At 36.5% G+C, this 144,179-nt stretch overlaps 1 protein-coding gene and 1 non-coding gene across 2 annotated transcripts; one reads left to right on the forward strand and one right to left on the reverse strand.

Annotated features, from left to right (window-relative positions):
* Positions 1-29,117: 29,117 nt before the first annotated feature.
* Positions 29,118-109,892, reverse strand: LOC141686017 (uncharacterized). Its single transcript, XM_074491083.1, has 8 exons — positions 109,741-109,892; positions 109,562-109,670; positions 109,408-109,520; positions 31,022-31,235; positions 30,840-30,923; positions 30,631-30,699; positions 29,948-30,031; positions 29,118-29,420 (listed from the first exon to the last, which is right to left on the reverse strand). Exons 1-8 carry the CDS (start codon positions 109,890-109,892, stop codon positions 29,400-29,402), a joined length of 846 nt encoding a protein of 281 aa, XP_074347184.1. The 3' UTR covers positions 29,118-29,399.
* Positions 105,124-105,230, forward strand: LOC141687660 (small nucleolar RNA R71). Its single transcript, XR_012561149.1, has one exon. It is a non-coding gene; the product is annotated as a small nucleolar RNA R71 (small nucleolar RNA).
* Positions 109,893-144,179: the final 34,287 nt, after the last annotated feature.

A 144,179-nucleotide genomic window follows, 5' to 3' on the forward strand; every position in this document is an offset into this window, starting at 1 on the left:
TTAATATCAGGACAAGCCTCGTTCACGGTCCCAAGGGCCGTGTCCCAACCAGTCCTAAAAAACCTGGGAAAGACTGAATCATCCCTAATCCTCATGGATTAGGCAAACTCCTCCGAGTCCAGATAGTTGTCTATAGCTTTATCCTTCTCCACCCGAAGTACCACTAGCTCGGCGTTGGACTCTCCGAGTTCTTCCTCCTTGCGCTTGAGCTTCTTCTCCAGGGTAGCATACTTCTTCTGTTGCCTCCTGAGGGCATTATCGGCCTTATCAGAAGCCCACTTCCATGACTCGGCTTGTCTCACACCGCCTTGAAAACAGGCGTTAGACTGAAACAAAGCAATCAACAAAGTATAAGGCAAGAAAATGCTACAAGAATGAAAGATAAGTTCAAAAGAGAGAAGGCATACCGAAGCCAGAGATTGGGCTCCCATGAGCTTAATCCTCTCAAGGTCAGGGGTGGCCACCACGTCAGTAAAGTCCTTGGGAGTCACGCTATGGTAGGACCAATCCCAAGCATGTTTCGTGGAACCAACCACGGTGTCCCCTTGGCGGAATCCCCAGAGAGGCTGGAAGGCGCCTGTGGCAGCAGCAGCAGGGGCAACAGCAGTAATAGGAGCACTATGACCCTCAACTCCTTCAGTTGAAGCCTCCCCCATAGGCTCTTTGTGCTTTCTCAAGAAGATAGGCTCTGTCGCCTTTCCCCGGGTGTCTAGGCCTGCGAGCCGAGCTTTCTTCATCCTAGCAGTCTCTTCAACCAGAGGAACATTGTCCTTATTAATCTCCTTAGCAGCTGCGAAATAAAGCAAAAGACAAAATAAGTGATGTTAATAATGCATGAAATGAAATAAAGTTGAGAAGGGAAGAAAAATACCCTGTTGAGAAATAGAGGATAGTCCCACGTGAATGAGGGAGAACTCCTCTAAGAGAGTCCAGCTGGTAGTAGTGCCATTGTCCTGAGTAAGCCCATTATAAATAATAGTTTCCTCAGGAGTTAAGTGAATGGATTTGAGGCTACCATCACTGACCTTCCCAAAGGAAGATCTGAAAAGTGTGCCCCAGTCGCCATTCTCCCAACGTAACCTAACAAAACTATTCCTCCAATTTTGGTTGTTATCAGGAATGGAGGCACCATTAAAGATATGCTTACATTTGGGTCTTTGCTTAACATAAACCCAACCACAATTACCAGAAGCGCTATTGTAACATTGAAAAACCTTTCTAAAAACAGCTACGGAAAGGGGAAAACCTTCCCTAAGGCTGCAGACCATAAAACATAAAATGTTCCTCCAAGCATTTGGAGGAAGCTGACAGGGGTTGATTTGTAAATCAGCTAAAAGATGAGGAATGAAGGGATGGAAAGGAAACCTAAGCCCGGCATTAAGGGTGTCTGTGTAAATGAAGAGAGTGTCGGGTCTCCAATGGCAAGTACGGTCACCACCAGAGACTGGAACTAATCTAAGAGGAGGAAGGACATTATAACGTGCATTTAGTTTATCGAAATCTATATTGTGCCAAGTATTACAATGATTAAAAGAATCGAGATGTGCAATAGAGGGATATTCATCCCCCCTAGTGTTAATCATATCGATTAGAGACATATACGAAGAACGGATCTCGATATCCTTACCTCATTTTGAAGCCGAGGCTATCTTGGCCGCCCTCTCGGAACTCTTGTCAGCCATTAGTAAAGCTGGAAAAGCCTGGAAACTTTGAAGGAAAGAGGGTTGTAAGCTAAGAAAGTTGAGAGAGGAGAAAGCTGGAGAATTTGAGAAGTGTATAAAATGAGGAGTGAAGAGTGTGAGTGATACACTCCCCCCCACCTTTATATAGGAGGAAAAGAGGGGAAAATGGGCCTAGGAAAGCCCATTTGGGCCCAGGTTCAGGAACCTTCTAGAATGACCTACAGAATATTGAAAGAATTTAGAAGATTTTCTAGAAAAATCCAGAGAATTCTAGTAAAAATCAAAAGAAAAACTTGAGTTTTTTCAAAATTCTGGAAGAATCCAGAAAGATATTAGAAGAGTTTGGAATTTGGGCTCAGAAATAAGGCCCAATTCTAGAAAAACCTTGAAAAAATCAAGCCCAGTTAAGGGCCCAAAGTGTTTAAAAAGCCCAGGTAAAAAGGCCTTTGTATTAGGCCCAGTTAAAAACAAAAGTTAGCCCAATAAGGGAGGGGCCCAATCAGCTAAAAACCCATTGAAGGGTTGGTCCCAGAAAATTCAGCCCAAATTAAGGGCCCAGGTCAAATGAATCAAGGTCAAAATAAATATATTCTGAACTCTTGACCCCATTCGATAAGGACTTGCACCAAGATCCTAGCCGAATGCATTGATGTCGAATTTTCTTCGACCAAGGCTGAAAAAAGGGGCTAATTCGGTCAAGAAAGGAATTCTGACCAAAATTCTTGGTCGAAAATACCGGAATAGTTTTTAACCCTGCTTCTTGACCCAGCTGAACCAGAAATCATAAGAATTCCTGATCGAAATGCTTAAGGTCGAATAGAATTCGGTCAAGGCTCAAAACCAGACTTAATTCGATCAGGATTTAGACCCATTCGACCAAGAAACACGAAGGAATCCTGGCCGAACCAATCCTGCTCGAAATAGCTTCGACCAAGGCAAGAAAGATGGTTAATTCGGTCAGAAACACAGGAATCCTGACCGAAAGGGACGAAAATTCCTAGTCGACAAAAAAAAAGGAAAAAGGGGGTGAAAATCCTGGCCGAAATTCGACCAGGAATTGAGGTCGAAAGCATTCTGCTTGAAACCCTGTCGACAAGGGCAATCTGAAGGTTAATTCGACCAGGATCCTGGTCGAATGGATTCCTGGTCAAAATTTTTATATTAAAAAAAATCTGAAAAATTACAGAAAATAAGGAAATTCCTTAAATATTTTCTGAAAAATGTTAATATTTTTAGAAATAAGGAATAAATCCAGAAAATTAAAGGATAAATCCTAGAAATTAGGGAAAAATCCAGAATTTAAGGGAAAAATCCAGAAAGATAAGGATAAATCCCAGAAATTAAAGGAAAAATCCCAGAGTTAAGGGAAATATTCCTGAAAATTAAGATAATTCCTGAATAAAAGGAATAAAAGTAAATTGTTGTAAATGTGTAGGTCGTTCCACACTTTACGCAAAAACGATACTCTGTAAGGGAACAAATGAACATAACTTTTGCGAAACCTAGTCACTGTTTCCCAAAATTTGGGGGGCAAATGATAGGGAAGAAAATAAGGCCTGGGTATATAATTAATGCTGCATTAATCATATCGGAATTGGGCCAACAGCTAGACCCATTATAGAAGGCCCGAAACCCGGAATATTAATTAATTTCATAATTAATTAAATAGGGATAAATCAGCTAACAAGATGAGTCCTAATGGAGAAATAAATCCTTGTGGATTGACCTCCAAGGAACCTGGAAGGATAAGGAATCAACTTCCTACCTCTTAGGACTCCAAAGTCTATTCTAATTCTGAGACTTGCCCACCAAGTCTCCTAACCCAAGTCCAATTCAAGGACTCCCAAACATCTATATAAGGGGTCTCACCCCACAGATCAGAACTACGTTATTTGACTTGATCCTTGGCAATCAGCAAGGTACGTAGGCATCTTGCTAAGGCAGATTGAGTCACGAAACACAAGAGCAGTCAAATCGAGCCTCGAAGCTCACGTTCCTTAGTACTAAATACAACAATTATATATATCAGTTTTTAATCCATAACACTAGTGTCTTAGTTCTGAGAGTCACAGGCTTCACTTTCTTGATTGCTCTAATCTTTGTTTTCCTTGGCTTCTTGAATATAGGTAGATTTAATTCAGGAATTGGTAGGCTATCCCAGTCTATTGGCTCATCCTTTGGAATGATAGGTTCACCGTAAAAGTTCTTGAATGGATCCACCTTGAATTCCTCATGTACCACAGAGGGATTGGATGGCTGAGTTGTAGTGGTAGATTGTTTGGGAATGTAGTCTTCCATTTCCTCATCACTGAAGTCCAATTTCCTTTTAGCTTGAAGCTTGTATCTGAATGTTCTTTTCTGTTGAGGTGCATGTTGCACTTTCTGATCTTGAGGTTCAGCAATTACAGATGGTTGTGCAGAAATCTCTTTTGTAGTCTTCACAGCTTGAAGCTTGGTCAAGATAGCAGCTTGCTCCTTCTTTTGTTTGAGCTTCTTAGCATCTAAGGCATCTTGTTTCTTTTCTTGCCTGATTCTTTCCTTCCCTTCCTTTTTAGCTTCTACAAACTGAGGGTGTCCAGCCACCACACATATTTCTTTACCATTTCTGTAAATTTTGGCAATTCTTCTTTTAAGTGTTGATTCAGCTGGATCTTTGTAAAATGCAATTGACCTAGCCAACAGCTTCTTTTCATCTGGCCTAGGTGTCTCAAACAAAAGATCTACAGGGTTTTTGTCTGAGAACTTTGAGTAGTTCCTTTTAGGCTTCATGATCAGATTTGACTTTGGAGATTTGATGCAAGATGTTTGGCCTTTTTCCAGATAATTCATACTCATTTCATTCACAGAAATATTCTTGACTTGAGAGTGATGAATGAAGATTTTGTCTGACTTCTGAATTTGACCAAATTTCTTTTGGATGTCATCATCAATTTTCTTCCAATCTATTGGGCTCACTAGCTTCTTCTCAGCTGCTGCTTTCAGTTTGGCTGCTGCTTGATTGATAAGATCAATGCTATCTATAGCAGGTGGCTTTGTGAAGGCAATTGCTGGCACAATTGCTTTGTTGACTTGTATGTTTAGCATTTTCTGCTCCCCCTCACTCCTTGATCCCTCTTGACTAATTGGGATAATAGAGTCTTCTTTCTCCCCCTTTTTGTTATCAGCAAGTAGAGTAGAGGAAGAGGTTTGTGCTGCCACTAGCTTTTGAAGCAAGTCTATTTATTGTGCTTGATGTAGATGAATAACTGTTAGAGAAACTTCCATAGCAATCATCCTTTTATCCAAGGAATTCACTTTAGTGACAAGATCAGAGTTCTTCCTTAGCTGTCTCTTAATATCAATCATTGTTGCTTCTGGAAGTTTAGCATCCAATCTTTCAGAAATATCCTTCTTCATTTGATCAATCTCAGTCTTGATAGAAGTGACATCCTGATTGTGTTGAAAGCCTTGGATTTGTTGTAACTGAAGAGAAGCAAGGTGTGCTTGTAGGAGCTTCTTGGTGCTTGCATTGGTTGTTGATTGAAGGGCAGATTGTGTCTGACTGATGAGTTGTATGAGAGTGGTCTTGAAATGATGTTCATCACATTTCTTTGAAAATGCCCAAGTTTGCATACCAAATCTGGAACTAGGGCATGCTTCTCCCCCTATGTCCATTGGCTCCTCTTCACTATCATCACCCTCATCACCAAAGAAATCTTCTGACCCACCAACCTCATAATCAATGTCATCACCAGCTGTAGAAGGCATAGTTGTGATGGCATCCTTTGCTCTTTGTATTGATTGAGTGGTGTGCACCAAGTTCAGCATCATCTCTGCATTTTCATTGCCATGTCCAGCCAAAAGTTGATATGCTGGAACAGGATGAGTAAATGTCTCAGCATCCAAAGAGGTGGAATCTATAACAGCTTAACTATACTGAGATAGTTCCTCTCTGTCTGCATCATTGACATTCATTGACTCACTAACAATGATGTCCACCCTTATTTCTCATGTACCTGCATTTCTCTCATGATCTCTCTGTTCTTGCATCAACGGCTCCCCATGGTTTTCCACCCTCACACCATCACCTTCACCATCTAAGGTGGGACTCCTCTCACTCACTTTTTCCAGACCTAAAGAAATGGTTTGCATTGGTTCACTCATTATCTCTCCTTTTGCCTGGGAGCAACCCAGCCTCTCACTCAATTCACTCCATTCCCTCAGTCCTAAGTGTGATTGTACTACTACTAAGTCATCTGCACTTGTGACAATTGTTGAACTTTGAAGTTGTGCAGAGACTCCCGACAGATGAGAAATATCCATCGAGATAGTAGTTTGAGTATCCGACGGATGACTGCTGTTAGGCACATCCGTCGGGATACAATCACCACTCGACGGATGAATAATATCCACCGGGAGAGTAGAAATGAATGAGTTTGGAGTGGAGACTATTGTAGACTCTGTGTAGATTGATTAAAGTTTGGGCACAGATGTCTCAATAGACTCAGAAAGAAATGGCAAGTGAGCCAACAAATCATCTAAAAGATGATGCTCACTTGCTTGGATTTTTGGCTTCTCCAACAGAGTTAAAGATGGAGAATTTGGTTGTGATGTATGAATCATGTCTACATCCAGTGAGTGTGTGGGTGAGTTTGGTGTTTCAGGTGCTTCATTTATTAATGATTTTGGCTGTGACTCCACATTTATTGGAGCCATATCAATCTGACTTTGAGATGGTGCATTGACTGGGTCTTTAGCTCAAGTTTACACTGTATATGTTCCCTGTGCATCCCCAAGGGTTTTAGATCTTTTCTTTCTTGCATAAGTCTGTGGAGAACTTGTGTCCCTAACCCTCTTGTTCTGTGCTCCTGGATGGGAGCTTGTTTCAATAGTAACATCCTTTTGGGAGGATGAAACTAGAAGTGAGCTAATATCCTTATTAACAACCACAGTTTGTTGGGAAACTGTGGTGTGGCTAGGCTTGGGTACACTAATCTCACCAACCTTATCCTTAGGGTTTCTTTGACTTTCACCCTGTCCCTCACCTAACTCACTCTCCTTCATACTCCCCTTTTTGTGTTTGGTAGTTTTTGCAACTGGTATCTTTTGAGAGACACCAGAGGGGGCTTTCTTTGTTTCGGTTTTTGAAATTTTTGATTTGGTAGCTTGGGTAGGCATCTGTTGGGTTATTGACATAAATGTCATTGCTACACTTGAAGGCAAAGAAGTTTGTGAGGTTGGAATTGTGGAGACAGTTGTGCTTAACTCACTTACCTGAGGTCCCTCCATGATTGGAAAGTAATGGAGGGGCACCTCTTTGTGGTAACTTGCCCTGTTAAGATCAGCAATGACTCTCCTTTCTTGAACCCAACAATTCAGTTTGTTGGTTGGGTTCTCAACAACAATATTCTCAACAAGATGGTTAGCAAGCATCATAAAGAATCTAGCATAATAGACACTTTTACCCCTCTTATTAAGTTCTCCTCACTTATAACCTAACTCAAACAAGACCAAGTCACTGAAATTAAAGTACTTATCAGTAACTAGCATGTAAAGCATGTAAAGCATGGAAATGTTAACAAAGTCAAAATTGCTAATTTTACCGGAAAATACTTTATTTACCACATTACACAGATAGCTCCATTCCTTTCTAAAACCTAGCCTCCTAATTTCACTTAACTTAAAAGTAGAAAGTGCATAGCCCATAGAATTTAGCATGTTAACTATATCAGTGTCTGTGTGTGGAACAGTAGCAGTGTTATCTGGAATTCTAAAGCATGCTTTGACAATGTCACTATTAACACAAAACTGTTTACCTTTAAGAGTGAAAGTCATGGTCTTGTCAGTAGAGTTGTACATGGCAGTTGTCCATATCTCTTCCACAACTTCACAGTAGATTGTGGGTGATTCTAGCATAGCATAACTGAGTTTACAGCTCTTCACAAAATCTATCATCTTGTGAAAGTCTCCAGACTGAGGAATCTCCTTATTCACAAGTGCAAAGTTGTTCTTTTCATAAATATATCCAGATTGAGACATGATTTTGACTACTGGTGCCATTGTTAGAGAATGAGAAATTTGCAGAGAGAATATTTGCTTTGGAGAAGAAAGGGAGTTAGAGCAATTGAATTGACAGTGATAAAAGAAAAGAATGAAAATGAATTTTGCTTTTATAATCTCCTAAAAATAAACTGACAAATATAATAAAGAACCAATCAAAATAGCCAGAATAGCCATTTAAATTAAAATAAACTGTCAAAATTCTATCAATCATCCGCCGTGATATACTTACAGACTGTAAGTAAACTCGATGGATGATGTTTAGAAAATTAACGGCTATGATTTGAACAACTTGACGGATGGGAGTAAAACAATTAACCCATCGGGTAATAAAATATCCCAGAAAGGTAATTGATTTTTATTAAGATATTCTATTCCGACGGATGATCAGACTCGATGGATAATGATCATCCGTCAGGATGTAAATTTTGACTTAGCCAAAATTTTATTCATATCAGAAAAATCAATTAATTTCTGGCTGCATTCAAACTTGCAAAAATATCAGAAAAATTTTAAGAATAATTAAGCATACCTAACTCACTTACCAACCTTGAAAAGGTGGATTCATCCAGTGGCTTGGTAAAGATATCTGCAAGCTGCTTTTCACTTGGAACAAAATAAAGTTCCACAGTACCATTCATTACATATTCCCTAATGTAGTGGTACTTGATGTCTATGTGCTTAGTCCTTGAATGTTGTACCGGATTCTCAGTAATGGAAATGGCACTTGTGTTATCACAGAAAATAGGAATTCTTTCCACTTGCAGACCATAGTCTAGCAATTGGTTTTTCATCCATAAAATTTGTACACAGCAGCTGCTAGCAGCAATGTATTCAGCTTCTGTTGTAGAAGTAGAAACTGAATTTTGCTTTTTACTGAACCAGGATACTAGTTTGTTTCCTAGAAATTGGCAGGTTCACGTTGTACTTTTTCTATCAATTCTACAACCTGCATAATCTGCATCTGAATAACCAGTTAGATCAAAACCAGAATCTCTAGGGTACCAAATGCCAAGTTTTGGTGTACCCTTGAGATATCTGAAAATTCTCTTAATAGCTATTAAGTGAGATTCTCTAGGATCAGCCTGAAATCTAGCACAAAGACATGTATCAAATATTATATCTGGCCTACTAGCTATTAAGTACAGAAGTGAGCCAACCATGCCTCTATAACTTGAAATATCCACAGACTTTTCAGTACTGTTTAATTCAAGTTTAGTTGCAGTGGCCATGGGAGTTTTTGCAGATGTGCAATCCATTAATTCAAACTTCTTTAAAAGATCATAAATGTATTTGGTTTGACTAATGAATATTCCATCACTAACTTGCTTAACTTATAAACCAAGAAAGTAAGTTAGTTCTCCCATCATGCTTATTTCATACTTACTTTGCATTAATTTGGCAAACGTTTTGCAAAGTTTTTCATCTGTAGAGCCAAATATAATATCATCTACATAAATTTGAACAAGTATGCTAGAGCCATTAACATTTCTAAAGAATAAAGTTTTGTCAACAGTACCTCTAGTGAAGTGATTCTCTAAAACAAACTTTGACAAAGTGTCATACCAGGCTCTAGGTGCTTGCTTCAATCCATAAAGTGCTTTCAGAAGATAATATACATGTTCAGGAAAATTTGGATCCTTAAAACCAAAAGGCTGACTGACATAGACCTCCTCCTCCAAATCTCCATTCAGAAAGGCACTTTTGACATCCATTTGATAGACTTTGAAATTGGCATGAGCTGCATAGGTTAGGAAAATTCTGATGGCTTCAAGTCTTGCAACAGGAGCAAAATTTTCATCAAAATCTATTCCTTCTTATTGACAGTAGCCCTTAGCAACCAATCTAGCTTTATTCCTGATGACTATGCCATTTTCATCCATCTTGTTTCTGAATACCCACTTGGTGTCTATTGAGTTCTTTCCTTTAGGCTTGGATACCATCTTCCATACATTGTTTCTTTCAAATTGGTTTAGCTCTTCCTGCATAGCTAAAACCCAATCAGGATCCAACAGAGCTCCTTCTACCTTCTTTGGTTCTTCCTTAGATAGGAAGCTGCTATACGGACATTCTTCTTGAGTTGCTTTCCTTGTTTGAACTCTAGAAGATGCATCACCAATAATGAGCTTATAAGGGTGATCTCTTGTCCATTTTCTCTGTTGAGGTAGATTAGTTCTAGATGAAGAGGCATCGTTGTTGTCTTGATGTGTGACTGAGTTTTGATTATGAGAAACTCCCCCTAAGTTTATGAATCTTTGATTTGAGAAAGGGGAACTTTCTGTAGGTGATCTATTATGACTTTCAGCTTCTCTTAATGTTCTGATGGATGATTCACTTTGTGTTCCGATGGATGAAGCTGATTGTCTCCTGACGGATAAGGCAGATTGTCTCCCGACGGATGAAGCATTTTGTAACTCGACAGATGTTGAATTATAAACTTCATTAGTTGTAGATTTTTCTGCATTATCCTTAGTCACTGTTTCTTGATAACTCTCATCATCACTGTCATCACTAACCATCCCCACATTATCAAACTTGAGGCTTTCATGGAAATATCCATCTTGCAGTCCTTCAATATTTTTATCATCAAACACAACATGTATTGCCTCCACAACAATGTTGGTTCTTAGATTGTAGACTCTATATGCCTTTCCCACAGCATATCCAACAAAAATTCCTTCATCTGCTTTAGCATCAAACTTCCCATGTTGATCAGTTTGATTCCTTAAGATATAATATTTGCAGCCAAAGACATGAAGAAAATTTAGAGTTGGCTTCCTTTTCTTGTACAATTGGTAGGGAGTCATGCACTTTGCTTGATTAACCAAAGAGATATTCTGAGTGTAGCAGGCAGTATTCACAGCTTCAGCCCAAAAATATGTTGGTAACTTTGATTCTTCAAGCATTGTCCTTACAGCTTCAATAAGAGATATATTCTTCCTTTCCAATACTCCATTTTATTGTGGAGTTCTTGCTGCAGAAAACTCATGCATAATCCCATTCTCTTCACAAAACGATCTCATCACAGAGTTCTTGAACTCAGTTCCATTGTCACTCCTGATTCTTCTTACTTTAAAATCAGGATGGTTGTTGACTTGCTATATGTGATTGATGATGATTTCACTAGCTTCATCTTTGGACTTTAGGAAATATGTCCAAGAGAACTTTGAGAAATCATCCACAATTACTAGGCAAAATCTTTTTCTTGAGATGGACAACACATTGACTGGTCCACACAAATCCATGTGTAATAATTGCAAAGGTTCCTCAATTGTTGAATCAAGCTTCTTTATGAATGATGCTTTGATCTGCTTTCCCTTTTGGCAGGCATCACACAATCCATCCTTTGTAAACTCCACTTGAGGAATACCTCTAACCAGTTCTTTCTTAACAAGCTCATTCATGGTCTTGAAGTTTAGATGGGACAGCTTCTTGTGCCATAGCCAACTTTCATCTTGACTTGCTTTACTGAGAAAACAAGTGACAGATCCTGCATTTGATGAGTTGAAGTCATCTAGATACACATTTCCTTTTCTCACTCCAGTGAGAACCATATTATTGCTCTTTTTGTTTGTCACAACACAGGCTACTGAATTGAATGTTACTGAGTTGCTCTTATCACAAAGTTGGCTGATACTCAACAAATTATGCTTGAGACCATCCACTAGGGCAACCTCTTCAATGATGACATTGTCTTTTGAAATCAAGCCATATCCCACAGTAAAACCCTTGTTGTCATCTCCAAATGTAATACTTGGGTCAGCTCTTTCCTTGAACTCAGTGAGCAGGGTAGAATCTCCAGTCATGTGCCTTGCTATCCAGATACCAAAGATTCTTTTTGTTTCCCTGCACACATCAAAATCAAATCAAGTTGATTTTGGTACCCAAGTTTCCTTGGGTCCTGCCTTGTTAGCTTTCTTCTTTGGTTTCTTAGGTTTGGCCTCATTTGACTTGGGGATTTCTGATTCATCATTAGTCATTTGAGTTAGTTCTTTGAGACCAGTCATTTGAACAGAATTATCATGCACATTTTGATTAACAGGAAAAGGCATGCTATTTGCAAACATGTTATTACAGTAAAGCATGCTAAATGGCATTTGAGGCATACTAAATGCAGCATAATAAGGATTAGGTGCAAATGGCATAGCAGCAAATTGTGCATTCATATTCTGAGCATACATAGCATTTATAGGCATAGCAGACATGGCATTCATGCTGGGAAAAGAAGGAGGTACAGTCATGGAAGTAGGCATGGCAATCTTGCAATAACAAACAAATGATTAACACTACCACACTTAACACAGATTTTTCTTGGTGCATATTTATCAGGTGTGTAGTTGTTATGTTTGTTAATTCCTACTTTCCCATTTCTATTATTTTTCTTTTTAGCTTCTATTTTAACCTTAATCTTTTCTAATCTGTCATTCAATTGCTTGATGGACAGATGACCAACATTAACTTTCTTTTCCTTCCTGACTTGACTTGATTCTCCTGGAATAAAGTTCTTAGAAATAGATCCATATTTCTCATTCAGCTTGGCTAGCTTAGCTTTGCTTACTAGTTTACTCACAGTCGACGGATGTGGCTCTCTGTCACTCGATGGATAATCCTTTTGATTATCCGACGGATGATTTTCATCATCCGTCGAGTCCATATATGTCAACAATCCTTCAACCAAATTGGATTCTAGCTTCTCCTTGCTCTTCTTCCAGGCTGCATCACAAAAGGACTCAATACCTTGAACTTTAGTGATTTGAGCATGGACATCTCTGGATGATTTCCATGCCTTGACCACTTCCTGTTCTCATTCAAGCTGCTTCTTCAAAATCTCTTCTTTCTTCAAGGACTCAGTTAATTCATCCTTAGCAATCTTAGAATCAATTCTCAATTTTTCAAATTCAATAAACCGAGACTCTAGCATATTATTCCTCTCACTTAAAAACAAATTGTTTTCTTTAATTTTAGCATTTTCCTTAGTGAGGGACTTAAGTGTAACACGCAATTGATATAATTCGGTGGAGATGTCATTGATTGCATCATTACACTCATCTTTAGATAAATGTGCTAGGTTAGTGGTGATTACCTGATTACTTGAAGAACTTGCTTCTGTTTCATCAGATTTAGTCATCAGGGCTAGGTTGACATAGCTTGTTTCTTCATCTTCATCCAATCCATTAGCTACCCAGTCATTTTCTTGTATAATGAAAGCCCTTTCCTTTTGCTTGAGTAACTCAAAATATTTCTGTTTACAATCAACAGGCTCAAACTTCTTCTTTCTAGAATCTGACTTTCAACACTCACTGGAAAAATGCCCTGCCAAGCCACATTTAAAACATTTGAATTTGGATTTATCCATCATATTTCTACTTGGCTTGGCTGCTCCAAAATTCTTTTTTAACTTGAGCTTGGAAAATCTTCTGGATAGGAATGCTAAATGCTCATCTATACATCCATGTCATCTTGACTCAAATGTTCTTCATTTTCAGACACCAGCCCTTTGCCCTTGCTTTCACAACCTTTGATGTAGATTCAATAGCTTCCACCTTCACCTCTTTCTCCTTCTCCAACTCAACAACCAGTGCTATGGACCCTCCTTTCTTCCTTTCATTCTCCATCCTTTCATCTTGCTCTATTTCAAGCTCATAAGTTTTCAGGATGCCATATAGTCTCTCTAAGGTAAACTCCTTGTATTCTTGTGAATTTCTCAATGAGACTGTCATTGGCTTCCACTCCTTTAGAAGAGATCTAAGGAACTTGAGGTTAGAGTCTTTTGTTTGATAGACTCTTCCATGCAACTTCAGAGCATTTACTAGCTTTTGAAATCTACTAAAAATATCAATGAGAGACTCACTTTCTTCACAGTGGAAATGCTCATATTGCTGAATCAGTAATTGCATCTTGTTTTCCCTTACTTGTTCAGTACCATCACAGGTTATCTGAATTGTGTCCCAAACCTCCCTGGTTGTTTTGCAGTTAATGATGTTATCAAACATATCAACATCAACTCCATTGAATAATATGTTCATGGCCTTCTTGTCTTTCCTGACTTGCTCAATATCAGGGTCTAACCATTCATGCCTTGGTTTGGGAACAGATGGTTCATTTCCAGTTGCATCTCTTATTGGTACATGAGGACCTCTCTCTATGCAATCCACATAGGTCTCATCTTGGGAAAGAAGATGTAGGTGCATTTTTACTTTCCAGTGGTGGTAATTATCTTTGTCCAGAAAGGGAATTTTGACTCCAACATCCTTCTTGTTCATTTTGCTGTTTGTTGTGATCTTTACACTCTTTGTACTTTAAGAGCAGGCTCTGATACCAATTGTTAGTCCCTAACAATACAACAAGAATTACAGAAGGGGGGTTGAATGTAATTCTGGCTACTTTTTCAAAACTAAAAATGTTCTAACTTGATAAAATATGAAAGTAATAAAAACAAAGGCTTTTAAAACTTTCTGGTGGATTTAAAAGTATCCACCAGATATATATATATATATATATATATATATATCAATGAGAACTCTGTGAAGTCTTGAAGAGCTCACAGCTGCTTTATAAGTTGAATAAACAAACTACTGAGAGATTCTTGACAAGTACATCTTTTTCTATCTCTCTTTAAAATATGTTTGCTTAGTTGAATGTTCTACTAGCTACACTTGGTTTATATATCACCAAGTTTACATGACAATAAGACAAGATAATGAAACAAAACATATCTAATCTAACTCCATGCTGCTTCACTACTTTATTCCAGCATCTTTGAATATCTTCACAATTGCATGGAAATGATAATGCTTCTTTATTCTCAAATTCCTTCTTAATAGGCTGCCACATTCCTTTTACAAACACCCAACGAATGTGACTGTGTTGTCACTGTCAACAGATATTTGAATTTGATCATCCGTTGGGTACATATTTGTCATCCGTCGGGTAGCTTTGTTGATCATCCGTCGGGTAGCTTTGTTGATCATCCGTCGGGTAGCTATTTGTCACTTGACTCCATTTCACTTATACAGAATTACAAGACATCTCATATTTACAATTAATCAACCTATTCTGCATATCCACTAGTAGTCAACATGACTCATATACTCCTACAGAATCTACACAAAGTTGTTTGCAGAAATGTGCTACAGTCCTTATTTGTTACATAAGCTACTCACTCGATGGATGTCAATTGGTCAGCCGTCAGGACTATAAAGTTCATCCGTCGGGACTATATTTGATCATCCATCGAGTGCTACAATTTACACTAAGTTGAATCTACTAAGGTGTTTTGTTAATCTAATCATCAAGTACATAACATATTCCTAACAAGATTGCTATGAAAGCAAGATATTCATGATCTTTCTTCTCGTCATCTGATCCATCCCAACTCTTTCCCGATGCACTATAAGTTTTGATTGGCTGCTTCCCTAAGCAAACATTCCGCCTTTGTCTCAACTTGTCAACTGAGTTCCTACTCATCCTTATTTTTCAAGATTCTTGTTCTGTTGTAGCAAACCCCTGATAGTTATTTGTTACATATATCTTGTCAGAAATGTAACTATCAAATCTTGTTTATGTCCCCATCTCAGTCTTGTAGCCACTTCTTGAACTAAATCTTTAAGAGTCTCTGCTTCGGAATAGATAGGCTTGATCCTTGAATATAGCTAATGTACTCCATGTGAATCTGATGTGACTAAACTTCCATGACATGTGAAACACTGCCCTGATATCCAGTCCCTCAAGTACTTCCACTTAAGCTTCCTATGATTCAGCTATCAGTAACTCTTACATTCTTTCCCGAGGTTCCAACTTTAATGCATGTAACAGAGATGTTTGTATGTCCTCACTATCCTCTCTAACATCCTCGATTCCTTTCTTTATGATCTCTTTGATTCCAGAATAAATATAGCATTGGTACAAACCACTGTGTAACTGTATAATCTGGAATCATTAGAGTTGTCTTTAAAATCTTCGAAAAATATTATACCCATAGAAATTTCATTCCTTTCCTGCATATGAAAATCCAGTGGTATCCTATGGAGTAAGCCTTTGAGGAAATTCCACAATTGTTTTCTGTAGGTCTTGAAATCAGCTTCATTGGAATAAGAAAACCATTATCTTCGATTTCCGTAATTTTTCATCTGAATAGCACATGGTCTTTGTTTTCTTCAAAAGATTAAAATCATCTTTAATGCTCGGAGGAATCTTGAGTCTACCAAATCCTTTGAGAACCTTTTGGCTTGAAATATTTTAAACTCCACAAATTTTGAACTTTTTGAGAGTTAGAAATATTTCGGGAACAAGTCCAAATTATTTAACATTCAAAAATCTCAAGTGTTGATAATTTTTTAAAATTAAAAAAATCGAAAATATGAGAACTTGATTGTTTGGGTTGACATACCGGATTTGATCTGTATATCAATCAACAAGCTCTGATACCAATCGTTAGGTCCCGATGTATCGTAGAAGAGGGGGTTCAAAACGATATTCACTAAATTAACAAATTCTTTCCAAATGAATAACAGCTTGCTGATTATCCTGATGACTTAAACAACTTGCTAATTGTCTTGAAAATAGCTTGTTGTTTGTCCTGCTAATAGCTTGTTCTTTGTGACTGAAGATACAAAAAACAGCTTGTTGTTTGACACTATGTAACTCATTCTTTCGAATCTCTTGCGGATAAATAATTTAGTGTTCTATTAGTGGTTCTGTGTTCTTGAGGTGAATAGTATTTAGGACAATAAATTAACGAACACAAGATATTCGGGGAAGTATATATTCATATATAAATCCTCGAGGGTGTTGCTACACTCCGCTAAATAAATTAACCGACTATAATCCAAGAACAACAATGTTCTTGCTTCTACAAAGATTTACAAATCAAATCCTATACAATGATCTAGCTTTTGTTTGTCTAAGATCTAATTTACCGGATAACGATTACAATGCCCCTATGAATATACAAGACTTAAATTGGACATTATAACATTTCCACGGTGAGAAGTTAAATGAATAATCAATGTGTCTGAGCTTCTCTATATTTCTTTGTTTCTTATTTCATCAGTTCTCGTGAGAGAGAAGATGAACATAACAATTATCATTAAATTGTTAAATGTTCCTGCTTCAAAGTGTAGATTTTATTTCAACCTTAATTTTGTGGCTAAATATTATCCAAGTAAATAAATTGATCACTCAATAAAGTTGTGGATGAGTTGACAACTTACAGGAAGGCTTTTTCTTTACTTGCGTGTGCTGGGAGAGGTTCTGCATTTGAGTTAATAATCCAACTCCTTACTGGCGACTACAACACCAAGCAAGAAGTGATTTCCATGGTAAAATGCTAAGTTGTGACTTCTAGCTCCCCTTAGGAGTGTTAGTTGCGACCCTAGATCCCTTGGGAGTCTTAGTTGCGACCACAAGAGGCTTAGAAGGTGTTTTACCTTGGTTTTTAAAGGCTACTTTGTATAACAACTTGTTGTTGGCCTTAGTTGCGATCCTAGTACCCTTAGAAGTATTAGTTGCGACCACAACCTTCTAGTCTATCTGACTTGCACTTACATGCTCCCTTGGAGAGATTTTGACTTAGTTTCTATGCTGATTTATGCTAAGTGGCAACTACAAGGACAAGGGAGGAGTTTTTTCCTTAAAAACTTTGTTGATTGCGACCACAAGCACTAGAGAGCCTCCCACTTGCGACAACAAGGTATAGGGGTGTTTTTTCCTTAATTTTTAAAGGCTACTTGTATAACAACTTGCTGTTTGCATTATTCTAGCATCCCTTTTGCATTTCTAATTTGTCTTCCTTCTTCTCACCCAACCAATTCAACAATTCCAACTTAACAATTACTCTATAGTAATACTCAGATTCCTTTCACGAACCGCTGACGTCTAATGCAACTGGTCTGGTTCACAGACAAATAACTTCGATTCAGGTCTTCGTATTATAGCTTTGATTACATTGCTAAGCCTGCAACAACTTTATTGCTTTAAACACTGACTGTCAATAAACAATGTAATTTCACTAGAATCTTTTCTAATACTCAGAAAATGTCTTCATTGCTACTACAATCTTGAATATTTCATTCACTGTTCTTCACTAACGCTTGAACATATATATGAACTCCCTTCAGTGAGTATAACTTCAAGACTAAAGTTGTCTTCTTTAACCTTTGTCTATACCCTATCTTCGATTCTTTAGATTCCTATGCTTCGAACACTGTCTATCTTCAATCAATGCCAATACACTAAAACCTTATTGTGGCACTGTCATATTGAAATCTTCAACACTTCTGAAACCCTAAAAGTCTTTAATCTTTATTCGTCACTGAGGCATGAACATATTAATGAACTTCTTTCAGTGACCTGTAGACAGACTTCAAAACTTCTTCAAATGTTTTGATTCTTTGTATTTGCCTTGTCTTTATTTCTTCCTGATTTCTTGTGTAGACGTAGTATTATTAACCTGTCATGTTCTAGTGTTGTTCTCGTGTTGAGTTATCACGTAACTATTCATACAGCTACGTAGTCTCACCAACAATATATTATTATTCGGTTAAAATCGAACCAATATTTTAGAAATCCGAATCGAGTCGGTTTTATTTCTGTTAAAACTGAAAAAATTAAATTTTTTTTAAAAAAACTCAAATCAAACCGAACTGAATTTTACCGGTTCGATTCGGTTTTTCGGTTTCATTTCGGTTTTGCTCACCCCTAGTTCCAACTCAAGTCCAACTAGTTGATTCTTTCACAAATATTGTTCCCATACCTCAATTTAATTATCACAAGTTCCAACTTGGTATGGTTGCTTCCATTCAAGCTTGCGGAGGCTGTTGATACGAATGCTCCACAATCAATGCCTCTATCTAATTTTGACTTTTAGCATTTTGAATCAAGCCTAAAAGTCAGCTAGATAGTTAGTTATTTATGAGGGTATTATAGTGAATACGCGTTAGGCATTTAGGCACAATGGTGTAGATAGACATTAAGCAGTATGAGACTATGAGTAGTGCGAGAGTTACCAAATTGGATATCAAAATTTGGTATCAAATGATGTGCAATGGCTGAATGGGTTACTTGACAATTTGGAATTATATTATTGGTGGGATTTATGTGAATGCATGAAGGTCCGCTATTATTAATTGATTGGGAAAGTAAATTGATAAGTCCCTGAACTATTTAGATTTTATTCGATAGGTCCCTGAACAAAAGATTCCGTAAACTGGGTCCTTAAACATTCCCAATCGTTTGTATCGAGTCCTTCTGTTAAGTAGAATCTGACAGAAATTAGAATATGTTAGAATCGAGCTGATGTGGTATTCCCTTCTAACATGTCACCATATGATTTGTACGAAAATTAAAAAATATGAAATTTAACTGAAATTAAAGTTAAAAAACAAATCACATGCCCTGCACATGACTTTTAAAACGTAATCTCCCCTACCTAGTCGATATTTTAATTACTTTTTATTTATAAAGGGGGTTAGGGTTCTATCAAAGGTAATTTGGGTTTATAAGTAGTGAACTATATTGGGTATCTTCTATTTACAACTATCGTTGATGCTAACATTCATTCATCATCTTTATATTCACAGATATGGAGGCCGAAGTTACGCTATACATTCATCACAGAGGAGAATTCATTCAGAAGAGTGGTCTCAAGTAGTACAAAGGAGGTAATGTTGAGTTTGTGTTTAATCAGAAGTTGAATGTGTTATACATTTCCATGTTTCAAAAGTATGTTTGAATTGATCTTGGTTATAAAGGGTTTGGTATTTACTGGCATAAAAAAGGTTCTTTGTTTAATGATGTTAACTGTAAACTTCTATGGAATGATACTAGTATAGAAGAATTGAAAGCTTATGCTCTTAAGTCTGGTAGAGTAGATGTGTATGTTGACCATGCCTGTGATAATAAGGAAGTAGATTTGAGTAAAAAAGATGAGAAACTAGAGGACATTGGTGGAGAAAGTGAAAAAGATAAGGGGAATGAAGAAAGTGAGAGTGATGGTGGGAGTGAAGAGGGTGCTGATGAGAGTGATGCATAGGAAGATAGTGAAGATGAAGATTATAATGTGAATCTTAGTGAATGTGATGATGAATGGGATGAAGTAAAAAGACAAAAGTGTATTCTACTTAAAGTACTGTTAAAGTACTTAAAGTACTGTTAATGATCTAACAATGCTTTAAAGCACTCTTGCAAATCAAGCAAATGTAAAAGATAAGCAGAAGGAAGTAATGAAAGAAGATAGCAAAGGATGGGAGAGTGAGTACGATTTTGACTCATACAAGATAGGGGAAAAAGTAGTGACTCTAGTGACACTGAGGCTGAATCTGTTGTCAAAAGGAAAAAGGTCCACAAGTGTAAGAAAGTGTACACTTCATTCAATGTCAGAACTCCTATAAAGAATATAGAATTTGAAGTTGGATTGATGTTTACAGATGTCAATACTTAAAGGAATTCAGTACTTAATTACTCATGCCTGTCAAGCACTGCAAAGTATGAACCAAAAACCAAAAGATAAGCTTGATGTCAGTTATCAGAAATCCAAGGATATTCAAGCATATTCATATCTGCTCAAACCTATGAAGGGTGCACTTTATTGGCCAAAAACTAAATTCCCTGACATTAATCCACCAAAAGTAAGAAGGATGCCTGAGAGGCCAAAAAACATAGAAGGAGAGAACAGGGTTAGGAGGGAGCAAACCATAAATTAGGGAAAAAAGGAGTGTTGATGCACTTTAGTCAGTGTTTGAAGACCGGTCATAATAAAACAACTTGTAAAGCAACTGCTGAGGAGATTTCTAAGATATAGACAATTACAGCTGAAGCTAAGAAAGCACAACGTGATGCAGCAAAGGCACAAGCAATAGCTAATGTAAGTTTGGTGTAATTTTTTTTTGAAGTTAACTTGTATATTTTTTTCAACTGTTATTCATGTCTTGCAGAGGGCTAAAAGAGCAACAAGTCAAAAAACTAAATCTACAACTGAAGGTCAGGCATCAGCTCAAGTTTAACAACAACCAAAGAGGAATAGGGGAAGGCCAGCAAAGGCAATTAATGTGCAGGTTCTGGAACCACCCCCAAAGGTACCACCAGTTGGTATTGGTGTATACACAAGTGCTAGAGATGGGAATACATACTTCTCAACTACTGGTGGCTCTACTCTTAAAGTTTCAAGTTCAAATCCAACACCGGTTATAAAGGCACCAGTTCCAGGTCCTAAGCCACCACATCCAACTACTCCAGTGTTAAGTTCACAGACACCAGTTCCATCCTTGAAGACTTTCAACCGGAGGTCAAAAATGATGCAAAGTTCCAGTCAACCATGATCTAATTTAGGTCTCCAGTATTGTTTGCACATAACTTTTGGTTTACTTTCAATTATGTTTTTTTAATCTAAGTGCTACAATTTAAGTGTGAGGAACACATTTTGAATGTATGAATGATCTGTTTTGGACAAGTAATGCAAGCATCACTTTCATGTTTATTTCTATTTCAATTCTATCATTTTAGTTTTGATTTAGTTTGGTGCATAAGAAGGTTACAATAATTACAAATCCATATAGGATCAAAAAAACGAAAATTTTCAGTTAAGCAAATATGATTACAAAAGGCATCACAAATCCATTCATAAGCATAAACTCAAAATTTCAGTTAAACATATCATTACAAACTCATTTGGTTAGACTAATTACAAATCCATATAGGATCAAAAAATGAAAATTTTCATCAATGCCAAGTGAAACTCAAGCTTTTCAGTATGTAAGTTCTTCATTTTTAACTGGGCTTTCACTTCCCCTGCCTCCATTTCCTTGACAGCTTCAATTTCTCCAATTTTACCTTCCAACATAGCTACCTTCATATATTTACAAAGTTTTCACTTTGTGCTTCCAAAACTGAATGATCACCAGATTTAGAGGTTTTGACAGAATTATCTTCATCATACCACTGGAAAAAAATCACAATACTTGTCTTTATCCTTGTAAAGTGGACACTCGAAAAACATCCTCCCTCAACCATTTGGTTTTTGAGACGTTCAAAGCAGACATTCAAATCCGCATTTGCAAACGAATGGTAGTTTTGAAGCCAGCCTCGACTTCATTGTGCTGCTACTTCCACTTGATTCCATCTTAGTCGACCTATCAAATCTTTTTCTCCAATTTATGTTATGAACCCTAATCCAACATATAGAGATAGTTGTGTGAATATATATATGTGTGTATTTAAAATTTGTTAACGACTCTTTTCTGATTTATTTTCTTTTTATTTTCATTTTTAACTCTCGCTCTCTTCGTGTACAAATAAACTGATGACATGTCAAAAAGGAATGTCGTATCAGCTCAATTGTGACAGATTCTGACGTCTATCAATTTGTACTTAACGGAAGGACTCGATTCAAACAATTGATTCTTACCCTTGAAGAGAATAAAAAGCTATTATGGGAAGCAAGAAACCAGCACCAAAGAGAGATTCTTCTGAAACCATTAACAGAATCTGTACTGGTAATTCACAAGCTAGAATGGCTGGCAAAAGAGGTGGCTTCGGTTCCAAATACTGATAATTTTACATGAAATACTTTACTTCTAAGGGAGCATGGAAATCTGACAGGGATAGGTGAAAATGTGAAGTTTGAAGATCTACAGAAAATTATTTCACTTCAAATAGTGCTTAATTTGTTTGCGCAAATAAGCCAAAAGAAAAAATGTTGTATTTTCTTGAGTCAGGAAAAAGGTTGAAGTTCTCACAAGAACAAATGTGAGACAAACCATGCAAGAGTGGGAATATGTTACAAATTTACTAAAGGTAATCGACTCGACAACTTCTAGGTGGTGTACTTATTTGAAAGATCTGGTATTCAGGAAGCAGAGAGAAATGAAGTACAAATCTAAATACATTCCAAAGTACATTAATGAAAATGGAAACACTGTTAATATGCCTAAAGGAGGAGCCATAGTGACTACATATATTGCTATAAAAGTTCTTACTTTTAATTCCAAATGGCAAGAAAGTTGGATTTGTAACAGCCCTTCACCAGCCAAAAGAATGCACAAAAAAAACTGAAACTTTCAAATTTAGTTCATCAGAAGATTATACAATTCAGAGAGGTCCCAAGGTCTACTGACTAAACATAGCAGCGACTACCAAAAGATATAAGGTTTAACTAACCAACTTTATACACTATTTTCCTACAACTAATACAAAAGATCACCCATTCCTGAAGCAAATAGTATGTCATGGCACCTGAACTTCAACTTCACTCTTCCAATGAAGAAAAGTAGATAAATATTAGCCTACCCAACCCGCTAGAACACTTTTATGCTATTTCTGGGACTTTTCAGAAAATAACAGTCACCACAATCATGAGCATTACAATGCCCAGCAAGTCCATTAAGAGAAATAATCAAAATATGGCAATTTTAAAGAAAACAGAAATAGAACAAATCGCTAAGCCATCAACTAAAGAAAGAATGTATACTCGAAATTTAGCCTTCAGTTACTAGAGTGATCAGCTCTAGTGGCCATCAATTTTGTAGCATGCATATACTATACCCATCATTTGTGGCTGAATACCATCAAGTAGCCACATAATTTCAATTACAAAGCCATCAAGTAAGACAAGGTTGTATACTTTTGATGTTTGTCACATGAATCAATATATAAGGATACTTTCAATCAAGCTCACTGTGATTAACAAATAAAAATGATATACTCTCAAAATACAGAGGAATCTCAAACATGCTATCAAAACGGAAATAAAATGATCACAGATCAACAACCATATACCAAAAATAGAGCAAAAAGAAAGAGAGAGCATGATGTTAAAAGAGAGGGATGGAAAGAGTGAAGGTGGACTTGCATGTGTCCTCTTCTTGTAAAACCTATCTAATTGCCTTCTTTCCTTAACAATTTGGTGAATCTGACTTCTGATTCTTTCCTATTCTTTATCTTGCCTCTTATGTATCTCTTGTGTATCTCCACCCTCTCTCTGAACTTGGCGAATAAATCCCTAAACTTCTTACTATGTCCTAACTAACCCCCACATTAATACTCTCCAGATACTTCTTTTTTTTATGTCCCTTTAATAAGTCAATATTTAGCACTTAAAAAGAAACTCAACTATTACTAAAAATATTAATAAAAGAACAATAAACTATACTATAAAATAAAGATATTTAAAATATTTTCCATTATTAATATTACATTAAAAATGATAATTTGTTATTTTAAACTAATTTATTATCAAACAAAAATTTCACGTCTCTGTACTAATTACTAATATTACCAGAATAATAGTATTGCTCACAATTACCATAATTTATAAAAGTCACACTAATCAGAGGCATTACATTCTCCTCCCCTTAAATAAGTTCGTCCTCGAAATTGGAAAGAAGTTGTGGATAATTCTCCTTTATTTCACTTTCAGCTTCCCAAGTAGCTTCTCCAATCGATCTATTCTTCCACACAACTTTTAAACATGGAATGGTTCTATTTCGAACAGTGAATTCCTTCTTTTCCAGTACTTTAATTGGAATTTCCTGATATGTTAAATCTTCCCGGATCTGACAAGGCTCATAATTAGGCACGTGTTTGTCGTCATGCTTATAAGGTTTTAACAGTGATACATGAAATATATTGTGAAGTCTCATGTCAGGAGGGAGGGCCAACTCATAAGCCACCTTTCCTACTTTCCTTAATATTTCAAATGGACCTAAGTATCTAGGGTTAAGCTTCCCTTTCTTCCCAAAGCGATGCAATCCATTCCATGGAGAGATCTTGAGAAACACATGATCACCAGGTTCATAACTTATATCCTTTCTCTTTTTGTCAACGCACTGCTTTTGTCGGTCTTGAGCTGCTTTCAATCTTTTTCTTATGATTTGAATAGAGTCTACCGTCTTTTGCACCAACTCAGGCCCTAGTAGTTTTCTTTCACCTACTTCGCTCCAGCATAATGGTGTTCGACATTTTCTCCCGTATAAGGCCTCGTACGGTGGCATCCCTATACTAGAATGATAGTTGTTATACGCGAATTCCACCAGCAGTAAATGCTCAACCCAATTTCCCCTGAAATCCAAAGCACAAGCTCGAAGCATATCCTCGAGCGTCTGAATCGTCCTTTCACTTTGCCCATCACTTTGTGGATAATAAGCGGTACTAATACATAATTTTGTACCAAGGCTATCTTGTAGTCTCTTCCAAAAAGTTGATATAAACCTTGCATCCCGATCAGATACTATTGTTGACGGAACTCCATGTCTTGTCACAATTTCATCCATATAAATCTGCACCAACTTTGCCACATCATAATTTTCTTTAATTGGAAAAAAGTGAGCTGATTTTGTAAGCCGATCCACAACAACCCATATAGCATTAAATCCCTGGCGTGTTTTTGGTAGTCCCACGACAAAGTCCATCGTTATTTGATCCCACTTCCATTCGGGAATTTCTAGCAGCTGCAAAAGTCCACTAGGCCTTTGATGTTCAGCCTTGACTCTCTGACAAGTTAGGCACTTACTCACCCATTCAACCACATCTTTCTTAATTCCCTCCCACCAAAAATGCCTTTTTAGGTCTTGGTACATTTTTGTACTCCCTGGATGGATAGCGTAACGCGAATTATGAGCTTCATTCAATATTTCATCTTTCAAGGCTGAATCACTTGGAATCCATATTCTTTCACTATAGAAAATGATTCCTTCCTTGTTGACATGAAAATCAGAATTCTTTTCCATCCATATTAATTTTTCCATCTTTTCTTTTTCACCGCTTCTCATTTGTGACTCCAGAACTTTCTGCGTGAGTGATTTATTACTGTCTTTCTTTTCTTGTTCTTTAAGCTGAAGCGATTTGACCAGTTCAATTTCCAGCTTACCAAATTCGTTCATCAAGCTTGAAGTAATTTGTTTGACTCTTTCCTTTTGACACAAATATAATATCATCTACATAAATTTGAACAAGTATACTAGAGCCATTAATATTTCTAAAAAATAAAGTTTTATCAACAGTAACTCTTGTGAAGTGATTTTCCAAAAGAAACTTTGATAAAGTATCATACCAGGCTCTAGGTGCTTGCTTCAGTCCATAAAGTGCTTTCATAAGATAGTAGACATATTCTGGAAAATTTGGATCTTCAAAACCAGGAGGCTGACTAACATAGACTTCCTCCTCCAAGTCTCCATTCAGAAAAGCACTTTTGACATCCATTTGATAGACCTTGAAATTGGCATGGGCTGCATAGGCTAAGAAAATTCCGATGGCTTCAAGTCTTGCAATAGGAGCAAAGGTTTCATCAAAATCTATTCCTTCTTGTTGACAGTAGACCTTAGCAACCAATCTAGCTTTGTTCCTTACTACTATGCCATTTTCATCCATCTTGTTTCTGAATACCCACTTGGTGTCAACTGGATTCTTTCCTTTAGGTTTGGGTACTAGCTTCCATACCTTGTTCCTTTCAAATTGGTTTAGCTCCTCCTGCATAGCTAAAATCCAATCAGAATCTAACAAAGCTTCTTTTACCTTCATTGGTTCTTCCTTAGATAGGAAGCAGCTGTATAGACATTCTTCTTGAGTTGCTCTCCTTGTTTGAACTCTAGAAGATGCATCACCAATGATGAGCTCAAAAGGGTGATCTTTAGTCCATTTTCTTTGTTGAGGTAGATTAGCTCTAGATGAAGAGGCCTCATTGTTGTCTTGATGTGGGACTGAGTTTTGATTATTAGAAACTCCCCCTGAGTTTGTGAATCTTTGATTTAAGAAAGAGGAACTTTCTGTAAGTGATCTATTCTGACTTTCAGCTTCTCTTAATGTTCCGACGGATGATGCACTTTGTGTCCTGATGGATGAAGCTGATTGTCTCCCGACGGATAAGGCAGTTTGTCTCCCGATGGATGAAGCATTTTTGCATTATCCTATTTACTGTTTCTTGATCACTTTCATCATCACTGTCATCACTAATCATCTCCACATTATTAAACTTGAGGCTTTCATGGAAATCTCCATCTTGCAGTCCTTCAATCTTTTTGTCATCAAACACAACATGTATTGATTCCATAAAAATGTTAGTTCTTAGATTGTAGACCCTATAAGCCTTTCCCACAGCATATCAAACAAAAATTCCTACATCTGCTTTAGCATCAAACTTCCTATGTTGATCAGTTTGATTCCTCAAGATAAAACATTTGCAGCCAAAGACATGAAGAAAATTTAGAGTTGGTTTCTTGTTCTTGAACAATTGGTAGGGTGTCATACACTTTGCTTGATTAATCAAAAAAATATTCTGAGTGTAGCAGGCAGTATTCACAGCTTCAGTCCAAAAATATGTTGGTAACTTTGATTCTTAAAGCATTGTCCTTGCAGCTTTAATAAGAGATATGTTCTTTCTTTCCACTACTCCATTTTGTTGTGGAGTTCTTGCTGCAGAAAACTCATGCATAATCCCATTCTCTTCACAAAATGATTTTATCACAAAATTCTTAAACTCTGTTCCATTGTCACTCCTGATTCTTCTTACTTTAAAATCAGGATGATTGTTGACTTGCCTTATGTGATTGATGATGATTTCACTAGCTTCATCTTTAGACTTTAGGAAATATGTCTAAGAGAACTTTGAGAAATCATCCACAATTACTAGGCAAAATCTTTTCCTTGAGATGGACAACACATTGACTGGTCCAAATAAATCCATGTGTAGCAATTGCAAATGTTCTTCAATTATTGAATCAAGCTTCTTTCTGAATGATGCTTTGATCTGCTTTCCTTTTTGGAAAGCATCACACAATCCATCCTTAGAAAACTCCACTTGAGGAATGCCTCTAACAAGTTCTTTCTTGACAAGCTCATTCATGGTTTTGAAGTTTAGATGGGATAGCATCTTGTGCCATAGCCAACTTTCATCTTGACGTGCTTTACTGAGAAGACAAGTGACAGATTCTGCATTAGATGAGTTGAAATCAGCTAGATACACATTTCCTTTTCTCACTCTAGTGAGAACCACTTTGTTGCTTCTTTTGTTTGTCATAACACAGGCTTCTGAATTGAAGGTTACTGAATTACCCTTATCACAAAGCTGGTTGATACTCAACAAATTGTGCTTGAGACCATCCACTAGGGCAACCTCTTCAATGATGACATTGTCTTTTGAAATCAAGCCATATCCCACAGTATAATCTTTGCTGTCATCTCCAAAAGTAATACTTGGGCCAGCTCTTTCCTTAAACTCTATGAGCAGGGTAGAATCTCCAGTCATGTGCCTTGAACAACCACTTTCCATATACCAAAGATTCTTTCTGTTTCCTTGTACACATCAAAACCAAATCAAGTTGATTTTGGTACCCAAGTTTCCTTGGGTCCTGCCTTGTTAGCTTTCTTTTTTGGTTTCTTAGGTTTAATTTCAGTTGACATGGGAATTTCTGATTCACCTTTAGTCATTTGAGTTGGACTTTGAAACCAGTCATTAGAACATAATTATCATGCACATTTTGATTAACAGGAAAAGTCATGCTATTTGCAAACATGTTATTCCCGTAAGACATGCTAAATGGCATTTGAGGCATACCAAATGCAGCATAACACTACTAGAAATATGGGATCAGACATCGGTTCAGAACCGATGTTAAAAAAAAATCTGAACCGATGTCTTCGCGTGTGATGTTAAATATCATCAGTCTTTGACATCGGTTAATAGCCGATGTCTATTACAGTGCTATACATCGGTTTTAAGATTAAATGTGATGTCTTTGTAACAAATTTAAGCTTATATTACAGTATTTCTAGGTGAATATGAATATATTATGAGGTATTTATCCATTAAAACTTGATATCTACAAGCTCTAAAAGGCATTTATTAAAATTCTTTCGAACAAACCGATGTGAAATGCCAGATCAGACATCGGTTAGATTAGTTGCCCGATGTGAAATGTCTGATCAGACATCGGTTAAATTAGCCCCCCGATGTGAAATGATGAATAGGACATGGGTGTTCTTCACAAAACCAATGTTAAATCTTTTTGTTTAACATCAGCCAATTTCTATAACCGATGTTACTTGACTTAAAATACATTGAGTTTTTTCAGAACCGATGTCAAATGACTATTACACATCGGTTTTTTTAGTTCTTTTTTATTTAATATTATTTCATATGATGTCTTTTGTACATTTTTTACATCGATTTGCATGTACCATTGTGATGTTAATGTTCTGTATATTGCATGCCATCCTGGTACTATTTATAACCACAGGGAACCAAAATAATGCAACATCCAACAAAAAACATCCAAATAGAAACATAAAGGTACTCATCCAAATTACAAGTCTAATACCAAAATATTACTCATACCATACTATACATTTCAAATAAATACAAGCATTTCATTAGTCAACTCATACAATACTAAATTTTTAGTACCCTATTCTTAAATTCCGACAACTCCATCCAATTTAGCCAACCAACCCAATTCCGACAAACTAAAGAAGAGCATGACTTCTATATGATCAAACCAAAGAGCAGCAAATCAACCTTGCAGGCCGATGATACCTAAATCAGTGACTGATAGACCTTGATACATGAACTTAGAAATCATAGACAGAAGGCCTTTATAAATTCCTGCTGAATCAATTACCTGCCCCACGTCAGAAGAAACACCTGATAGGTGGATATTAGTGTCATTTACTTGTCCATTTGATCCAACAACTTTAACCCTCTGATTTTTTCCTCTGAAAATATTAAAAACAAACGTTTACGTGAAGCTGTAGCTACAATTGACTAAGGGATAAGGGAATCTGAGACTAACGGACTGAGAAAAGATGTTCAAAAGCTCTTATGGAAAAACAAAATGAAATTTCCCAATACTTGTGACAGGGAGTTTAACATATTAATATGGTTTCACCTAACATCTGTTATTTAGTTTAATTAGTTGACGTATATAGAATCCAAGTAAACTTTATGATATCAAGTTTACAATATATTTCCTGTATCAGGATTACCTAGCAACGGAATGAGCAGTTTCAAAGAAACTTCATTATCTATATGACCTAAAGCATAAACATAAATATCTCTAGTGAAACAGAGAGAATAAGAAGGGTTGTAAAATGACAAGGAAATCCATTTTAAATATCTTTATACATTCCCATTTTTTTTAACAGAGGTCAGAAATATGCGTCTAATAGTGCTCAAACATGAAATACAGAGATGGTGAAGAAAATGCCGGTATGATGTTATCTCGTAGTTAAAAACAACCAACCTTTCCAGTTCTAGCAATTTCTCTAATTCCAAACTTGCTTAGATTTCTTTGCACTGCAACCATCTTTCCAGGATCACCAGTTACCTGGATCGATATAAGTACTTTGAGGATTAATAAGTACACAAAACCTTCTGTGCATGAACGTAATTAACTGTTTATTTTGTACATGTCCTCGTAAATCATAATAGTAATACTGTGGAAAAGTAGATGCCCAATCAAGTCTTTGAATAGATTCCACTAGTGTAGATTTGTCAATATGATTTTGACATGAGACAAATATCATAACAGTTAAACATTTTAAATTCCTGTTACTTAGAAATGGTAAAAAAACCCAGATTATTTTTAAAACTCGAGGGGTATAAGCTACTTCTAGTCAAACCATGAGATGATTTCCCATGTCCAACATTGGTAGCTTCTTGTTCCCCATATGAGGGTAACAAGAGATAAATAACCCCAAAAAAAAATTACAAATGCCCTTTTACATGATGGTGGTGGTAACATGGGTGGTGAGGCTCTGTTAGATAGATGAATTTTAAATCGGTTGAAGACTATAAAAACTGATCACTAAACTACAATGTCCAGTGTCTAGACATGTATAGAAATCATTTTAAATATATTGATTGTACCAAAAGACTTGGGCTCGCTGCACATTTGATACATGAATTAAGTGCATTAGAAATTACCTCAATTGTCAACGAATGCTCTGAAATGTCCACAACTATTGCTCTGAATATGTCCACTAACCATATGACCTAAAGCATAAACAGAAATAGCTCTAGTGAAACATAGAGAAAAAGAAGGGTTGTGAAATGACAGGGACTTCCATATAGCAACTTCATTATCCTGTTGTTGGTAATAATATTTATTGTTTAGCAACATCAGTACTAATTACCTCTGCCCGATACTTTGGGTCTGCATTAATCTTTATGAGCATTAGTTCACGCTCTACCTGTGGCTCTTGTGAAAGATCTTCAACCTGGATAATGAATCATAAAGGTTATCAACTGGATAGCACTGAAGCATGTAAATACTAACATATGCTGTGCAACTGCATACAAATATTAGCTTAACGACCTTCAAAACATTAACGAGCTTCTGTAGCTGTTCCATCACTTGTTGTAACACCTTTTCAGTACCCGACACAACTATAGTAAAGAGAGCCTTGTCTTTATTCAATCCAACAGCAAGAGACTTAATGTTATACCCTCTTCGTGCAAAGACTCCTGCAATCCGATTTATCATTACACTTTCATCACCAACAAAAACCGAAATTGAGTGGCGCCTCACCCTGAATGAATAATGTAGAAAAATAATTGACAAAAGTTGTATTCACATCAATATATTCTGTATTATCTAAACCATACGGATTTCCCCCTATATTTATGCAAAGCATACGGTATGCAGATTACAAATCTTACTTAAAACGGGTATTTTATTAGATGCTTGTGATTTAGTTTTTGATGCAGCAAGTAGACAGAAACAACTCTTAATTGTTGTTGATCTAGTAGCGTGGCTTGCAAAAAGCGCTCCGATCATCATGTTAATTAGTTAGGTTGTCATTGTCCACCTGGACCTTGATCAACCCAAAGAAGTATTAAGAGTAAAGGAAACTAACCTGTAGTATCAGCTAGAAAGATGCCACCGTGCAGTTGAACTACCCAAACGATCAACTGCTTACTACGCTTACTACGTCCAGTAACAATGCTTCTTTCTCTTATTTGTCACCAAACCCCCAAAAAAACAGAACATAAATCCTCCAAAAATCAAGAAAACTATTTCTTTTATTTATCACCAAACCCCAACAACAGTACATAAAACCCCCAAAAAACCAAGCATAATGTTTCTTATATACATCCACAAAAGAAAAGATGTAAAAAGGAGAATATACCTCCAGAAAAGTTCCAAGCTCTAAAGATCTGTGAACCTACAGATGCTCAAAAACCTTGAAGTTCCAAATGTCCTTTCAAGCTCCAAATCCTGTACTTAAATATATGTTACTAGTTTGAAGCTCAATTTGAAGCTCCAAAACTTGAATTTGAATTGGGGCTTAAATTAGGGTTTATGCGACAAGAGAGAAAGAGATGAGTGAGTGAGATTTTTAAGGTATGAGAGAAAGAGCGGAGAGATGAGAGAGATGAGTGTTGAAAGAGAGAAGAGAGATGAGAGAGATGAGTGATGAAAGAGACGGTGAGAGAGATGAGGTTCATAGGAGAGAGGAGAGAAGGAGGGGAAAGAGGTGAGAGATATTTTGGAAAAGGGGGGAATTAAAAGTTTTTGTTAAAATTAAGGGGGGAAGTGTCTTAAAACAGTGGGGGAAAGATAAGTAAATTTTTATTTTTTTAAAAGTGGTCGTAGACAACGGTCAACAAAATTAGCCGATGTCACAGTTCCAACCATATATTTGACCTTTTTTATTTTTGAACATAGACAACGGTTGGTATGGGAAACCGATATCAGTATATCTATTCAACATCGCTTATTGATAAACCGATGTTAAACAAACTTTTAACATCGGGTGCATTAGATGCCGTTGTCTAAGCACCGATGTCATATCTACTATTTCTAGTAGTGTAATAAGGATTAGGTGCAAATGGCATATTAGCAAATTGTGCATTCCTATTCTGAGTAGACATAACATTCATAGGCATGGTAGGCATAGCAGTCATGTTGGGAAAAGTGGGAGGTACAGATATAGGAGTAGGCATGGCAAGTTTGCAATTAACAGACAAGTGATAAACACTACCACACTTAACACAGATTTTTCTTGGAGCATATTTATCTGGTGTGTAGTTATTATGTTTGTTAATTCCTACTTTCCCATTTCTATTGTTTTTCTTTTTAGCTTCTGCTTTAACCTCAATCTTTTCTAATCTGTCATTCAATTGCTTGATGGACAGATGACCAACATTAACTTTCTTCTCCTTCTTCACTTGACTTGATTCTCCTGGAACAAAGTTTTTGAAAACTGATCCATATTTCTCATTCAGCTTGGCAAGCTTAGCTTTCCTCACAGGTTTATTCACAGCCGACATATGTGGCTCTTTGTCACCCGACATATAATCCTTTTGATTATCCGACGGATGATTCTCATCATCCGTCGAGTCCACATCTGTCAAAAATCCTTCAACCATGTTGGATTCCAGTTTCTCCTTACTTTTTTTCCAGGCTGCATCACAAAAGGACTCAATACCTTGAACTTTAGTGATTTAAGCATGGACATCTCTGGATGATTTCCCTGCTTTAATCACTTCCTGTTCTCGTTCAAGCTGCTTCTTTAAAATCTCTTCCTTCTTCAAGGACTCAGTTAATTCATCATTAGCAATCTTACACTCAATTCTCAAGTTTTCAAATTTAATAAACTGATACTCTAGCATATTGTTTCTCTCACTTAAAAAGCCATTATTTCTTTAATTTTAGCATTTTCCTTAGTGAGGGACTTAAGTGTAACACGCAAGTGATATAATTCTGTGGACATTTCATTGATTGTATCATTACACTCAACTTTAGATAAATGTGCTAGGTTAGTGGTGATTACCTGATTACTTGAAGAACTTGTTTCTGTTTCATCAGATTTTGCCATCAGGGCTAGGTTGACATAGCTTGTTTCTTCATCTTCATCCAATCCATCAGCTGCCCAGTCATTTTCTTGTGTAATGTAAGCCCTTTCCTTTTGCTTGAGCAACTCAAAGTATTTTTGTTTATAATCAACAGGCTCAAATTTCTTCTTGCTAGAATCTGATCTAGACTCACTGGAAAAATGCCCAGCCAAGTCACATCTGAAACATTCGAATTTGGATTTATCCACCATGTTTCTACTTGGATTGGCAGCTCCAAAGTTCTTTTTGAACTTGAGCTTGGAAAATCTTCTGGAAAGAAATGCTAAATGTTCATCAATATCATCCATATCATCTTAGCTCAAATGATCTTCATTTTCAGCTACCTTCATCTCTTTCTCCTTCTCTAACTCAGCAACCAGTGCTATGGACCCTCCTTTCTTCCTTCCTTTCTCCATCCTCTCATCTTGCTCTATTTCAAGCTCATAAGTTTTCAGGATGCCATACAGTCTCTCCAAGGTGAACTCCTTGTAATCCTGTGAATTTCTCAATGAGACTCTCATTGGTTTCCACTCTTTTGGAAGAGATCTAAGGAACTTGAGGTTAGAGTCTTTTGTTTGATAGACTCTTCCATGCAACTTCAGAGCATTTAGTAGTTTTTAAAATCTACTAAAAATATCAGTGAGAGACTCACTATCTTCATAGTATAAGAGCTCATATTGCTGAATTAGCAGCTGCATCTTATTCTCCCTTACTTGCTCAGTACCATCACAAATAATTTAGATAGTGTCCCAAACCTCCTTGGCTGTTTTCTAGTTAATGATGTTATCAAACATATCACCATCAACTCTATTGAGCAATATATTCATGGCCTTCTTGTCTTTCCTGACTTGCTCAATATCAGGGTCTGACCATTCATGCCTTGGTTTTGGAACAGATGGCTCATTGCCAGTTGCAGCTCTCATTGATACATGAGAACCTCTCTCTATGCAATACACATAGGCCTCATCTTGGGAAAGAAGATGTAGGTACATCTTCACCTTCCAGTGGTGATAATTATCTTTATCCAAAAAAGGAATCTTAACTCCAACATCCTTCTTGTTCATCTTGCTATTTGTTGTGATCATTACACTCTTTGTACTTCAAGAGCTTGCTCTGATACCAATTATTATTCCCTAACAATACAACAAGAATTATAGAAGAGGGGTTGAATGTAATTCTGGCTTCTTTTTCAAGATTTTAAAACAGTTCTTACTTGATAATATATAAGTGTTTGATTTGCAGAGTACGGAATGAATACTTTATATGAATCAAAACACAAAGTAGTAAAAACACAAGTTTTTAAAAAATTTTGGTGGATTTGAAAGTATCCACCAGAGATATATATATATATATATATGTTAGGAATATGTTGTGTACTTGATGATAAGCTAAACAAAACACCTTAGTAGATTTAACTTAGTGAATTTTGTAGCACCCGACGGATGATCAATTATAGTCCTGACGGATGATTCAATATAGTCTTGATGGATGACTAATTGATATCTGTCGGGTGAGTAGCTTATGTAACAATAGGTACTGTAGCACATTTCTGCAAACAACTTTGTATAGATTCTGTAGTAGCTTATGAATTATGTAAAATGCTAGTAGATGTGCAGAATAGGTTGATTAAATGTAAATATAAGATGTCTTGTAATTCTACACAAATAAAATGAAGTCAAGTGATAAATGGCTACCCGAAGGATGATCAATAAAGTTACCCGACGGATGATCAACAAGGCTACCCGACGCATAACAAGCATAAACCCGACGGATGGTCAATTCAAATATCTGTTGACAGTGACAACTCAGTCACATGCGTCGAGTGTTTTCAAAAGGAATGTGGCAGCCTGTTTAGCAAGGTTTCGAGAACAAAGAAGCATTACCATTTCCATGCAAGTTATGAAGATTTTCAAAGATGCTGGAATAGAGTAGTGAAGCAACATGAAATTAGACTTGATAGGTTTTGCTTTATTATCTTGTCTTATTATCATGTAAACTTGGTGATATATAAACCAAGTGTAGCAAGTAGAGAAAATAACAAATAGACTAAGCAAAAACAATTTTTCAGAGAAACATTTGTAAGCTGTATCCTGTAGCATTTCTCTGTAAGTTTAGTTGTTCACTTGTAAAGCAGATGTGAGCTATTCAAGCTTCACAGGGTTCTCTTGATATATATATATATATATATATATATATATATCTGGTGGATACATTTAAATCTACCAGAAAGTTTTAAAGACTTGAGTTTATATTACTTTATGTTTGATTAACTTAACTCTGTATTTCGTACTTTGCAAATCAAACAGTTAGAAATAAATTGAGTTTGAACCATTTTTCATAAATCTAAAAAAGGAGCCAGAATTACATTCAACCCCCCTCCTTCTGTAATTCTTGTTGTATTGTTAGGGATTAACAATTGGTATCAGAGCAAGCTCTTGAAGTACAAAGAGTTTAAAGATCACAACAAAAGAGCAAGATCAACAAGAAGGATGTTGGAGTCAAGATTCTATTTCTGGACAAAGACAATTATCACCACTGGAAGGTGAAGATGCACCTACATCTTCTTTATCAAGATGAGACCTATGTGGATTGCATAGAGAAAGGCCCTCATGTACCAATGAGAGTTGCAACAGGGAATGAACCATCTGTTCCCAAGCCTAGGCATGAATGGTCAGATCCTGATATTGAGCAAGTTAGGAAAGACAAGAAGGCCATGAATATATTATTTAATAGAGTTGATGGTGATATGTTTGATAACATCATTAACTGCAAAACAGCCAAGGAGGTTTGGGACACAATTCAGATTATCTGTGATGGTACTGAGCAAGTAAGGGAGAATAAGATGCAGCTGCTAATTCAGCAATATGAGCATTTTCATTGTGAAGATAGCGAGTCTCTCACTGATATTTTTAGTAGGTTTCAAAAACTACTAAATGCTCTGAAGTTGCATGGAAGAGTCTATCAGACAAAAGACTCCAATCTCAAGTTCCTTAGATCTCTTCCAAAGGAATGAAAACCAATGACAGTCTCATTGAGAAACTCTCAAGATTACAAGGAGTTTACTTTGGAGAGACTGTATGGCATCATGAAAACTTATGAGCTTGAAATAGAACAAGATGAGATGATGGAGAAAGGAAGGAAGAAAAAAGGGTCCATAACACTGGTTGTTGAGTTGGAGAAAGAGAAAGAGGTGAAGGTAGAAGCTTTTGAGTCTACTTCAAAGGTCTGTGAAAACAAGGGCAAGGGGCTGGTAGCTGAAAATGAAGATTCTTTGAGCCAAGATGATATGGATGATATTGATGAACATCTTGCATTCCTTTCCAGAAGATTTTCCAAGCTGAAGTTTAAGAAGAACTTTGGAGCAGCTAAGCCAAATAGAAACATGGTGGATAAATCAAAATTCAAATATTTCAAATGTGGCTTGGCAGGGCATTTTGCCAGTGAATATAAAAAGTCAGATTCCAGCAAGAAAATTTTTGAGCATGTGGATTATAAACAGAAGTATTTTGAGTTGCTCAAACAAAAGGAAAGGGCTTTTATTACACAAGAAAATGTGTTAGGTCACACAACACTGTAGAAGGGGGTTGAATATAGTGTGTATACAATCAAATCGATTTAACACAAGTATGTAACAAAGATCAAGTATATTGAATAAACTTTGTTACAATAAGAACTATTGTTCTCTCTCAGTGATGAACAAATATCACTAAGAGCTGCTAAGTTACAATGTATAATCTTCTCGATAATGATAACACATATAGTATAAACCCAAAGTCTATGTTTATATAGTACACAGTTACAAGATAACTTCTAATTGATATGGAATACAATTCTGTCTCCTAAAATATATCAATCAGATATCTTCTACAAGTCTTCCAGTCTTCTAACTCTTTCCATGCATATCTTCTTTTATTTAGTCTCGATCTTCTACTGTAAATCAGCTTCCTTCCTTATATGAAAGTCTTCCCGCACTTAAGTTCTGATATGACCTTAAGTTCTGATATTAAGTTCTAACTTCCAGTAAGTCCTGATTTCCATAAGTCCTGATATGTCCTGTTTATTAAGATCTGAAAACTAAACATGAAACATATTAGACATGACATCTCAAATATATCTAACAATCTCCCCCAGCTTGTAAATTATGCAAAATATACAAGTTAATAGATTTGATGATGTCAAAAACATTTAAGTACAAATGCAATAAGAGTTTAACTAGATAACTAACTACAACTTACAGTCCTTGTAGCTTTTACCAATTTCACTGAGTCAATCTGAATCCATAATGATTCTTGACAAAGCTTGATATCAGCTTTTCTTCTTTAATCCTCAGGACTTGAGAGAGTGTAGTCTTGACTTGCTTCATCTCTTCATTCTAACTTCCAATCTGATAGATTGCAGTCCTTAAAGCAGAGATATGGTTTCTTTCTAAACCATCATTCAATCTTATTACCCTAGGATGAGAAGAATCTTCATTGTAGCATAGACATTTCCCTCAGAATCACTTTAAGCTGAGCAGAATTCTTCTTCATTGGAGTTTTACTTCCATCATTTTCAATAATACTAGGAATGAATTATGTAACTCTTGAACCATAAATTCTTGCTTTATCTCTGATGGTCTTCAATATGAAGTTTAACCATCTCCTGGTAATATCAGACTTTACCTCTAAAAGGTAATAAAAGAATTGAAGTTCTTTCAAGGATTGTTCAGCACATCTGATTCTGATATCTGATATGTCCTTCCATCTTCAAGAAATAGAATCAGATTTTCCTTAACATTGTGCTTGTCATGAGCATCCAGTACCATCTGAACAGAGATAATCTTATCAAGATGTTTCTGTGTAACATCTTCAAGCGGTCAGTCAGTCAATAGAAATGAATCTCTAGTAGGAACTTCAAACCCTGTTTTAATCTTAGCTTCATCGGAACCTAGTCCAACTCTGTCTCTTGCTTCTCTGGAATTTAACCCAATAGTCATGAAATCTAGATAATAACTGGCTTTTCTTTGGATCTGATGGTTTGGAATTTTTCCATAGGAGTTTCTTTTTGTCAGCTACTTTCATCTTGTCCAAATCAACTTGAGCACTGTCAGAGGTTGAAGTCTTGATGATTTCATCAGAACTTGCTGTTTCTATTGTAGCTTGCAGTTCTTCACTCTGAACAACTTGAGCCTTGTTAGAGGTTGTCTTTGATTCTTTAGAAATCTTCCTTCTTTTCAGAGTTTGAACATCTTTATCTTCAGCAAGATTATCATCAGTAACTTGAACCATTTTGCACACTGGCTTAATCAGAATTTGAGGAATTTTCATCTCTAGTGGATTGGTTGGTTCATCAACTTTTCCTTTCCCTTTGGCTTTGGGATCAATCTCATATTGTGATCTTGTTTTGGCTTTAGATGCCTCAGAAATCGACTTCTCCTTGATCACAATGCCTTTTTCCTTAGGCCTTGGAGGTTCCTTTACAACAGAAGCTTTTGGCTTAAGGTTTGTCTTTTCAGCTTTAAATCTAGCTTCTTCCTCCTAGAGATTTTCTAAATCCATTCCTAGATTATTCTTTAGAAATAATCTTCTAGCAATTTCCTCATCAAGTGTATGAATCTTGGGATCTTTGTAGTAGACAGTAGTCTGCTTTCCCTTGAGCTTCAGAGTTTGCATAAACTTTTGAGAATCTTGACTTCCACCTTGTATTAGAACATCAGGCTTTGTCAGACTTTGCTTATCAGAACTTGATATCAGATTTTGAGTATTAGTACTTGCTATCAGATTTTGAGTTTGAGCAGCTTAAGAACTTGTCTTCTTTTGAGTAGACGATCTGCTTGTATCAGTAATTAGTTTCCTTGAAGAAACCTTGCTGTTCTGCTTTTTTCCTTGAACTTGACCTCTACCCTTGCTAGGGTTTCCGTGGTCATCAGCTTCATCATCTTTCTTCTTCAGTAATCACTTGAGCATTTGGACTTAACTAACTTATCCCCCTTTTTGGCATCATCTGATAGTAGGAGTGAGAGAAGAAGTTCAATTGAAGATTGGATTTCATCCAATTGAGCCTGTTGAGAAGCTTGATTAGCCAGAACCTCAGAGATTTGGGCCTGTTGCTTCTCTTAAGTTTTCTCAATTGCTTCTAATTTCTCAGAAATAGGTCTGATAAACCTCTTTTTACCAAGCTTGGTCTCCATATCTAGCTTTTCAGCTTTTTCAAGAAGCTTATCAACCTTTTCTTGAGTTTATGAGTGTAGACCTTGAAGGTTCTTGGTAGATAGAGCAGTGATCTTGAGCTGTGTCTTGATATCAGAATTTATCACAAGCTCATCAACTTTAGCAATGTGCTCTGTCAGAACTTTAGAGCTTTGAATGAAATCAGTTTCATTCCACTTATTGGTCCACTCTACTCCTCTATGAGTTTCTTCCCAAGGTACAGGAGCATCCTGTTCAACAAATTTCTTAACCAATGCTTCTTTTTCAAGTACAGGAGCTGGAGTATGTACTGAGACACAGTCTCTAGAACTTGATGAAGACTCATTATCCTCTGATAACACTACAGTGTTTGAGGCTATAGGAGTTTCTGATTCAATTTCATCTAAATTCTGATCTTCAGGTTCTTGATCCAGAATTGGTGTAGATGGTATCTCAGCATCAGATTTAAGATTGGAGAATGAGTTGGAGATGTCTGAGCTGCTGTTGGTGGAGCTTCCAGATAAAGAACATTTGGTATATTTAGATTGTGAATATCTATTTCAGAATTTGTAGCTTGTTTTTCAGCATCATCTGTAGCTTTAATAGGAGAGACAGGAAGTGTTGGCAGAGTATCTTGAGCTTGAATAGGGGATGGCAGAGCTTCAATTATAACAGGTTCTGATGAGATCAGAGATTCTTGATCCCCTTCCTCATCCTCAGTTGTATCCTCAGATGTAGGCTTAGCATTATACCTCTTTGCCCTTATTTTCTTCAATCTCCTTGCCAATGAAGGAGTTGCTTTAGATGCATCAGAACTTACAGTCCTCTTTCTTTTCAAGGAATCAGAATTTTGAGCTGCAATTTCTTTCTGAGAAGTGACATTCTCAGCTTCAACTATCACAGGTTCTGATGCATGAACCTGTGCTTCCTCTTCACTATCAGATTCATCTCTGAGAATCATTTTCCTTCTCTTTTGTGAAGGCTGAGGAACAGACTTTGTCCTCTTTGTCCTGGAAGGTGAAGGTCTGATAGTATGTGTTGATGATTGAGGTTGAGATGACTGTGTTGGTTTGAAATATGTCCTGATGGTAGGTTGTGGTTGTGGTTGAGTAGTTGTTGGTTGTGTAGTGGTTAGAGGTTCTGATGGAGGTTGGGATGGTTGGACATCAGGATATAGAGCAGTGTATGTGGATGGGTCAGAGTTTACCAAAAACTGTTTGACAGATTTTGGAATTTGGAGGGGTCTCAAAATAGTTTTCTTATTATCAGCATATAATAAGTCAGTAAAAGCTCTCGTAGAAATCTTAAATGGTTCAATTAACTCACTTGCTAATTGGGGTGCATCAGAACAACAAGAACTATAAATAAGCTGACAGAATCTAGCAAAATATACAGTGTTTCTATCTTCTGCCATCCTATCCCCAATAAAGCCTAAAACAGCATTTGCATAATCAAAATGAGTTTGATTTATGAGAGCATACCCGATTTGTTGACTGAGAAGTGGGATTGCATCAAAATTGGAGGACTTGTTTGCAAAAGTCCTGGTGATGCAGTCGAAGAAGAAACTCCATTCCCTCCTTATGTGAGGTCTTTTCAACTGTTCCAACTTCGCCAATGTCTTTTCATAGCCCAAACTAGCCATCATCTGCTGAAGGACTGGCTCCTCAAATATTGAGAATGTGCAGTTTTCGGGTAGATGAAGTGCTTGTCTAACTGTGGCCAAAGTCACCACATGAGCATCCTCCCATGTAGTAAAGACAATACTTGGGGACCCATTGGCACCACCATCATCATACACTCCCGACTTCTAGAACTCCAACACTTGAGTTCCTGAGAATGTGTCTGGTTGGGTCAGTGCATAACCTATCTCAGAGTTAGCGAGAAAGTCCAGAACGAAGTGAAGATCTGATGAGGCTTCACTCTTGCTAAGAATAACCAAGTAATTGTTGGGGACAAACTTTGCTCCATTGAAAATAATGTCTTTTGGTGCCATTTCTGTAAGAGATAAGTGAGAAAATATATTGTACACAAGGTGTTTGATAAAAGTCCTGTATGAAAAAGCTTCAGAGAATATTAGAAAGAGAGAGAATAAGAGAGATTAAGAATAGAAAAGTAGGTAAAAGATTAGAAAATCTTTTAACTCCCATATATATACTCTCTCCACTCAACAGTCCTTTTTAGAAGTAAAACTGACACTTTTACACCTGTCAGCTAGTAAATAGTTAAAGCAGAGTTAGTGGGCACGAGAAATAAGCAATAATTAACGTGCACATGCAGTTTTTCAAGACAAACACGTTTACCACTAACCCAAATGATTATGACTATTTTTATCTCACCTAATTATATTCTGATTAAATATTACCATTACAGTATTTACCACAAATAAGTCAAGTAAAGAATAATGCCACGTAAGCATAAGAGTTTCCATCAGAATATAATATCAGAACTTGACTATTGTCATATTTTAACAGTCATCAGAACATGGCTTCTGTACTCAAAAAGTGAATGTCTTTTTCTGTGATTCTTCATACAAAAACTGACTTGTTTCTTCAGAGTTTAATCATCAGAACTTCCATCAGAATTTGTCCTCAGAATTTATGCATATGATACTTAACTGTTTATCTGAAACAACTTGATCACCACAATAATTTTCATCATTCATATGGAGTGAGAGTGTGTGCATTAGCAAAATATCAGATAAAGATTAAAGTCTGATATACTTCAGTACATCTTAGAAATAAGGCATAACTAAGAAAAGTGCTTAAAATCTGTCATTAATAATGAAGTCTACTATAGGATAAATTTGCGCATAAGTCCACCTCAACTGTTTGTGCTCATTTTATGCAACTTTTAGAATTCTTTTTCACAGTGGATTCTCAGTGTAAATGAGTCACAACTGCTTATCATAATTTATGCTATTATCAGAGTATTTTTCCAGTAATCAAAGAATGTGAAAAGTCACCAAGAAAAAAATTATTTGCTTTTCTAATGCATATTACTTAATACCAGTAATGCACTTGGGTCTTCCCTTCCACATATTTACTCTAGATCTCAAAGGAGTACCTGACTTTAATTTTCTTTTCTTTTCTTTTCTTTTGATAAGTGAGGTTTATCAAGCATGTGGTTCATCCTTAAGATTTACTGACATCAGAATTTGACAGATAAGAAGCAAGAATCTAGTTTGTTACTTAGTAATAAGATACACAAAGTAAATTTGACTAAGCTCAAAATCAGAATTTGCTTGTGTTAATGAATTTCCACATAAATAACTAATTCAAACATGGGATTTCTAGTATGTTAAAGACTACTAGGTCAGCATCTAGCACATGTATCCTCATTGGATTGAATAGTCACATAACATTCAAATCACTATCAGAGTATATAGATCCACATCAGATAACAATCAGCATTTAATGTATTTCAATTTAAGCACATATTACATGAAGATAAGACAATATATAAACACTGATCATAAAGTCTGATGCATGAGAACAAAAACTAAGCAGATTTAGTGAAAGAACCTGAAACCATTCCAAGTTCATTTACCAGTCTTGTAAAAGTAGCTTCACATATTTGTTTTGTGAAGATATCTTGTAGTTGTTGATCTGTTGGAACAAAATACAATTCCATTTTACCTTCCATCACATGTTCCCTTATGAAATGGTACCTTATGCTGATGTGCTTTGTCATTGAGTGTTGAACTAGATTACTTGTCATAGCAATAGCACTTTGATTATCACAGTAAATAGGTATTTTAAAAAATTCTAACCCATAATCCAGTAACTGATTCTTCATCCAAAGAATTTGTGCATAACAGCTTCCTACAGCAATATATTTTGCTTCTGCAGTTGATGTGGAAATTGATTTATGTTTCTTGCAAAACCAAGAAACCAATCTGCTTCCAAGAAATTGGTAGCTTCCACAAGTGCTTTTCCTGTCTATTTTGCATCCTGCAAAATCTGCATCTGAGTAACTATTAGCTTAAAATCTGATTCTCTAGGATACCACAATCATAGATCAATTATACCCTTGAGGTACTTGAATTTTTTTTCACAGCTATTAGATGAGGTTCTCTTGGATCAGCCTGAAATCTTGCACACAGACAGGTAGCATACATGATATCAGGTCTACTTGCAGTTAAATAGAGTAAAAAGCCAATCATACCTCTGTAGTTAGTAATATCTACTGATGAACCAGTATCTTTATCTAACTTGGTTGCAGTGGCCATGGGAGTGGATGCAGTTGAACAGTCTTGCATTCCAAATTTCTTGAGTAAATTTCTGGTGTACTTGGATTGACAGATAAAAGTACCTTCTTCATTTTGCTTGACTTGAAGTCCCAGAAAATAGCTAAATTCTCCCATCATACTCATTTGATATCTTGACTGCATTAGCTTTGCAAATCTTTCACAGATCTTGGCATTTGTAGAACCAAATATGATATCATCAATATATATCTGTACCAAAAGTAAGTCCTTTCCATGGTTGAGGTAGAACAGTGTTTTATCAATTGTACCTCTGTGGAAACCACTTTCCAGAAGGAATTGAGCTAAAGTCTCATACCATGCTCTTGGAGCTTGCTTAAGGCCATAAAGTGCTTTGTCTAATCTGTAGACATGATTTGGAAATTTTGGATCTTCAAATCCAAGAGGCTGTTCAACATATACCTCTTCTTCCAATTATCTATTGAGAAAAGCACTTTTCACATCAATTTGAAAGAATTTAAATTTTTTTGTGAGCAGCATAAGCCAAAAAGATTCTTATGGCTTCCAATCTAGCAACGGGTGCAAATGTTTCATCATAATCAATACCCTCATATTGAGAGTATCCTTTAGCAACCAGCCTTGCTTTGTTCCTTGTAATTATTCCATCACTGTCAGTTTTGTTTCTGAACACCCACTTTGTGCCAACAACTGATCTGTTCTTTGGTCTTGGCACTAGCGTCCAGACTTTATTTCTTTCAAATTCATTTAACTCTTCCTGCATTGCTTGCACCCAATCAGCATCTTGAAGAGCTTCTTCCACTTTCTTTGGTTCAGTTTGAGATAGAAAAGAATGTTAGAGAAATTCATTTAATGTTGCAGTTCTAGTTCTGACACCTATTTCAGGATCTCCAATTATTAAGTCAGGTGTATGTGATTTGGTCCACTTCCTTGCAGATGGAAATTGATTTCTAGAACTGGATCCTCCCCCATGATCCATGTTGTCTCTATCAGCATTTTCTGATGCTCCCCCTGTAGTTATGCTCTCTGAGACTTCAATTGAGTTGGTTCCTTCAGGATTTGAAGAATCAGAGTTTCCAGAATTATCAGAGTTTGGCTCATCAGAACTTGAAGAGCCAGTGACATGTTCTGATGCTTCTTGAGAGTCTTGAGTTGTGGTAGGATCTTCAGCTTGCTCCCCCTGGAAAGGTGCATTTTCCTTTGGAGTTGTTACCACAGTTTAAATGACATCAGAACTTAACCTGTCAGAACTTACAGGATCAGAGTTTAAGTCATCAGAATTTACAGAATCAGAATATAAATCTTCATTTTCAAATCTCAGTTGATCATGATCATTGAAATCTTCAAGTCCAGTAATCTTCTTATCATCAAAAGATACATTGATAGATTCCATGACAACCCTTGTTCTTAAATTGTAGACTCTTAAGGCTTTTATGGAAAGTGGATATCCAACAAAAATTTCTTCATCAACTTTTAGATCAAATTTTGATAGCTGTTCAGGATGAATCTTAAGAACAAAACACTTACAACCAAATACATGAAAGTATTTCAGATTTGGCTTCTTTTTATTCACTATCTCATATGGTGTTTTTCCATGCTTGTTTATGAGTGTAGCATTCTGTGTAAAATAAGCAGTTTGCACAGCTTCAGCCCAAAAGTAGGTTAGTAGCTTTGCTTCATCAAGCATAGTTCGTGCAGCTTCAATGAGAGTCCTGTTCTTTCTTTTTACAACTCCATTTTACTGTGGAGTTCCAGGTGCAAAAAATTCCTGTTTGATTCCATGCTCTTTGCAGAACTTTTCAATGATTGAAATCTTGAACTCAGTGCCATTATCACTTCTTATAATTTTAATAGAATCTTTGACCAACTTATCCAGCTGTCTGACATGATCAGTTAGAGTAGATGCAGTTTCATTCTTCTTGTGCAAGAAATACACCCAAGTGTACCATGTGAACTCATCCACTATAACTATAGCATATTTCATCTTTGCAATAGAAATGACATTGACTGGACCAAATAGATCAACATGCAGTAAGTGATAAGGCTCAAGAATTGAGGATTCAGTTTTGCTCTTGAAAGAAGATTTTCTTTGTTTTGCCTTTTGACAAGAATCACAAAGGCCATCAGGAGCAAATACTGATGTTAGCAGTCCTCTCACAAGATCTTTCTTTACTAGCTCATTTATATTGTTGAAATTCAAATGAGGGAGTCTTTTGTGCCAATTCCAGCTTTCTTCAATTGATGCTCTACTCAACAGACAGATTGCATAACCATAAGAACTTGTTGAAAATCTGGCTTCATAAATGTTACCATGCTTGTAACCTTTCAAAACCACTTTACCTGTAGAATTGCTTACAACTTCACAGTATTCTTCAAAGAAATCCACATGATAACCTATGTCAAAGATTTGACTCACACTTAGCAGATTGTGTTTAAGTCCTGAGACAAGAGCTACTGATTCAATGATGACATTCGCAAGATTGATATTGCCATATCCCAGAGTTTTTCCCATGTTGCCATCTCCATAAAAAACTCCTGGGCCAGCTTTCTCCATAAAGTCTGATAGCAGGGCTTTATTTCCAGTCATATGTCCTGAACATCCACTGTCCAGCACTAGGATGTTTTTCCTGTAGCCCTGGAATCACAAAGACCACTAATGGTTAGTTTTAAGGACCCAGACTTGTTTGGATCCTTTGGCCTTTTTAATTTTGTTAGCATTTGCAGCGGATTTAATTTCAGAGTTTATGCTAACATGCTGTTTATCAAAACTTATATCAGACTTTGCATCAGACTTTACACTAGAAGGAATAATACTAACTTTCTTTAAGGAAGGTTTTATTTGATAATAATCATAGTACAAACTATGATATTCCTTACAAGTATAAAAGAAATGCCATAAACTACCACAATGAAAACAAGGATTTTGTGGCTTAAACCTAACAGACCGACTCTTAACTCCTGATCTAGGAGGTAAAGAGTTTATATTCTTATTCTCCTTGTAAAAAGAAGCAAGATAATTAGTGTTTCCACAGTTATAGCATTTCTTTCTAGGAGCATTAGGAACAGGTATATGATTATTGCTTTTGTTCACACCTTCCTTTCCAATCATATTTTTCCTACCTTTCTTTACCTTGTTGACATTCCTAATCTCTTTCAGCTTATGCTTAAGCTGCTTCTTTGTCATTAAGCCTATGTTTACTTGAGCTGGTTTATCCTGTTCTAATTTTTCAGAAGTTGACTTTTCCTTAACTTCTGTCACAGACTCTTTCATCTTTTCAGAATCAGACTTTACAGTTTTAGCTACAAACTTAACAGGATTTACCTTAGCAGTCTGTTTAACAACAATTAGCTCAATTTGTTCAGTTCCTTTTTCACTTTTATCATCTCCATAACCTAAGCTCTCTCTCTCTCTCTCTCTCTCTCTCTCTCTCTCTCTCCAGTTTCCACTACTTAATAAATTCTGAGTTGATCTGCCAGAGTTAGTCCAAGTTCTGATAATCTCTCTTTCTTTTTCTAAGTCAGCTTTTAGAGATTCATTCAATTTTAACACTTCATCTCTAACATATAAAACATCATCTTTTTCTTTCTTAGTTTGATGAATAACAACTAACTCCTTTTCTAAATAATCATTTCTCCTTTTATAAGCAGAATTTTCAGATGTTAATCTTTCATATGTTAAAGTTTGATCTCTATAACTAATAAATATGGTTTTAAGATATAATATCAACACAGTAATATCATCAGTATGAAAAGCAAAAGTTGTTTGAGGTACCTTCAATTCAGCAGTTTCAGGGCTGCTATCAGCATTTGTCATCAAGGAATAGTTCACCTCATCTTCAGAATCTGAAGTGTCTGTCCAACTTTTCTTCTTTGTGACAAGTGCCTTGCCTTTGTTACATTTTCCTTTCTTGTAGTCAGGAGGTATGTGGCCTCTTTCACCACAATTGTAGCATTTGACATTTGAGTTGTCTCCTCTGTCAGACTTTCCTCCCTTGCCTTCAGACTTTCTGAACCCTTTCTTATCAGAACGTACACCTTTCCTGGAAAACTTCTTTCCCTTCCTGAATTTCCTGTAGGCTATCTTTGTGATACCCTTCACCATAAGAGCACACAATTTCATCATTATCAGAATATGATGACTCTGAATCAGACTTTATGATGATAGCCTTTCCTTTGCCCCTCTTTGAGGCAACAACTTTAGGAGATTCCTCCTCAGCCTTAATAGCAACTATCCTTGACTTTCTTCCATGCCTCTTGCTCCTTTGATCCATCTCAAGTTCATAAGTCTTGAGCATACCATAAATTTCATCAAGGGTAGTTTCACTAAGGTCATAGTTATCTCTTATGGTAGTAGACTTCAAATCCCAATTTTCAGGAAGAGCTAAAAGAAATTTTAGATTTGAATCTTCAAGATCATATTCCTTGTCCACCAGTGACAGATCATTCAAGAGTTTGACAAACCTGTCATATAAGTCAGTTAATGACTCATCTGAAAGGAATATGTCCTAAGTCCAATCATGTATTAGGATTTAGGAATAACTTTTATGTAATCTGTTTTGATTTTATTGATATTAATAAAGACTAGTTTTTGTTTTTATTACGGGCTTTATCTATTTAAGTATTTAAATAAGATATACCATAGTTTAGAGTAAAGCTTTTTATGGATTATGATGAGATCATAATAGTGAGACCTAAAAAGATGATAACTCTAAACTTAAATAGTTCCTGATCATAGGATTACTAACTGGTAATTAATAATCCGCAAAGATCGGTACATACTATGCTTGCTTCATTATGAAGGATGTCTGTTCTCATAGACATTTGTGTGGTGACACTATAGCTAGTATGTAGGTGCTTATTATAGAATAAGTTCACTGAACATGACTCGCCAAGCTGAACAACTGATGGAGTTCACTCACGTGTCAGCAGTTGTTCGCTTAGTGATAGTTGTACAAGTATCCTTAGACTTGAGGTCATCATGGTCATCTTGTGTACACTGAACTATGCTTTGGTTTAGTTCTTAGTCTCCAGGGACAATTATTAGGGCTCTTCTGGGTATAGGAATTTGTACACGAAGATAGTGTATGATCAATAAAGGATCTACCCCTTCCAGTGAAGGAAGCGAATGTTCAAGGCTGATCCACTTATGCTAGTTCAGGAATCTCTGGCAAGAGTGAATGAAATTAGAAAGGAGTTTCTAATTTGCATAGAACTACGCATAGTAAATGGTAAGCAAGTGATTAAATTAGATAGGCTTGACACGAGATCCATGCCTTGTGTTTAATCGGGACATTGTAGGGTAGAAGGAGTTTATTGTACGGTAACTATTCACTGACAGGTTCTTGGTATTCTAAGCAGTGAATTCATATTATCCGGATAATCACGATATGTTGAAAAGCATCACTCACGATGTAGAAAAAATGTGATTAATTAATTAATCATATTTAATAAATTAGAGAATTTATATAAATAATGATAAAATAGTTTTATTATTATTTATTTCTACTACCGGCTTAATATTGAACCTACAGGGTCACACCATAAAAAGAGAATGATTTTATGGTGGAGGAATTAATTAATAATGGCTAATAATTATTTATTTTTGAAATAAATAATTAATTGGCAGATTTAATAATTGATTAAATGAGATTTAATTGATTATAAATTAATTAAGAAAAGTTCTTAATATTATTAATTAACGATTTAATTTTTGGAAATTAAATCAAGAGAGAGAATTATTTCTAAAGTGTTTAGAAAAAGGATTAATAATTAAAAGGTGTTTTAATTATTAATGAGAATAATAAATGGGATAATAATAATAATATTTATGGGAAAATTTCAGCTGAAAATTTTGCCTATAAATACACTATTATAGACCCTATTTTATTAAAACCCCAGAAACCCAAAAGTTTCAGAAAACCAAATTCTCTCCACCTCCTCCTCCTCCTAAAAGTCGTTTTCTTGGTGGATACTGGTGGAGTGCTTCACACTTGAGGAGCAACTGCTAAGGATCTCTGATTGTGGTCTCCGAATTAATTTAAAAGGTTAGATTCGATCCCTCGAATTTTTATTCACGATTTATATGCTTTTATTTGGATTTTATGTGTGTAAAAGTGTTTTTCCATGCCCCGCTGCGATTAAAAATCCAACAATGGTATCAGAGCATAGGTTGTAAGCATATAGATCTGTGGTAAAAATTTCAGAATTTTATGTGCTTGTATGAATTAATTATGATTTTTACAAGTTATATTATGGTTTAATTTTGTCTGATGAGAAATCGTTTCTCAGAATAGTTTTGAGTTTTGATCTGGGTTCTACAAGTGTTGTAGATCGTCTGGGTATTTTTTCCATAATTTTAGGATGTATAGATTTTTTATTATGAATTTTTTGAAGTTCTAACAATTAAATTCGTAATTAAATAAATCATATATTCATATATATATGAATTGTTTGTATATATATCTGTCATCTACTTGCTGTACTGCTGCTGTGTGTTGCACGGAAAAAGACAGGTGAAGTACAGACACAGACAAGGACAGCTGACAGCACGCAAACCGAGAAAAGGCGGCGAATCGCTGTAGACTGAAGGACCGCGCGACTGGCGCGCGCGCGTGGGGCACACGCGCTCGTGTGTCACGTGCGGCGCGTGTCAGACACCCGCTGGTCAAAGGTCAGACTGATGCTGACGTCATGCTGACATCATCAGATGACGTCATGCTGACGTCAGCACAGGGGTTCGGGCGCGTGAAGCGCGTGGAGCGCGTGGGTGCGCGTGGAGGAGTTCAGACACGCGCCTGACAGCGCGTATGCGCGTATCGGCGCGTGGGGAAATTTCTTATGGCGCGTGAGGGCGTGTGCGAGGTCAGATTAGGGTAATTTTGGTGCCGTTGGATTCGTCTTTTCGAGACGCTTCTAATGGTATATTATATGATATTTTATGAAATTGTTTCGAACTGTTTATAGCTAACAGAAGTGTTTTTAAACTGTTTTTGATCGTTTAAATTGCTTTTAAATGCTTCATGTGATACATAGAGATGTATATTGCTTAGTTCTATATGCTAGATGATATAACATGCCTACCTTGATGTTTATTCATGTTTATATATGTGATATATACTTAGTTTATCATGCGATGATAGATTTAGGTGAACTTGAATGAACATAAGGCGATTGTTAGACAACCTAGTATTGTGAAATTGTTTCATAACCTTAAGAATAATATTATGAATACAATCATGAGATTCTTGTGTTTGTGAAACACGTAATTGAATATGCATTTTCGATATGAGAGAAAGGATGATTCTGTCAACAACAGATTTCTATCTGTAAGAAAGGGTTATTAAGTGACGCCTCTTGACAATGCTCCACCCGATCTGGGAATCGTCTGATTATTGATTATTGATTTGAAATATTTAATTTAAAAGGAAGAATCTCTTTATAATATGATTATGATTGTAACGTAATATAATCCCTCTAAAATTAAATAATATCAAGTAGTAATTGGCCAATGATACAACGGGCTTGTGTCGGTCATAGCCTTCCAACATGATAGAAAAGTAGTTCTTATTTTTGAATCATTGTCGGTTCGTGCTACAGCCGAGGGCTTTGATTTCGAAATAAGAAATACTTGTCTGTTACATAGAGATATGTACATTGAATAAGAATCTAAAGGTCGGTACGTGCTACAGCCGTGGGCCTTTGGGGACTGATTCAACTGTACGGAATGTTGGGTTAGACTTGACTTAGAATATTGAGTTTGTCGTGCTACAGCCGAGACTTAATTATTCAAGAGGCTAAAGTTTGATTAGGGAATAACATGAGATGTAATTGATAAGAGTTGTCTGCCTATTGAACATTGCATGGCGGTTCGTGCTACAGCCGGGGTTGTGTAATGGAATGTAGGATCCCTATTCCCACTAGCATTATGAATGCTTAATTTTTCACGTAGGGGGTTGAATAAATTAGGAAAACTAGTGGGAGCCACTTATGAATAAAGACCCGATTCATATAGTGTTTTAAAATGAAATCGAATATTTGCTAAGTGTTGTTATGTGTTTATCATTTACAGATTTACTTTGTACGTTATGTCTTCTGCACTATCACTCAGGAGCATACTGGATGCTCACAAATTGACTGGTCCTAATTATGCTGACTGGCTTCGAAACTTGAGAATTGTTCTCAGGATTGAGAAGCTGGAATACGTGATTGACTCACCTAAGCCTACTGAACCTGCTAGTGATGCATATAATGATGAACACGTTGTGTATCGTAAGTGGATAGATGATGCAAATGTTGCTCAATGCATCATGCTAGCTTCTATGAACATTGAGCTACAGAAGCAACATGAGCATATGGATGCTCACACTATCCTCATGCATCTATAAGAGTTGTATGATGTGGCGGGGAGGACAGCTCGATATGAGATATCGAAGGAGCTGTTCGGTTGTAGGATGTCTGAGGGATCATCTGTGAATGACCATGTACTTAAGATGCTCAATTTGATTGAACGTCTTGGACAACTTGGTTTTGCCATGGATGGGGAGCTGAGCCAAGACTTGGTCTTGCAATCGCTTCCGAGTTCGTTCTCGCAGTTTGTTGTGAACTTTCACATGAATAAGTTGGATGTCAGCCTGCCTGAACTCCACAACATGTTGAAGACTGCGGAATCGAATTTTCCCCCTAAAAAGAGTTCTGTTCTTCTAATTGGTGAAGGTTCCAATCCTAAGAAAAGGAAGAGAAACTCTTCCAAGAAGAAGAAAGTAGGTGAGAAAACGCCGGTTCCACCAAAAGCTGAAGACCCCAAGAGCAAAGTTGTTTGCTTTCACTGTAATAAGGTGGGGCACTGGAAGAGGAACTGCAAGGTTTACCTTGCAGAATTGAAGAAGAAGGGTAGTGAGACTACCGCTTCTGATTCAGGTATGTTCATGATAGAAGTGAATATGTCATTTCTACTTGGGTATTAGATACCGCCTGTGGTTCTCATATCTGCAATTTGTTGCAGGGACCAAGGAGAAGTAGGACTCTTGAGGAAGAGGAGGTGATTCTACTGATAGGAAATGGAGCAAGAGTTGCTGCTGTAGATGTAGAATCATTTCATTTACATAGGCCTACGGGCGAGACTATTGTTTGAAATAATTGTTATTTTGTTCCCTCGATTGTGAGGAATATTATTCCCAAGTTAGACTTGGATGGATTTTTCATTTATTATTGAGAATAATGAATGTTCTATTCTTAGAGATAATATTCTTTATGGACGTGGTACTTTAAATAATGGTCTGTATATATGTGACATAATTTACTTCAGATTGAACAAACTAGTAAAAGAAAAGGGATGATGAAAATCTCACTTGATAGTGGCACTGCAGTCTCCATTTAGTGGACATGGAGAGAGGGCTGCAGATTTGCTAGGAATGGTACACACAGATGTATGTGCACCAATGTCTAAGCAAGCCATAGGTGGATTTTCATACTTCATTACTTTCATAGATAATAGATCTAGATTCGGATATGTGTTTGATGAAACACAAGTCTGAGGCCTTTGAAAAGTTCAAAGAATATAAGTATGAAGTGGAGAAACAACCAAACATAGTATCATAACTCTTCGATCAGATCGAGGTGGTGAATACTTTGATGGAGTATTTCTAGATTATCTCAAAGTAAATGGTATAGTCTCCCAGTGGACTCCTACAGATTGGTATCTGAAAAGAGAAATCGAACTCTGTTAGACATAGTTCGGTCCATGATGAGCTATGCGAATCTTCCAGTATTCCTATGGGGTTATGCATTGGAAACCTCGGCATATTTACTGAATATGGTGCCTTCCAAATCTGTTCCTCAAACTTCATATGAGATATGGAAAGTAAGGAAACCGAGTCTTAAACACGTTAAGATTTGGGGATGTCTAGCTTATGTCAAGAAAGTTGACCCAGATAAGCTGGAATATTGATCCGTAAAAATGTAGTTTTGTGGGATATCCTAAAGAAATTTTAGGGTATTACTTTTACACCGATCATCGGGTGTTTGTATCCAGACATGCTACCTTCTTGGAAAAGGAGTTTATCCTTGAAGGAAACAGTGGGAGCAAAATTGAACTTGATGAAGTTCAAGAAGTACAAACTACGACGGATCAAGTGGAAATACCTGTTCTGACTGAACAACCTTTTGTGGAACAGCCCATTCATAGATTAGGGAGAGTGTCTCGCCAACCTGAGAGGTAATATGGCCTTGTCATTGAGAATGACAATGAGTTGTCGATCATTGATGATGACGACCCTGTGACCTATAATGAGGCTATGAGTAGTGTTGACTCAGAGAAATGGCATAGTGCCATGAAATCCAGAATGGAATCTATGTATACGGTATACAAAAGATAGATTATAACAAATGGCCAGGTGGAGACCTATAAGGCCAGGCTTGTGGAAAAAAGGATTCAAACAAAGGCAATGGGATTGACTTTGATGAAACTTTTTTCTTGTAGCCCTGTTAAAATCAGTTCAGATTTTGCTTACGATTAATGTGGTTTAAAGCAAGCTTCTCGAAAGATGGAACATTCGTTTTGATGAGATAATCAAAGAGTTTGATTTTATCAAAAACGTAGATGAACCATGCGTCTACAAAAGGGTTAGTGGGAGCGCGATAACATTTCTTATATTGTATTGAATTAGAGTTGACACACATGACAACATAGCAAACCCACTCACAAATCTACTTTATGAAAGTCACTTTGATCGTCATAAAGACTAGATGGGTATTAGATACCAGAGTGATTGGCTTAGTACAAGTGGGAGATTGAAAGGAATATGTCCTAAGTCCAATCATGTATTAGGATTTAGGAATAACTTTTATGTAATCTGTTTTGATTTCATTGATATTAATAAAGACTAGTTTTTGTTTTTATTACGGGCTTTATCTATTTAAGTGTTTAAATAAGATATACCATAGTTTAGAGTAAAACTTTTTATGGATTATGATGAGATCATAATAGTGAGACCTAAAAAGATGATAACTCTAAACTTAAATAGTTCCTAATCATAGGATTACTAACTGGTAATAAATAATCCGCAAAGATCGGTACATACTATGCTTGCTTATTATGAAGGATGTCTGTTCTCATAGACATTTGTGTGGTGACACTATAGCTAGTATGTAGGTGCTTATTATAGAATAAGTTCACTGAACATGACTCGCCAAGCTGAACAACTGATGGAGTTCACTCACATGTCAGCAGTTGTTCGCTTAGTGATAGTTGTACAAGTATCCTTAGACTTGAGGTCATCATAGTCATCTTGTGTACACTGAACTATGCTTTGGTTTAGTTCTTAGTCTCCAGGGACAATTATTAGGGCTCTTCTGGGTATAGGAATTTGTACACGAAGATAGTGTATGATCAATAAAGGATCTACCCCTTCCAGTGAAGGAAGCGAATGTTCAAGGCTGATCCACTTATGCTAGTTCAGGAATCTCTGGCCAGAGTGAATGAAATTAGAAAGGAGTTTCTAATTTGCATAGAACTACGCATAGTAAATGGTAAGCAAGTGATTAAATTAGATAGGCTTGACACGAGATCCATGCATTGTATTTAATCGGGACATTGTAGGGTAGAAGGAGTTTATTGTACGGTAACTATTCACTGACAGGTTCTTGGTATTCTAAGCAGTGAATTCATATTATCCGGATAGTCGCGATATGTTGAAAAGCATCACTCACGATGTAGAATAAATGTGATTAATTAATTAATCATATTTAATAAATTAGAGAATTTATATAAATAATGATAAAATAGTTTTATTATTATTTATTTCTACTACCGGCTTAATATTGAACCTACAGGTCACACCATAAAAAGAGAATGATTTTATGGTGGAGGAATTAATTAATAATGGCTAATAATTTTTTATTTGTGAAATAAATAATTAATTGGCAGATTTAATAATTGATTAAATGAGATTTAATTGATTATAAATTAATTAAGAAAAGTTCTTAATATTATTAATTAAGGATTTAATTTTTGGAAATTAAATCAAGAGAGAGAATTATTTCTAAAGTGTTTAGAAAAAGGATTAATAATTAAAAGGTGTTTTAATTATTAATGAGAATAATAAATGGGATAATAATAATAATATTTATGGGAAAATTTCAGCTGAAAATTTTGCCTAAATACACTATTATAGACCCTATTTTATTAAAACCCCAGAAACCCAAAAGTTTCAGAAAACCAAATTCTCTCCACCTCCTCTTCCTCCTCCTAAAAGTCGTTTTCTTGGTGGATACCGGTGGAGTGCTTCACACTTGAGGAGCAACTGCTAAGGATCTCTGATTGTGGTCTCCGAATTAATTTAAAAGGTTAGATTCGATCCCTCGAATTTTTATTCACGATTTATATGCTTTTATTTGGATTTTATGTGTGTAAAAGTGTTTTTCCACGCCCCGCTGCGATTAAAAATCCAACATCATCAGCTTTTGAGTCAAAGTGCTCATACTCTTGAGTGAGTATAGTCCTCCTGTTCTTCTTGATTGTATCAGTTCCCTGGCATCTTGTCTTCAAAGCTTCCCATATCTCCTTTGCAGTCTTGCAATGTATTACCCTGTTTAACATGACATTATCAATGGCACTATGCAGCAAATGCCTTACCTTTGCATCCTTGGAAATAGATGAGATGTCTTTAGCTGTGTACTCATCTTTCTCCTTTGGTATGGTCTTTTCTGGTTGATCAGCGACTACAACAGAGAGCTTAGTAGGCTTATGTGGTCCTTCATAAATTTTGTTAAGGTATTCTGGATCTGTAGCTTCCAGAAACATAGCCATCTTCACTTTCTATATGGGATACTCAGAAGGTCTCAGTATGGAACCCTAATAGTCTCATATCGACTGTGGGTTTGATTCTTTTGAGTTTGTTCAGTTTTGGTGGGCTTGGTTGGAGTTTGTGCTTCTTCAGACATGATTGTTTGGATCTTTACTATATGTGTGTTAACAGAAAAGCTCTGATACCACTTGTTAGGTCACACAACACTGTAGAAGGGGGTTGAATATAGTGTTTATACAATCAAATCGACTTAACACAAGTATGTAACAAAGATCAAGTATATTGAATAAACTCTGTTATAATAAGAACTGTTGTTCTCTCTCAGTGATGAAAAAATATCACTAAGAGCTACTAGGTTAAAATGTATAATCTTCTCGATAATGATAACACATATAGTGTAAACCCAAAATCTGTGTTTATATAGTACACAGTTACAAGATAACTTCAAATTGATATGGAATACAATTTTGTCTCCTAAAATAGATCAATTAGATATCTTCTACAATTTTTAAAGTCTTCTAACTCTTTCCATGCATATCTTCTTTTATTTAGTCTCGATCTTCTACTGTAAATCAACTTCCTTCCTTATATGAAAGTCTTCCCCCACTTAAGTTCTGATATGACCTTAATTTCTGATATTAAGTTCTGACTTCCAGTAAGTCCTGATTTCAGTAAGTCCTGATATGTCCTGTTTATTAAGATCTGAAAACTAAACATGAAACATATTAGACATGACATCTCAAATATATCTAACAAAATGACTGGGCAGCAGATGGTCTGGATGAAGATGAAGATGTCAGCTATGTCAATCTAGCCCTAATGGCCAAGTATGATGAAACAGAAACAAGTTCTTCAAGTAATCGGGTAATCACCACTAACCTAGCACATTTATCTAAAGCTGAGTGTAATGATGCAATCAATGACATGTCTACAGAATTATATCATTTGCGTTTTATACTTAAGTCCCTCACTAAGGAAAATGCTAAAATCAAAGAAAACAATCTATTTTTAAGTGAGAGGAATAATGTGCTAGAGTCGCTGTTTATTGAATTTGAGAAATTGAAACTAGAATGTAAGATTGCTATGGAGGAATTAACTGAGTCCTTGAAGAAAGAAGAGATTTTGAAGAAGCAACTTGAATGAGAACAGGAGGTGATTAAGGCATGGAAATCATCTAGAAATGTTCATGCTCAAATCACCAAAGTTCAAGGTATTGAGTCCTTTTGTGATGCAGCCTGGAAAAAGAGTAAGGAGAAGCTGGAATCCAATTTGGTTGAAGGATTGTTAACAGATGTGGACTCGACGGATGATGAGAGTCATCCGTCGGATAATCAAAAGGATTATCCGTCGAGTGACATAAATCCTCATCCGTCGGTTGTAAGCAAACCTGTGAGCAAAGCCAAACTTGCCAAGTTAAATGAAAAGTATGGATCAGTTTCCAAAAACTTTGTTTCAGGAAAATCAAGTCAAGTGAAGAAGGAGAAGAAAGTGAATGTTGGTCATCTGTCTATCAAGCAATTGAATGATTGATTAGAAAAGATTGAGGTTAAAATAGAAACTAAAAAGAAAAAAAATTGAAATGGGAAAGTAGGGATTAACAAACATAACACTACATACCTGATAAATATGCTCCAAGAAAAATCTGTGTTAAGTGTGGTAGTGTTAATCATCTATCTGTTAATTGTAAACTTGCTATGCCTACTCCTATATCTATACCATCTTATTTTCCCACCATGAATGCCATGCCTTTTATGCCTATGAATGCTATGTCTGCACATAATATGAATGCACAATTTGATAATATGCCATTTGCACCTAATCCTTATTATGCTGCATTTAGTATGCCTCAAATGCCATTTAGCATGCCTTATTGGAATAACATGTTTGCCAACAACATGCCCTTTCATGTTAATCAAAGTGTGCATGATAATTCTGTTTCAATGACTGGTTTCAAAGGTCCAACTCAGATGACTAAGGATGAATCAGATATCTCCAAGTCAAATGAGATCAAACCTAAGAAACAAAAGAAGAAATCTAACAAGGCAGGACCCAAGGAAACTTGGGTACCAAAATCAAATTAATTTGGTTTTGATGTGTGCAGGGAAATAAAAAGTATCTATGGTACTTGGATAGTGGCTGTTCAAGACACATGACTGGAGATTCTATCCTGCTCACAGAGTTCAAAGAGAGAGCTGGCCCAAGTATTACTTTTGGAGATGACAGTAAGGGTTATACTGTGAGATATGGCTTGATTTTAAAGGACAATGTCATCATTGAGGAGGTTGCCTTAGTGGATGGTCTCAAGCACAATTTGTTGAGTATCAGCCAGCTTTGTGATAAAGGCAATTCAGTAACTTTCAATTCAGAAACCTGTGTTGTGACAAACAAGATGAGCAACAAAGTGGTTCTCACTGGAGTGAGAAAAGAAAATGTGTACCTAGCTGACTTCAACTCATCAAATGCAGAATCTGTCACTTGTCTTCTCAGTAAAGCAAGTCAAGATGAAAGTTGGCTGTGGCACAGGAAGCTGTCCCATCTAAACTTCAAGACCATGAATGAGCTTGTCAAGAAAGAACTGGTTAGAGGTATTCCTCAAGATGAATTTTCTAAGGATGGACTATGTGATGCCTGCCAGAAAGAAAAGCAGATTAAAGCATCATTTAGGAAGAAGCTTGATCCAACAATTGAAGAACTTCTGCAATTGCTACACATGGATTTATTTGGACCAGTCAATGTGTTGTCCATCTCAAGGAAAAGATTTTTCCTAGTAATTGTAGATGATTTCTCAAAGTTCTCTTGGACATATTTCCTAAAGTCTAAAGATGAGGATAGTGAAATCATCATCAATCACATAAGGCAAGTCAACAATCATCCAAATTTCAAAGTTAGAAGAATCAGGAGTGACGATGGAACTAAGTTCAAGAATTCTGTTGTGAGAGCATTTTGTGAAAAGAATGGGATTATGCATGAGTTTTCAGCCACAAGAACTCCACAATAAAATGGAGTAGTGGAAAGAAAGAACAGATCACTTATTGAAGTTGCAAGGACAATGCTTGAAGAATCAAAATTGCCAACATACTTCTGGGATGAAGCTGTAAATACTGCATGCTACACTCAGAATATTTCTTTGGTTAATCAAGCAAAGTGTATGACACCCTACCAATTGTTCAAGAACAAGAAACCAACTCTAAATTTTCTTCATGTCTTTGGCTGCAAATGTCATATCTTGAGAAATCAGACTGATCAACATGGGAAGTTTGATGCTAAAGTAGATGAAGGAATTTTTGTTGGATATGTTGTGGGAAAAGCATATAGAGTCTATAATCTTAGAACCAACATTGTGATGGAATCAATACATGTTGTGTTTGATGATAAAAAGATTGAAGGACTGCAAGATGAAGACTCTCATGAAAGTCTCAATTTTGATAATGTGGAGATGGTTAGTGATGATAGTGATGATGAAAGTGATCAGGAAATAATGGCCAAGGATAATGCAGAAAAATCTACTACTAATGAAGCACAAAATTCAACATCTGTCGAGTTGCAAAATGCTTCATCCGTCGGGAGATAATCAGCTTCATCCGTTGGTACTCAAAATGCACCATCCGTCGGGTCATCAAAAGAAGCTGAAAGTCAAAATAGATCACTTACAACTTTCTCAAATCAAAGATCCATAAACTCAGGGGGAGTTTCTAATAATCAAAACTCGGTCACACATCAAGACAACAATGAGGACTCTTCATCTAGAGCTAATCTACCTCAACAAAGGAAATGGCAAAAGATCACCCCTTTGAGCTCATCATTGGTGATGTATCCTCTAGAGTTCAAACAAGGAGAGCAGCTCAAGAAGAATGTCTATATAGCAGCTTTCTATCTAAGGAATAACCAAAAAAGGTAGAAGAAGAATTATTGGATCCTGATTGGATTTTAGCTATGCAGGAGAAGCTAAACCAATTTGAAAGGAATAAAGTATGGAAGCTGGTACCCAAGCCTAAAGGAAAGAATCCAATTGACACCAAATGGGTATTCAGAAACAAGATGGATGAAAATGGCATAGTGTTCAGAAATAAAGCTAGATTGGTTGCTAAGGGCTATTGTGAACAAGAAGGAATAGATTTTGATGAAACTTTTGTTCTGTTGCAAGACTTGAAGCCATCACATTTTTTAGCATATGCAGCCCATGCCAATTTCAAGGCCTATTAAATGGATGTCAAGATTTCTTTTCTAAATGGGGATTTGGAGGAGGAAGTCTATGTTGGTCAGCCTCCTGGTTTTGAAGATCCAAATTTCTCAAATCATGTCTACTATCTTTTAAAAGCACTCTATGGACTAAAGCAAGCACCTAGAGCCTGGTATGACACTTTATCAAGGTTCCTTTTGGAAAATCACTTCACAAGAGGTACTGTGGATACAACTTTATTCTTTAGAAATGTTAATGGCTCTAGTATACTTGTTCAAATTTATGTAGATGATATTATATTTGGCTCTACAGATGAAAAACTTTACAAAAAGTTTGCCAAATTGATGCAAAGTAAGTATGAAATGAGCATGATGGGAGAACTAACTTACTTTCTTGGTTTACAAGTTAAGCAAGTTAGTGATGGAATATTCATTAGTCAAACTAAATACATTCATGATCTTTTAAAGAAGTTTGATCTAATGGATTGTACATCTGCAAAAACTCCCATGGCCACTGCAACGAAGCTTGAATTAAACACTACTGAAAAGTCTGTCGATATTTCAAGTTAGAGGGACATGGTTGGTTCACTTCTGTACTTAAAAGCTAATAGGACAGATATAATATTTGCTACTTGCCTTTGTCCTAGATTTCAGGATGATCCTAGAGAATCTCACTTGGTAGCTATTAAGAAAATTTTCAGATATCTCAAGGGAACACCAAAACTTGGCATCTGGTACCCTAGATATTCTGGTTTTGATCTAACTGGTTATTCAGATGCAGATTATGCAGGTTGTAAAATAGACAGAATAGGAACCTGTCAATTTCTAGGAAACAAGTTTATGTCCTGGTTCAGTAAAAAGCAAAATTTAGTTTATACTTCTATAACTGAAGCTAAATATATTGCTGCTGGTAGTTACTATGCACATATTTTGTGGATGAAAAACCAATTGTTGGACTATGGTCTACAAGTGGATAGGATTCCTATTTTCTGTGATGACACAAGTGCAATTGCCATCACTGAAAATTCAATACAGCATTCAAGAACAAAGCACATAGACATCAAGTACCACTTCATATGGGAACATATGATGAATGGTATTGTAGAACTGCATTTTGTTCCAAGTGAAAAATAGCTTGCACATATATTTACCAAGCCACTAGATGAATCCACCTTTTCAAGGTTGGTAAGTGAATTAGGTATGCTAAATTTTTCTTGAATCATTTCAGATATTTTGCAAGTTGTTATGCAGCCAGAAATTTAATTAATTTTTTCTGTTTTGGATGAAATTTTGGCTAAGTCAAAATTTACATCCTGACAGATGATCATTAACCATCGAGTTTGATCATCCGTTGGAATACAATTTGTCAATAAAATCAATTATTTTTCTGGAATATTTTATAACTCGACGGATAACTGATTTATCCTTATCCATCGAATTGTCTCAATCCTAGTTGTTAATTCCCTGAACATTATCCATCGAGTATACCTACAGCATGTAAGCATGACACGACGGATAAGTGACAAAATTTTTACAGTTTATTTATTTTTAAATGGCTATTTTGGGGAATTTTTATTGGTTACTTTATTTTACTTTATTATTTTTGTCAGCTAATTTCTGAGATAGTGTAAAAGCAAATTCACTTTTATTCATTTCTTTTATCATTCTCAAGATTTAAGTGCTCTAATTTCTTTCTTCTCAAAAGCAAACTCTCTCTGTAAATTCCAAACTTCTAACAATGGCACCTGTAGTAAAAATAATGTCTCAAACCGGTTATATCTATGAGAAAAACAACTTCTTAGTTTTGGTGAACAAGGAGATTCAACAGTCTGGTGACTATCACAAAATGATGGATTTTGTGAAGAACTGCAAACTCAACTATGCCATGTTGGAATCACCCACCATTTACTGTGAGGTTGTTGAAGTTATGGACAACTGCAGTGTATAACTCGACAGAAAAGACCATCACATTCACTCTGAAAGGTAAGCAGTTTTGCATAAACTGTGATATTGTTAAAGCATGCTTCAAGATCCCTGATAATACTGTAATTGCTCCACACACAGACACTGACATTGTTAATATGCTTAATTCCATGGGCTATGCACTCACTACTTCTAAATTAAGTGAAATTAGGAAGTTGGGTCTTAGGAAAGATTGGAGTTACTTGTGTGATGTAGTAACTAAGGTGTTTTCTGGTAAAATTAGTAACTTTAACTCTATAAACATCTCTATGCTTAACATGCTTTACATGCTAGTTACTGATAAGTACTTTAATTTCAGGGACTTGGTTTTGTTTGAGTTAGGCTTTAAGTTAGGAGAGATCAATAAGAGAGGTAGAAGTGTCTATCATGCTAGATTTTTCATGATGCTTGCTAACCATCTTGTTGAAGAAATTGTAATTGAGAACCCAACCAACAAGCTGAATTGTTGGGTTCAAGAAAGAAGGATCATTGCAGATTTAAACAGAGCAAACCATCACAAGGAGGTTCCCTTATTCTACTTTCCAATAATGGAGGGACCTCAGGTAAGTGAGGTAATTTCTTATGTCTCCACTCTTCCAACCTCACAAACTTCTTTGCTTTCTAGTGTAGCTATCACAAATGTGTCAATGACCCAATAGTTGCCTACCCAAGCTACCAAACCAACAAAAGTTCCTAAATCCAAAGCTAAGAAAACCCCATCTGATTTCTTTCAAAGGAAATCAGTTGGTGGGCAAGAAAGGTGAGGAATAGGGTGAAAATCAAAGAAGCCCTAAAGATAAGGATGGTGAGAAAGTGTACCCAAACCTAGCCACACCAAAGTTTCCCAACAAACTGTGGTTGTTAATAAGGATATTTGCTCATTACTGGTTTCATCCTCCCAAAAGGATGTTACCATTGAAACAAGCTCCCAACCAGGAGCACAGACCAAGAGGGTAGGGACACTAGCTCACCATAAACTTATGCTGGAAAGAAAAGATCAAAAACCCTTGGGGATGCACAGGGCTCACACACTGTGCAAACTGGTGCAAAAGACCCAATCACTGCACCTTCTCAAAGTCAGGTTGATGTGGCTCCAATAAATGTGGAGTCACAACCAAAATCTCCAATAATTGAAGCACCTGATACACCAAACTCTCCCACACTCATTAGATGTTGACATGATAAACACATCACTTACAAATTCTCCATCTTTAACTCTCTTGGAGAAGCCAAAAATCCATGCAAGTGAGCATCATCTTCTAGATGATTTGTTAGCTCACTTGCCATTTCTTTCTGAGACTGTTGAGATATATGTGCCAAAATTTTCATCAATCTGCACAAAGTCTATAATAGTCTCCACTCCAAACTCAATTATTTCTTCTACCCCGATGGATATCTATCATCCGTCGAGTAGTGATTGTATCCCGATGGATAAGCTTAACAGCAGTCATCCGTCGGATAGTCAAACTGCTAATCCGATGGATATTCCTCATCCGTCGGGTGTCTCTGCACAACTTCAAATTTCATCAATTCTTACAAGTGCAGAGGACTTAATAGTAGTGCAATCACTCTTAGGACTGAGGGAATGGAGTGATTTGAGTGAGAGTCTGGGTTGCTCCCAGGAAAAAGGAGAGGAAAAGAGTGATCAAATGCAGTCCATTTCTTTAGGACTGGCAAAAGTGAGTGAGAGGAGTCCCACCTTATATGGTGAAGGTGAGGGTGTGAGGGTGGGGATCCAAGGTGAGACCTTGATGCAAGAAAAGAGAGATAATGAGAGAAATGCAGGTACAGGAGATATAAGGGTGGATGTCATTGTAAGTGAGTTAATGAATGTCCAGGATGCAAACAGGGAGAGACTATTTCAGCAAAGTCAAGCTGTCATAGATTCTACTTCCTTGGATGTTGAGACATTTACTCACCCTGTTCCAACATATCAACTTCTAGCTGGACAGGGCATTGACAATGTAGAAAGAATGCTAAATTTGGTGCACACCACATAGTCTATGCAAAGAGCAAATGATGCAATCACAGCTCTGCCCTCTACAGCTGGTGATATTGACTATGAGGCTGGTGAGGATGCAGAAAGTGAAGAAGAGCCATTGGATATAGGGGGAGAAGTCGGCCCTAGTTCCAAATCAGGCATGCCATCATGGGCCTTCTCCAAGAAATGTGATGAACACCATTTCAAGACCACACTCATCCTACTTATCAGTCAAACATACTCTTCTCTTCAATCAATACCCAACGCTAGCACCAAGAAACTCCTACAAGCACACCTTGCTTCTCTACAATTACAACAAATCCAGGGTTTTCAACATACTTAGGATGACACCTCTATTAAAGGTGAAATTGATCAAATAAAAAGGGACATTTCTGACAGGTTAGATTCTAAACTTCCAGAAGCCACAATGCTTGACATTAAGAGACAACTCAGGAAGAATTCTGATCTTGCCACAAAGATAGATTCCTTGGATACCAGAATGACAACAATGGAAGCCTCTCTAACAACAATTCATCTACACCAAGCACAACAAACAGACTTGCTTCAAAGGCTAGTGGCAGCACAAACCTCCTCTTCTACTCAACTTGCTGATAACAAAAAGGGGGAGAAAGAAACCTCTTCTAAGAGGGAGAAAGAAAGCTCAATTGTCTTATTCAGTCAAGGGAAATCAAGAAGTGAGGGGGAGCAAAAAGTGCTCAATATTCAAGTAAGTAAAGCAATTGTGCCAACAATTATTTTCACAAAGCCACCTGCTAAAGATAGCATAGATCTAATCAAAGAAGCAGCAGCCAATTTGAGAGCAGCTGAGAAGAAGCAATTGAGTCCAATCAATTGGAAGAAAATTGATGAGAACATCCAGAAGATATTTGGCCCAACACAGAAGCCAGACAAAGTCTTCAATCATCACTCTAAAGTCATGAAAACCTCTGTAAATGATATAAGTATGAACTATCTGGAAAGGGGTCAAATTTCCTATATCAAATCTCCAAAGAAAGATCTCATCATGAAGGCCAAATGTAACTATCCTAAGTTTTCAGACAAGAATCCTATGGATACAGTGTTTGAGACACCAAAGCCTGATGAAAAGAAACTGTTGTCAAGTTCTATTGCATTCTACAAGGATCCAGCTGATTCAGCATTGAAAAGAAGAATTTCCAAAATTTACAGAAATGGTAAGGAGATTTGTGTGGTGGTTGGACACCCACCGTTTGTGGAAGCTAAGAAGGAAGAGAAAGAAAGAATCAGGCTAGAAAATAAGCAAGCTACTTTGGATGCTAAGAAGCAAAAGCAAAAGAAAGAACAAGCTGCTATCTTGGCCAAGCTTCAAGCTGTAAAAACCACAACAGAGCATCCTGTACAACCAACTGTAATTACTGAACCTAAGGATTTTAAAATGCAAGAAGAATCATAGCAGAAAAGAAGATTTAGATACAAACTCCATTCCAAGAGGAAAGTGAACTTTAATGATGAGGAATTGGAATATCAGTTTCCCTAAAAGCCTACAACTACAACTCCGACATTAAAACCCTCAGTGGTTTTTGAAGAATTCAAAGTGGTTGATCCAACAAGAAATATTCATGGTGAACCAAATGTTCCCAAGGATGAGCCAGTAGACTGGGATAGTTTACCAAATCCTGAGCTAAATTTTCCCATCTTCAAGACAAAGAAGACAAAGATTAGAGCTAGCAAGAAAGTGAAGCCTGTATCTCTCAAATCTAAAGCTCTAACCAAATCCCAACCCACAGTCAATAAGAGAGATCTCATGTACATTTGTGATATCAAGGAATTTTCAGACTTGAATCTCTACTTGGATGAACTGGAAGAAGTAAGAGGAATTGATGCTTACAGACATCTTCCTAAAAGACTAGTATTTAGATACAAGGGAGGGAAAGAGATGACATGGCCTCTTCACAGGATTCTCCAACAAAGCCAATCTGTTATGATTAAAGTCTACTCATCCTTCAAAAAGAACTTTGGATACAATGTGACTGCAAGAAGAATAGTTCTAAAGAAGATTGAGGAACTAAGGAGTATTAGAGCCAAAGATGCACTTCCAAAAAATCTATTTATTCCCTTCGCAGGAAAAAGAGTGTATCTAAGGCCCTATTGGCTGATGGAATACATGGATGACAAAGGTGTTAGAAGATTCTTCAGATTGGAGGATCAATTGAGTATCTCTAGCAATGAGACTCTTTTGGAAATGTAGGAAATGCTAAATCTCTCAGAAGATGATGAACTTGAATTCCACATACAACTTTAGAATCAAATTGAAGAAAATAACAGAAGGCTTGGGAAGAAATCCAGACAATCAAGGAAATAGATCTATCTGCTCAGACTAGAGGAGTATCTTGATAACAATTGTGAGCAATTTCTTTGTGTACTTTGCATTGTTCAACTTTCAGCAATTTGTAGCACTTATCAGTTTTATCTACTATTTTTTAATCTGTATCCTTAGGATGTTTTGTTATCATCAAGTCTCTCTTAATTTATGGTTATAATTCCATTAGACATAAATTGGGGGAGATTGTTAGGAATATGTTGTGTACTTGATGATAAGCTAAATAAAACACCTTAGTAGATTTAACTTAGTGAATTTTGTAGCACCCGACAGATGATCAATTATAGTCCCGACGGATGATTCAATATAGTCCCGACGGATGACTAATTGATATCCATCGGGTGAGTAGCTTATGTAAAAATAAGTACTGTAGCACATTTCTGCAAACAACTTTGTATAGATTCTGTAGTAGCTAATGAATCATGTAGACTGCTAGTAGATGTGCAAAAAAGGTTTATTAAATATAAATATAAGATGTCTTGTAATTCTGCACAAATGAAATGAAGTCAACTGATAAATGGCTACCCGACGGATGATCAACAAAGCTACCCGACGGATGATCAGCAAGGCTACCCGACAGATAACAAGCATGTACCCGACGGATGGTTAATTCAAATATTTGTTGACAGTGACAACTCAGTCATATGCATCGAGTGTTTGCAAAAGGAATGTGGCAGCATGTTTAGCAAAGTTTCGAGAACAAAGAAGCATTACCATTTCCATGCAAGTTATGAATAATTTCAAAGATGCTGGAATAGAGTAGTGAAGCAGCATGAAATTAGACTTGATAGGTTTTGCTTTATTATCTTGTCTTATTATCATGTAAACTTGGTGATATATAAACCAAGTGTAGCAAGTAGATAAAATAACAAATAGACTAAGCAAAAACATTTTTTCAGAGAAACATTTGTAAGCTGTATCTTGTAGCATTTCTCTGTAAGTTTAGTTGTTCACTTGTAATACAGCTGTGAGCTATTCAAGCTTCACAGGGTTCTCTTGATATATATATATATATATATATATATATATATCTGGTGGATACATTCAAATCCACCAGAAAATTTTAAAGACTTGAGTTTTTATTACTTTATGTTTGATTAACTTAACTCTGTGTTCTGCACTTTGCAAATCAAACAGTTAGATATAAATTGAGTTAGAACCATTTTTCATAAATCTCAAAAAGGAGCCAGAATTACATTCACCCCCCCTCTGTAATTCTTCTTGTATTGTTAGGGAATAACAATATATATATCAAATGAGAACCCTGTGAAGCTTGAATAGCTTACAACTGCTTACAAGTAGAACAACTAAACTTACAGAGAAATGCTACAGAATACAGCTTGAAAATGTTTCTCTGAAATTGTGTAAGCTTAGTTAGTTTCTTGTTGCTATACTAGCTACACTTGGTTTATATATCACCAAGTTTACATGATAATAAGACAAGATATTAAAACAAAACATATCTAGTCTAACTCCATGCTACTTTACTACTCTATTCCAGCATCTTTGAATATCTTCATAATAACATGGAATTGGTAATGCTTCTTTGTTCTCAAATCCCTGCTAAACAGGCTGTCACATTCCTTTTTCAAACACTCGAAGCATGTTACTGTGTTGTCACTGTCAACTGATATTTGAATTTGATCATCCATCGGGTACAAGCTTGTCATCCGTCGGGTAGCTTTGTTGATAATCCGCCGGGTAGCTTTGTTGATCATCCGTCGGGTAGCTATGTGTCACTTAACTCCATTTCACTTATGCAGAATTACAAGACATCTCATATTTACAATTAATCAACCTATTCTGCATATCTACTAGTAGTCAACATGACTCATATGCTCCTACAGAATCTACATACAGTTGTTTGCAGAAATGTGCTACAATACTTATTATTACATAAGCTACTCACTCGATGTATGCCAAATCATCATCCGTCGGGACTATATTGAATCATCCGTCGGGACTATATTTGATCATCCGTCGAGTGCTAAAAAATTCACTAATTCAAATCTACTAAGGTGTTTTGTTTAATTTATCATCAAGTTCACAACATATTCCTAACAGTCTCAGATTGAAATTTGGTTGAGAGTTGATAAAGAATCAAGAGAGATACGAAAGATACCGAAAGAGACAAGAGGGAGAGAGAGAGAGAGAGAGAGAGAGAGATTGAGGTGGTGCAAGTGGAGAAAAGGGGAGGAGGAGAGGGGTTATAAGGGGTGGTTTGGATATCTCCACAAAACTCGTACTAATGGCTCTATCTTATTTCTAATCGCCTTTTCTTTTCGATCTAATATTTGAACTGGTTGCTCCACATAGGATAGATCTTGCTGAATTTTCACGGGTTTCAGTTTTATTGCATGATTGGCATCTGAATTATACTTCTTCAATAGAAATAGATGGAACACATTATAAAGATGCTGTATTTGTGGGAGTAAAGCTAATTTGTATGCTACTTTCCAATCTGCTTTAGTATTTCAAACAGTCCAATATATGTGGGACTCAACTTTCTTTTCTTTCTAAATCTTGATAGACCTTTCCATGGAGATATCATTATTAGCAATTTGTGTCAAGGTTTGAATTCTATATCCTTATGATTCTGATCTGCATATTTCTTTTGTCGGTCTTGCACAACTATCAGCCTTTTATGAATCAATTCCACTTTTTCCTTCGTTTGCTGAACCAATTCTGGACCCAACAGTTTGCGTTCACCAACTTCGTCCCAATATATAGGAGATTTATATCTTCTTTCATATAACTCTTCATAGGGTGGCATGCTAATGCTCGCGTGATAAATGTTATTATACGAGAACTCTATCAATGGCAAATGGTCATCCCAATTTCCCTTAAAATCCAATGCACAGACTCTTAACATATCTTCAATTATAGTCCTTTCACTTTATCCATCTGTCTGCAGGTGATAAGCTATACTCATTTTCAACTTTGTACCTAAATGATAATAAAATTATTGGCAGAATCCTGAGTTGAACCTAGGATCTCTATCGGATACGATAGATACCGGCACTCGATGTCGCACTACAATTTCATTTAAATATAACTTGGCTAACTTTTCCAATGAGAACCTTTCCTTAATTGGTAAAAAATGCGCGGACTTTGTTAGTCGATCAATAATCACCCATTTAGCATCATGATTAACTTTCTTCTGTGGCAATCCTACCACAAAATGTATTACAATGTGCTCCCCCTTCTATTCGGGTATATCTAGCGGTTGAAGTAACCCACTTAGTTGTTGATGTTCTGCATTCACTCTCCGACATGTATAACACTTATTCACTCGGCAGTCACCTTTTTCAAGTTTGGCCACCAGTAGTTTTCTTTCAAATACTTGTACATTTTTGTACTTCCAGGATGAGTTAAAAATCTTGAATTATGCGATTCGTGTAAAATCTCTGTTTCAATTCTGTAACATTAGGAACCCAAATGCGTGAACAAAATCTATATATGCCTTTATAATCCTTTTGAGCCTTGATTTCTTCATTCGATAGTTTATCCTTTTCGTGATCCATTATCTGCTCCTGACAGCGTTGAATCTTTTCTAGGATCTCAGGCTGAAATGTCATTGTATAAATCACTTCCTCTGTTGACTCATGTATTCGTATATCAATTTCCATTCTATTGAATTTTTCTGCTATTTCTGTTGACGAAGTTAACATGTTCAATCTTTTTTGCGGCTCAACGCATCCGCCACAACATTCGCCTTTCCATGATGGTAATTTATCGTACAATCATAGTCCTTAATTAGTTCCAACCATCTCCTTTGTCTCATATTCAATGCTTTTTGAGTAAATATGTACTTTGAACTCTTGTGATCCGTATAAATCTCATATTTTTCTTCATATAGATAATGTCTCCAAATCTTAAGTGGGAACATAATCGCAGCCAATTCCAAATTATGCGTAGGGTACTTTTGTGCATGAGCCTTTAATTGGAGAGAGGCATATGCTATCACTTTTACATGTTTCATTAATACACAACCTAATCCTTTGTGAGAAGCATCGCTATAAATTATAAACTCACCCTTTTCTTCAGGAAAAACCAACAATGGCAAAGAAACCAACCTTTTCTTTAGTTCCTGAAATTTCCTCGCACTTATCTGTCCAAACAAACTTCTCATTTTTCCTTGTCAACTTTGTCAAGGGAGCATCTATTTTAGAAAAATCTTGTATAAATCATCGGTAATAACCAGCTAATCCTAGAAAGCTTCTTAATTCCATTGGAGTCTTAGGTCTTTCCCAATTCATCACAGCTTTAATCTTTACGGGATCCACTTCAATGCCTTCATTACCAACTACATGCCCAAGAAACTGAACTTCTTTTAACCAGAATTCACATTTTAAAAATTCACGTATAAATTTTCTTTCCTCAAGGTTTCCAAATCAATCCTTAAATATTCCACATCATCCGCTTCTGTCTTGAAGTAAATCAAGATGTTATCAATGAACACAATTATGAACTTATCCAGATATTTCCTAATGACTCGATTCATAAGATCAATGAATGCAGCAGGTGCATTTTTTAGTCCAAACCCCATTACTAAGAACTTATAATGTCCATATCTCGTTCAAAATGTCATTTTGGGTATATCCTCTGCCTTAATCTTTAATTGATGGTAACTAGATCTTAGTCTTTAAAAAACACGTAGCTCCTTTTAGTTGATCAAAAAAATCATCAATTTGTGATAAAGGGTACTTATTCTTGATTGTCAACTTATTGAATTTGCGATAATCGATATATAATCTCATACTTCCATCTTTCTTCTTCACAAACAGCACTGGTGCACCCCATGGTGATACACTTGGTCGAATAACTCTCTTATCTAAAAGTTCTTACAACTGCGTTGCTAGTTCTTTCATCTCAGTAGGTTCCATATGATAGGGAGCTTGCGAAACTGGTTCTGTTCCCGGAGCATAATCAATGGTGAATTCAATCTCTCGATCTGGAGGTAGTGCAGGTAATTAATAAGGAAATACGTCAAGAAATTCATTAACTACGGGAATATCCTCGATCTAAGTGGTTCCTTTTCAACGTCTCTTATATGAGCTAAATAAGCTTCACACCCTTGTCTTAATAATTTTTTTTGTTTGAATTGCTGTTAGAAACTTTCTATCTTGCTTCTTTCCTTACAATTTAACTTCAATGTCGTCTTTGGACTTTAACTTCACCTTTTTATTCTTACATTCGATTTGCGCATCATGGTCAGCTAACCAATCCACCCCTAATATCACGTCAAATTCTCCTAATTTAAAAGGTATTAAGTTGGAAAAAAAGTGATAACCTTTTATTACGACGTTACAACTAGGACAAATCCTATTGACAGTAACTCTCTTTTAATTCGCTACTTTAATAATCAAATTAGATTATGAAGGATATGTAGCACACTTTAATCTATCAAAAACAATATAGATATAAAAGATCCGGTAGCTTCAGATTCCATTATTATGTTGGGCTATACAGAATTATTGTAAGCGTACCTGCTACCACATCGGTATCCTAGACAACATGTTACGACCGGTATTTCTAAATCTTATATATATAATTGTGTCTTTATAATTGAGATTTAAATTGTGTGGAATTATAAATATGGATGATCTATATGTTGAGTGCCTATAAATTAAGTGTTTAATGTATTAGTATATATATAAATTTTTTGAAATGAGAATCTTATTATTTAGTATTTCTAAATGATAATCAAAAGTACTTCATTTTATATGTAAAATCAATTTTAAAAATCTTTTAACAACAAATTTTCAAATCTTATATCATTAAATTTCTAAAATCATAAGCTATTTTATGATATATATTTTATGATTTATGGAAGTGCATTTATATTTATATAAATTGTTTTACATAAATTAGTTGAATTTTAATTTGCAATTTACTTAGTTTCCCATGCATGCATTTTGATCCCAATACAAGTTAAGGGCAAACTTGGAAATTCCAACCCCACTAACTCCCACTTTAGCCAAATTACTTATATATCCATGCATGCAAAATGGCACAAGCTTGCTAGAAGGTTGTTTTCGTCAATTTCCAACTCCACTCACATTTTAGTCAAATCAAACCATAAAAAACAAATACAAGTTGTCATAATCACTCCACTCCACATTCCACCCTCACCTCTCTTCTCCCTCCTCCCTCTCCTCTCTCTCTCGGCCATCCCCTCTCTCGGCTCCTTCCTTAGTCGAAGCCCCCACCCCCCTTTCTTCTTCATTTTCATTCAAACATTCATCTTCCATCAAAGTAATCTTACTTCCTATATCTTGTTCATATATAATACAAAGAGTTTAGGGTGAAAAGTTTATGTTTTGATCTTGGATGGTAGTGTTTTGTTAAACTCAAAGTGAACACCCTTGATTCTTGTGAATCTAAGGCCTTCACCATGAGATATATTGTGGCGCCCTCCAAACCCGGGTCAGAAGTTTGGGGTCCACACACACACTTTATTTATAACCTGCTTATAACAATAATAAAGATATTAATAATATGCAGTGACCCTACTTACCAACCACCACGGACCGCAACAGGTTAAAGTATGCACACAAGCCAAACACACTATTATATTACAAACGTTCAAATCCCAACTATTCCAAACTCAAAACTTAGTATTAAACATTATTACAAACTTTTACAGACTTAAATTAACCCAAAAGAAGCCTACTAGCTCAGCTCAATCAACCTGAACCCCTAGCTCTCGCGCTGGACTGGGGATCCTCGGTACCACCCGGTTCCTTCTTAACTAGAAAAGAACAGGAACAATATCGCACAAATGAGCTAACTAGCTCAGCAAGTCACAATGACAAAATTGAGAATAATGATCATCAGGTGAACATGGTTATGATATCAAGTGAACAATGGATTATGATTTAGAATTGGATATTATATTTTCATGTTAAAAACCAAGGTTAGGGTGCTGATCAGTCACGCACTAACCCCGAGCAAAGCACACAGCACTTCTCTAACTACTGGATCCAAGGCACACATTGGCCTAACTTGACCATTATATGGTCTAACCACGAATCTGGTCCATAATTTTATAAAACAATCCAATTCTAACATAATAACTGAATAAACAATAATAAACAATAACCAGAATCATTAACAATATTTGATGTTCCATAATGAAATGGTTTTAATATGCATAAGGATCAAAAGAGCATTTTCAAAGTTTAGATGCTAGGTAATGAAAGAATTGGCTAACAATGAATCAATGTTTCAGGGTTTCAAGGATTTGGTCTTTCAAAGCGTAAAATACAAAGATTTGAATGTGTAAGCAATCTGGTTCAGTGTTTAATATCTAGTTTGTATGTATTTGGGGAGTAGTATCGTATACTTGAGGTTCGTGTTTGGGTATACAACAATCAATGGTCTAGAAAGAATCAGGTTACGGCTCAAGATCAATAAATGGAATCAAGGTTTAGGGTACAGTGCTTCAAAGCACTTGCAATATGAAACAGGAATATCAATCACGATAATATCTCGAGAAAGTTCAGAACACTTGCCTGGTATTAGCTTACCACACTGCACTCGCTTCCAATCACAACCGTCTTACTTCTCAACTACCTGTTTCCCTTTCCTACGTCTTGCCTCTTCTGCTCATATATCATAAGCATCAATCAATATTCAACTCATATGATTCTATTTAACACATACTTCTGTCTACCCTTCGTTTCACCCAAATCCAATTAACGAATTGAAAGTTGCGCAATAAACAGTAAACATCGAATATATAAACCGCCAGTCAACCAACATATCACATATAACACATAATACCTCACATAATCAATGAAATATCATTTATAAGGACATTTCGGGTCATAAGTAGGCTTTCTGGTATATAAAATGATTTTTAAAACATTTTTCGGAATTAAAACGGGTGGTTGGATCAATTTCGGGGTAACAAACAGGGTTCGGTTGGCCAATTCTGGCTCCGAAACAATTTTATAATAATTATCGAGCCTTGGAAATAATTTAGAATAATATTTTAAAGCTCGAAACTATTTTTCAGAATTTTTAAATCATTTTTAAATAATTAAATCTAATTAAATAATTAACTAAAATCAATTAATAATTAATTAAATCAATTAATCAATTAATTTTTGAATTAATTGACCAATTAATCAATTAAAAATTAACTGAAATTAATTAACTAATTAATTCAGATTTATTTTTGAATTAAAAATAATTTTCGAAATTAAAATAATAATTTTTAGAATTTTCAGAAATTAAAATCGAATATTTATAATAAAAATAAACAGGAAATATAATTTTTAAATATTTTTAAAACAGGAATCCTAATTTTGCAAATTCTGGAAACTTCAGGGACCTAACTTCATCATCTCCAAAAGTACAGGGGCCTGTTTGCAATTTTATAAACTCCCACCGTCGACTCGCCGGAGTGTGGCCGGAGAACACGATTCCGGCCATCTCAGGCCACCAAACTGTCCAGAATTAATCTACAGGTTACCAATAACTTATACATGCAATCAAAATTCAATAATCATCCCTGTCCTGGCCGGAAAATGGCCAAGAACATCTCCGATTTCCGGCGAACATCGTAAAACTTAAAAACACAACTCCCTTCAATTCACTAATCCTCTGTTAACGAGCTATATACCAATCGATTGTAAATTTCATAAGGAACACAACCCAATATAAATCAACTGCTAATAACCCCTGAATCAAAAATCAAACATTCATACGGGTTATAAACCCTAATTTTGAAATTCGAAAATCAAACTCAAATTTGAACATGTTATTGAACTCCAAATCAGACGTATAATATATCAAAATCAACAGGAAAACAAGCTCTACAACATGCAATCATCAAATCATACAAACAACCATCCGAACAAAAATTCATATTTTTAATCAAAATAATTCGAAAATAAATAAAAAAAAAATATAAAATCAACTTTTGATTCTGCAGTAAAATAGGTTATGGAATCTGATAGAGCTCTTTAAGACCTTCAAATCTGGTACTCGAGCTTTTCAAACAAAGATCAATAGCACCTTCAAAAGTTGGTTTGATTCTTGGAACAGTTTATGAATATATGATTTTTCTCTGTAAAATTATATATTTATCTGTCTGCAAATGATTTTGATACAAAATAAAATACCGGAAAAGGCTATTTATAATTACGGAAAATTAGTATCCCGTTGGATCATTCCGGCTATAAAACGGTACGTTTATTTATAAAAACTGGTCCAAACGGTATCGGCTTTCGGGATAATTATCCAAATCAGTACAATTTGTACTGCAGACTTGGTCTCAGCGCCTGGTAACACGTATTACGAGGTGATAATTGGAATAGTTTAATAAAAAGCTCCCGTTTATCGAAAATACGGGTTTTATTGATTTACGGAAATGAATTTTGTATCGAAAATGTAGCGTCGGGACCCGTGCAGAACAAACCGTACGCCCGATCGAAAAAGCTGAAACATGGAATATGCTCGGAATATTACAATTAGGTTCGGAAGGAGTTCTCGGAAGAGTTTCGGGTTCCAAAAACGTAATGACGGGTGACGTCGGTTGGTTCCCGTTTTTATAAAATAGATTTTAATTACCCGGAAAAAGATTTTAGAAATTTCATATGATTCTTATAAATCCATAAATCAACATAAAAATAATTAGGAAGATATGACAATTATTTATATTTTATTTTGGACATATAAAAATTAAAATACTCAATTAAGATTATTTTTGAATATCCAAGTACGGACAACACTTAACAGTTAATTCACAGAATAGATATTGAACACATATAATAATTATTTAATAGCAAAATAATTACACGATATATCCCGGATATTACATCCTTCCCCCTTAAAAGGATTCTGTCCTCAGAATCTCCTAAGAAAATAAGTGAGGGTACTTTTCTCTCATATCACTTTCTAACTCCCAGGTTGACTCTTCAACCTTTGGGTTTCTCCACAATACTCTTACTAACTTTACCACTTTATTTCGCAATACTTTCTCTCTTTCTTCTAGAATCTCTATTGGACTCTATACATATGATAAATCTGCCTGAAGCTCTATTGGCTCATATTCTATTACATGCCTGGAGTCTGGATTATATTTCTTGAGCATCGATACATGAAAAACATTGTAAATGTGCTCCATGTGCGGTGGTAACGCCAACTCGTAAGCTACTTTGCCAACGCGCTTTAAGATCTCAAAAGGTCCGACATATCTTGGGCTTAGCTTCCCTTTCTTTCCAAACCTCGTTAGTCCTTTCCATGGTGATACTTTCAGTAATACCAAGCTTCCTTCTTCAAATTTCATGTCTTTCCTTAACTGGTCTGCATATTTCCTCTGACGATCTTGTGCGGCTATTAATCTCTTCTGGATAATTTCAACAACTTCCTTTGTCTGCTGCACCAATTCAGGTCCAAGTATTTTGCATTCTCCTACTTCGTCCCAATACACTGGAGATCTGCATTTGCGTCCATAAAGGGCTTCATAGGGTGGCATTCCAATACTGGCGTGATAACTATTGTTATAAGCAAACTCTACCAGAGGTAAATGCTCATCCCAACTTCCTTTAAAATCAATAGCACAAACACGCAACATGTCCTCGATTGTCTGGATCGTTCTTTCACTTTGGCAATCCGTCTGGGGGTGATACGCTGTACTCATATTCAGTCTTGTTCCCAAACATTCTTGAAAATTCTTCCAAAATCTTGAATTAAACCTTGGATCTCGATCAGATACAATAGACACAGGAGCTCCATGACAAACTACAATTTCCTTCAGGTACATATGGACCAACTTGTCGAGCGAAAATCTTTCATTTATAGGCAGGAAATGAGCTGACTTGGTAAGTCTATCCACTATAACCCAAATGGCATCATGATTAGCCCTTGTCCTTGGTAATCCAACTATGAAATCCATGGTAATATGTTCCCACTTCCACTCTGGAATCTCCAATGGCTGTAACAATCCACTTGGTCTCTGATGCTCTGCTTTAACTCTTTGACAGGTATAACATTTGCTAACCCATTCCGCAATTTCCCTCTTCATATTTGGCCACCAATAATTCTCTTTTAAATCTCTGTACATCTTGGTACTTCCTGGATGGATGGAATATCTTGAACTATGTGCCTCTTGTAAAATTTCATTCTTTAACTCCGTCACTGGTGGAATCCAAATTCTAGATGAAAATCTCAGAATACCTTGATCATCCTTTTGCGTGCATAATTCTTCATCTACCAAACAATTTATATCCTGATCCATTACATCTTCTTGTCCTTTCTTTATTTTCTCCAACAACTCCGGCTGGAAAGTCATACTGTACACTTTCGCTTCCTCAGGCTTGCAAATTCTAATTTCCAATTTCAATTTCTGAAATTCCTTATATATTTCTTCAGGTACTAATAACTCATTTAACCTTTCCTTCCGACTCAATGTGTCTGCTACCACATTTGCTTTACCGGGATGATAATTAATTGAGCAGTCGTAATCCTTGATCAATTCTAACCATCTCATTTGCCTCATATTAAGTTCCTTCTGTGTGAATATGTACTTTAAGCTTTTATGATCCGTGAAAATCTCGCACTTTTCTCCATAAAGATAATGTCTCCAAATCTTCAAAGCGAAAACTATGGCTGCTAGCTCCAAATCATGAGTAGGATACTTTTGTTCGTGTGGTTTCAATTGCCTTGACGCATACGCAATCATCTTATCGTGATGCATTAGAACACATCCTAATCCTTTGTGAGAAGCATCGCTATAAATTACGAAATTCCCTTGATCGTCTGGAAGTGACAAAACAGGTGCCGTGATTAATCTTTGCTTCAATTCCTGAAAACTTCCTTTGCACTTGTCGTTCCATATAAACTTTTCATTCTTTCGTGTAAGCTTTGTCACTGGTGTTGCAATCCTTGAGAAATTCTGGACGAATCGACGATAATATCCCGCCAATCCCAAGAAACTTCTTACCTCAGTGGGTGTTCTCGGTCTCTCCCAATTCGTAATTGCTTCGATCTTTGCCGTGTCCACTTTGATCCCTTCGTTACTGACTATGTGTCCTAAGAACTGAACCTCTTGTAACCAAAACTCACACTTCGAGAATTTAGCATATAACTTATTTTTCCTTAAAATCTCTAAAGCCGTCCTCACATGTTCCGCATGATCCTCTTCCGTTTTTGAATAAATTAAAATATCATCTATAAACACAATAACGAACTTGTCCAAATATTCCTTAGAAATTCTATTCATCAGGTCCATAAACGATGTCGGGGCATTGGTCAATCCAAAAGACATTACTAGAAATTCATAATGTCCATACCTTGTTCTAAAAGCTGTCTTTGGTATATCTTCTGGCTTGATCTTCAGTTGATGATATCCTGATCTTAAATCAATTTTGGAGAAGTACTTGGCTCCCTTCAATTGGTCAAACAAATCATCAATTCTAGGTAACGGATACTTGTTCTTGATTGTAAGCTTATTGAGCTCCCTATAGTCAATGCACAGTCTCATGCTTCCATCTTTCTTCTTGACAAATAATACCGGTGCTCCCCACGGGGATACGCTGGGTCTGATTACTCCTTTCTCTAACAATTCCTGCAATTGCTTCGCTAGCTCTTTCATCTCAACAGGCGCCATTCTGTACGGGGCCTTGGATACTGGTTCTGTTTCAGGTGCTAAGTCGATCGCAAATTCAATTTCTCTATCTGGAGGAAGTCCTGGTAACTCGTCGGGAAACACGTCTGGAAATTCATTCACAACTGGGATATCTTCAAGTTTTGTTGGTTCTTGACTTCTGTCAATCACATATGCCACGAAATGCTCACATCCTTGTCGTAGTAATTTCTTGGCTTGAATCATCGTTAAGAACTTCTTTACTTGTTTCTGGCCCTTGAACGTTACTATTCTTTCGTCTGGCGTCTTCACCATTACCTTCTTATTTCGACAATCTATCTGGGCATCATGCTTAGATAACCAATCCATCCCTAATATAACGTCAAATTCTCCTAACTTAAATGGTATCAAATCTACACAAAACTTACTACCAGAAATCTCAATCTCACAATTCCCACAAACTTGATTAATAGATACACGTTCTTGATTTGCTAATTCCACAGTCATTATTTCATTTAAACACTCAACTGGACAATTTAACTTACTAGCAAAATCTCGTGAAACAAACGATCGGGTTGCTCCCGAATCCATTAACACCTTGGCACATAAAGAATTCACATTAAACGTACCTGCCACGACATCCGTATCCTGGATAGCATCCTTCACAGACATATCAAAAACTCTAGCCCTTGGAGTCTCATTCACTGTTGGGGTAGATCCCATAATCCTCAATGCATTACTGACTGGGGCTGGTGTCTTGCAATCCCTGGCCATATGTCCTGGCTTCCCACATTTAAAGCACGTAAATCCAATGGCTGGAACCTTCACTGCTAGATTCCGGATAGGCTGATCCTTATTTGCTGGCTCTCTTACTGGCTGATTTCGGCACTCCCTCGAATAGTGCCCTTTCTGGTTGCATTTGAAACATACCACATTCAACTTATTACAAACTCCCCCATACTTCTTCCCACATATTTGACAATCCGGAAAAGTTAGTCGCAACTGATTCGGCTGATTCGTATTAACTGGACGGTTGCCCTGGCCTCCGTCTCCTGCATTTCGTCTCCTGAAATTAAAATTTTTCCCTGACTGAAACTTGCCTTTCTTAAGAATTGGAAACTTCCTTGGTTGTGACTGGCCCTTATTCCCTTTAAATTTCCTTTTCTTGCTTTCCTTTTCTTTCTGGAACATCTCACTCTCTATCTCTGCGATCATAGCCTTCTGTACTACTCCTGCATAGGTATCCAATTCAAAAATGGCTACCTTCCCTCTGATCCTTGGTTTAAAACCTTGCTGGAATCTTTTAGCCTTCTTCCTATCAGTATCCACATACGACGGTACATATCTTGACAATTCCTCAAACTTAACCTCATAATCTGTTACCGACATGTTCCCTTGCTTTAATTCTAAAGACTTCAGCTCCATTTGATCCTGAACAAACTGAGGAAAATACTTTTTTAAAAACAATTCCTTAAACCTTTCCCAAGTAATAACATCTGTACCTTCCAATGTCTTCACCATCTCCCACCAATAGGTGGCCTCATTCTTCAGATATTAACTTGCAAACTCAACCTTCTGTTCTTCCTTTACTTTTACTAAGGCAAATGCCTTCTCTACTTCCTTTAACCAAACATTTGCTTCAATCGGCTCTAGGGAACCCTTAAATTTTGGTGGGTTTACTGCCTGAAAAGTTTTAAAAGTTACCTGGGGGTTGGTCTGTCTTTGTTGTTGTTGTGCCAGGTGAACTGTATGTTGGGCCAAGATTTGAAGAATCTGGGCTATTACTGGGTCCATGGGTCCTGGGTTCACATTTGGATTTGTATCATCTTGGTTGTTATTGTTGTTGGTTTCTTCATTCTGGGTGTTGGTGCGGGTATTTCTTCTTGGAGGCATTTTTCTGTAAAGAATCAATCAACTTATTTAGCTTTTGAATCAATCTTTTGTATTAAAGAACAGTTTTGCAAAATAGAAATATCTCTTTTTGAAAACAGTTGTAACTAAGTAAATTGCATGCTTCTTTACAGAATATAAACAGTTATGGAAAACAGGGTACATGGTATCACAGGGGTATAACTGGTGCAATAAATAAGGTAAGGTAAAACAGGTGCAATAAAGTAAATGACAGTGCTGGAAAGGAAAAAGGTACTGATATATATAGATCAAAAGTTTTAGGTAGTACAAGCGTAAAGACGCTTCGGAAGTAAAAGCAAAAGGGTACAACAACCTACTCACTAGTCAGCATAGCTAGTCTATAAATACAACTCAAAAGTCTACTGATACACACTACACACTACTGTACATACTACATAACCATAACAACACTGCTCATCATCTCCATCTCTGAATCTCTGACTCAACTCCAAGGAAACTCTAGTCCTGCCAGCCTCTCAAAGTCCTCCATCACCTCAGTAGCCCAGCCCAACAGTGCATCAGGGCCCCTGCCAGGTAGTGTAGCTCCATGTAGCCTAGCCTCAAGAACCCTCCGTGTCACATGAATCTCCTCTCGAAGCTCCCTCACACAACGATCAACATCAGTAGTCCTAATGATATGCTGTAGCTCTCTGATCTGGGCCAACAAGGAATCACGCTCCAATAGAAGAGCCTCATACTGGTATTAGGAACTGGGGGCAATGTAGACTGGAATGGGGCACTCGCAACTGAATGCCCAGTGGAATCCGAATCAGCTGGTGGGGGTCCTCTGACAGGTGGCCTCATGCCTGGAGGTGGAATAGCCTGCAGTGGTACGGGCTGCAACACAGGTGGAGGTAGTATAGCCAACACTGGTGGAACAACAGGACCTGGATCCGAAGACGGCACTCCAACTGAAGGCTCTGAGTGATCAGCTGATACGGGAATAAAAGAGTCGGCCATCGCTGCTATCTGAAATCATATCGCAATATAAGAATCTCGAACCATAACGCGAATTACATTAATACCTGATATGCTGAAGCACTCAACCTCTCGACATTCTATCTTTCTATTCCTTACTTCTAATCCTAAACTTCTACCCATTCCCGTCAACCTAGGCTTGTGTCAGTGACTTATAACCTGTAGCCCTGATACCAAACCTGTGGCGCCCTCCAAACCCGGGTCAGAAGTTTGGGGTCCACACACACACCTTATTTATAACCTGCTTATAACAATAATAAAGATAATAATAATATGCAGTGACCCTACTTACCAACCACCATGGACCGCAACAGCTTAAAGTATGCACCCAAGCCAAACACACTATTATATTACAAACGTTCAAATCCCAACTATTCCAAACTCAAAACTGAGTATTAAACATTATTACAAACTTTTACAGACTTAAATTAACCGAAAAGAAGCCTACTAGCTCAGCTCAATCAACCTGAACCCCTAGCTCTCGCGCTGGACTGGGGATCCTCGGTACCAACCGGTTCCTTCTTAACTGGAAAAGAACAGGAACAATATCGCACAAATGAGCTAACTAGCTCAGCAAGTCACAATGACAAAACTGAGAATAATGATCATCAGGTGAACATGGTTATGATATCAAGTGAACAATGGATTATGATTTAGAATTGGATATTATATTTTCATGTTAAAAACCAAGGTTAGGCTGCTGATCAGTCACGCACAAACCCCGAGCAAAGCACACAACACTGCTCTAACTACTGGATCCAAGGCACACATTGGCATAACTTGACCATTATATGGTCTTACCACGAATTTGGTCCACAATTTTATAAAACAATCCAATTCTAACATAATAACTGAATAAACAATAATAAACAATAACCAGAATCATTAACAATATTTGATGTTCCATAATGAAATGGTTTTAATCTGCATAAGGATCAAAAGAGCATATTCAAAGTTTAGATGCTAGGTAATGAAAGAATTGGCTAACAATGAATCAATGTTTCAGGGTTTCAAGGATTTGGTCTTTCAAAGCGTAAAATACAAAGATTTGAATGTGTAAGCAATCTGGTTCAGTGTTTAATATCTAGTTTGTATGTATTTGTGGAGTAGTATCGTATACTTGAGGTTCGTGTTTGGGTATACAACAATCAATGGTCTAGAAAGAATCAGGTTACGGCTCAAGATCAATAACTGGAATCAAGGTTTAGGGTACAGTGCTTCAAAACACTTGCAATATGAAACAGGAATATCAATCACGACAATATCTCGAGAAAGTTCAAAACACTTGCCTGGTATTAGCTTACTACACTGCACTCGCTTCCAATCCCAACAGTCTTACTTCTCAACTACCTGTTTCCCTTTCCTACATCTTGCCTCTTCTCCTCACATATCATAAGCATCTATCAATATTCAAATCATATGATTCTATTTAACACATACTTCTATCTACCCTTCGTTTCACCCAAATCCAATTAACGGATTGAAAGTTACGCAATAAACAGTAAACATCGAATATATAAACCGACAGTCAACCAACATATCACATATAACACATAATACGTCACATAATCAATGAAATATCATTTATAAATACCAGCAACTTATACATGCAATCAAAATTCAATAATCATCCATGTCCTGGCCGAAAAATGTCCAAGAACATCGCCGGTTTCCGGCGAACATCGTAAAACTTAAAAACACAACTCCCTTCAATTCACTAATCCTCTGTTAACGAGCTATATACCAATCGATTACAAATTTCATAAGGAACACAACCCACTATAAATCAACAGCTAATAACCCTTGAATCAAAAATCCCCAAATTTCAATTGAAAACATTCATACGGGTTATCAACCCTAATTTTGAAATTCGAAAATCAAACTCAAATTTGAACATGTTATTGAACTCCAAATCAGACGTATAATATATCAAAATCATTAGGAAAACAAGCTCTACAACATGCAATCATCAAATCATACAAACAACCATCCGAACAAAAATTTATATTTTTAATTAAAATAATTCGAAAATAAATAAATAAAAATATATAAAATCAACCTTTGATTCTGCTGTAAAATAGGTTATGGAATCTGATAGAGCTCTTCAAGACCTTCAAATCGGGTACTCGAGCTTTTCAGACAAAGATCGATAACACCTTCAAAAGTTAGTTTGATTCTTGGAACAGTTTATGAATATATGATTTTTCTCTATAAAATTATATAATTATCTGTCTGCAAATAATTTTGATACGAAATAAAATACGGGAAAAGGCTATTTATAATTACGGAATATTAGTATCCTGTTGGATCATTCCGGCTATAAAACGATACGTTTATTTATAAAAACTGATCCAAACGGTATCGGTTTTCGGGATAATTATCCAAATCAGTACAATTTGTACTGCGGTCTTGATCTCAGCGCCTGGTTACACGTATTACGAGGTGATAATTGGGATAGTTTAATAAAAAGCTCCCGTTTATTGAAAATACGGGTTTTATTGATTTACCAAAACGAATATTGTATCGAAAATATTACGCCGGGACCCGCGCAGAACAAACCGTACACCGGATCGAAAAAGTCGAAACATGGAATATGCTCGGAATATTACAATTGGGTTAGGAAGGAGTTCTCGGAAGAGTTTCGGGTTCCAAAAACGTAACAACGGGTGACGTCGGTTGGTTTCCGTTTTTATAAAATAGATTTTAAATACCTGGAAAAAGATTTTATAAATTTCATATGATCCTTATAAATCCATAAATCAACATAAAAATAATTAGGAAGATATGAAAATTATCTATATTTTATTTTGGACATATAAAAATTAAAATACTCAATTAACATTATTTTTAAATATCCAAACACAGATAACACTTAACAGTTAATTCACAGAATAGATACTGAACACAGATAATAATTATTTAATAGCAAAATAATTACACGATATATCCCGGATATTACATATATTATCATAGGGTTGAGAATGGCTAGATATGGGTGTGTTACACTCATGCAAATGTTATTTTCACCCTAATCCATTCGGCCATGACTTGTTAGGATCCGAATGGATGGTGTTTTATTGCCTTGTTTGATTTTTGAATGTTTATGTGATAATAGCTTGGTTTTGGAAGTAAAAACTTGATAAAACTCTTTGCATGCTAAGTGATCATATTATTTATGGTTAATGCTAGGCTTGAATGTTGATTTTATGATGAAATTATTTTAGAAACCATATTGTTTTGGCTTGTAAACTCGAAAGCATGCATGCATAGGTTCAACTCATGATTTTCGGAAGTTCTTGATCATTTGGATTGATTTTTGTTAATAATCTCTAATTTCAGTTAAGTTAGGATATTAATTATGATTTGTGCTCCTTGTTCAACTCATGGTTTAGGGTTTAGGGTTTAGGGTTTAGGGTTTAAGTTAGCAAAATCCAAATTGATTTTAACAGGGCTACAGGCAAAAAAAGTTTCATCAAAGTCAATCCCTTGCCTTTGTCTGAATCCTTTTGCCACGAGCCTGGCCTTATAGGTCTCCACTTGCCCATCTGCTCCAATCTTTCTTTTGTATACCCACTTGCACCCAATAGGCTTAACACCTTCAGGCGCCTCAACCAGAGTCCATACTTGGTTGGTATACATAGATTCCATTTCGGATTTCATGGCACTATGCCATTTCTCTGAGTCAACACTACTCATAGCCTCATTATAGGTCACAGGGTCGTCATCATCAATGATTGACAACTCATTGTCATTCTCAATCACAAGGCCATAATACCTCTCAGGTTGGCAAGACACTCTCCTTGACCTACGAATGGGCTGTTCCACAAAAGGTTGTTCAGTCTGAACATGTGTTTCCACTTGATCCGTAGTAGTTTGTGCTTCTTGAACTTCATCAAGTTCAATTTTGCTCCCACTATTTCCTTCAAGGATAAACTGCTTTTCCAAGAAGGTAGCATGTCTAGAGACAAACACTCGATGATCGGTGTAAAAGTAATACCCTAAAGTCTCTTTAGGATATCCCATAAAATTACATTTTATAGATCGAGATTCCAGCTTATCTGAGTCAACTTTCTTGACATAAGCTGGACATCCCCAAATCTTAACTTTTTTAAGACTCGGTTTCCTTTCTTTCCATATCTCATATGGAGTTTGAGGAACAGATTTGGAAGGCACCTTACTCAGTAAATATGCTGAGGTTTCCAATGCATAACCCCACAGGAATACTGGAAGATTCACATAGCTCATCATGGACCAAACCATGTCTAACAAAGTTCGATTTCTCCTTTCAGATACCCCATTCAACTGTGGAGTATATGGAGGAATCCACCGGGAGACTATACCATTTTCTTTAAGATAAGCTAGAAACTCTCCATTCAAGTATTCACCGCCTCGATCTGATTGAAGAGTTATAATACTATGTTTGGTTTGTTTCTCCACTTCATACTTATATTCTTTGAACTTTTCAAAGGCTTCAGACTTGTGTTTCATCAAATGCACATATCTGAATCTAGATCGATCATTTTATGAAAGCAATGAAGTATGAAAATCCACCCATGGCTTGCGTGGACATTGGTCCACATACATCTGTGTGTACCAATCCTAGCAAATCTGCAGCCCTCTCTCCATGTCCACTAAATGGAGATTTGGTCATTTTACCCAATAGACAAGACTCGCATGTAGGATATGATTCAAAATTAAAGGGGTCAAGTAACCCTTCCTTATGCAATGTCCACAGTCTATTTTCACTAATATGACCAAGTCCGCAGTGCCACAAGAAAGTGAGATTTTCATCATCCCTTTTTCTTTTATTAGTATGTTCAATTTGTAGTAAATTATGCTCTACATCACATACATACAGACCATTGTTTAAAATACCACTTCCATAAAGAACGTTATCTCTAAGAATTGAACATTTATTATTCTGAATAACAAACGAAAATCCAGCCAAGTCTAACATGGAATAGAAATAATATTCCTCACAATCGAGGGAACATAATAACAATTATTTAGAACAATAGTCTTGCCCGTAGGCATATGTAAATGAAATGATCCTACAGCTTCAGCAGCAACTTTTGCTCAATTTCCCATCCGTAGAATCACCTCCTCTTCTTCAAGAGTCCTACTTCTCCTAAGTCCCTGCAACAAATTGCAAATATGAGAACCACATGCGATATCTAATACCCAAGTAGAAATTTGACTTAGTGACATATTAACTTCGATCATGAACATACCTGAATCAGTAGCGGTAGTCTCACTACCCTTCTTCTCCTTCAATTCTGCAAGGTAAACCTTGCAGTTCCTCTTCCAGTGCCTCACCTTGTTACAGTGAAAGCAAACAACTTTGCTCTTGGGGTCTTCAGCTTTTGGTGGAACCGGCTTTTTCTCACCTACTTTCTTCTCCTTGGAAGGGTTCTTCTTCCTTTTCTTAGGATTGGAACCTTCACCAATTAGAAGAACAGAATTCTTCTTAGGGGAAAATTCAATTCCGCAGTCTTCAACATGTTGTGGAGTTCAGGCAGGCTGGCATCCAGCTTATTCATGTGAATGTTCACAACAAACTGTGAGAACGAACTCGGAAGTGATTGCAAGACCAAGTCTTGGCTCAGCTCCCCATCCATGGCAAAACCAAGTTGTCCAAGACGTTCAATCAAATTGATCATCTTAAGTACATGGTCATTCACAGATGATCCCTCAGACATCCTACAACCGAACAGCTCCTTCGATATCTCATATCGAGCTGTCCTCCCTGCCATATCATATAACTCTTGTAGATGCATAAGGATAGTGTGAGCATCCATATGCTCATGTTGCTTCTGTAGCTCAATGTTCATGGAAGCTAGCATGATGCATTGAGCAACATTTGCATCATCTATCCACTTACGATACACAACATGTTCATCATTATCTGCATCGCTAGCAGGTTCAGTAGGCTTAGGTGAGTCAAGCACATATTCCAGCTTCTCAACCTTGAGAACAATTCTCAAGTTTCGAAGCCAGTCAGCAAAATTAGGACCAGTCAACTTGTGAGCATCTAGTATACTCCGGAGTGATAGTGCAGAAGACATAACGAATATAGTAAATCTGTAAATGATGAACACATAACAACACTTAGCAAATATTCAATTTCATTTCAAAACACTATATGAATCGGGTCTTTATTCATAAGTGGCTCCCACTAGTTTATCTAATTTATACAACCCCTAAGTGAAAATTAAGCATTAATAATGCTAATGGGAATAGGGATCCTACATTCCATCACACAACCTCGGTTGTAGTACGAAACGTCATGTGATGTTCAATAGGCAGACAACTCTTGTCAATTACATCTTATGTTATTCCCTAATAAAACTTTAGCCTCTTGAATTATTGAGTCACGGTTGTAGCTCGACAAACTCAATATTCTAAGTCAAGTCTAACCTAATATTTCGTACAATTGAATCAGTCTCCAACGGCCCACGGCTGTAGCACGTAACGACCTTTAGATTCTAATTCAATGTACACATCTCTATGTAATAGACAAGTATTTCTTATTTCGAAATCAAAGCCCTCGGCTGTAGCACGAAACGACAATGATTTAAAAATAAGAACCACTTTCTACCATGTTGGAAGGATATGACCGACACAAGCCCGTTATGTCATTAGCCAATTACTGCTTGATATTATTTAATTTTAGAGGGATTATATTATGATACAATCATAATCATATTATAAAGAGATTCTTCCTTTTAAATTAAATATTTCAAATCAATAATTGATAATCAGATGATTCCCAGATCGGGGGGAGCATTGTCAAGAGGCGTCACTTAACCCCTTTCTTACAGATAGAAATCTGCTTTTGACAAAATCATCCTTTCTCTCAATATTGAAAATTCATATTTAATTACGTGTTTCATAAACACAAGAATCTCATGATTGTATTCATAATATTATTGCTAAGGAAAGAAACGATTCCTATTCTAGATTTTCTAGAGCATGCCTTATATTGATTTAAGTTCACCTAAATCTATCATCGCATGGTAAACATAGGCATATATCTCATATATAAAATTAATTAAACAAGTAAATGTAAAGTGCAATAAAGTAAATGTGTTTGGTTATGGCCCCATCCTATGTGATCTTTATCAAGCTCATGATAAAGATCAAGGTCAATCTAACATGGTGATGGAAATAAATACAACTACTTATTACATAAGTCTTCTTCTTTGTTTAGACTTCTTGTATGCCTCATCTTCTTCTTTGTATCACCTCCATTGAATAGCCTTCTTGAGTCTTCAATTACATTACATAGATTGAAAGTAAAACTAATCTAATGAACTTACAAGAATAACTCGAGTTACATTCGAGATTTATGATTACAAAGATTGACGACATGCAAGTCGTATTTAAAACCAAAACCAAAACCATTACACTAAGGTCGAAAGGCCATAACCATCCATCATGCTCATACAACACATAAAAGCATGTTAAAACACATAATCTGATCTTAACATATCATATTATCCATGATCTAATCATAAAAAAAATATGACAAAAATCAGAAAAATCAGAATCAAGTCATAAAAACAAGAATCACTGTTTACGGGCAGTAACGAAGTCAAACGCCTTACAGACGAGTCGTTGATAGCTTTAGCTATCAGTTTTGTTCAGACTCTCGTTTACCTATGGAATAGGGTATTCGTTTGCGTAAATCGGACACCAGACCCAGATTTCAGCAAATCTACAGCAGCCAATTCAGAATCCGTATTTAATATGATTCTTATAATTAGAACAAACATAAATCATGTATCTATCAGTATATATACAGATTACATAATCATCTTATGATTATACAACTCACATGAATATCATATATTCAAAACCATACATATATAAGCATATTATATCAACATCAAATCATGGCGAATCACGTACATGCTCATATATCGAAAATAGTTAAACACATAAACGAATTAAAAACTTTTCGTAAGTAGCTCTGATACCATTGAAGGGTTTTTAGCACATAAACACAACGAAAACGTAAATTTAAATCTTACAAAAAAACAGAAACCCTCCACAGGTTCCATGCGAAAAATAATATTTAATTCGTAGTTCAGTATGTTTACCTTAAAAAACTTTACGTTAATGGAAAGATGGAGGTCTTTAATAGCGATCCAAGAATGATGAACGGAAATCCCTAGCAACTGCTCCTCAAGTGTGAAGCACTCCACCGGTATCCACCAAGAGTACAATGTGATGGAGGAGGAAGAGGTTGAGAGAATTAGTCGCCTCCCTCTTGTTCTACTTTAGAATTAGGGTTGATTATTTGGGTTGAGGCAAATAGGGTTTATAATAGTATATTTATAGGCAAAATTTTCAGCTAAAAATTTTCCATAAAATATTATTATTATTAACCCTTTAATTGATTATTCTTATTAACCAATTAACTAATAATTAAAACACATTTTAATCATTAATCCCTTTTCAAAACACTTTAAAAAATAATTCTCACTTGATTTAATTTCCAAAATTAAATTCTTAATTAATAATATTAAGAATTAATTAAATCTCATTTAATCAATTATTAAATCTTGTAATTTATTTCACAAATAAATAATTACCAGTCATTATTAATTAATTCCTCCACCATTAAATCATTCTCTTTTATGGTGTGACCCTGTAGGTTCAATATTAAGCCGGTAGTAGAAATAAATAATAATAAAACTATTTTATCATTATTTATATAAATTCTCTAATTCATTAAATATGATTAATTTATAAATTAATCATATTTATTCTACATCGTGAGGGATACTTCTCAGCATATCGCGACTATCCGGATAATACGAATTCACTGCATAGAATACCAAGAACCTATTCAGTGAGTAGTTACCGTACAATCAATTCCTTCTACCCTGCAATGTCACGATTAAATACAAGGCATGGAACTTGTGTCAAGCCTATCTTATTTAATCATTTGCTTTCCCATTCACTATGCTTAGTTCTATTTAATGTAAATTAGAAACTCCTTTCTAATTTCATTCACTCTGGCCAGAGATTCCTGAACTAGCATAAGTGGATCAGCATTGAACATTCTCTTCCTTCACTGGAAGGGGTAGATCCTTTATTGATCATACACTATCTTCGTGTACAAATTCCTATACCAAGTAGAGCCCTTATAATTGTCCCTGGAGACTAAGAACTAAACCAAAGCATAGTTCAGTGTACACAAGATGACTATGATGACCTCAAGTCTAAGGATACTTGTACAACTATCACTATATGAACAACTGCTGACACGTGAGTGAACTCCATCAGTTGTTCAGCTGTGTGAGTCATGTTCAGTGAACTTATTCTATAATAAGCACCTACATACTAGCTATAGTGTCACCACACAAATGTCTATGAGAACAGACATCCTTCATAATGAAGCAAGCATAGTATGTACCGATCTTTGCGGATTACTAATTAACAGTTAGTAATCCTACGACCAGGAAATATTTAAGTTTAGAGTTATCATCTTTTAGGTCTCATTATTATGATCTCATCATAATCCATAAAAAGCTTTACTCTAAACTATGGTATATCTTATTTAAACACTTAAATAGATAAAGCCCGCAATAAAACCAAAACAAGTCTTTAATTAATATCAATGAAATCAAAACGGATTACATAAAAGTTATTCCTAAATCATCATACATGATTGGACTTAGGACACATCTCTTTCAGACTTGACCATGTCATTGTAATTCACTTTGAGGCCTAAGTCACTAGAAGCTAGTATAAGGGGTATACTTTAGATTTTAGGTGTTTATTAGAGGTTTGTAGGTTGTTTGGTTAGGTGCACGAGTTAAAACACCAAATCTGTCCAGCAGGGGATAGTTTTGCTACAACTTAGGAATGAGGAGTTTTGACCATGTCATGGGTAGGCCCTCACTAGGCCTTGGTTGGCCTTAGTTAAAGGGAGTGTCAGAGGTGTTGTTCCAGCCATAGTTCATAGGAATTGAGTTAGAATCATGTGTCACAAGTTAGGGAAAAACAGGATACTTTTCTATCTAGAAAACAGGGGAACAATGGACTTTAAGCTTAGGCCTAGGGAGGCCCAAGCTAGGCCCTTGAGCCACACCGAGTTTTGGAGTTGCCTTATGATCAGAAGAGTCTAGTGTAAAAGTTTGGGGGGTAAACTTGAAGTGTAAGGGTGTTAATTGTACTAAAAAACCATTGGTGTCATCCTAAAATCACTATAATGAGCACATTCACTTCACATTTAGTTTTAGAGCACTTACAAGTGAGGCCTAGGTTGATCACCATAGTTGTAAGATAGTATAAGGTCAGTAGAGCGTAAGGCCTAAGTCAGGGTCAATAAGAACTTGATGGTTTAGATAAGGCAGTTTAGATAAGTTGTGGCGCCCTCTAAACCCGAGTCAGAAGTTTGGGGTCCACAACACATACACAATATATAAACCTGTATAAGAGATATTATTTATAATGACCCTGCTTCACAAAACCACGGATCGCAATAGGTTAAATTATGAAAACAAGCCACAACCTTAACTTTTATTACAACGTACCAAATTTCCTTTTTATTTAACTTACAACTGATAATAAAAGTATTCTTATAATTTGACTATCTCTCTACCGCATGAAGCTTCTGCTAGCTCGATCCAACTCAACTGGAACCTTAGCCCGCACTTTGGACTGAGGAACTTCACTATAATCCATATCCCTTTTCAACTGTAACATATATAAAAAGATTCGCAAGAGTGAGCTAACTAGCCCAGCAAGTCATGATAATGATAACTGAGGTTAAACAATGATCAAATGAGATGATTCAAAGGAATCAAGTTTCTTTTTAACTAATCATTAGAATTGGATATTCATTTTAAGTTTTTAAAAACCAGGGTTAGGCTGCTGATCAATCACGCACTAACCCCGAGCAAGCACACAGCACTGCTCTAATTACTGGATCCAAGGCACACATTGGCCTAACTTGACCATTGGTATGGTCTGACCACGAATCTGGTCCACATGTATAAAACTATCCAATCCTAAAGCAGTTCAATAGGATAAACAATATAATTCGATAAAATAAGATCATAATCAATGATGGTTAAACACTTGAATAAAAATGTAAGGAAACTCATGGATATCTCAAGGGTATATCAGGGTATGTATAAGAAACTGTTTTCAGTTTGTACAAGGGTCAGGTATTAGACCCGTAATAATTTTTCAGGATATGGTTCTTTGATGTTATAAGGAATGATCGGAATATAAAGGTTTCTGTGTTTTCAAATCATTCTCTTTCAGTGTTTGGTAGTTATACTTTTGAAGAGTAGTATTATATTTGTATGGTTTGGTGTCTGAGGATCAACAAAAGGGCGGTTTGCAAAGAATAAGGCTTACGGCTCAAGATCACGAAAGAATCAGGATTTAAGGGTAAATAGTTTGAAGCATATGCATTATAAAATAGGAGTTATATTTAATAATAGCAACATGTTATGAAACAGTTCGAAAACATTGGTAATATATCTTGAAGAAAAGTTCAGAAATACTTGCCTTACAAGGCGTTACAACTATTAATGATCAACTCTGAGTCGACTCTACTGCTCATGCCCTAACGTCCAATCACTAGATCCTCTTGGATTCGACTTCGACACTTAGGTCTTTCTGTAGAAACTCTACTGAGCTCGTCGACTGACCACTAGGTTATCTTTAGTCCATCGTCCATTTTCAGGTTCCCGATTAGAACCTACAGGGTCGAAATGCTCTACGTTAGACGTCTAGGTATGCTTGACATATCCTCGATACTAATTCTTACCCAACGATATTCAAACCCGACTCGTAATTATTCATAGTAGAATAACACAGACAAGAACTAGGGTTCACATTCTCGAAATCGATTCAGTGTTTGTTTTCAGAAAAGACGTATACTCGTCATTTTACAAAATTAGGGTTACTGTGTTTTGGACAAAACATACAACACAACATACAATCAGGTTTTGTATAAAACATACGTATATATATTTACTTATACTCTCTCGACATCCCTATAATTCTCGGATATGCTCCCGTATTTTCGTAGTTCAATTTTTCGGAAATCGGACAGTGTCCCCTTTGTTTATCAGACTACCCGTCGAAACATCTGTCGACGTCAATTCAATAACAATCCAATTTAAACCACGGCAACCAGTTACAACTTGCAAATTCCAATCACCGATACAATTTAGTTATTAATTATTATTACTCGCATGTTTATATTTTTATTTGTAGGACTCAGAAATGATTCATCATTGTCCACCGTCGGCTCGCCGAGGCTCATCGTCGACGTCGGCAAAATTTTTGGGGCACCCAATTATTCGGGTTCCAACACAAAAATTCCACCAATTAATTCAGTTAAAATCAATCGCACGAAATTATTTATATCATGAATCGTAGTCATAATTCCCTGTAATTAAAATAATTACATGGATTAATTCAGATTACTGAACCACAATACAACCAACAGAACAAGGTAACAGAACAGGGCTACACGCGCACAACGCGTCACAACACAAACACTTCAAAGCAACCAAGAACACAGGGACGACCGGAAAGCCCAAAGCCACACACCCAAACTTCACCCACATAGACACACACATACACGAATTGTACACACACATCAATACACATACATACAATCACATCAATAAACATTTTTGAAATGCAACTCATATCTGCATTTAACAATTAAAGATCCGAGCTGCACTTAAAATAATTTCAGAAAATTACGAAAACAGTCTTAAAATGTTAGAAATATCTCAAAGTTTATAAAAACGTAATTTTCAAAATTTAGAGCAATTTTCGAAGTGCACTCTGTACCCGCTTTTTAACAATTTAATGAAACAACGCGCGGGTGGAATTAATCCCGAAAATTTCCAAAATAATTTTGAAATTCTCAGAATATTATAAACTTAGAAAAATATGAACTTCATATTTTTTGAAGAATTCTGGAATTAAATACAGATTTTGCAATTAAATGGAGTCAGAAATCATACAGGGTTAAATAATTGATAAAATATTGATTTCTAAATTTTGTAAAATCCCAAAAATAATTATTTAAATTATAAAATCATAAAACTAATTTTAAAGATAATCCAAATATTTACGGATTTAAAACTATAATAAATCCACCTTTAAAATAAAACAGAACAATATAGCTCAACTTTTAGCTACACATTCCAAACCTTTACACCAAAAATTCACAGATAAATAGTATATATCAGCACACCACTGCCAACACTAAGACACATATTTTAGTTAATTAATACTTCCACAATTATATATTTAAATAATTCAAAAGTACACGAGTCGTTATATAAGTGTTAGGGCGGAAACACACGCTAATAACACACGCAAGTATACGCGTTCGCAAGTAATATAGAATACTTTCTAGTTCATTCCCACAGAGACTCAGACTAATTATGTTCAGTTAAACTTACTCACCAGTGTATGATTACTTCTCAATGTTAAGACAATAACACTTAGATTTGATTAACTAATTATAACTACAATTAACTACTAGAATTAAACACTTAATTAACACTTGAATTAATAATATTAAAAAACTCATGAGATCACAACTTCATTACTACTTCCTTCAATAGCTATTGTTATTACCCTTAGCATGTAACAGTGATGATATTAATCGAATAACACGAAACTGATAAAAGCCAACTTTCATTGTACTAATACCATTCTACCAAGCATCCACAATTAAGATAGAAGTTGAATAGACATCAATTATGTTGAGTCCCTATATGTCTACAGAAATTGACAACATAACAATTTAAGCACAAGTTATTCCTTTTGATTACACAGGGCAAGTAAAACGGTTAGAGTTACCCACTAATCATGCATACTCGTACATGAACCTATGCTAGCATGGCAAGTTCTAAATCTCAAGATCCACCGTCGCTTCACAAGAGATTAACACCATATCTTATATGTTCACGACGCACATAAGACGAATACGCACAACCAAAACTAGATATCATACAATCATCACACACTAAGGTATTAAACAACTAACTAAAGAATTCCATAGTAAATCCGTTACGACCCCATGATCACGATTAGCCCATGATAGCACTCATCGTCATCATGGGTTCATATGAAAACATGATAATAATACACAAGAATAATAACTAAACTACGTATATTAAACCAGAGTACGTCACAAGAGTAAATAGGTTCAAAGTAAAGAAAACTAGCATCCAACGTTACAACGAAATAAAGAATCACAAGAAAATATGCTTCCTCTTCATTGCGGTGTGCTAAAACGGTCTTCTTCCTTATCTCCTCGCTCTTCGATTAATACTACGATCCAACCTTTGTGAAACGTCCCTGAAATCTACTTATATAGGAGTCCCATAAAGCCCATCTAACTCAGAAGTTGGAAATCAAACAGAAATAGGAGTCTAAAATATTAATTCTGAAAATCCGACCATGCGCGGCCGCTCAGCATTCCTGAGCGGGCGCTCAGCTTCCTGAGCGGCCGCTCAGCAGAGCTGAGCGGGCGCTCAGCCCCTACTGGAAACTGATCTATTTTTCTCCCGTTTCTTCGCTGCAATCTGCTCCTATCTTCCCACTTGCAATGCTAAACACATGCCAAGGCTTATTATTGATGAAATCTCTTTCGAAATGTAATCAATACCCTGAAATGCACAAACACTAGAAAAACGCATCAAATACACAAAATACTTGATTCAAGACACCAATTCAAGCTATTATAAGACGTTGTAAGTGGTATAAAATGCCACTTATCACACCCCCAAACTTAAATCGATGCTTGTCCTCAAGCGCCACAGACTCAAAAACAAAACAAAAATATGCATGAATGCAATCTATATGAAATGCAGCGATCCCCCTTACTACGACCAAACCAACCAACTTACGACCTCTCAACAAATGCAATTAGGCGAATAAAGATCAATCAAATCATGCAAACTAACATACAACCAGAAACGTAGTGTGTGCAGATGCTTAACAGATATGCTTCAAAACTAGATCCATTATCATAACTTGACTATCCTCAAGGCAATCGCATGATTATACGAAGAATAAAATTCTAGGCACAAAATAACTTATAACACTTCAAGATTTCTGGAGCTTATTACGGAATCATGCTTTTTATTTATAACAACAAATGCTTATTTGACCGTGCAATGAGTGAGGTCCACAAAAGACTTATACAATGGCATCCATGTAGCGAGTGTTAGGTTAGCGGATCCCAAACTATAAAAGCCTTAGGTCACTAGGCACAAAGTCCCCTAAGAACTTAATAACTCGAATACCAAAGAGCCCACTCGTGATCAATTATGCATTAACTCTTTATTTTTTTCTTTTCTTTTATTTTTCTATTTTTTTCTATTTTTTTTTCTAAATTTCTGAGCAAGTGCGTTTCGCTCCCTCTTGCTCAACCCTAGACTACTCGCATAAAAATACGAGCCGGCTACTAGCCATTTGACGCCTTACCACAATTAGCAATGAATTCCATTTTTCACTCCATTTTTTTCTTTTCATGCCTTTTATCACTAAGAACCTATTATAAAATTCTAAGCATAATCAATAGATTAACCTCGAAAACCATCAAATCATAACAACAATCTAGTCCTTAAGCATTCTCTAAGACTTAGTAAAATTACAAGTGTTTCTAGCATGCATATCAACCTACACAACTCAACATCACTTTAACGCTATCACTACACTTGCATCAACATCACAAATTAATTGGTAAACCGACGCAAAAGGGATCATGGTATATGCATGAGCTACATGACATGATAAATAAAGCTATAAATAATAAAAAAACTATATGGCAAAAAATATGCAATTATATGAACTAAACTATCATGAATTTGCAACTATATGACACACACACAAAATATTCCTTAACTACCATCCCCAAACTTAAAACTTTCACTGTCCTCAGTGAAGGTAGTAGAAAGGAACACAGGGTATACCTACTCGGAGAAATCATCATCATCATCACCCTCAGAGGGTGGTGTATCAGGAGGCGGATATGCAGAGTCCTCACCAAAAACTGGCCACTGGATGTCTGCTCCAAGGCCTCGAAAAGCAGTCCCAAGTGTAAGGGTGAGCTCCTGAGCAAACCTGCTCTGTGTCTCGTACATAGCATACATCCTCCTCGACAGCCTCCTATACTAGGCATCAGCCATCCCAGCACCCTCCTGAGCTCTAGAAGAACCAGCCTCATCTCGCCTTGGCCTCGCCATGGTAGCACCTCGTGTTGGACGCCCTCCTGGAAGACGATAACCCAACCCATGCTCCTCGGGCTCACCACAAGTCTAATCCTGCATCGCATGCAGAGTCCCGGAGTCAATAGGAGCGGCCGACAACTGCAACTGCTCATGAGACGGCCACTGAACTCCCACTGCTCGGCAAAGCTTTGTAAGCGTGGATGCATAAGGGATGTTCGTGTGCTTAGCTCCCCTCAAAAACTTCAGAATTCCTTAGTAGATGAACTCACCAAGGTCCACATAGTACTCCTCATTCAAAATTCCCCATAACAACTGTGCTCTCTCAACTGTGACCTCATGTGCATATGAAGTAGGCAGAATATTAGCGCAAATAAAAGCATTCCATACATGGGCATACCTGTTTATCGCAATCTCCAAAAAATGGCGATACTCGTTAGTCCCAGTCTTGAAGGTCCAAACTGTGCCCAGCCTACAGAGAGTAGCACAAATCAAGTCCAAGTCAAAATCCTCAGCAGTCTTCTCGTTCCAGTTCTCCTCCGTGGGCTTCCTCTGTCGCTGCCCAATCATACGGCGAATCGCCGCAGGGTGATAATCCACCGTCATCCCCCGGACCACGGAATACCCATTCTTCTCAACTTTCGCGTTCGCATAGAACTCGCGAACAACGCTCATCGGAACTGCTTCAGGAGACTCACAGAAAGCAATCCAACCCTTCTCAGCAATCATAGGCAACAACTCACCATCCCTCCCCGATGGTAAGAACCCCCTCTCCTTCAAAATCGGCTTACCCAGAAGCCTAGTATACTGCTCCTCAGCAGCCCTATCAAACAACCGAGGCCTCACAGCAGTACCCCTGGAAGAATCAGCAGTAGGGACAGTGCTGTTGCTATCAATAGTCCTGGATCTCTTGGGTGCCATCGAAACTGAGTAAAAGTGTTTAAGATTTGTGTTTTTGGGTTTGGGAGAGAGTTTAAGGTTTGAAAGTGTATGGGGAGTATATGGAATAGGTGTATGTATATATAGGGTAGGGATTAGGGTAAAATTTGATTAGGAGTGGGTTTGAGGGTTAAAAACATGAGATAATGGGGAAATAGGTCGTGGGTAATGGGCTGTATTTTGTTTTTTTGTTTTTTAATTTTTTTTGGATTTTTATTGGACTTAAAAAAATTTCTCCCAGTCGGCCCCTGAGCGGTCGCTAAGCAAAGTTGAGCGGGCGCTCAGCTTTCTGAGCGGTCGAGCGGGCGCTCAGCTTGCTGAGCGGTCTCTTGGCAGAGCTGAGCGGGCGCTCAGGGGTCTTCTGGAATTTTTTTTTCCTTGCCCTATTTTTCTGATTTTTTTGTGTGGTTTTGGATAGGTTACTAACTTCTAAGGGTTCCTGTAACAACAAATCATGGGTTGCCTCCCACGAAGCGCTTCTTTTTCGTCATTAGCTTGACGTAGCGTACCTTACTCAAGTTGACAATAAAACGGCACTAACCACTTCCCGGTTTGCCGTGTCCCCATAGTAGTGCTTCAAACGCTGACCATTAACCTTGAATGCTTGGTCCGGATCATTCTCAAAAATCTCCACCGCTCCATGTGGAAACACAGTTTTGACAATAAAAGGTCCAGACCACCTTGATTTCAACTTCCAAGGAAAAAGTGGGAGACGAGAGTTGAATAAAAGAACTTGCTGCCCCAGCACGAATAACTTAGGATGTAGCTTCCTGTCGTGCCACCTTTTCACTTTTTCCTTGTACATTTTGTTGTTCTCGTACGCTTGGAGTCGAAATTCATCAAGTTCATTAAGCTGAAGCATTTGCTTCTTTCCAGCTGCATCTAGATCCATGTTCAACTTCTTCAATGCCCAATAGGCCTTATGCTCAAGCTCCGCAGGTAAATGACATCCCTTACCATAGACAAGTTGAAACGGGGACATCCCAAGTGGAGTCTTATATGTTGTTCTATAAGCCCAAACAGCTTCATTGAGCTTTAAAGACCAATCCTTCCTTGACGGACAAACAACCTTCTCTAAAATGCGCTTGATCTCTCTGTTAGACACTTCCGCTTGACCATTCGTTTGTGGATGATAGGCAGTAGCAACACGATGATTCACATTGTAGCGCTGCATCATAGAAGTAAACTTACGGTTGCAGAAATGTGACCCTTCATCACTTATGATTACTCGTGGCGTTCCAAACCTTGTGAAAATCTGCTTATGAAGAAAGTTCAACACCGCCTTTGCATCATTCGTCGGTAGAGCTTTGACTTCTACCCATTTTGAGACATAATCGACTGCCAGCAAGATATACTGATTATTGCAGGACGAGACAAAAGGCCCCATGAAATCGATTCCCCAAACATCAAAGACCTCGACTTCAAGCATCACATTTAACGACATCTCATCCTTTCTCGTAAGATTTCCCACTCTTTGGCAACGATCACACCTTAAAACGAACTGATGAGCATCCTTAAACAAAGTAGGCCAGAAAAAACCTGCTTGCGAAATACGAGATACCGTCTTCTCACCACCATAGTGTCCACCATAAACTGTGGAGTGGCAGTCTCGTAATATCCCCTCCGTCTCACAGAATGGGATACATCTCCTGATGATCTGGTCAGCTCCCTGTCTAAACAAATACGGTTCATCCCACATATACCACTTCACCTCATGCAGAAACTTCTTCTTTTGAGCTGTGGTCAAATTAGGAGGCATTATATTGCTAACAAGATAATTCACAATATCTGCGAACCATGGCTCTTCCTCCTGAACTGTGAACAACTGCTCATCCGGAAAAGATTCGTTGATCAATGTCTTATCATGTGAAGTAGACTCGGGATTCTCCAATCTAGAGAGATGGTCAGCTACTTGATTCTCAGTACCTTTTTGATCCTTGATCTCTAACTCAAATTCCTGTAGCAAGAGCACCCAACGAATGAGTCTCGGCTTCGAATCCTTCTTGGAAACCAAATATCGAATGGCCACATGATCAGTGTACACTGTCACCTTTGTCCCAAGCAAATAAGATCGAAATTTTTCGAAACCAAAGACTATAGCCAAGAGCTCCTTCTCAGTAGTGGTGTAGTTCATTTGGGCCCCATTTAAGGTCTTGCTAGCATAGTAGATCACATGAAATAGATTATTCTTGTGCTGTCCAAGAACTGCGCCCACCGCATAATCACTCGCATCACACATCATCTCAAAAGGCTCTGTCCAATCAGGTGTTGTAATGACTAGTGCAGTTATCAAACTCTTCTTGGGAGTCTCGAATGTCGTCAAGCATTCGTCATCAAATTTGAAAGGCACCTCCTTCTCGAGCAAATTGCACAACGGCTTAGATATCTTCGAAAAGTCCTTGATGAAATGCCGATAAAAACCCGCATGACCAAGAAAACTACGGATTCCTTTCACAGAAATAGGTGGTGGAAGATTTTCAATGACTCCCATCTTGGCTTTGTCCACCTCAAGACCCTTGCTAGAGACCTTATGCCCAAGAATAATGCCTTCACGCACCATAAAATGACATTTTTCCCAATTGAGCACCAAATTAGTTTCCACACACCTTTTGAGTACTGCACGAAGATTATTCAAACATTTATCATACGAATGTCCAAAGATGGAGAAGTCGTCCATGAACACCTCGACATTATTTCCAATCATATCAGAGAATATAGCCATCATACATCTCTAAAAAGTGGCTGGTGTGCCACATAACCGAAACGAAACTCTGCGAAAAGGAAATGTGCCAAATGGACAAGTGAAGGTAGTTTTTTCTTGATCTTCTGATGCAATACAAATCTGATTATACCCTGAATAGCCATCCAGAAGACAATAATACTCATGACCGGCAAACCTGTCAAGCATCTGATCAATAAACGGAAGAGGGAAGTGATCCTTCCTCGTGGCCTTGTTCAACTTTCTATAGTCCATGCATACTCTCCATCTTGTGACTGTTCGAGTGGGGATGAGCTCGTTCTTCTCATTTGCTACCATAGTGATAACTCCTTTCTTAGGTACACATTATATGGGGCTCACCCAAGAACTGTCAGAAATAGGATAAATGATTCCTGCATCCAGCCACTTCAGAATTTCTTTCTTCACCACTTCTTTCATGATAGGATTAAGTCTGCGCTGTTGCTCAACAGTTGGCTTACTACCCTCTTCTAGCAGAATCTTATGCATGTAGTATGAAGGGCTGATCCCTTTGATGTCTGCTATAGTCCATCTGATAGCCGATTTGAATTCTCTCAAGATCCTTAAGAGCTTGTCCTCCTCACTACCTGAAAGGTCAGATACAATAATAATAGGTAAAGTAGATGCATCAGCTAAAAAAGCATACCTCAAGTGTTCAGGAAATGGTTTAAGCTCCAAGGTACGTGCTTCCTCAATAGATGGTTTGAGCTTTCCTCCAGCATTTTTGAGGTCAGAAGTACCAAGAGATTCAAATGGCATGTCTAGCTTTCGCCTCCAGGGAGAAGCATTTAGATATTGTAATTGCTCATTGCCATCCTCATCATCACTGTCAAAATCCCCCACTAAAGCCTTCTCTAATGCATCAGATATTAACATATAATCAAGTTCTGAAGTAACCGCAGAATCAATCAAATCCACTTTTAAGCATTCCTCATCTTCTGTAGGGAATTTCATTGCTTTGAATACATTGAATGTCACATCCTGATCCTGCACCCGCATTGTAAGTTCACCTTTCTGCACATCTATCAAGGTACGGCCTGTAGCCAAGAAAGGTCTCCCCAAGATTATGGGAATCTTCTTATCTTCCTCAAAATCCAGAATAACAAAGTCTGCAGGAAAGAAGAGCTTATCCACCTTTACTAGCACATCCTCCACTATGCCTCATGGGTAAGTAATAGAACGATCAGCCAATTGTAGAGACATGTAAGTGGGCTTTGGATCAGGCAAATTCAACTTTTTAAAGATCGACAACGGTATCAGATTGATGCTTGCTCCCAAATCACACAGGCACTTGTCAAAAGACAACTTGCCAATGGTGCAAAGAATGGTGTAGGTACTTGGATCTTTAAGCTTTGGAGGTAACTTTTGTTGCAGCACAGCACTGCATTCTTCCGTTAGAGCAACGGTCTTAAGGTCATCCAGTTTCACCTTCCTTGAAAGAATACTCTTCATAAATTTCTCATAACTAGGCATTTGCTCCAGAGCCTCAGCGAAAGGTATATTGATGTGAAGTTTCTTGAACACCTCCAGAAACTTACCGAACTACTTATCCAGATTTTGTTGTTGCAATCTCTTAGGGAAAGGTGGTGGTGGATAGAGTTGTTTCTCCCCTGTATTACCCTCAGTTAGAGTGTGTTCAACAGTAGTCTTTCTTGGTTCTGCCGCTTTTTCCTTTTGCTTAGCTTCTTCATCACTAGCTTCAGCTTCTCCTTCTTTTGCTGTTTCAGCATCAGCAACTTTTCCAGACCTTAAGGTAATAGCCTTCACCTGTTCTTTAGCTTCCTTCCTGCCTGGCACTTCAGTATCACTGGGTTGTGTGCCAGGTTGACGATTGAGCACTATATTGGCTATTTGACCGATTTGATTTTCCAAGGTCTTGATAGAAACCGCCTGACTTTTGCACAACAACTTAAGTTCCTCAAAATCAGCACTAGAGGGTGGAGCTGCACCTCCTTGTTGAGGATATGATTGCCTTTGAGCATAATGTTGTGGTTGCTGGAATCCAGGTGGATTGAACTGTTTACTTACGCCTTGCTGATATGGTTGCTGAATAGCATTCTGATTATTACTCCAGCTGAAATTTATATGATTTCTGTTGTTAGGATGATAAGTAGCTGGCACAGGCTACTGTTGTCGCTGATAATTGTTCACATACTGAACAGATTCATTAAAAAGAGAACACTGATCCGTAGCATGAGAACCTGCACAAAGCTCACAGACCATAGCTATCTGATTGACCCCATAGGTGGCTAGAGAGTCAACCTTCATAGACAGCGCTTGGAGCTGCGCTGCAATAGCTGTAACTGCATCGACTTCCAGAATACCTGCTACCTTCCCAGGAATCATCCTTTGAGTTGGGTTTTGATGCTCATTTGCAGCCATAGTCTCAATAAGATTATAAGCCTCAGTATAGCTTTTGGCCCCTAAGGCGCCTCCAGCTGCTGCATCGAGCATGGGCCGAGATTGGGGCCCCAAACAATTATAGAAACCAGTGATCACCATCCAATCAGACATTCCATGATGTGGACACTTTCTCAACATCTCCTTGTAGCGCTCCCAAGCTTCGCACATAGATTCTGTAGGTTGCTGCACAAACTGAGTAAGAGCACTCCTCATAGCCGCAGTCTTCGCCATTGGATAAAACTTAACCAGAAACTTTTGCGCGAGATCTTGCCAAGTAGTGATAGACCCAGCTTGTTCAGAATGTAACCAGTTCTTAGCTTTATCCCTCAGTGAGAATGAGAAAAACCTTAGCTTGATAGCCTCATCAGTCACACCATTATATTTGAAAGTACTGCAGATCTCGACAAAATTCCTTATGTGTATGTTGGGGTCTTCAGTCGTAGCACCTCCAAAAGAAACAGAATTATGCACCATCTGAATAGTGCCCGGCTTGATTTCAAAGATATTAGCCTGAATAGCCGGATGAAGAATACTAGACTGAATGTCATAAATTTTGGGCCGAGAAAAGTCCATAAGAGCTGGATCCGCCGGAACTAAACGATCACCCACGGTTACTGGCTCTTTCTGCTCACTTCCTGAATCCGAATCTTCAAAATCTATCTTCTCCGGAATATCAAGAACTTCGTCTGTCTCCTCAGCCGTATCTAAAGTCCTCTTGCAAGTACGAGAACGTGTTTGCATAAACGCTCGCTAAAGTACCTGAAACACAACCGGAAATAATAAGTAACACGTCTTAATCACCGAGTCCTAATGACCAATGATGATAAGTACATAAACTAAACAAATACGCCGAATCCCCGGCAGCGGCGCCGAAAACTTGTTAGGGAAGAAACACGCGCTAATAACACACGCAAGTATATGCATTCGCAAGTAATATAGAATACTTTCTAGTTCGTTCCCACAGAGACTCAGACTAATTATGTTCAATTAAACTCACTCACCAGTGTATGATTACTTCTCAATGTTAAGACAATAACACTTAGATTTGATTAACTAATTATAACTACAATTAACTACTAGAATTAAACACTTAATTAACGCTTGAATTAACAATATTAAAACACTCATGAGATCACAACTTCATTACTACTTCCTTCAATAGCTACTGTTATTACCCTTAGCATGTAACAGTGATGATATTAATCGAATAACACGAAACTGATAAAAGCCAACTTTCATTGTACTAATACCATTCTACCAAGCATCCACAATTAAGATAGAAGTTGAATAGACATCAATTATGTTGAGTCCCTATATGTCTACAGAAATTGACAACATAACAATTTAAGCACAAGTTATTCCTTTTGATTACACAGGGCAAGTAAAACGGTTAAAGTTACCCACTAATCATGCATACTCGTACATGAACCTATGCTAGCATGGCAAGTTCTAAATCTCAAGATCCACCGTCGCTTCACAAGAGATTAACACCCTATCTTATATGTTCGCGACGCACATAAGACGAATACGCATAACCAAAACTAGATATCATACAATCATCACACACTAAGGTATTAAACAACTAACTAAACAATTCCATAGTAAATTCGTTACGACCCAATGATCACGATTAGCCCGTGATAGCACTCATCGTCATCATGGGTTCATATGAAAACATGATAATAATACACGAGAATAATAACTAAACTACTTATATTAAACCAGAGTATGTCACAAGAGTAAATAGGTTCAAAGTAAAGAAAACTAGCATCCAACGTTACAACAAAATAAAGATTCACAAGAAAATATGCTTCCTCTTCGTTGCGGTGTGCTAAAACGGTCTTCTTCCTTATCTCCTCGCTCTTCGATTAATACTACGATCCAACCTTTGTAAAACATCCCTGAAATCTACTTATATAGGAGTCCCATAAAGCCCAGTTAACTCAGAAGTTATAAGTCAAACAGAAATAGGAGTCTAAAATATTAATTCTGAAAATCCTACCCTGCGCGGCCGCTCAGCATTCCTGAGAGGGCGCTCAGCTTCCTGAGTGGTCGCTCAACAGAGCTGAGCGGGCGCTCAGCCCCCTACTAGAAACTGATCTATTTTTCTCCCGTTTCTTTGCCGCAATCTGCTCCTATCTTCCCACTTGCATTTCTAAACACATGCCAAGGCTTATTGTTGATGAAATCTCTTCTGAAATGTAATTAATACCCTGAAATGCACAAACACTAGAAAAACGCATCAAATACACAAAATACTTGATTTCAAGATACCAATTCAAGCTATTATAAGACGTTCTAAGTGGTATAAAATGCCACTTATCAATAAGGCACTTCGAGTTATGAGGTCAATATTAAGAGTTTTGGCTAGTTTAGCATAACTAAATGTCTTGAGTAAGTGGAGTGAGATCATCCAATCTTAGTGATGCAATATAGTGTGTTGATATATTATTATGTACTTAAATGTGTTATGTGAGCATATGTGGCTATGTGAACTATTATGCTTATAAGATAATCGCAAGCATATATGTGTATATAGGCCTAAGTGCCAAAGTGGTTAATTTCGGTTTATAATTAGGTTGAGTTGGTGAGAATATATTATAATCGGGTTATTATTATTTTTTGTAGGCTCACGAGACGAAGGTAAACTTTCCATTAAATTCAAGTAAAGCTCCCAGTTGCTCCCACTTGCCTGTCAAGTCAAGCCTTTCTCAAGGCAAGTGTTTCAACCTACCTTTTTGTTTACACTACAAGTATGTGTTAGCCCAGCTTTTATATATGATGTGAGTATTCTAATTCACCTTGATATATATGATCCAAGTGGTTTCAAATCTATCTTTCGTATTATATGCAAATTCCATGAACCCTCGAGTATCTATTACAAGTAGTTTAACTTTGCTTGGAGATTGCCATGCAAGTGATTCAAAAGTCATACCATGCTAGTATACCAAAGTAATTGTGATGTTTAACATTGTGCAAGTTATACTCAGTAACCTTATCTTGATACCTAAAAGTCAGTTATTCCTTAAAGTTGTTCATGATTGCTTGATAACCCTATTATTACCCCTAAAACATGATACCCTATCATACTTTGAATTGATGCTCACCTTCTTTATATTTTAATACCTATGACTTATCTGGAACCATTACCTTGAATCTAGTTTGACTTAGTTCCTTTATACTATCCAATAACCCTGTTAAACCTCATTGTCAAATTCCTTGTGAATAGAAACTTTGCGATTCCATTTGATAAGGTATCAGTCTAGTTGATCATGGCTTTAAAGTTGATCTAGAACCCTTGATAAAGATGTTCATTGTTTAATAGTTTAACCGTCACTTGGCATCAATTCAATTTTTTATAATAAAACTTAAAAAATGGATTTTCAGTTCCAAAGGGGGACAAATATTTTCTTTAAATAGTGGATCTGGACTGAGAAGCAAGTCATTTCCGCTCTTAATTTGTAGGCTTAAAGGTTGCCTAGGGATCCCATTAATGTTCTAGAACCCAGCGAGGTTTGGGATTACTTCGCGGTTGATCACCGGCTATAATCCGTAGCTTCATAAAATGGTTTTTGATAAAGAAATGGTTTTGAAGTGTTTTATTATAAGAAAAAGATGCCATCACCCACAAAGTTTATCTCTTGATACTATATTGTTGAATCTTTCATTTCCATTATTATTTTTTTATTCTTGTTTATGTATATTATAGCACTTGTTGAGCATTTGGCTCACTACTTGCTTTACCCTGATATTACAGCTAGCAGATATGGTTAGATTCAAGAAGACAGTGCGTAAGACTTGTGATTCCGATTCGTATGTTCGAGCTCAGGTAGATTAGTGATCGTTTTATGTGAGGACTCGAAATTAAAATCAGGTTGTAATAGTTAATAGTGTTGGGCTGTTCCAAACCCTAAACTGTAAGATCTTGGATTCAGATGTATTTATTTCCTTTTGTTAACTATTGTAATAATTCATATAGTGTCTTTTGTTAAATTTGGGGCGTGACACAACATCTTTCATGGTAGTATTAAAAGTCCGTGCCCTTGGTTGAACTGGTTGTGCTGGTAGAGGCGGAGGCCCAGTGATCTTAAGAACATTAGCCTTCTGAATAGAATCTTTACAATTTCTTGCCATATAACCAACCTTCCCACATTTAAAACAAGTCATATCTGATTTTCCTGCGACAATATTACATTCAGACGAATAATGGCCTTTCTGATTGCACTTAAAACAAGTAACATTGTGTCTTCTTCCATAATTCTTGCTCTCCTGAATCAGAGGCCTATTTTCTCTCACCGGTTCACCTAATCTCTAAAAACGGTTATTTTGATTTCCATTTCCAGGCTTAAACTTCTGGAACTTCTGACTCTGATTCCCAAAATTATTTCCAAACCTTCCTCTGAACTTTGAACTTCCCTGATCTTGATCCGAATCTTCTATTTTCCTTTTCTTCCTCTCATTTTCTTTTTTAGATGCCTCTCTTTCTCTTTTCACAATCATTGCATTCTATACAATGCAACATACATTCGTAGCTCAAGAAAACCCACCTGACTTCGTATCCATGACTTACGTCCCTGTTGAAATCTCTTTTCCTTCTTCGCTAAAACTTGCCAACTCGGAACACTTAACATCGTACTCGGATACGGACATATTCTCCTACATCAACTCTAGAAATCTTAATTCTAATTGTTCTTGCATGTAACTTGGTAAGTACTATTGTACAAACAATTCCATGAACTTTTTCCATGATATAACTTCCTCTTCCTGTAACGCTTTGGTAGACTCCCACCAAAAACTTTCCTTCTCTTTTAGATAATCACTTGCACACTTCGCCTTTTTCTTATCCTTAACCTCAGCTAATTCAAAGGCTTTCTCCATTTCTTTAACCAATACTTTACTTTAATCGAAAATGATACTCTTATAAACTCCGGGGGATGTACATATTGGAAGGTTTTGAAATTACCGGTTCTGGGTGTTGAGGGTTGTTGTTGTTGTTGCAGGAGTTGGAGAAGTTTATTCATCACAGGGGTGTCTTGGTTTTGATTCTGGTTCTGGTTTTGAGTTTCTTCCTCAGGGTTGTTTTATGGAGTAGCCATTTCACAAAACTGATGAGAATTTTTAGCAATACGATAGTATGTTATTCATATCAACAATAATCTTTTTAAGGTAATGATTTATAAAACTATTTTTCCAAATTTTAACCATTTGCACATGCAATCTTATTACTATCTAATTCGATCATCGGGTAGGGTTCTCACATGACAAGAGTTTTAGGATATGGTATCACAAAGGTATCAAGTAAGAATACCAGGTAAGCATAATAAATAAACAATTATGAAATTTAAAGAGCTAGAATTGTGACACCCTTTAAACCCGGGTCAGAAGTTTGGGGTTCACAACACACACCCAATATATAAACTTGTATATAAAATATTATATGCATTGACCCTTCTTTACACAACCACGGATTGGAACAGGTTAAAGTATGAAAACAAGCTACAACCTTAACTTTTATTACATCGTACCAAATCCCAACTAGTCCAACTTACAACTGATAATGATATCGTTCTTATAATCTTGTATAACTCATCTACAATATAAAGCTCCTGCTAGCTCGATCCAACTTAACCTGGAATCCTAGCTTGCGCACTAGACATAGAATCTTCATTACCAATAATTTCCTTTTCAACTGTTGAAAACATAAAAAGGTTTGCAAGAGTAAGCTAATGTGGTGCCCCAAAATCCGGGGTCAGGAATCTCGGAGGCCACGCCATCTAAACCACTATAAACTATATACCTCACATCACAATATTTAAATACTCACACTTTACGACCCCACACTTATCACCCACACACACTTACAGGTTATTGTCTTGGAAATGAACCATTCATTACTAGAGTAGATCAAACCACAAAGTGATAGTTATTACAACCCAAAAGTAAATAAGTCTTACCGGGGAGTAACCTTTAAGTAAGGCTAGTCCGTCGGCCTAATATACGTTTCTTATTTATTACCTTACATAAGTCATACTTATAAATAAGCCAAACTAAAAATAACTGAAAACCAATCCAGCTTATTCGGACTACCTGCGATACAGCACCAAGCAATCTACGGAACATCTGTCCATTTCCTACCCGTTTCCTAGCTGTGGTTCTCATGGTAGGCATCTTGATTCACGGTTGTGTTGTGTCAATTTAAGAAAACAAGTGTGAGCTATAATGCACAGCATAATAATGTACATTATGAAAATGACTATATGATAAACTTACGTAAAACATCATATATGATAATTACGTTTTATTCAAAAATAGTTTCCCTTGGTGATACACACCTTTTACGAAAACAATCCTTTGGTGGATTTTATTAACCTGCGAATACCTTAATAGTAAACCCGACACCTAGGCTTGGATTATGGTATTGCATCACAATTCCAATTGGAAGAATATGACACTCATTGGAGCCACCGCATACGATGATCAGTCGTAATACGATAATATTAACATTTTCTACTAGTAGAAGGACGACACCTTCGTATCCCGTTTATCAGTCTGGCCGTATTCGGGTTACGTGTCCCATTTTGGGTATACACATACTTCATAAGTTCCTGAGTACACCGAGTACCTTCGCCTGCGGTACCTTTGGTAGTCCATCTAGCACATATAGTACTAGAGTCTACCCCTCCCTTGTCCTTTTAAAAGAATTCTATCATATCTCAAGAACTCGGACCACATTGAAGTTCCCCAAACGTTTTGCTTGTTGATAGAAATAACTTATCTCATTAGGGTATATATATATACGTACTTCCGAAAATTTCGGGGGAAGTACTAAGGATGTGAGTTGACCGTTGTCAACAGATAATTAAATAGGGGGGAAATTTTCTCCTTGAAACTATATTCAAAATATTAAAATAAGTTGAGATAATATTCTCCGACGATCTGAAATTATTCGAATGATTCCCGAATATCCCAGACTATTTTTAATCAGGTTCTATGATTTTTAAATCACAAATAAACCCTTTTTATAAATAACAAATAATTAAATGATAATTGATAAATAACTAAACCTCGAAGGAGTTTACTTTTTAAAAGAAAATAATATTCCTCAACTAATTTAGGTTTAATAATTTAATGAACTTTTAATATTTACTCGAGTTCGAAGTAAATATTTACTGGAGAATACTTCTCCATAATAAATGAATAGTAGATAAATATTTCTTGTCCAAATGGTAAAGTATAATTGAGGGAATACGATCTTTGGAAATTGTTTTAATAAAAGTTTGAGGTGTTTAATATTTTGTAAGTGAACGTTGGATCCCTTTAAAACGTACTACTGTGGACTTGTAATCATCCTATAATATCACCGGAATGATTCCCGGGTTTTTATCTTTAAATCCCGACCGACTCTCGGTCTTATTATAATATGTCATTCTTATAGCGGAATAAAACATTTCACGATATATACGTATCTACAACATCGCTACATTATGCGAAAATTCAATAACTATGTATCATGGCAAGCATGGTATTTATGCAATGATAATAAACAATCCTTTCACAACACAACAGTAAATGGAGTTGGGTTCGCAAACTTGCCTGGGTATCTCGAGGTGGAGATGCTCTAGGTTCCGCTCGGAAATCTATAATCATAACATAATTCATTTCGTTAGGTCCCGTTCTAATTTATGGTGACTCGCACTCATGCGCTACTTATTGCGCACCCTCTCAACTTATGTTACCCTAATTATTCCATTAAGTCCTTATTCACATTATGGTCGCTTCCTTTTTCAAAGTATCTTAAGTCCATTTTCATTTTCGCCGTCGGCTCCGCTTATGAATTCTATGGTTTCTTATCGCGCGGTCTCGGCTCCGATATTTTTATAAAATTGAAAAATCATTATTTACACTTGAAATTTTTATTGCAGTTAGGAAACTCAATATACTACTCTCTGTAAAATATTCATGATTTATGAACAATCTTAAGTCGATCCTTTATATTTTCAAAGTTCGTAATTCGTAGCAGTTTTTGTCGCGTAAATCACTTTTAGTAAAACGGCCATAACTTTTGATACGTAAATCAGAATCGAGAAATTCAAGCGCCTAAACAATCCTTATAACATTTTCTATCATAATCAAGGTTTAATTTTCAAGAAACTATAGTTTACATCCTCGGGACTTTCTGCAGAAACTTAAAGTTACGTTTTGTTCATTTTAATGAGATTACGTTTACGATTGGAGTTTCGTTTACGCCTTAGATCTTTATACTACCACCAACAATCAACATATCATCATCAACACACTAAATCCTATCAAGAACATCATGTTCTTGAGGAAACAACAATCAACCTTAAATCTACTTAGCTAAACATCAAGATTTCAACAATACCACTACTAAGGTTTACAACTACATATTAAAAGGATCTAGGACTTAAATCTTAAATAAAGTTGGGTAAAAGATTTGTACCTTTCTTGAGAGCTTTAGATGTGTTCTTGATGATGGTGAAGTCTTGGGAGTTCTTAGTAGGGTTTTTGGAACCTAAAACAACCATTGAAATCAAGAAACCATAGAAGAGTTACTATTCATACTATTCATTCTCAACTTTCTTGATTTTATTTCACCCATAAAACCTTGATAAAAAGAGCTCAAAGATTTATCTTACCTTATTTTGGTTGTTAGGAAGCTTGAGAATTAATGGGAGGATTTATCCATGGCTAGAGCTTGAGGTTTTGATTTTAATTTCCTTGGTTTTTGATGAAAGGCCGAATGGAGAGAAGTGGGAGAGAAAGAGATAGTTTTTGGTGAAGCTTCTTGGTTGCTTTTTGGAATAATGCAAGTTATAGCTTGTGATATCTTATATTGATTTTTATTCTCTAGTTATATCCTAGTATTTGATTTATGTTGCCAATCTTGGAGACAAATCTAGCTAGCTTGTGGTAGATTACAAGCTAAGCCACTTGCTTAGCCCCTTTAGCTCACTATTTGCTTAGCCTTGGTTGATCATCCTATCTCTAGCTCATTATTTGACAAAGTAACCATGGTTACTTTCTTATCATGGTTAGTTAGTGTGTTACGTTTATTTAATCATTTACGCGTTCGCTCGGTCGCTTAAACATTTTCGTAAAATACTTCCTCGTAAATGGTTCGCGACGTAATTCCTTTCGTATTTATTCCTTATGTTTTGAATTATCATACTTGGATATAAATCCGTAGGGTTTTAAATTTGTAATTATATTGTGATTCCAGTAATCCTCGATGATTCGTATATATGGTCGTTTTTCAAAGTTCGCTTTTTTCAAAAACTAATAGCGTTTACATACACTCATTTAGTACATAATAATATCATCTTTGAAACTCATTTTCTCATGCACTACATAGTGCGGGCTAAAAAGTTTTATTTTCCCCGTCCGTCAGGGTTATTATTCATTAAACGTTTTACATGGTCTCAAAAATTTGAGTTATTACAGTCTCCCCCTCTAACAAGGATTCCGTCCCGGAATCAATTAGAAAATAAGTAGGGGTATCTATTCCTCATTGCAACTTCAAGTTCCCAAGTTGATTCCTCAATATTTTGATTCCTCCTTACGATTCTAACCAGCTTCAAAGTCTTGTTACTCAGCACTTGTTCTTTTTGGTCCATTATATTTACTAGGTGCTCGATGTAGGTCAGGTCTGGTTGTAATCTACCTGCTCGTATTCTATTACGTGTCGTGCATCTGCATGGTACTTTCTTAACATGGACACGTGGAACACGTTGTGGACTTATTGGTGATTAGGGGGCAAAGCGAGCTCGTAAGCTAGAGGTCCTTTTCTCCTCAAAATTTCAAAGGGTCCTATAAATCTGGGACTCAGCTTCCCTTTCTTCCCAAATCTCATCACTCCTTTCCACGGAGATACCTTCAATAGCACTGAATCTCCTACCTCATATTCCCTATCCTTCTTGGTCTAGTCGGCGTACTTCTTTTGTCTATCCTGAGTTGCTACCTGTCTTTTCCTGATGAGTCCTATCATTTCCCAGGTCTGTTGGACTAACTCTGGTCCTATTATCTTGTGTTCTCCAACTTCATCCCAACATAGGGGAGAGCGACATCTCCTTCCATAAAGAGCTTCATACGGAGGCATTCCTATGCTAGTGTGATAGCTATTGTTGTAAGCAAATTCGATCAAGGGTAATTGATCATTCCAATTTCCTTTAAAATCAATGGCACATACTCGTAGCATATCTTCTAGGGTCTGAATTGTCCTTTCGCTTTTTCCATCAGTTTAGGGGTGGTAAGCGGTACTCATGTTTAGTCTGGTGCCTACACATTCCTGGAAGCTTCTCCAAAATCAGGAATTAAACCTTGGGTCTCTATCTGACACTATGGCTACAGGAACGCCGTGTCTCACTACAATTTCTTTTAAGTAAATATCCACCAGCTTGTCTACGGTGTACCTTTCATTGATTGGTAGGAAGTGTGCGGACTTGGTCAATCTATCTATGATAACCCATATGGCGTCATGATTGGTCTTTGTCCTTCGTAGGCCTGTCACAAAATCCATGGCTATATGCTCCCATTTCCATTCCGGAATTTCCAGGGGCCGTAATAGTCCACTAGGTCGCTGATGTTCAGCCTTCACTCTCTGGCATGTCAAGCACTTGCTGACCCACTCTGCTACTTCTCTTTTCATATTAGGCCACAAATAATATTCCTTAAGGTCACGGTACATCTTCGTACTTCCTGGGTGGATTGAATATCTAGAGTTGTGCCCTTCATGCAACAGCTCGTCCTTTAATTCTTGCACATTTGGAATCCAAATTCGGGACGCATACCTCATGATCCCCCTCTCATCCTTCTCGCATCTCACTTCCTCACCAGTCAATGTTCCTCTTTCTTCACTTATCTTCTTTTCCTGACATACTCGTATCTTTTCAGTCAGTTCCGGCACTAGCTTAATCTCAAATAATCCTTCTATTCCTTTACCAGTCGTCCTCACGTCAATTTCCATCTTCTCAAATTCTTTAATTAATTCCTCAGATGTCATTATCATTTTGAGTCTTTTCTTCCTACTAAGGGCGTCAGCCACCATATTGGCTTTACCCGGGTAATAAAAAATTTCACAGTCGTAGTCTTTAATCAACTCTAACCATCTCCTCTGTCTCATGTTCAGTTCCTTCTGAGTAAAAATATATTTGAGGCTCTTATGGTCTGTGTAAATCTTGCATTTCTTACCGTATAGGTAATGTCTCCAAATCTTCAGAGCAAACACTATGGCCGCTAATTCTAGATCATGCGTTGGGTATCTGCTCTCATACTCCTTTAATTGCCGAGAGGCATACGCTATAACTTTGCCATGATGCATCAGTACACATCATAATCCTTTAAGGGATGCGTCGCTGTATATCACAAACTCTCCCTTTCCATCGGGAAGAGCGAGCACTGGTGCTGACACCAGCCTCCTTTTTAGTTCCTGAAAGCTTTCCTCACATTTCTCTGTCCATGCAAACTTTTCTGTCTTCCGGGTAAGTCTAGTCAGTGGACCGGCTATCTTAGCAAAGTCTTATACGAATCTTGGATAATATCCTGCTAAACTCGCAAAGCTCCTAACCTCTGTTGGGGTAGTTGGTCTTTCCCAATTGGACACCGCCTCTATCTTGGCTGGGTTACCTAAAAGTCATTTGCTACTCACCACATGTCCTAAGAACTGAACTTCCCTTAACCAAAACTCGCACTTCGAGAACATGGCATATAATTTCTCGTTCCTCAAGATTTCTAAGACTATCATTGTAATATCCGGGATATATCGTGTAATTATTTTGTTAATAAATAATTATTATATGTGTTCAGTATCTATTCTGTGAATTATTTGTTAAGTGTTAAATGTGTTTGGATGTTTAAAAATAATATTAATTGAGTATTTTAATTTTTATATGTCCAAAATAAAATATATATAATTTTCATATCTTCCTAATTATTTTTATGTTGATTTATGATTTTATAGGAAATATATGGATTTTATAAAATCTTTTTCCGAGTATTTAAAAACTATTTTATACAAACGGGAACCAACCGTCGTCACCCGTTTTTACGTTTTTATAACCCGAAACTCTTCCGAGAACTCCTTTCGAACCTAATTACAATATTCCGAGCATTTTCCATGTTTCGACTTTTTCGATCCGGCGTACGGTTTGTCCTGCGCGGGTCCTGGCACAACATTTTCAATACATTATTCGTTTCGGTAAATCAATAAAACTCGTATTTTCGATAAACGGGATCTTTTTATTAAACTATTACAATTATCACCTCGTAATACGTGTAACTAGGCGCTAAAACCAAGACCGCACTACAAATTGTACTAATTTTGATATTTATCCAGAAAACGGGTACCGTTTGGATCATTTTTTATAAATAAATGTACCATTTTATATCAGAAATGATCCAACGGGATACTAATTTTCCGTAATTATAAATAACCTTTACAGTATTTTATTCCGTATCAAAAATCATTTGCAGTGAGCAAAATATATAATTTTCCAGAGAAAACCCCTAATTTCATAAAACCTTCTGAGAATCAAACCACAGTTTCAAGGTGTTAGTGAAATCCGTTTGGAAAGTTGGAGTAACCAAAACGAAGGATTTGGAGTGTACTTTCAGATTCCAGGACTCGTTTTACTGTAGAATTCAAGGTTTAATTTCTATATTTTTAATTATTTTCGAATTATTTTTATTAAAAATATGAATTTTTGTTCGGATGATTGTTTGAATGATTTGATGATTGCATGTTGTAAAGCTTGTTTTCCTGATGATTTTTATATGTCATATGTCTGATTTGGAGTTCAATAACATGTTCAAAATTGAGTTTAATTTTCGAATTTTAAAATTAGGGTTTTATAACCCGTATGAATGTTTTTAATTGAAATTTGGGGCTTTTTGATTTAGGGGTTATTAGCTGTTGATTTATAGTGGATTATGTTCCTTATGAAATTTGCAATCGATTGATATATAGCTCGTTAACAGAGGATGTCTGAATCGAAGGGAGTTGTGTTTTGAAGTTTTCGATGTTTCGCCGGAAACCGGCGATGTTCTTGGCCATTTTCCGGCCAGGACAGGGATGATTAATATGTTTTGATTGCACGAATAGATTCCTGGTGTTGTGTAGAATATATCTGGAGCAGATGGTGAGGTGAGGGTGCCGGAATCGTGGTCTCCGTCCACCCCTGTATTTTCCGGCGACTGAAACTGTAAAATTACAGTTTAGTACCTTATCTTTTGGGGACGATGAAGTTCAGTCCCTGAACTTTCCAGAATTTGCAAATTTAGGATTCCTGTTTTAAAAATATTCAAAAATCATATTTTCTATTTATTTTAATTATGAAAATTCATTTTTAATTTCTGAAAATTAAAAAAAATATTATTTTAATTCCAAAAATTATTTTTAATTCAAAAATAAATCTGAATTAATTAGTTAATTAATTTCAGTTAATTTTTAATTGATTAATTGATCAATTAATTTGAAAATTAATTGATTAATTGATTTAATTAATTATTAATTGATTTTAATTAATTATTTAATTAGATTTAATTATTAAAAATGATTTAAAAATTCTGAAAAATAGTTTCGAGCTTTAAAATATTATTTTAAATTGTTTTCAAGGCTCAATAATTATTATAAAATTGTTTTAAAGCCAGATTTGGCCTGCCGAACCCTGTTTATTACTCCGAAATTGATCCAACGACCCGTTTTAATTCCGAAAAATGTTTTAAAAATCATTTTAAATACCCGAAAGCCTGTTTATGACCCGAGACTCCATTATAAATGATATATCATTGATTATTTGACGTGTTATGTGCTATATGTGACTTGTTGGTTAACTGTCAGTCTATATGTTCGATGATTACTTGTTTATAGTATAACTTTCAATCCGTTAATCGGATTTGGGTGAAACGAAGGGTAGATAGAAGTATGTTTCGAATAGAAGCGTATGAGTTAAATATTGATAGATGTTTGTGATATGTGAGCGGAAGAGGCAAGGCGTAGGAAAGGGAAACAGATAGTCGAGGAGTTAGACAGTTGTGATTGAAAGTGAGTGCAGTATAGCAAGCTAGTTCCAGGCAAGTGTTCTGAACTTTCTCAAGATATATTGTAGTGGATTGATAGTCCTTTCTATATTGCAAGTGCGTTGAAGCACTGAACCCAAAACCCCGATCCCAGTTATTGATCTTGAGCCGTAAACCTTATTTTTTCTAAACCATTGATTGTTGTACACCCAGATACGAACCACAAATATACGATACTACTTCACAAATACATACGAACTAAATACCAAACACTGAACCGAGTTACTTATATACTCAAACCATTGTACCTTATGATTTGAAAGACCAATTCCTGGTAACCCTGAAACATTGATTCTTTTGTTATCCAATTCTTTCATTACCTAACATCCAAGCTTTGAAAATGCCATATTGATCCTTATGCAGATTGAAACCATTTCATTATTGAACGTCCAATGTTGTTAATGATTCTGTTTATTGCTTATTACTGTTTATTCTGTTATTATGTTAGAGTTGGATTGTTTTTATAAAATTGTGGACCAGATTCGTGGTCAGACCATATAATGGTCAAGTTAGGCCAATGTGTGCCTTGGATCCAGTAGTTAGAGCAGTGCTGTGTGCTTTGCTCGGGGTTAGTGCGTGACTGATCAGCAGCCTTACCTTGGTTTTTAAAGTGAAAATATAATATTCAATTCTAAATCATAATTCATTGTTCACTTGATATCATAACCCTTTTCACTTGATGATCATTATTCTCAGTTTTGTCATTGTGACTTGCTGAGCTAGTTAGCTCATTTGTGCGATGTTGTTTATGTTCTTTTCCAGGTAAGAAGGAACCAGTTGGTACCGAGGATCCCCAGTCCAGCGCGAGAGCTAGGGGTTCAGGTTGATCGAGTTAAGCTAGTAGGCTTCTTTTGGGATAATTTGAGTGTGCAAAAGTTTGTAATAATGTTTAATACTCAGTTCTGAGTTTGAATAGTTGGGATTTGAATGTTTGTAATATAAGTAGGTGTGTTTGGATTGTGTGCATACTTTAACCTGTTGCGGTCCGTGGTATTTGGTAAGTAGGGTCGCTGCATATTATTATTATTATCTTTATTATTGTTATAAGCAGGTTATAAATAAGGTGTGTGTGTGTGTGGACCCAAAACTTCTGACCCGGGTTTGGAGGGCACCACAATCATCAATTGTTCTGCATGTTCTTGCTCTGTCTTGGAGTAGATTAGAATATCATCTATAAAAACTATCACACATATATCTAGGTACTTTTTGAAAACTCTGTTCATCAAATCCATAAAGGTTGCGGGTGCATTAGTTAGCCCAAATGACATGACTAAGAACTCATAGTGTCCATACCTAGTGCGAAAAGCAGTCTTCGGTATATCCTCAGGTTTGATTTTCAACTGGTGATATCCTGACCTCAAATCTATTTTGGAAAAATCCACAGCTCCCTTGAGTTGATCGAATAGGTCATCAATCCTAGGGAGAGGGTACCTATTCTTAATAGTCAACTTATTCAATTCTCGATAGTCTATGCATAATCTCATACTTCCGTCCTTTTTCTTTACGAAAAGTACTGGCGCTCCCCATGGTGATACACTGGGTCTTATCATTCCATTATCTAATAATTCTTGCAATTGAGAAGCTAGTTCCTTCATCTCAACTGGGGCTAGCCTATATGGGGCCTTGGACACTGGTGCCGCTCCTGGTGCTAATTCTATAGCGAATTCTATTTCTCTGTCGGGTGGTAACCCTGGTTAGTTCTCTGGAAATACATCCTCGAATTCGTTCACTATGGGTATGTCTTGTATATTAGGAACTTCCTTCTTGGTATCTACCATATAAGCCAAATAGGCCTCGTTACCTTTCTTTAACAATCTTTTTGCCTGTAACATGGTCAAAAATTTTTGGTTATGTTGTTGACCTCTAAACACTACTTCTTTTTCATTTTGTGCTCTTATATTTACCCTCTTCCGTTCACAATCTATTTGCACTCCATTACTAGATAACCAATCCATTCCTAGGATCACGTCAAATTCTCCTAACGCAATGGGATTAGGTCAACTTTAAAGACTCTTCCTTCTAATTTCAATTTGCATTTATGGTGTACTTGATTTACAGAAATTATTTCTTTGTTTGCTATTTCCACTTGTAATGCCTCACGTAAGGGTATGGCGTTAAGTTTTAACTTTTTAGCAAAATCTTGAGATATAAATGACTTGGTTGCTCCAGAATCAAATAGGACATTTGCATGTTCGGAATTTAACAGAAGGTACCTGCTATCACGTCATTGTTTTGGACAGCATCCTGAACGGTCATGTTGAAGATCCTAGCAGCTGGGGTCCGGTTAGATGCAGCTCTGATCATCCCTGAGGCTGGAGGCTTTAATGTTGGGCAATCCTTTCTCATATGTCCCACCTTCCCACATTGGAAATACGTCACATTCGGTCGGGTGCAGTTATTGGTAAGGTGTTCGGGTTGGTCGCACCTGTAACATTTCAGAGGGGCTCTTGCCTGGGTACACACTCCAAGATGTCTCTTTCCACATGTTTGACATTCGGGTATTGGGGCACCGGGTTGGCTATGAAATGTTGCCCTAGATTGTCCACCGCCCTGGCCAACACTCTCACGTGGGGCCTTTCTGAATCCTGGGCCTCGTGTAGGTTGGGACACCACTCCCCTGACGAACCTTCTTGGAAGGCTCCTATTCCCGGTTTCTACTCCTCCTCCTCCGCCTTGGCTTCCTATATTCCTCTTCCTATTTTCTTTTTCCTTCACACTCTGCTCACTGCCAGCTTCAACAATCGAGGCTTTCTGCACTAAGGTGGCATAATCTGTCAGCTCTAGTACTGCCACTCGGTTCTGAATCCACTATTTCAGACCAAGCTGAAACCTTCGCGTCATCTTCTCTTCAATATTCACGAACTCAGGCACAAATCGTGATAGCTCAGTAAACTTGGCCTCATACTCTGCCACAGTCATCTTATCCTATTTCAACTCTAGAAACTTAATCTCCATCTGGGTTTCAATAAACCTAGGGAAATACTTTTCTAAGAACAGTCGGGTGAATCTATCCCATGGAATCACAACATCAGTCTCTAAGTTTCGTTTGGACTCCCACCAGTAATTATCTTCTCCTTTAAGCATGTAAGAAGCGAAAATAGTCTTGTGTCGTTCCTCTATACCTAGTATCTCGAAGGACTTTTCTATCTCTTTGAGTCAGGCCCGTGCTTCAATGAGGTCGGCAGATCCTAGAAACTCTGGGGGTTTGAGAGATTTAAAAGCCTTGAAGGCAGTGGATGCAGTCTGTTGGGCAGCATGCGGCTGTGGTGGAATAGGCTGTTGGTTTAGATTTGCTCTTAATAGTTCTATAAACTCATTCATGGGGTTCCCTTCCTAATGGGTATCCTCAGCCTCTTCTTCTACATATTCTTCCTCATCATATTCATTATAGTCTAGGTCCTCTTCACTTTCTCCATTCACTACAGGGTCAGGTTCATTCCGTTGTTGGTTAACAGATTCTGCTGGCTGTGCCCTGGTTCCTCATCTACGGGGTGGCATTGTTCTAATAATGAAAATTTATCAATACAGTTGCAATTACTACAACTGGATTAATTTATTCATATGTACGCATGTCATCTATTATCTAGCATGTTTTTATTAGGTACAACAATATGGAAATCCATTTCTAAATAACTGCTAGATATATATATATATATCATAGGGTTTCCCACTTATATATGGGGGACAAAACAACTAACCGAGTTCATACATGGCCTAATTATAATACATCATTACTTGTCCTGAATACTGAAATGCAAATATATATGCCGAGCACCTTGAAGGGCGCTATCTACTACTAGCTGTCCTATCAAAATTGGTGACAAGTCACTCAGCCTTCTTCAAGGTCCATAATTAGTCACTACTCCCTCAGTCACTGTCACTGCGCGTGAGGTCACGCACCCTCCTCATCGCTCCTGCCAACATCAGCTCTGCATTAACTACCGGGATATTTCCTCCAATCACCGTCATCCTCATCTGAACCCGGGTACGGAGCTCGATCCCATCAATCTCCCTGTGGGCTATGGTTGGGGAAGCAGCTCTGAAGTCCCCTGGCTATCATAGTATGATGGCTCTCTCAGCTGTTAGTGTCTGGCGTAACTCCACAATACGGGCAGATGCCGCAGTGATCTCAGCGTTAAGCTGAGCCACGATCCAGTCCTGTATAGCTACATGTATGGTCGCAGGGGTGGTAGAGGTGAGTCTGGGTGGCTAGAGGATATGTCATCAGCCTCGTATACCTGTGCATATATCCCGTCCTCCTCATCATCATCAGTATAGGGCAAAGGGCTCTGCATCCCTGGGTGTGGTGTAGGAGAGCCAATAGTCGGGAGAGGGTACATCTCTACATCCCTCCATCCTAAGTCATCCCCCTGGGGCATCTCTACGTCATCAGCTATGGGGATAGGAAGGTCAGTCTCCTCCTCCGGGGCATCCTCAGTAGGGTCATTGTCTGAGTCATCAATGGGTGGGTCCTCCAGCTCGGGAGTAGGGTCATGCTTAGGAACCATAACATCATCAATAGGGTCAACCTCCCTCATAGGCTCCACTGGTACCTGACACAATAGGCAAGGTGTTACTAACTTAGAGTCGGAATTCCCTTGAGGGTTAAAACTGTCAAGACTACCCGGGTAGCCTGACGATGAACTCGAATTGAGCTCTAATTGATTATTTATTATCCTTATGTCTACGTATTTTATATCTTATCGTTTCCAAGATTTGATAACCTAAGGTTCTGATACAATTTCTGTGGCGCCCCAAAATCCTGGGTCAGGAATCTCGGAGGCCACACCATCTAAACCACTATAAACCACATACCTCACATCATAATATTTAAATACTCACACTTTACGACCCCACACTTATCATACACACACACACTTACAGGTTATTGTCTTGGAAATGAACCATTCATTACTAGAGTAGATCAAACCACAAAGTGATAATTATTACAACCCAAAAGTAATTAAGTCTTACTGGGGAATAACCTTTAAGTAAGGCTAGTCCGTCGGCCAAATTTATATTTCTTATTTATTACCTTACATAAGTCATACTTATAAATAAGCTAAACTAAAAACAACTGAAAACCAATCCAGCTTATTCGGACTACCTGCAGTACAGCACCAAACAATCTACGGAACAACTGGCCATTTCTTACCCATTTCCTGGCTGTGGTTCTCATGGTAAGCATCTCGATTCACTGTTGTGTTCTGTCAATTTAAGAAAACAAGTGTGAGCTATAATGCCCAGCATAAAAATGTACAGTATGAAAATGACTGTATGATAAACTTACGTAAAACATCATATATGATAATTACATTTTATTCGAAAATAGTTTCCCTTGGTGATACACACCTTTTACGAAAATAATCCTTTGGTGGATTTTATTAACCTGTGAATACCTTAATAGTAAACCCAGCACCTAGGCTTGGGTTACGGTATTGCATCATAATTCCAATTGGAAGAATGGGACACTCGTTGGAGCCACCACATACGATGATCAGTCGTAATATGATAATATTAAACTTTTCTACTAGTAGAAGGATGACACCTTCGTATCCCGGATATCACCCTGTCCGCATTCGGGCTACGTGTCCCATTTTGGGTATACATATACTTCACAAGTTCCTGAGTACACCGAGTACCTTCCCATGCGTTACCTTTGGTAGTCCATTTAGCACACATATTACCAGAGTCTACCCCTCCCTTGTTGTAACACCCCCAAATTCGGGGTCGGGGATCCGGGTTGTCACGAGTTCCATTTCCCTTAATAACACCCAATCTTAATAAATAATCAACTACTCTGTACTGTGACCCCACAATAAACACACACACCACAAGTTATAGTCTCGGAGATGAACACTCAAAAATAACACAAGTCCTTATATTCCACAATTATAAACCGTTACACCTTAAAAGAGTTCTGAATAAATTTACATATTTCTTGCCATTATTAAAATTCATATTATACATAAGTCTGGTTCATCAATAGTTGAAAACCTAGCCTATTGGTAGCTCCTACCTCAGCTACGGCGGCATCAACGCTTCCAGAAGACTGCGGAACGTTTTCTAACCGCTTGCGAATCGGGAGCTTGGTCCTGTTCATCTTTTCTATCTGTTGTTGTGTGATGAAAGAAGAAAGCAAGGGTGAGCAGCAAGCCTACCAAAATAATATGTATAATGATTAACAATATATGAGCCTTCTCATAGTACTCATGAAAGTCTTGGTCAAAAGAAATTAACCAAGTTTGATATCTTAATGCGATAAAGTCGCAAAATATTCAGTATATATACATATATACTTTTCAAAATCTTGGAAGTCCTCTTCCATGCATAATATACACAGAGTTCCAGTTTATAACTGTATAAAACTATCGTTGCAAGGTGATCTCATATATCTAACCTTGTCTCAACGTTTTTGTGAAAATCTTTGACATGCATAAGATAATCATTTACTAGATATAAGTTTAAAAGATGAAGTTACAAGATACTCCAATATACTTATATCTTTTCCAAATACTACTTGAACTACCATCGTTCAAGTTATAATTAGTTTCAAAAGTTCATCCATAGATGAGACTACAAGACAAGATTTGAATAGATTCAATCTTTGAACATCATTATAAATAATGAAGTTACAAGATACTTTATTAAGTCCCGATATATATATACACCTATATATATATACATTTCATACACTCTTTGAAAACCTCTGTTATGAAAATTATAAACAGAGTTGCAATATCCAATAAATTTGGAAAGGAGAAAACCTTGGCATAAACCTAATATCTTGCTGATCAGGCAAAGATACCCATTAAATAACCTTTTCTACTAGTAGATGGATGAATCCCCCACCGGTCATCACCCTGGCCACATAAGGACCTTGTGCTGGACCGCCACCCGGCCTCTTACGCGTTGATGGACTGCCACTCAGCCACTTACACTTTGATAGACCGTACCCCGGCCTGTCGCTTATGCCGACTCAATAAGATGGACTTACTTCCCGAACGTTGGGCAAGTAATCAAATTGTTTTCTCAAAACAGCAACCACGTTGCGAATGTAAAATACACCACAGAGCTGGATCCCCCAGGTTTTGAGCGAGTATTTAAATCCCCTTTGAAAGGAAGATCTTAAATATAAAAATGAGTTTTGGGGTCCACTCTAACTTTAAAAATCATTTTGAAGACTCGAAAACATTTTTAAGAATGTTTGGAGTACTGCTGATTTATTAAAATAAATCAGTCCCGATATATTAGAAATATCTGAATATTATTATTTAAATAATATTCTCATAAAGATAATCCTTATAAAAATATTTGAAGTAGAAGTTTTAAAACTCATACTTGAAATGGATATTAAATAACCAAAGATATACTTATACGAAAGTACTATCTTTATTTGAATAATCGAAAATAAGTTTGATTATCGAAACATTATTCTTTAATAAAATAAAGAATATTATTAAATATAAGCGGAGTCATAATACCTCGAATGAATATTGCAAATAATATTCATTAAATAAAATAACGGAGTCATACATCCTCAAATGAATATCCAGTTAATAATCATTAAATATAATAAACATAGTCATAAATCCTCGAATGAATATTCAAATAATATTCATTAAATAAAATAAAGTTAAAGTTATCGAATAAACCTTATTCGATTAATAGTTTTGAAAACTATAACCATATATATATAAAAATATATATTATACTCGGGAACATCGACTCCCGGTTTAGAAATATGTTCACCTTTGGGTCCCCTATACTAAGGGTATACGCAACTACTGCTTATTTCTAGCATAGGTATTATGCAACTATAAGCATTTGAACCAACAGATAGATAACCAGATTATGAAACAGACATGCATATATACCATATCAGCATGCTCCAATATATCGCAAAATTTGCTAATAACAATCATGCACTTATCACAAGATAATGCATATACATATATTTACATCACAACAACAGTATAACGGGTAGAAAACTTGCCTGAGTGCTCCCGGATAGACTTAAGCTTAGAGTGGGTCCGATAACCTATGAACAACAACATAAGTCGAAATTAGACCCCGGTCGCTTAAGAAACTAGACTTTAACCATTTAGAGTCCTAATGTTCGCTTTCGCGCTTAACGATTCACTTAAGTCGCTCGAGTACCCTCGGCTCCACCATTTTTAATAAATTAACCATTAAGGGTTTTAAGGCGATTCTTTCGCGAGTGTCTTACCAACTGCCTATTACACTTTACATAAATGTTTCATACTCCAATTAGTCCTTTAAGGTCTTTAACCTATGTTTCAAAATAAGGCGAGAGATAATAGTTCGGTCGCGAAATGCCGTTACTTAAAACGGTCGTTTCTCCTAAACCGTACATCGGATTCAAACGAACCACATATCAAAAGGAAGCTCGTAACATGAAATATCTAATCATGGCAATGGTCAAAACATAGCAGTGAGTTCTCGGGTCCTAATGTTATGAACAAAAGCAGTCTAAAGTAAATCGGACATTACGACGGCTATATTTACGCGATTTCCAATTTTTATTCTACTCCAACCAACCACCAATCAACCATAATTCATTCATACCACCAAAATCCATCCATACCATACTACAACAGCCCTAACAACTCAATATTACCAATTCATACTTATTTCTCAATTATGAACTAAGAGTTTACTTAAGTTCATTAACTAATAACCAAGATTTCCAACTCCAAAAATATCACAAAACCAACCAATCTCTAAACACACAATAATCATGCCTCTCATCAACTAAACTCCTCATAACAAGCTCTAAACATGATTACACACCTATTACACTAACCCATCATCTAAACATTAGGAAATCTAAAAAACAAAACTTAAGACTAAGATCATGAAGAGTTATACCTTCCTTGAAACTTTTAATCCATGAAAGATCCTTGGAATGCCCATGGAAGCCTTAATCTAACCTCCTACAAGCTTGATCTTTCAAAGAAATCAAGAACACAAAAATTAATTTCAAGAAATTACTATTCACCATCTTCTTGAATGATTTATAGGAAGTGCTAGGAAAGGATTTTGAAGCTAAGATTCCTAGGAAATATGTAACTTAACTAGGAGAAGCTAGGATAATTAGCTTGTAAATTAGCAAGTGGAGGAGCTTGGACTTCCCTTTTCTTAAGAAAGAGGCCGAGAGCTTCAATGGAGAAAAAGAGGTGAAGTTGTGTTTTTGGTGAAATGAATGGTTGGTTGGTTGTTTTTGGTGTTTTTGTTTTGTTTTATTACTTTTTACCATGGTAACTTTTGTGTGGTTATTAATCAACCAACAACACACCTTTATTTGTCATGCTTATGTCACCTTGTTATGTCATCCTCCCCCACTTGTCCTCCTCTTATTGGTTTGATGACATCATCCTCACTAACCTCTTTGATTAGCTTCTAATTACTTGGCTAATGACCGCTGATCTGTTATACGGTTCGCTTAACTTTCGTTTTCGTTTATCGTTTGAGGGATCATACCCGGGATCTTATTACTTGGATTTCCTTAACCTTTCTCAATACATTATATTCCTTTTATGATCCTCTCTTATAATCCTTGAATTTAAATCCTTTTTATCCTGTTACCTTATACTCAATTCTTTCGGTATCTGGTGGATTTTCAGGAAAAATCAAAGTGTTCGGATTTGGATTCTGATGATCTTTACATACACTTATATCCCATATAAAGTACTAATAAGATCTCAGAATAACAATAGAAGAACCCCTACATAGTGTGGTATGAAAAGTTTTCTTATTCAGCATAATCAGCAAAATCACTATTCATAAGAGTAAAAAAAAATTCCAAAAATTGGGGTTATTACAGTCTCCCCTCCTTAAAAGGATTCCGTCCCGGAATCAGATAGAAAATGAATAGGGATACTCTCTTAGCATTGCACTTTCTAACTCTCGAGTAAATTTTCCCACATTGTGGTCCTACCACCAAACTCTGCCTAGTTTGATAACCCTTTTCCTAAGCACTTGTTCCTTTTCACTCTATAACCCTTTCTGGTTGCTCCATATAGGTTACGTCTGGTTGCATGCCTATGCGCTCATATGCCCCTATTTGTCTGGCATCTGAATTATACTTCCTTAACATTGATACGTGGAACACGTTATGACTTGCTACATGTTCGGGGGTAGGGCTAGCTCATATGCTAACTTCCCAAAACGTCTTAATATATCCAAGGGTCCAAAAATTGGTGGACATAGCTTTCCTTGCTTTCCGAACCTCATCAATCCTTTCCAAGGGATACCTATAACATTACTAGGTCCCCTATTTCATACTCTTTGTCCTTTCGAGTCAAATCAGCATACCTCTTATGTCCATCTTGGGTTACTACCAGCCGTCCTTTGATTAGATCTATTATATCCCTGGCCCTTTGGGCTACTGCGGGTCCGAGCATCTTGCGCTCTACAACTTCATCCTAATATAAGGGAGATCGACATTGTCTTCCCTCAAGGATCTCATAAGGCGATATCTCAATACTGACATATGATCTATTGTCGTAAGAAAACTCAATCCGTGTTAAGTGATAATTCCAAATTCTTTCAAGTCTATTGCACAGACTCTTATTATAGCTTTTAGCATTAGAGCTTTTGCTTCTTAATACCCATTCTTTTCCAGTTCGTAATCGCTACTACCTTCTGTTCCTAATATTATACTGGTTATACTTTTGCTTGTTAGCGTTCTATAACCTTTTAATAACCACGTCAACCTTAGCATCACGAATGTGCTTCCATTTTGAATACCACCATAACTTTACTACTCCTTTTTCAGCTGTTTCCATTTTCCAAAATTTGATCAATCATAGAAAAGTAAAGGAATTTGTTGAGAGATCACTATGATCATGAACACTTGTTCTATTGCATAGTTAGTACAGAAGGTGGCCAGCCTTTAGTACTTGACAAGCAATTAAACAATAGCTGGTATCCTACTCGGCTTCTATCACACAGATAGATAGTCATTCGGCAATACCTCCCCTTCTGGAAGGGTTGTTCTTCTCAGTTTATGTGAAATGAAAAGAAGAGAAAAGAACGAATTGAAGAGAATTGTATATATGAAAAAAAAAATATACTGCCACAAAATATCTGGCTTGAAACCTACCTCTGAACTATAGAGGTTTGTCATAGGAGAACAAAACATATGTGTATATATATCAAGTATTATCGCATCGCATTTCACATGCTTAAATATTTTTTCTATTCCGTCCATCATTCTATGGACCCTTGCCCTTCCTCGAGCTTATACATAATCACCTTTGAAACTCCCTCGATATCAAAAATCGAACCTGGGATCTCATTCTAGACATCATCGTTACTAGAATTCTATGCTTGCACCGCAACCTTCCTCATATAGTAATACGACTCTCATTTCATAAGAGGGAATAAATATTCAATAGGTAGATACTCTACTTAATTAGTCTATCAATGATAACTTATACACTACCACGACCCGATTAGTGGTACTCAATCTCAACATCCATTCTAATACAACTCTCACGGTTGTAATCAGCTCATTACTCGCAGAATCATTGCTGCATTACTATGGTCCACTACTGACCTACTGTCGTCATTCACTTTCCATGAAATCTTAATATCTAACCATATGGAGTCCATACATGTCGTATAGAATTCTTCTAAGGAGGTAACATAATCTCCATTCATGATTCATGAAAAATACTCCTGATCCTGACATACATACATGACATGAAGCAGATAAAATTGTAGAAGATTTTCAATCAAAGCAACGATAGCAGGTTAATACCTTTCTTAATCATATGCCTTCAATAGAAGACTTAACTCAAAGGTTTATATAGTCCTTTTGAAACATGGTCCAGGCTCATTCTCAAGATAGTACCTTCTAAGATAGATAGCCCGCTCATGGCGATTACACAAATTAAACCTTTACCAAACTACTATTACGGTTGGGTATTGCACATTCATCAGAAGGAATGTCAATCTTTCAAACCATAATACAACCTTTACGGCTTCAACCATTATCACTGTATTCCTCTGGCATGAGCGCCTGTAATTGTCCTTTTACACTTAAAGTGTCGGCCACCTCTTTGGCCTTTCTTGATAGTAATATTTCCTTACAATCAATGTCATCTTAACCACTTTCACAAATTTTCTACCTCATTTCCCATCACTGCTTGTGTGAAGATGTTTTCCTTAAAATCTGATGAGTAAAAAAAAATTATCACCATTTTTTTCCATAAGTTATTGCCTCAGTCTTTAGAGGTTAATCATTATCGCGACTGACTCTCGATCGTACTTAGAACATCTTTTGTCTTAGGTCCTAATTGCCCTGAACAATTTCGACCTTTACTGGTTCGATCCATACTTTCTCGTGGTTTAACACGTGCCCCACTTGGCATCATTATAATTACGTCATATTTCCTTTATCAACATTTCTATTCTTGAGAATTTTGAATATTACCTTTCTCCTTGTAAAACCTCTAAGGTTATCCTTCAATCGTTCCTCCTGTATTCCCTAGATACAGGGCATATCAAAATACCATTTATTAATACCAGAATCATTGTCTATATACTTCTGAAAAAAATTTCTCCACTGATTCTTAAAGGTTGTTATTACCTTAATCCTTTCCAATTCATACTGTCAAAACTCATACTATCCCTATTAAGGGTGAAATGCCAACCTTTATGCATTCCCCTAGGATTCGTTTTAAGTTACCGATGTTCTATCCTTAATTCCACCTTTAAAAAGGTACATGCATCCTTCAATGGATAAATCAAGTCATATATCCCTGATAAGGGTGTCTTATTCAATCATTCCCACCTCGATAGTATATGCCTAATTTCACAATAACATCTGTATTCAAAATGAGGTCAATCAATATGGCCTCCAAAAGATAACAACGGTTATCCGCTTTTCTTGCCCCATTTGGTAACGATACAAGGATGTTCTGGAAGATATTGGTCGTGTTCAACGTGAACCTCTTCTTAATAATTCCTTATTTACTTTTGTTGTTTATCTCAACAGTCACCTCAATGTTGGGATATCTTTCATACCTGGCGTCTCCCTTTCTGGGTATCGAGCCACCGATCTTACACTTCACATTCTTGAAGGTCACTTCCTTCATCCAATTTTCCTAATTTCTTACTTCCTTGTCTCCTCAGTCTACCCGCGTCTCATTATTTATCCTTCGAATTATCTCAAGGTTTCCTCAAATCCTCCCAACTTACAGGGGATAAAATATATGTATCTCTTATGCCCTCAACCATCAATTTTAACTCATAGTGAATCACCCTCATCCTGACGAATGCATACTTTTCTATTTCTATTGCTACGAGTCTTTAGGGTTTCCTCATACCCAACTCCCTTATCATACCTCAAACTCTATTGCCTTTATATTCCTTTCCACTTCAGTTTCTTTTTATTTTCCTTTCTCTTATCATTATTTCATGAACCAACACAACATAAGCATTGATTTCAAACATCCCGTCATTCTGGATTCGTGTCCTCAGAACGAATCTTGATAACTTTTACAACTTAGATTCATAATTCATCATACTCGTCTGCCTTTGTTCTGGCTCTAAAGCTTTTACACTATCTCCATAACTTTGGGAAGTACTTTCCTGAAAACAATTGACTGAACTTAAATCAGTTTATTATAATCTCTTGCTTCGTGCCTTCCTTGGCCTTTCACCAGCGGGTGGTCTCTCTCTTAGGAGGGTAAGTGACAAAAACAGTCTTTTGTGATTCGTCAATCATTTAGAATTTCAAATGATTCCTATATTTCCTTTAGCCAGGCTCTTGCCTCGACTGGGTCAACCTGTTCCTTGGAACTCTGAGAGCTTAGCGATTTAAAGGTCATAAAAGAATTTCCTACCGCATTATTTCCTCAAGGTGGTGGTTGGGGATAATAGTCTAAGTTCTTTTTAGACAGGTCCATGAATTGCCGTATAAGAGTACCGTCTCGGGTCTCCTTTCCTTACTCGACTTTCTGTTTCCTTAGTATGAAATGTTTCATCCTTCTCCCATACTTGGGGTTATCTTATATGTTAAAATCCTCATTTTCCACTTCATTATGTTATGGGTTCCTTCTATCTTGATGGCATCCTCCCTGACTATCACATTCAGGGTTTGCCCTAAATCTTATTCCTTGAACTAGCTTTCATCTAAGATCTCATCTTTAAGCTCTTGAACATTTGGAACCCAAATTCTGTAGGAATACCTCATTATTCCCTTATCATCTTTCTCGGTATTATTCTCTTATCTATTTGTTGGCTCTCTACCTTCATTCATCACTTTTTCTGGCACAATATGTTCTTTTCCAATAATTCGGGCTGTATTGCAATCCCAAACAGCTTTTCGGTACCGACTCCGGTTACCTTCACTTATATTTCCATTTTCTCAAAAATTCTTATAAACTTTCCCAAAGACATTATCATCTTGAGTCTCTCCTTTTTACTAAGGGCATCAGCCACCACATTGGCTTTCCCCGAATGATAAAGAATCTCCCAATCATAATTCTTGATTAGCTCTAACCGCCTCCTCTGGCGTATGTTGAGCTCTTTCTACGTAAAAATGTACTAGAGCTCCTATGGTTTGTGTAAATCTTGCACTTCTCTCCATACAAGTAGTGCCTCCAATCTTTAGGGAAAAACTATTTCCACGAGCCCAAGCTCATGGGTGGGGATATCGAATTTCATATTACCTTAATTGTCTTAACGTGTACGCGATTACCTTACCGTGCTGCATAAGCACGCACCCTAAGCCCTTGTGCGAAGCGTCACTACACTTCACAAAATCTCCTTTTCCATCCGGCAACGCCAGCATAGGGGCCGTCACCAACCTTTGCTTCAGTTCTTAAAAGCTGTTCTCGCATTTCTCTGTCCATTTGAACTTCTCAGTCTTACGAGTAAGCCGCGTTAAAGGGGGCTACTATCTTTACAAACTTGAACGAACCTCCAGTAATGACCGACCAATCCTACCTCTGGTAGTCACCCTAACCATGGTCATCAATTCCTCAGTGGTCCTTTATTCATTCTTGTCAGGATCCTTCACGGGATCCTTCTCATCAACAATCCCTTCTAGGACAAAATCCTCAACCGCTACATTCTCAATATGAATCTCATCTGATCCCGCGTTAGGACGCTCTATCGGATCCATAATCTAATCTCCAATAAGTAATAAAACATCGTCGCGTTGTTGCTCCTCAACCTCAGGGTTCGGAGTCCCGCTACCATATACGATAACGAACTACGCTTCTATCACGATATTTATAAGGGTTCCCATAAGGGTTTTAACTGTCAGTACTACGTTAGGTAACCCGACTATGAACTTGGCAAGAGTTCTTATTATCTTAGTGAACTTATTATCTTAACGTCACATCATCTCTGAGGTTTATAACGCTTAGCTCTGATACCACTTCTCTAACACCCCCAAATCTGGGGTCGGGGATCCGGGTTGTCACGAGTTCCATTTCCCTTAACAACACCTAATCTTAATAAATAATCAACTACTCTATACTGTGACCCCACAATAAACACACACACCACGAGTTATAGTCTCAGAGATGAACACTCAAAAATAACACAAGTCCTTATATTCCACAATTATAAACCGTTACACCTTAAAAGAGTTCTGAATAAATTTACATATTCCTTGCCATTATTACAATTCATATTATATATAAGTCTGGTTCATCAATAGTTGAAAACCTAGCCTATTGGTAGCTCCTACCTCAGCTACGGCGGCATCAACGCTTTCAGAAGACTGCGGAACGTTTTCTAACCGCTTGCGAATCGGGAGCTTGGTCCTGTTCATCTTTTCTATCTGTTGTTGTGTGATGAAAGAAGAAAGCAAGGGTGAGCAGCAAGCCCATCAAAATAATATGTATAATGATTAACAATATATGAGCCTTCTCATAGTACTCATGAAAGTCTTGGTCAAAAGAAATGAACCAAGTTTGATATCTTAATGCGATGAAGTCGCAAAATATTCAGTATATATACATATATACTTTTCAAAATCTTGGAAGTCCTCTTCCATGCATAATATACACAGAGTTTCAGTTTATAACTGTATAAAACTATCGTTGCAAGGTGATCTCATATATCTAACCTTGTCTCAACGTTTTTGTGAAAATCTTTGACATGCATAAGATAATCATTTACTAGATATAAGTTTAAAAGATGAAGTTACAAGATACTCCAATATACTTATATCTTTTCCAAATACTACTTGAACTACCATCATTCAAGTTATAATTAGTTTCAAAAGTTCATCACATAGATGAGACTACAAGACAAGATTTGAATAGATTCAATCTTTGAACATCATTATAAATAATGAAGTTACGAGATACTTCATTAAGTCCCGATATATATATACACCTATATATATACATTTCATACACTCCTTGAAAACCTCTGTTATGAAAATTATAAACAAAGTTGCAATATCCAATGAATTTGGAAAGGAGAAAACCTTGGCATAAACCTGATATCTTGCTGATCAGGCAAAGATACCCATTAAGTAACCTTTTCTACTAGTAGATGGATGAATCCCCCACCGGTCATCACCCTGGCCATATAAGGACCTTGTGCTGGACCGCCACCCGGCCTCTTACGCGTTGATGGACTGCCACCCAGCCACTTACACTTTGATAGACCGTACCCCGGCTTGTCGCTTATGCCGACTCAATTAGATGGACTTACTTCCCGAACGTTGGGCAAGTAATCAAATTGTTTTCTCAAAACAGCAACCACGTTGCGAATGTAAAATACACCACAGAGCTGGATCCCCCAGGTTTTGAGCGAGTATTTAAATCCCCTTTGAAAGGAAGATCTTAAATATAAAAATGAGTTTTGGGGTCCACTCTAACTTTAAAAATCATTTTGAAGACTCGAAAACATTTTTAAGAATGTTTGGAGTAATGCTGATTTATTAGAATAAATCAGTCCCAATATATTAGAAATATCTGAATATTATTATTTAAATAATATTCTCATAAAGATAATCCTTATAAAAATATTCGAAGTAGAAGTTTTAAAACTCATACTTGAAATGGATATTAAATAACCAAAGATATACTTATACGAAAGTACTATCTTTATTTGAATAATCGAAAATAAGTTTGATTATCGAAATATTATTCTTTAATAAAATAAAGAATATTATTAAATATAAGCGGAGTCATAATACCTCGAATGAATATTGCAAATAATATTCATTAAATAAAATAACGGAGTCATACATCCTCAAATGAATATCCAGTTAATAATCATTAAATATAATAAACAGAGTCATAAGTCCTCGAATGAATATTCAAATAATATTCATTAAATAAAATAAAGTTAAAGTTATCGAATAAACCTTATTCGATTAATAGTTTTGAAAACTATAACCATATATATATAAAAATATATATATTATACTCGGGAACATCGACTCCCGGTTTAGAAATATGTTCACCTTTGAGTCCCCTATACTAAGGGTATACGCAACTACTCCTTATTTCTAGCATAGGTATTATGCAACTATAAGCATTTGAACCAACAGATAGATGACCAGATTACGAAACAGACATGCATATATACCATATCAGAATGCTCCAATATATCGCAAAATTTGCTAATAACAATCATGCACTTATCACAAGATAATGCATATACATATATTTACATCATAACAACAGTATAACGGGTAGAAAACTTGCCTGAGTGCTCCCGGATAGACTTAAGCTTAGAGTGGGTCCGATAACCTATGAACAACAACATAAGTCGGAATTAGACCCCGGTCGCTTAAGAAACTAGACTTTAACCATTTAGAGTCCTAATGTTCGCTTTCGCGCTTAATGATTCACTTAAGTCGCTCGAGTACCCTCGGCTCCACCATTTTTAATAAATTAACCATTAAGGGTTTTAAGGCGATTCTTTCGTGAGTGTCTTACCAACTGTCTATTACACTTTACATAAATGTATCATACTCCAATTAGTCCTTTAAGGTCTTTAACCTATGTTTCAAAGTAAGGCGAGGGGTAATGGTTCGGTCGGGAAACGCCGTTACTTAAAACTGTCGTTTCTCCTAAACCGTACATCGGATTCAAACGAACCACATATCAAAACGAAGCTCGTAACATGAACTATCTAATCATGGCAATGGTTAAAACATAGCAGTGAGTTCTCGGGTCCTAATGTTATGACCAAAAGCAGTCTAAAGTAAATCGGACATTACGACGGCTATGTTTACGCGATTTCCAATTTTTATTCTACTCCAACCAACCACCAATCAACCACAATTCATTCATACCACCAAAATCCATCCATACCATACTACAACAGCCCCAACAACTCAATATTACCAATTAATACTTATTTCTCAATTATGAACTAAGAGTTTACTTAAGTTCATTAACTAATAACCAAGATTTCCAACTCCAAAAATACCACAAAACCAACCAACCTCTAAACACACAATAATCATGCCTCTCATCAACTAAACTCCTCATAACAAGCTCTAAACATGATTATACACCCATTACACTAACCCATCATCTAAACATTAGGAAATCTAAACAACAAAACTTAAGACTAAGATCATGAAGAGTTATACCTTCCTTGAAGCTTTTAATCCATGAAAGATCCTTGGAATGCCCATGGAAGCCTTAATATAACCTCCTACAAGCTTGATCTTTCAAAGAAATCAAGAACACAAAAATTAATTTCAAGAAAGTACTATTCACCATCTTCTTGAATGATTTATAGGAAATGCTAGGAAAGGATTTTGAAGCTAAGATTCCTAGGAAGTATGTAACTTAACTAGGAGAAGCTAGGATAATTACCTTGTAAATTAGCAAGTGGAGGAGCTTGGACTTCCCTTTTCTTAAGAAAGAGGCCGAGAGCTTCAATGGAGAAAAAGAGGTGAAGTTGTGTTTTTGGTGAAATGAATGGTTGGTTGGTTGTTTTTGGTGTTTTTGTTTTGTTTTATTACTTTTTACCATGGTAACTTTTGTGTGGTTCTTAATCAACCAACAACACACCTTTCTTTGTCATGCTTATGTCACCTTGTTATGTCATCCTCCCCCACTTGTCCTCCTCTTATTGGTTTGATGACATCATCCTCACTAACCTCTTTGATTAGCTTTTAATTACTTGGCTAATGACTGCTGATCTGTTATACGGTTCGCTTAACTTTCGTTTTCATTTATCGTTTGAGGGATCATACCCGGGATCTTATTACTTGGGTTTCCTTAACCTTTCTTAATACATTATATTCCTTTTATGATCCTCTCTTATAATCCTTGAATTTAAATCCTTTTTATCCTGTTACCTTATACTCAATTCTTTCGGTATCTGGTGGATTTTCAAGAAAAATCAAAGTGTTCGGATTTGGATTCTGATGATCTTTACATACACTTATATCCCATATAAAGTACTAATAAGATCACAGAATAACAATAGAAGAAACCCTACATAGTGTGGTATGAAAAGTTTTCTTATTCAGCATAATCAGCAAAATCACTATTCATAAGGGTAAAAAAAATTCCAAAAATTGGGGTTATTACACTTGTCCTCTTAAAAGAATTCTATCATATCTCAAGAACTCGAACCACATCGAAGTTCCCCAAGCATTTTGCTTATTGATAGAAACAACTTATCTCATTAGAGTATATATATATATATACGTACTTCCGAAATTTTCGGGGGAAGTACTAAGGATGTGAGTTGACTGTTGTCAATAGATAATTAAATAAAGGGGGAAAGTTTCTCCTTGAAACTATATTCAAAATATTAAAATAAGTCGAGATAATATTCTCCGACAATCTGAAATTATTTGAATGATTCCCAAATATCCAAGAGTATTTTAAATCAGGTTCTACGATTTTTAAATCATAAATAAACCCTTTTTATAAATAAAAAATAATTAAATGATAATTGATAAATAATTAAACCTCGAAGGAGTTTAATTTTTAAAAGAAAATAATATTCCTCCACTAATTTATGTTTAATAATTTAATGAACTTTTAATATTTACTCGAGTCTGAAGTAAATATTTACTTTAGAATACTTCTCTATAATAAATGAATTGTAGATAAATATTTCTTGTCCAAATGGTAAAGTATAGTTGAGGGAATACGATCTTTGGAAATCGTTTTAATAAAAGTTCGAGGTGTTTAATATTTTGTAAGTGGGCGTTGGATCCCTTTAAAACGTACTACTATGGACTTGTAATCGTCCTATAATATCACCAGAATGATTCCCGGGTTTTTATCTTGAAATCCCGACCGACTCTGGGTCTTATTATAATATGTCATGCTTATAGTGGAATAAAACATTTCATGATACACACTTATCGTACAACATCGCTACATTATGCGAAAATTCAATAACTACGTATCATGGAAAGCATGGTATTTATGCAATGATAATAAACAATCCTTTCACAATACAATAGTAAATGGAGTTGGTTTCGCAAACTTGCTTGGATATCTCGAGGTGGAGGATGCTCTAGGTTCCGCTCAGAAATCTATAATCATAACATAATTCATTTCGTTAGGTCCCGTTCTAATTTACGGAGATTGGAACTCATGCGCTACTTATTACACACCCTCTCAACTTATATTACCCTTATTATTCCTTTAAGTCCTTATTCACATTATGGTCGCTTCCTCTTTCAAAGCATCTTAAGTCCATTTTTATTTTCGCCGTCGGCTCCGCTTATGGATTCTACGGTTTCTAATCGCGCGGTCTCGGCTCCCATATTTTTTTAAAATTGAAAAATCATTATTTCCACTTGAAATTTTTATGGAAGTTAGGAAACTTAATATAATACTCTCTGTAAAATTTTCATGATTTATGAATATTCTTAGGTCGATCCTTTTTATTTTCAAAGTTCGTAATTCGTAGCAGTTTTTGTCGCGTAAATCACTTTTAGTAAAACGGCCATAACTTTTGATCCGTAAATCGAAATCAAGCGATTCAAGCGCCTAAACGATCCTTATAACATTTTATATCATAATCAAGGGTTAATTTTCAATAAACTATATTTTACATCGTCGGGACTTTCTGAAGAATCAAGTTTCTGGATAAGCAATGATTAGAATTGGATATTCACTTTTCATTTTAAAAACCAAGGTTAGTGTGGCGCCCTCCAAACCCGGGTTAGAAGTTTGGGGTCCACACACACATACCTTATTTATAACCTGCTTATAACAATAATAAAGATTATAATAATAATATGCAGTTACCCTACTTACCAGCTACCACGGACCACAACAGGTTAAAGTATGCACACAAGCCAAACACACCTACTTATATTACAAACATTCAAATCCCAACTATCCAAACTCAGAACTGAGTATTAAACATTATTACAAACTTTTACAAACTTAAATTACTCCGAAAAGGTGCCTACTAGCTTAACTTGATCAACCTGAACCCCTAGCTCTCGCGCTGGACTGAGGATCCTCGTTACCAACTAATTCATTCTTAACTGGAAAAGAACATAAACAATATCGCACAAATGAGCTAACTAACTCAGCAAGAAATGGAAAGGGTTATGATATCGAGTGAATAATGAATTATGATTTAGAATTGGATATTATATTTTCATTTTAAAATCAAGGTTAGGCTGCTGATCAGTCACGCACTAACCCCGAGCAAAGCACACAACACTGCTCTAACTACTGGATCCAAGGCACACATTGGCCTAACTTGACCATTACATGGTCTGACCACGAATCTGGTCCACAATTTTATAAAAACAATCCAATTCTAACATAATAACAGAATAAACAGTAATAAGCAATAAAAAGAATCATTAACAATATTGGACGTTCAATAATGAAATGGTTTCAATCTTCATAAGGATCAATATGGAATTTTCAAAGCTTGGATGTTAGGTAATGAAAGAATTGGGTAACAAAGGAATCAATGTTTCAGGGTTACCAAGAATTGGTCTTTCAAATCCTAAGGTACAATGGTTTGAGTATATAAGTAATTCAGTTTAGTGTTTGGTATTTAGTTTGTATGTATTTATGGAGTAGTATCGTATATCCGTGGTTTGTATTTGGGTGTACAACAATCAACGGTTTAGAAAGAATAAGGTTTACGGCTCAAGATCAATAACTGGAATCGGGGTTTTGGGTTCAGTGCTTCAAAGCACTTGCAATATAAAACAGGACTATCAATCCATTACAATATATATCGAGAAAATTCAGAACACTTGCCTGGTATTAGCTTGCTATATTTCTCTAACTTTCAATCACAACCGTCTACTCCTCGACTATCTGTTTCCCTTTCCTACGCCTTGCCTCTTCTGCTCACATATTATAAGCATCTAACAATATTCAACTCATACGATTCTATTCGATATATACTTCTATCTACCCTTCGTTTCACCCAAATCCGATTAACGGATTGAAAGTTATACTATAAACAAGTAAACATCGAATATACATACCGACAGTCAACCAACAAGTCACATATAACACATAACACTTTAAACAATCAATGATATATCATTTATAATGGAGTCTCGGGTCATAAACCGGCTTTCGGGTATTTAAAATGATTTTTAAAACATTTTTTGGAATTAAAACGGGTCGTTGGATCAATTTCGGAGTAATAAAAAGGGTTCGGCTAGCCAAATCTGGCTTCAAAACAATTTTATAATAATTATCGAGCCTTGAAAACAATTTAAAATAATATTTTAAAGCTCGAAACTATTTTTCAGAATTTTTAAATCATTTTTAAATAATTAAATCTAATTAAATAATAAAATAAAATAAATTAATAATTAATTAAATCAATTAATCAATTAATTTTCGAATTAATTGACCAATTAATCAATTAAATACTAACTGAAATTAATTAACTAATTAATTCAGATTTATTTTTGAATTAAAATAATAATTTTTGGATTTTTTTTAGAAATTAAAAACGGATTTTTATAATTAAAATAAATAGAAAATATGATTTTTAAATAATTTTAAAACAGGAATCCAAAATATGCAAATTCTGGAAAGTTCAGGGACTGAACTTCACCATATTCGAAAGTACAGGGACTAAACTGCAATTTTGCAGTCCAGTGGCCGGAAAATACAGGGGTGGCCGGAGAACACGATTCCGGCATCCTCACCCCACCATCTACTCCAGATATAATCTACAGATAACCAGGAACACAACCATGAAATCAAATCACATCAATAATCCCTATCCTGGCCGGAAAATGGCCAAGAACATCGCCGGTTTCCGGCGAATCGACGAAAACTTCAAAACACAACTCCCTTCGATTCAGACATCCTCTGTTAACGAGCTATATACCAATCGATTGCAAATTTCATAAGGAACACAACCCACTATAACACAACAGCTAATAACCCCTAAATCAAAAAGCCCCAAATTTCAATTAAAAACATTCATGCGGGTTATAAACCCTAATTTTAAAATTCGAAGATTAAACTCAATTTTGAACACGTTATTGAACTCCAAATCAGCCATATGACATATGAAAATCATCAGGAAAACAAGCTCTACAACATGCAATCATCAAATCATTCAAACAATCATCCGAACAAAAATTCATATTTTTAATAAAAATAATTCGAAAATAAATAAATTTCCAGAAAATAAACCTTTGATTCTACATGTGTATGGATCACAGATTCTGGTAGAGCTCTTCAAGACCTTCAATTTGGTTACTCGAGCAATCCAAACAAAGATCAATAACACCTTCAAAAGTTGGTTTGATTTTCAGAAGATTATACGAATATAAGTATTTTCTCTGGAAAATTATATAATTACTGACTGCAAATGATTTTTGATACGGAATAAAATACCGTAAAGGCTATTTATATTTACGAAAAATTAGTATCCTGTTGCATCATTCCAGATACAAAATGGTACGTTTATTTATAAAACGGATCCAAACGGTATCGGTTTTCAGGATAAATATCCAAATCAGTACAATTTGTACTGCGGTCTTTGTCTCAGCGCTTGGTTATACGTATTACGAGGTGATAATTGTGATAGTTTAATGAAAAGATCCCATTTATCGAAAATACAAGTTTTATTGATTTACCAAAACGAATAACGTATCGAAAATGTTACACCGGGACCCGCGCAGGACAAACCGTACGCCGGATCGAAAAAGTCGAAACATGGAAAATGCTAGGAATATTGTAATTAGGTTAGGAAGGAGTTCTCGGAAGAGTTTCGGGTTATAAAAACATAAAAACGGATGACGTCGGTTGGTTTCCGTTTGTATAAAATAGTTTTTAAATACTCGGAAAAAGATTTTATAAAATCCATATATTTCCTATAAAATTATAAATCAACATAAAAATGATTAGGAAGATATGACAATTATCTATATTTTATTTTGGACATATAAAAATTAAAATACTCAATTAATATTATTTTTAACAAATAATTCACATAATAGATACTGAACACATATAATAATTATTTATTAGCAAAATAATTACACGATATATCCCGGATATTACATCCTTCCCCCCTTAAAAGGATTCTGTCCTCAGAATCTCCTAAGAAAATAAATGAGGATACTTTTCTCTCATATCACTTTCTAACTCCCAGGTTGACTCTTCAACCTTTGGGTTTCTCCACAATACTCTTACTAACTTTACCACTTTATTTCTTAATACTTTCCCTCTTTACTCTAGAATTTCTATCGGACTCTCTACATATGACAAATTTGCCTGAAGCTCTATTGGCTCATATTCTATTACATGCCTGAAGTCTGGATTATACTTCTTAAGCATCGATACGTGAAAAACATTGTGAATGTGCTCCATATGCGGAGCTAACGCCAACTCGTAAGCTACTTTGCCAACGCACTTTAGTCTCTCAAAAGGTCCGACATATCTTGGGCTCAGCTTTCCTTTCTTTCCAAACCTCGTTAATCCCTTCCACGGTGATACTTTCAGTAATACTAAGCTTCCTTCTTCGAATTCCATGTCTTTCCTTGATTGATCTGCATATTTCCTTTGACGGTCTTATGCTGCTATCAATCTCTTCTGGATAACTTCAACAACTTCCTTTGTCTGCTGCACA

Source organism: Apium graveolens, chromosome 9, assembly GCF_009905375.1.
Source record: "Apium graveolens cultivar Ventura chromosome 9, ASM990537v1, whole genome shotgun sequence".
Classification (NCBI taxonomy): domain Eukaryota; kingdom Viridiplantae; phylum Streptophyta; class Magnoliopsida; order Apiales; family Apiaceae; genus Apium; species Apium graveolens.

Coding starts and splice junctions, on each gene's coding strand:
- LOC141686017 (XM_074491083.1), bottom strand. CDS start 109,892: ATGGAGAAAGCCTTTGAATTAGCTGAGGTTAAGGATAAGAAAAAGGCG. Junction 30,032..30,630: donor AGCATTCGTTGACAATTGAG/GTAATTTCTAAT, acceptor ATATCGATCCAG/GTAACTGGTGATCCTGGAAA. Junction 29,421..29,947: donor AAATTGCTAGAACTGGAAAG/GTTGGTTGTTTT, acceptor TAATATTTTCAG/AGGAAAAAATCAGAGGGTTA.